Source organism: Microtus pennsylvanicus, chromosome 1 (assembly GCF_037038515.1).
Source record: "Microtus pennsylvanicus isolate mMicPen1 chromosome 1, mMicPen1.hap1, whole genome shotgun sequence".
NCBI lineage: Eukaryota > Metazoa > Chordata > Mammalia > Rodentia > Cricetidae > Microtus > Microtus pennsylvanicus.
Window position 1 is genome coordinate 146092326 of NC_134579.1, and position 144179 is coordinate 146236504.

General features: G+C 43.8%; 3 protein-coding genes and 1 pseudogene across 11 annotated transcripts; 2 read left to right on the forward strand and 2 right to left on the reverse strand.

Annotated features, from left to right (window-relative positions):
• Window positions 1-22398: 22398 nt before the first annotated feature.
• On the reverse strand, window positions 22399-58043 carry Lig1 (DNA ligase 1). 8 transcript variants are annotated; one of them, XM_075991303.1, is made up of 29 exons: window positions 57079-57292; window positions 56268-56372; window positions 55820-55893; window positions 53365-53454; window positions 50715-50850; window positions 49482-49605; window positions 46980-47075; window positions 45227-45334; window positions 44076-44201; window positions 43860-43935; window positions 42492-42572; window positions 42187-42243; window positions 39079-39251; window positions 38230-38396; window positions 37778-37854; window positions 36461-36552; window positions 36153-36252; window positions 35031-35116; window positions 33477-33592; window positions 32247-32342; window positions 30460-30570; window positions 29887-29958; window positions 27500-27644; window positions 27262-27344; window positions 25761-25913; window positions 24992-25045; window positions 24193-24336; window positions 22750-22842; window positions 22399-22656 (listed from the first exon to the last, which is right to left on the reverse strand). In XM_075991303.1, exons 3-29 carry the CDS (start codon window positions 55882-55884, stop codon window positions 22573-22575), a joined length of 2805 nt encoding a protein of 934 aa, XP_075847418.1. In that variant the 5' UTR covers window positions 55885-55893; window positions 56268-56372; window positions 57079-57292; the 3' UTR covers window positions 22399-22572. The 8 variants fall into 8 exon arrangements, with proteins under 8 accessions (XP_075847418.1, XP_075847437.1, XP_075847428.1 ...); XM_075991322.1 differs by lacking the exons at window positions 56268-56372; window positions 57079-57292 and adding an exon at window positions 57646-58043; XM_075991313.1 differs by lacking the exon at window positions 56268-56372 and having other exon boundaries at window positions 57079-57336.
• On the forward strand, window positions 57766-77450 carry Zswim9 (zinc finger SWIM-type containing 9). 2 transcript variants are annotated; one of them, XM_075991337.1, is made up of 4 exons: window positions 57766-57914; window positions 59090-59373; window positions 66626-66938; window positions 74720-77450. In XM_075991337.1, the coding sequence occupies exons 1-4, from the start codon at window positions 57828-57830 to the stop codon at window positions 76694-76696; spliced, it is 2661 nt and encodes an 886-aa protein (XP_075847452.1). In that variant the 5' UTR covers window positions 57766-57827; the 3' UTR covers window positions 76697-77450. The 2 variants fall into 2 exon arrangements, with proteins under 2 accessions (XP_075847452.1, XP_075847461.1); XM_075991346.1 differs by lacking the exon at window positions 57766-57914 and adding an exon at window positions 58056-58095.
• An 8920-nt stretch (window positions 77451-86370) lies between these two features.
• Window positions 86371-87320, reverse strand: LOC142841962 (vomeronasal type-1 receptor 44-like; annotated as a pseudogene).
• Window positions 87321-116549: 29229 nt separating this feature from the next.
• Window positions 116550-117651, forward strand: LOC142841978 (vomeronasal type-1 receptor 3-like). Its single transcript, XM_075958971.1, has one exon. The coding sequence runs from the start codon at window positions 116550-116552 to the stop codon at window positions 117495-117497; it is 948 nt and encodes a 315-aa protein (XP_075815086.1). The 3' UTR covers window positions 117498-117651.
• Window positions 117652-144179: the final 26528 nt, after the last annotated feature.

Below are 144179 nucleotides of genomic sequence, written 5' to 3' on the forward strand. Positions count from 1 at the left end.
ACGAGCAGGGAATCTTACATGGCCCCACCCCTAAGTGAAGAACTACTGGCAATTAATGACTGCTGAGAGGGAAAGGCAGTCTTCTTCTCAAAGAACGTGCCAAATAGGTTATCAAATCCAAAGTGGTCCCCAGAAGCACATACAAGCAATATTAATAGACTCATTATGGCGTATGTGGTGCGGGTATGGGTGTGTGATTTATGTGAGCATTAAAATAGAGACCAAGTATTTGAGGGAGAGATGCAGCAGGAACTAGAGTGAGGAGATGGGAGATGTGGAAATGCTGTAAATACAGTATTTTTATAAAATTCTCATAATTTTTTTAAAGTCCCTAATAGGTTGACCATGTTCCAGTGGCAGGCCACAAATCCATGAACATATGAGCAACACAATGGGACTTGATGGGTGGGCAAATTAAGAAGGACACAAAGTTGGATGGATAGGGAAAAAAATGGATCTGGGAGGAATTGAAGAAGGGTGAATGTGGTCAAAACACACTGCATAAAATTCTCAAAGAATAAAAGTTTTAAAAACTAGGTTTTGCTCTTTGACAATTCCATACATGCATATAATGTGTTCTGGATCCACTTCCCCATCCTCTCTTCCTTCCCACCCATGCCATCTCCCTTTATTCCTTACAAATCTCCTTCCCATATTTACTAGTTTTTGTCTTTAGTGTCAGCTGTAGAGGGGGAAGTGGCTCACCAGACCCTACCACTTACTCTTCTTCTATTGGCACTAATAGATTCTGGAAGAAAGGATGTCATGGTAACCATTGCATACACACTGGTGAGTACACCAGGCTCTGGCAGGTCCCACCTCAGGGACACATGGACAGCCCTAGTTTAATTCTATGAAGCTGTACCTGATTTTATCCTTCTACCCTCTCCTCTCCTCCTCTCTGTTGATGCCGCCACCATTAAATATCTCTCATATTATTTCATTCTCTTGTGCTCTCTCTCCCTCCCCTTTCTCTCTCCATCCTTTCCTTTTTGGTTTTCTTAATGCCTTGCTCCTCACAGCCATTTTCTTGGTAGCATTCTCAGCATCTACTCTGTTCCTCCTTTTTTACTTCTTTCTCCCATCTCTGTTCTGTACTCAACAGTACCCTAAGAAAAATACTGGCCCGAGACCAAGTGCTGGCTCCATTAAGCCAGAGATAAACCTCAAGTCTCTATCTCTTATGGTTTTCAGGCAAAATGTCACCACAGGCTCATATTTTTCAATACCTGGTCCCCAGTTGATGCCACTGTTTTAAAAGTGTGTGGAACTTTTAGGACACAGACCTAGCTGGACGATGCAGGACCACTATGGTGGGCCTTCCACATTGGAGGCCAGCATCCCTTCTGGTTTAGCGCTATGCTTCATGGAAAGATTAACTAGATTCTCAGTGAATCCCAGCCCCTATGACAGGGTCCCAGCACCATGCCTTCCCTATCATGGTGGGTACCCATCCTTAAATCATGGGTCAAAGGAAATGCTCTCTTCCTTAAGTGGCTCCTTTCAGGTCTTCTGTCACAGGTATGAGAAATACAGTCTTTGAGTTCAGCTCCCTCATCTTGACAGTAGGCAAATGACTGTGATGCTCAAATGACAAATGTGGAGGCTATCCCAGGACACAGCAGCACACTGAGATTGCCTCCCACCCCACTGCTCCAACCTCTCCTGTTCAACTTACCCCCCTCTTTTATTTCTCTTCCTTTCTCCTCCTTATTCTTAGCCAAGCACAGCACTTAAATAGGTGACTTGTAATATTCTGTGTTTGCAAAACAATGTTACTTCCCATTAATTTCTGCAGAAAATGGTTACTTAAATCCCCTGGGTTACAGGGCCATTGCCTATAGATAAGGACATTACCCTATTATTCTGAAGAAAATAGTTACTTAACTTGCCAGAAAGATCATTGTCTTCAAAATGGGGACATTATTTCCTTTGATTTTCAAGAAAATACTTAACTAACCAAGGTCTTAAGGTTCTTATCTGCAAATTATAGACAACAGCATGTCTTGCAGGGTGTTTACATGAGACATGAGTATAATCACTTACAACCTACCTTGCACACAGTAAGCAACATCTATATGTAAATGATTAATCTTATCAGTTGTTACCAGGTGGTGGTAAAAGCCAAACATGAAAAAGGAATGATGTGAAATTCCTTTCTACTCTTTGGTTTTTGGTTTGGTTTCGTTTTTCAAGGCAGGGTTTCTCTGTGTAGTCTTAGCTGTTCTGGAACTCCACTCTTGTAGACCAGACCAAGCTGGCCTCAAACTGACAGATGTGCCTGCCACTCCCTCTGATGTGTTGGCATTAAAGGTATGTGCTACCACTACCCAGCCTCTCTATTATTCTTAAGAAACTGCATTTTTCCCACTTCAGAAAACTTGATACTAATTTTCTCATATCTTTCCAGAATTAACATAGGAATTAACAAATAACAAATGTATAGTAGTATAATATACAAAAATATATTATACATACACACATACACACTATATATACACACTATACATGTGTATATCTCATGTACATGTATTTGTTATATATACACTATACACATTCACCACACACTACATATAAATACTATATATACACACATACATACTACTCATATGCACACACTATAACTATAAACTATACATATAATGTACATATATGCTGCATACATGCATATCATATATACATGTATGCACATACATAGACAATGGTATGTACATCCCTGCATACTTACATCTATATTATATGGATATATAACACATCTAAACTACATACATATATATATATATATATGAATACATACATACATATACTACAAATTTACAGATTTATAACATCCATACACATCTTCATACAATATATATCACTACATATTTACAGATATACATTATATCTGTATTTATAATGATAGATACATATATGCAAACATAAACACAAAAAAAGACATATACTGTGTATTCTCATATACACATATATATCACATATGTACGCATTGTGTGTCTGATGGTATGCTAGTACAATTTTAACAGCTGTCTTTCTATAGCAGGAAGATGTTACCTAACTTGAGCTCCTGGGATATAGACTATGACCCCCAGTTTGATAACAGGGACCCTGGCTTGCAGTACCTGGAAATTCTTGTGGTGGCAATAGTCTCATCACAGGTGATTTCAAGCTTCTATCATGAGGACTGTGGAATTGAGAAGAGGGGCCAGACAGAGAAGAGGAAGGAGACCAGTAGGAGCAGGTAGGGGAATGGGAGAATGAAGGAGAGCAACAAAAATTTTGTAAAGAAATGCCACAATGAAACATACTGCCTTGAATGCCAACTTTAAAAACGAATTTTTAAAAATGTAAATAGTCACAAGTGCCAGTGTGATCAGGCTTCAGTTCAGCACTTATGATAACAAGGAGAGAGAAGAGGAATGGGCACAAAATCCATGAGGGGTTTAAAGCCCCTAAATACTTAGGCAAGGGAAAGTACAGGGGCCTAGGTTAGGAAATATGGAGAACTGTAGAATTCTAGATGCTGTCCAGTAATCCAGAATAGAGTGTGGGAAAAACCTGGGTGTCTGATCATCTGCTGATTTGGCACAGTCACAAAATCTAAATGGCCCTGACAGCTACCAGTTTCTTTTATTTTGGCACCATTCACCATGAAAGGGAGGAAAGAGATGAAAGGTATCCCAGAAAAACCAGTCTGCATTGATGGTTTCAAGCAAGCATTCCTCAAATGATTAACCACAACTGCTGGCCAAGGGCAGGGTCAGGATTTCTTAGGCAAGGTGCTCAGGGGTGTTACCATGGCCAAGATCTGAGAGACAGAGAACAGCTCCACACAGATCTCCAAAACCAGTTTTTTATACAGTCCACTACATGCAAGTGACAACACAAGCGAAAACAGGGGGTTGATTTCAAGTCTCCCAGTCTCATCAGTACTGACACTGTTTTCTCCAGGTCAGCTCCAGACAGCAGCAACAATGCGATTCTCATCCTAGAACAATGATGGAACTGGGCTAATTCCTCCCTGAAGAAGAATGTTCCTACTTTTATATTAGTTTGCCACACCTTTCTGCTAAATCACTGGAAATATTTCTGTAGTTATGAAAATCTGGAATTTCCATTCAAAAGATTTATGATGTGTTTCTCCTGCTATTTATATGAATTCTTTAAGCCAATTTCTTTTTGATGTTTTGTTCATGGTGAGAATAGATATTTGACAAAATTTGCTAAGACCATTCACAAATGCTATAAGTCCTGTTACAAATTCATTATTCAAGATAGAAAGCAGGATTCATTTCATAGGTTCTAACAGGGTCTAGGAGGCAGAAGCAGTAGTTCCTGTTTCCAGTCCCCTCTTTCCCATCATGCTCCACTCCTGCCAACAAAACCTATTCCAAGTAAGGAGCATAGCATAGCCTGCAAGTAGTGACTACACAGAGGGCCCTCCTCCTCACTTTGCAAAGAAATCCTCAAGGCTGCATGTCAGCATAAAAAAGTCTTTTTTCCCCCCAATGGATTCCCAGCTTTTGATAATTTAAAGAAAATCCTGAACATGTATTCCCAGACACATTCATTTTCTGTCTGCTATCCCGCTTCAGTCTGGGCCACCATTGCTGTCACCCTGTCCATCTCCTCAGGAGATTTCCAACTCCAAAGCCAGTTTTCTAAGTGAGTCATGACTATTATTCTAATTTATATTCAGAGATTCTTACACTCAGATGACCTGCTCTCATAAGTCATAATTCTTTTTGCTTGGTGATCCTATCTGAATAATTACCTTTTCCTCTTTAGACATCTAGATGTCCAGTGTAGGGATAAGTCCCTCCCCTTAGGGGGCGTGTTCGCCTCAGGCTAATGTTTACATATAAATCTGGAGAGCATACTCACAGCGCTTGCTTCTGCTTTCCTGGTCTCCGCGGGAACGGTGGTTCTGTAAGTCTATTTCTCCATTAAAGCTGTATATATTTTTATAATCTGTCTGCATTCGTTTACGCAGTTACATTTTGGCGTCCAACGTCGGGCTATTTTGCCCCCGACTCAAGCATGTAGCCCACTAGCTAACACAGCACGCTCCTGGGTGCCGTTTTTTAGTTCATGACTCGGGCCTCAGTGCCAAGTCCAAGATACACTCACATAGGCTCATTCTGTCCCGCCTGCTCGCCGGAGCAATTAACCCCTCTCTGCCTGCCTTGGCTAAGTTTGCAGCTGAACCCCACTGCCTGAATTAGCGGAAGCTCAAGTACCTGTGGTTTTGCAAGAAAAGACAGCACAGCAGCAGATTAGGTCTGATACAAAGTGACTTGGCCGGGCGGTTGTGGCGCTCGCCTTTAATACCAGCACTCAGGAGGCAGAGACAGGTGGATCTCTGTGAGTTCAAGGCCAGCCTGGTCTACAAGAGCTAGTTCCAAGACAGGCTCCAAAATCACAGAGACCACCACTGGCAGGAACTGGTCATTGCAGGTAAAAAAAATTTCCTTTTATAAATAAAATGTCTGAACATGTTACCATTCAAGAATTTAACAGTTTTTTTTAATTGTACCATGTGGGAGATTTTACAAGAGGTGTCTATCACCCCACATCTATGGATCCTTCTGGGATTCGTAGTTTTCATTGGCACTAAATGGTTCGATAATAGAAATATGATAAAGTCTTTACGAGATGAATCCAGGATTCTTAAGGCAGAGATTGAATGCTTAAAAACAATTGAGAATGAAAACAATCTTCTCAAGAATCAGTTTGAAGTTCTCCAGGAAGAGAACAGATCTTTGTTTAACATGACTTGATCAACTGAACAAAATTTTAAAAAGGTACAGGCTGATGTTAAGGAGAAATTCATTACTATGGAAGAGGGAACAGCTGATTTGGATCGTAAGCTTCAGTCCCTTTCTGTAGGAATTGACACATTAGTGGCTGATATTAAGGAGAAATTCATTACTATAAAAGACGGAACAGCTGATTTGGATCATAAGCTTCAGTCCCTTTCTGTAGGAACTGAAACATTAACTGAGAGAATCAAAACTGCTGAATGTGACAATCGGATTTTGTCTAAAGCTTATGACAGATTGGCAGAAAGATTGTCAATAGAAGGCATGGTTTATGCCATAAAAATTATGTCCAAAGATGAGATGTTATCTCTAATGGACAAACTTCATACTTTAGAATCCTCAATGAAGGCTTTGGAACATAATTCTGGACAGGAGATTCAGACATTGCATAAGGCAATGGTGAATAGAATTGAAAAGATTGAGGAATTTCTAAATTCAGATGAAGAAGAGCAAAGGGTAGAAAGGCAAATTTTAACTCCATATGTGGGTAAATCTCTCCGAGACAATTCCCACAAAGCTCTACCTACAGCTCTACCTGCCTTTCCAGTAATAACAGCAGAGAAAGTGATTGGTTCCAGAAACCCTACGGTCATCAAGGAATATACATGGGAGCCTGTCCGTATGATCTCAAAGAAATTAAACAGGCCGTGATGACTTCTGGGATGCACGCCTCCTTTGTTAAAGAGACGCTAAAATCTTGGGCCACAAAAAAACAGGGCCACACCCTTTGACTGGCTCCAATTGAGTTCTGCGGTACTTGAGAGTGGACCGCAATTGAACTGGAAATGCTTATTCAGGCAAGAGGCTAGACTCTTAGAACAGCAGGAAAGAGCGAAGGGAATTGAGATATCCCTAAATAAAATTCTAGGTGAAGGGCCCTTTTCTGACCCTCAGGAACAAGCTAATTTTGACGAAAACACACTCTCCATATGTACTACAGCAGCCTTAAGGGCTTGGGACAGGGTGCAAGACCCAAGACAGAGAATGGAATCATTTGTCAGAGTTAAACAGGGTCAGAGAGAACCCTTTAGTGACTTTGTACAAAGACTAACTAAGGCTGTACAAATAGGGATATCTGACCCAGAAGCAAAACGTATAATGATTGAGTCTTTGGCTTACGATAATGCAAATGTGGAATGCAAAAGGATTTTGGGGCCTTTAAAGCTCAGATCAGCGCCCTTGGAAGAATGGGTCTTGCATACACTGAATGTTGATACATTTGATTATGGCACTGAAGCATGGGTAGAAGAAGCAATTTCCAATGGTAAACGGAGACACCAGAATACCTAATGTTTTAATTGTGGCAAAATGGGTCATATGAAAAGGAATTGTAGACAACGGATTTTCAGAAATAAAAATAATACATCTTCTAGAAATAACAGAAATAGAAGGACTCAGCCTTCAGGTTTATGTAGAAAATGTGGAAAAGGCAGACATTGGACGAATGAATGCAGGTCTACAAGAGATAGACAAGACAACCTGATACAGACGGGAAACGTGGGGGGGGGGCTCACAGACCCCCATGGCAAACATGATTCAGTCATTTCCACTTTCTGCAGAGAACGTGCCTCGTCAGGACAATTAGGAAGCCCCATGCCTACTGTTACAAGCAATAATGATCAGAAAGATAAGTTACCTGTGTTTTGGCAAACTTCTATAAATGATCAAAGACCTAAACTGAGAGTGTGTGTAAATGGCATTTTTATTACTGGCCTGCTGGACACAGGTGCTGATGTAAGTATCATTACCCCAGAATCTTGGCATCCATATTGGCCGCTTCAGAATGTAAATGTTCAGCTCCTGGGAATTGGAACCCTATCTCGAGTAAGGCAGAGCACGAGATAGGTTGAATGTATAGGGCCAGAGGGACAAATAGGAAAATTAAGGCCATATGTAGCCAATATTGCAATGAATTTATGGGGTCGTGACCTATTACAACAATGGAATACCCAAATTAACATTCCTGCTACTTCTAGAGCCTATATTTCTGAGAATAATATTAAAAGATATTACAAACGGAGAAAACCGGCCATTCAGGCTGTACAAGAACAAGCAATTGATGTCCCTTCAGAGATACCAACAGCCTTGCCTCTAAAATGGTTGACTGAGAAACCAATATGGACAAAGCAATGGCTTTTAGTTGAGGAAAAGTTACAGGCTTTAGAACAGCTGGTACAAGAACAATTAGATGCTGGACATATAGAAGAATCTACCAGCCCTTGGAATTCTCCTATATTTGTGGTTAAGAAAAAATCAGGTAAATGGAGAATGGTGACAAATCTCAGTGCCATCAACAAGGTTATTCAACCTATGGGCCCTCTGCAATCTGGAATTCCTTTGCCCTCTTTATTACCAAAAGGATGGCCTCTTAGTTATTGATTTAAAGATTGTTTTTTCACTATACCTTTACAAAAAGAAGATAGAGAAAAATTTGCCTTCACAATGCCTACTTATAACAATTCTCAACCTTCGAGGAGGTACCATTGGGCCGTCCTCCCCCAGGGTATGTTAAATAGCCCCTCCCTGTGCCAATATTTTGTGAACCAACCATTGCAAATAATATGCAAGAAATTCCCCAAATCTATAGTATACCATTACATGGACGACATTTTGTTATCCGATTCAAACATGGATACCTTGAACAGACTGTTTGAAGAAATAAAGATACTTTTACCTAAATGGGGATTGCAAATTGCTCCTGAAAAGATTCAGAAGGGAGATTATGTTAATTATTTAGGTTATAAAATAGGTTTGCAAAACAATTAAAACACAAAAGGCACAAATTAGGAGAGATCGCCTATGGACTCTTAATGACTTTCAAAGACTGTTAGAAGACATTTCCAGTCTACAACCAGCTATTGGGATAACACCTGATCTAATAATTCATTTGAACAAAACCTTGGATGGTCATAGAGATTTAAACAGTCCCAGAGAATTAACAGCTGAAGCAGAAAAGGAACTGACAATGATTGATGAAAAATTACAACAGGCACATGTGGACAGGGTAAATCCAGAGCTTGATTGTATTCTCAACATACTACCATCAAAAATTTCTCCTACAGGAATTTTAATGCAGAGAGATGATATTATCTTGGAATGGATCTTTTTACCACATAAACCAAGTAAGAAACTGAAAACTTATGTGGAAAAAGTCTCTGAGTTAATTATAAAAGGCAAGCGGAGACTTCGTCAACTAGCAGGCATAGACCCAGCAGAAATTATAGTGCCTTTCACTGCTGATGAACTAAAGAAATTATGGGAAGATAATGAACCATGGCAAAGAGCTTGTGCTAATTTTTTGGGAGACCTTAATAACAACTATCCAAAAAGCAAGAAGCTTAACTTCATAAAGAGAACTTCTTGGATTCTTCCTCAAATCGTCCGTGATGCTCCAATAACTGGAGCCCGTACATTTTATACTGATGCCAATAAATCAGGGAAGGCAGGTTACAAATCAGAAGACTTGGGTGAGGTGGAACAAAGTCCTTATGATTCTGTCCAGAAGGCGGAATTATATACCATTCTTATGGTGCTAAGGGATTTTAAAGAACCTATTAATACAGTTACTGATTCACAATATGCAGAAAGTTATTTTACATATTGAAACTGCTGAATTTATACCTGATGATACAGAACTAACCTCATTGTTTCTCCAGGTTCAAGATTTGATCAGGAACAGGCTTTGCCCTATGTACATAACACACATCCGATCCCATATGGGTCTGCCAGGTCCTCTAACACAAGGTAATGCAGAAATTGATCAATTATTGATTTGGTAGTGTGCTACAAGCCTCTGAATTTCATAAAAAACATCATGTTAATAGCAAAGGTTTGAAGAAAGAGTTTTCTATTACATGGCTAAGGAGATTGTAAAGAAATGTCCTACTTGCTCTTTCTATAACCAAACGCCACTGCCTGCAGTGGCTAATCCAAAGGGCACCCAAAGGAATGAAATCTGGCAGATGGATGTGTTCCACTTTGCAGAATTTGGCAAATTAAAATATGTTCATCACAGCATTGACACTTATTCAGGCTTTCAATGAGCAACTGCTTTAAATTCAGAAAAAGCTGATTCAGTAATCACTCATTTATTAGAAGTCATGGCTATCATGGGTATACCTACACAAATAAAAACGGACAATGGTCCTGCATATGTTTCTAGGAAAATGAAACGGTTTTTTGATTATTACAATATCAAGCATGTTACAGGTATACCATACAATCCTACAGGTCAAGCAGTCATAGAAAGATCAAATCGAACTATAAAAGATATGTTGAACAAACAGAAAGGGGTGGAAAACACCCCCAGAAATAGGCTACATAATGCTTTGTTAACCTTGAATTTTCTCAATGCTAATAAGAAGGGAACAATGGCTGCAGAAAGACATTGGATAATGGAAAAGTCTACTGAACTAAATCAACCAGTTTATTTCAAGGATGTGCTGACCTCACAATGGAAGCCAGGAGATGTGCTGCGTTGGGGAAGGGGTTTTGCTCTTATCTCCACAGGTGAGGAAAAAAAATGTGGATACCGTCAAAATTAATAAAGGTTCGGTTTGAAGAAGAGAAGCCACTTGGAAAAGATAAATAACAATTCATTCACAAGGATGGCGAGTATACTGATGGTAAGAAATACAGATAGGTTGGGGACAGGGTTCTTTTCTCATCTCCACAGGAAAATACTCATCTTCAAAGAAATTAAGGGAACCTGAATATTTAATTACTGATGGATGGACACATTTTGTAAGTATTAATTTATATATATATATGTATATATATATATATGTCTTATTAAACATTTCTTTATAAATATGTAGAGCTGGTTTTGAAGTTGGACTCTGGCTCAGTCCCTCTCCAATTCCAAGCCTGTTAGTAAGAGAAAAACCCAGATTTTCTGGAGTTTCTGTCTCATGTCAAGAGCCATGATATGAGACAGAAAGAAATATGAGTTTAGAAAACATCTTTGCTTTTCTTCATATCTATCATATTTTTCATTGAATATATCTATTATGCCTTTCATTGAATATATCTATGTATGTCTATGTATGTCTATATGATTAATGTTTAAGTTTTTCACAATGAACAATGAGTTTTTCCTGAAGTGACATTTGAAGTTTCCAGGAAGAAGATGGGGCCCCACAACAACTCTACCTGGTTGATATGACGTCATGATACTGATAGCACTACTACAAGACCTGTTTTGGGTACCAGCTGCACAAGACAATCCCAACTTGGTTAGCTGAAATGGTGCACTTCTTGTACAACATTTGGCCAGACCTCCACAAAATACTCAGAGACTATTTGCGATTTTAAAAGACATTGATCTTGAAATTTAACCATCATTTTACTTTCACAGGATCCCCAGAAGAACGTCGCCCCCATGACAGCTGGAAGTAATTCTAGAGGACAACGTCCCCTCTCCCAGTAAAGTTTGTCCCTAGGTTTAGGGACATCATTTAGGGGTTGGGAGGTTGGGAGAGGAATTTTATAAGCTCAGGGATCATTTTGAAAAAAAAAAAGAGGGAATGATGGGATAATAGATTTATAATTGTGAGTTACTGTTTTGAGACAAATATATTGGTATCGATTCTTGTATATTGATACAAAGTTAAATTATATTGACTATTGTATGTATGCATGTTTCTACCTCTGTTTAAAACATTTTTTATGTATTGACATATATTGTATTGATATATATATTGTATATATTTACCATATTGCAGTGTACATTTCTACCTCTAATTAAGAAACTTATACAATGTTTGTGTATTGATATATATTTACCATATTGCAATGTATATTTGTACAGTGTTTATATTTGGAGTTCATTATCCTCATTTGTTACACAGTTGTTTATTGTCTTAGTCTTTAAGTTAGATAGATATTGAGACTTATATAGATTAATAGTCATCTAAGTTTGTCATTTATAATTAATCAGGTTCTTTAGATATATAAAGATTATACTCAGTATAGATAGATAATCTTCAACCTCTTCAAAGAGCTGTAGAAAATGGCCTTTAATCTAACTCAGAGTTTCATGATAGTGAGACACAATTGCTCCTGGCAACACCGCTCTATTCCCGAGAGAATGTTGAGCACCAAAGACACTCCACCTGGAGCCTTTCTTTTTGGCAGAACTGGCCTTTGGGCAAAGAAATGCCCATACCTCAACCACTGACAGAGATACAGAGCATGCATCAATGGATAAAACAGGACTGTCATATCCTGCCAAGACAGGGTAAGATAGTTTTGAAAAGTTCCTTGCCTTTAATAATGGTATGTCAGTTATGTTAGGCCTTAGCCAAAGTTGGTCGACTCAACATTGCAAACGAGACTTTGGGTGATTGCCCAGGTAGTCAGTTGTCTCTGTCAATTGTTGCACATTTTGGATATATCTCGTTTGTTAAGTAATATTTATTCCCTTCTCAGATCTTTGACGGAGTTGAAGATTATATAATTGTAGTTACTCTCTACATTATTTAGACTCCTTGAGATAGAATGCTTAGCAAAACTTTTGTTGTCAATATTGTTTGTTATTATTGTATATAGTCATATTTGGTTTAGTTCTGTCTTATTTAGACAAAAGGGGGAGATGTAGGGATAAGTCCTGCCCCTTAGGGGGCGTGTTCGCCTCAGGCTAATGTTTACATATAAATCTGGTGAGCGTACTTGCAGCACTTGCTTCTGCTTTCCTGGTCTCTGCGGGAACGGTGGTTCTGTAAGTCTATTTCCCCATTAAAGCTGATATATTTTTACAATCTGTCTGCATTCGTTTACGCTGTTACAGTCCAGGGTCTTTTGACTTTTTGAAGATGAGTATTTTCCTGCAAAGACAAGAACAAAACCGTGCCCCAACCCTTAAGAGGTTTCCTTACCTCCTGTGTTGTCACCTCTGTGGATGAGCCATCATTTCTCTTTCTCAACAGGTTTCGTTTTTTAAGACAAATTTTTATTAATTTTGATGGTATCCATAGCTTTTCTTATCCTGTGGAAACAAGAGCAAAACCCCTTCCCCAATGTAGCACATTTCCTGGTTTCCATTGTGAGGTCAACAAATCCTTGAAATACACAGGCTTATTTGATTCAGAAGACCTTTATATTATTCAATATCTCTTTGCTGCTCTTGTCCCTTTCTCATTAGCATTAAGAAAATTCAAAGTTAATAAAGCATTATATAATCTATTTCTAGGGGTATTTTCCATCCCTTTCTATTTGTTTAAAATATCCTTTATAGTTTGATCTTTCTTTAACTGCCTGACCTGTAGGATTGTTTGGTATACCAGTAATGTTTTATATTATAATAAGCAAAAAACTGTTTCATTTTCTTAGAGATGTATGCTGGACCTGATCTGTCTTTATTTGTGCAGGTATACCCATGACAGCCATAACTTCTAATAAATGTATGATTACTGACTCAGCTTTTCTGTGCTTAAAGCAGTTGCCCACTGAAAGCCTAAATAAGTGTCAATGGTGTGATGTACATATTTTAATTTACCAAAATCTGCAAAGTAGAACACATCCATCTGCCAGATTTCATGCCTTTGAGTACCCATTGGATTACTCCCTGCAGCCAGCAGTGTTTGGTTATAGGAAGGACATCTCTTTATAATCTCCTTAGCTTGTTGCCATGTAATAGAAAACTCTTTCTTTAAACCTTTGCTATTGACATGTTTCCTATGAAATTCTGAGGCCTTAAGCACACTTCCAATCAATAATCGATCAATTTCTATATTACTTTGTGCTAGAGGACCTGGCAATGTATATGGGACAAAGTCTATTCCTGATTATATCTTGAAACTGTGTGGATAATGAAGTCAATTCTATATCATCAGGTATAAATTCAGCAGTTTCAAAATGCAGGACAACCCTTTCTGCATATTGTGAATCAGTAACTATATCGAGAGGTTCTTTAAAATGCCCTAGTACCATGAGAAAAGCATATAATCCTCACTTGTGGAGAGAATTATAAGAGCTTTATTCCATCTTACTTAAATCTTCTGATTTGTAACCTGCCTTTTCTGATTTATTTGCATCACTATAAAATGTACAGGCTCCAGTTATTGGTGTGTCCTGTACAATGCAGGAAAGGATCCAATTAGTTCTTTTTATAAAGTCAATTCTATCACTTTGGGGTTAATTGTTATTAATCTCTCCTAAAAAATTAGCACAAGCTCTTTGCCAAGGTTTACTGTTTTTCCATAATTTTTTAATTTTATCAGTAAAAGGCACTATTATCTCTGCTGGGTCTATTCCTGCTAGTTGATAAAGTCTCAATTCTCCATTTATGATTAATTCAGAGACCTTTTCTACATAAGTTTTTAATTTTTACTTGGTTTATGTGGTAAAAAGATCCATTCTAAGATAATATCTTTCCTTTGCATTAAAATTCCTGTAGGGGAAATTCTGGAGGCAGTATGACTAGACTGCAATTAAGATTTTGATTCACCCTATCCACATGAGCCTCCTATAATTTTTCTTCAAACGACAATCAATACCTTTTCAGCTTTAGCTGTTAATTCCCTGGGACTACTTAAGTCTTTGTCTCCATCTAGGGTTTTGTTTAAATGAACTATTAGATCAGGTGTTATCTCAACAGCTGGTCATAGATTGGAAATGTCTCCGAACAATCTATGAAAACCATTAAGAGTGCGCAATCGGTCTCTCCTAATTTGTGCCTCTTGTGCCCTAATTTTCTGTAAACCTATTCTGTAACCTAGGTAATTAACAGAATCTCCTCTTTGAATCTTTTCAGGAACAATTTTTAAACTCCATTTTGGCAAAACTTTCTTTACTTCATCAAACATTCTAAGTATGTACATTTGAGTCAGACAGCAAAATGTCATCCATGCAATGGTAAATTATAGATTTAGGAAATTGTTTATGTATTATTTCCAATGGCTGACTTACAAAGTATTGGCAGAGGGTGAGGCTATTGAGCATTTTCTGTTGGAGGATAGTCCACTGGTATCTCCTAGTTGGCTGAGAATTATTATAAGTAGGAACTGTGAAGGCAAATTTTTCTGTCCTTTTCTTGTAAAGGTATAGTTAAGAAATATTCTTTTAAATCAATAACTATAAGGGGTCATCCTTTTGTTAATAGAGAAGATTTAACAGAGAAATTCCAGATTGAAAGGGCCCATGGGTTGAATTACCTTGTTGACAGTTCTTAAATCTGTCACCATTCTCCATTTACTACATTTCTTTTTAAAAACAAATAAAGGAGAAATCCTAGGGCTGGTTGATTCTTCAATATGGTAAGCATCTAGTTGTTCCTGTATCCGCTGTTCTAAAGCCTACAGTTTGTCTTCTATCAAAGGCCATTGTTTAACCCATATTGGATTCTCAGCCATTTTAAAGGTAGGACTGTTGGTACCTCTAAAGGTTTGCCAATTGCTTTGTGTTCTTGTACAGCCTGACTGGCTGGTAATATTTGTGTATAGTACCTTATAATAACTTTCCCAGAAATAAGAGTTTCTGGGACCACAGGAAGGTTGACCTGGGTATTTCATTGCTGCAGCACGTCAGTACCCCATAAATTCACTACGATATTAGCCACATATGGCCTCAGCCTTCTTCTCTGTCCTTCCTGCCCTTGTGCTTTGTTTCACTTGAGATAGGGTTCCAATTCCTAGGAATTGAACTTCTGCCAATTTAGATGCCAAGATTCTCAACTAATGATACATCCGCACCCATGTCAATCAAACCCACAATTACAATGCCATTTATGCGTACTCATAGCTTTGGTCTTCGATCATTTATAGAAGTCTTCTAGAATATACGTTTCCTATTTCCTATTAGAATTTTTGATTCAGTCTCCATGTTTATGCCATCATCCAGAACAGTATGGTTTGTTTGTTTGTTTTTTTAACAGAAGGCACTGGATTTTTTAATTTCCTGGTGAGACATATCGTCCACAGTGACTGGGAATGACTGGACCACTTTTGAGTTGGGGGCCTGTGAGAGACCCCCCCCCAAGGAGTTTCCCAATGGTATTGGGTTGCCTGTTTTTTTTGTTGTTGTTGTTGATCTGCATTCATTGGTCCAATGTCAGCCCTTGCCACACCTCCTACATAATCCAGAAGGTTGATACCTTTTATTTTTGCCATTCTCAGAGGAGACATTATTTCTAGGAATTCCTTGTCTACAATCCCTTCTCAGATGTCCTATTTTACCACAATTAAAACATTTAGCATTTTGATGTCTCATACCTTTGGAAATTGCTTCTCCTACCCAAGATTCAGTATTATAGTCAAATGTCTGTGTTTATTGTATGTAGGATCCATTAATCCACTGGTGCTGATCTAACCTTTAAAGGCCCAAGTATTTTTTTGCATTCTAAGTTGGCATTTTCAAAAGCCAGAGATTCAATAAGTACTCATCTAGCTTCTGGGTATGTTACTCCTATTTGCATAATTTTAGCTAATCTTTATAAAAAGTTACTAAAGGTTTCTCTCTGGCTCTGTTTAACCCTGGTATATGATTCATCTTCCTGATTCTTGAATCTTGTCCCAACCATTTATGGTTGCTTTGTGGCATAGGGACAAGGTTTGTTCATCATAAAAAGTTTGAGGCTAAGGGTCAGCAAAAGTGTCCTCGCCAAGAATTTGATCTTGGGTAGTCTTAAGTACTTTGCTTTTCCCTGTTGTTCTAAAATTTTTGCCTCTTCTCACAAATAACATTTCCACAGTAACTGTGGCCCATCACCCAGGACTGCTGATACAAATTGAAGCCAGTCAGGTGGAGTGGCCTTATTGCTAGAAGCCTGTCTTTACCATCTCCCTAACAAATGCTGAATGCAAGCCCTAAGATACTACTACTTGCTTAATTTCTTTTAGATTTTTCATTCTTATAGGTATCCATCTACCTTCTTTGGATCCTTTTGGGGATTTAGAACTTGATGCTTTGTCAGAGTAGATTACAGCGTAGGAAGCTAAAACCCTGGTGTACTGACACGTACTGGTGAAGTTAAATCCTGTCCTTGTAACTTCTTTCACTGCTCATCAGCTCCAATAATTTCCTCAATCACTTTAAATCTTTTTACTACTGTCTTTTGTAAAGGCTGAATCTCCTGGCCTATATATCTTTCTAGTGATTTCATTGAGGCACCTAGCCTTTGGTCTTCATTCTGCACATGTGATTCCAAGGTCTGAAGTTTTTCCTTTAAAGATAACACCTCATCCTTGGACATTATTTGGATAGCATGCAGATTGCCTTCCTGGAGAGATACTCTATCTGCTAACCTATCATAAGTTTTTAACAGATTTTGACTGTCAAAATCAATAGTATGAATTCTTTCAGATAATTTTTCAGTACTCTTTAACATGAATTGAATTTTACCTGTCAAATTAATGTTATCCTTTTCAATAGTATTATTTTTTCTAGGTTACTTTTGATTTTCAATGGTATTAATCCTGTCAGCTAGCTTTTCATTATTAGTCTGTAAAGACTGTATCATTTCTAAAAATACCTCATTTCTGACTTTGTTATCAAACCATTTTCTTAAGGATATAATATAAAGGAAAAACTGAGTCCTAATATCCAATAAATGGATGTATCACAATAACAATATGAGCCCTGCAAAATACATAGTATCAGCAAAAAGGTTATTAGAATTTTGCATGATAATTGTTGGCCATTATACAACTTTCAAGTTTACTGATTTATTTATTAATCAAATAGTTACCTTTGTTATTAGATTTAGTAAATTGTTGATGTAGGAGGTTCTTCTATTTCATTGGTTGAATAAAGAAACTGCCTTGGCCTTTTGATAGGGAAGACTTAGGTAGGCAAAGTAGACAGAACAGAATGCTGGGAAGAAGGGCAGAGTCAGAGATTGCCCCCATGCAGCCAGCTGCCAGGTCAGACATGCTGAATCTTTCCTGTTAAGCCACGACCTTGTGGTAAAATACATATTATTAGAAATGAGTTAAATCAAGATGTGAGAATTAGCCAATAAGAGGCTAGAACTAATGGGCCAGGCAGTGTTTAAATAAATAGTTTTCTGTGTGATTATTTCAGGTATAAACTAGCCGGGCGGCAGGACATGTCCCACCACTCCTCTTATTACAAACTGTTTTAGGTGTAATAATCTTTATTGTCCAGCAGGATTCGCGGTTGCAGCTGCATGGCGAAGACTTGCAACTGATGGCAGTGCAACCGGTGGCGACAAGAACAGTCCTGTGCGGCTTTGGTTTTCAGCCTTGGTGCCTGACAAATATGCTTGGCTTGACAACTAAAAGTAATTAAATCAATTCCACACACAGAGCAAGGAGTCTAGAACTTATAAGCAGGGAGAACAAACCGTAAGCTGCGCAAGTTGCCACGCAGCAAGGAATGAGGTAGTGAGGGGTGGGGGGTGTGCGTGAGCCTGGAAAATTTCCAAGTCACCTCACTTAGCTCCTCTGTGGTGGGGTTTTACAAAAAGCCCACTTAGTAGGTGAAAGCAAGAGAGGTGAGCGGGAAGGGGGGGGGAGACCTTCTGGGCTGTGGACCTTTGGACCTTTTAGACCAGTCCATCCAGTAGGTGTGAACTTGGCATCTACATGGGGCACCAGATGAAGACAGACACTAAAAAGAAATCCCACTCTAGCTCAGAATTGAGTATAAGAGAGGGTTATTTATTTAGGGGTAGACTCACACATCACAGTCATCTGCTCAGGAACAGCAACCAAATCCAGCAGCCAGAAGAGAGAGGGAGCATGCACTTTACATCAGCATTTATATTAGAGGCCACTCCCAAATGAGCTGGTAACTTAGAGGCTACTGGCTGAAGGAGTTCCTACAGCACCCTGGTGTGGATAAGGTTCTCTTTTACCAAAAGACATAGAAAATAACTGTACCTATGAGGGGGAGCTTTGAGTACGAGCCTCAGTATCCCTTAGGGCTCAGAATTGGACATCTATAGCAGGCAAGGAACTGAGGGTAAAAAATTAACTCAAGTACATTACCTCTGCATGTTCTCTAATTTTCATGTGAGGGGAGAAAGTGAAGAGGTGTGGAGTAGAATAAGGGGAAGAAAGGAGAGTAAGGGGAAGAAGTACAAAAGTAGTGAGGAGAAGAATAAAGAGTAAGGGCTGATCACGAGGTTGTTAGTTTTTACAGACATAGTTGGGAAATTCCATAGGCAAGAACAATGATAATATGCATATCAAAATTACAAAGAGGTCAGGTAGAACCTGACAAAGCTGTACTCTGGAACAGGTGACCTGACCCAGGAAAGAGCCAGCATTCAAGGGGAAGTACCTTACATTCCAAACCAGTAGTTAAAGTTACTAAATGTCCCTGAACCAAACTCACCCATTCTCCTCATCTAATCTCTTTGGTGATAACCAGCTTTGGAGATGCCCAGATTTGTTGGTTAGCAAAGGTGGAGCATGCTGCCTTTCTCTCAGTCCTGTCTTCTATAGAAATTTCTATGTGGTCTGTTAGCAGGTAATTTTGTGGGACTGGTTCTATGTAAATTTGACTGTTAGAGCAAAGAGTGAATGCCACAGCTCCAAGGCCTCTTGGCATGGGGGAATAGAGCAAGGTTGCTCCACTGGCTGTGTAGAAGACACACTGCTGAGGTGCTTTGGGAACAAACCCTATTTCAAAGGGAAGAATCATGGCTTCACAAGGTTTCCACAGATATGACAGTGACTTTCCCAAAAGACAAGTGTCCCCACAGCTCTGCAAAATGGGTTATTCTATGTGGACGTGTACATATACACTTCACGTGGATCTGCCTATTGGTCTGTCAGTTGTGCATTCACCGTTGAGTCTTGTGGGCTCCAACATGAACCAATAGAATAGCTTCATGGGAGGGGGTAGATGAAGTCATGAATGAGACATTTAAGACAAAGTCTGACTCATTTCGTGTCCATATGGAAAAATGTGAATTCCATTCACAATTGGGTGGTTTAAAAACTCCTTCCCAGCAACCTTTGTAGCAGGTGTAATCACGTGACTGAGATCTGGTCATTCTGATTCACCTTGAATTGGGAGTGTCGCTTTCAGTTCTTCAACCCATGTTGCTCTCTGAAATATACTCAAACCCCTGTTCTATCATCTTTCCACCTAAACAGGCCTGTGACAACTTTTAAGATGAGCAGGATTTCACTCTCTGGGGAAAGATTATTGAGCCCATTGCTCATCTAACTCCAGGCTTGTTTCTTCAGTGTCTACATACTCTAGACATCAGCATGATTCCTTCCTAGCAGACTCGATCGTAATAGGTTCCATATTCTTATAGGTGTGTGTGAGGTCCACATGGCATACTTACTGTAAATATGAGGCCTGAAGCAGAGAGGTCAAGATAAATCCTATCTCAGTCCTCCCCCATCACTCAGAATTTCCACCTGTTAAATGCAAATCACTTATAAACTAGAAGGGCTCACTGGTGAGAATGAGAGGAAAATCAATGGCAAGGCAAGAAGGCAAAAAGCCACTTGGTTCAGGCTCAGGTTTAACACAACTAGATCCCACAAGTACTGTGCTAGCCGGAGAACATTAACCCCTGTGCTTCAAGCTCCTTCTTTCCTCACCTTATTTAACTCTTTTAACAGCCCAGGCAGGATGCCAATTGTAGCCAACACAAGACCTCAAAGACAACTGTTTCTGTGTGCATATATACATACTCCTATTGGTGTATTCATGTGAGTGTGCAGGGACATGTGTGCTTATGTGTGCTCAAAGTTAGTGTCAGGTATCTTCCTCAATCACACTCCACATTAGTTTTTGAGGTGGGTCTGGCCTTTCACTTAATCTAGTGCCTGGCAATTCAGTTCATGAGCCACAGGGATCCTGCTGTCACTATTGCTTCTATGCTGGCATTATAGGCACATACTACTATGCCTTACCTTTTTTGTAATTATGAGTTCTGGGGCAGACTGGACTTAGATCTTCATGCTTACACAGCAAGCACTTTACTGACTAAACCATCTCCCTGCCCAGGACAACTGCTTTTAAAGGGCTTTGTGAAGGCAGAGTTGTGTCAACTTGACACAAGGTAGGGAAGATGGAATCTTGACAAAATGCTTCCATTAGGTTGCCTGTAGGCAAATCTGTAGGGCATTTTCTTGATTGACGATTGATGTGAGAAGACCTGCTCATTATGGGGAGTGCCACCCTTGGGCTGGTAGTTCTAGGTGCTATAAGAAAACAGGTCAAAGCCGGGCACTGGTGGCGCACGCCTTTAATCCCAGCACTAAGTCAGAGACAAGTGGATATCTGTGAATTCGAAGCCAGCCTTGTTTACAGGACAACGAGGGCTGTTACACAGAGAAACCTTGTCTCAAAACACAAAAAGGAAGAAAGAAAGGAGGAGGGAGGGAAGGAGGGAGGGAGGGAGGGAGGGAGGGAGGGAGGGAGGGAAGGAAGGAAGGAAGGAAGGAAGGAAGGAAGGAAGGAAGGAAAAGAAAAACAGGCCATGCAAGTCATGGGGAGCAAGCCAATAGGCAGCACTTCTCTGTGGCCTCTGCATCAGTTCCTGCCTCCAGGTTCCAACTGTGACTTCCCTCAGTGATAATGAAGTGAACCTATAAGCTAAAATAAACCCTTTCCCCCTGAAGTTGCTTTTGGTCATGGTGTTTTATCACAGCAATAGAAAACTCAACTACAGTAGGCCTTACTGCGTCCCAAGAGAATGGCTCTCGCTGTGCAGACCTGGATATGTCTCCTCCAGTTGGTGGCCAGAGACTTGCTGCAGGTCCCTAGAAAGATGCCAGGGCCCAGTTCTTTCTGGAACCAACTCAGAAGAGCAGGGCTTTCTAGAAGATTCTCCCTCTCATCTTAGGGGCCTTTCTTTCACATCTACCTAAGTTCTATAACACGTCTCTGTCTTCTCCAGCCTCAGGTGACCTTCAAGGACAAGAGAGGCTAGGGCTATCTACGCCTCTGTGAGGACCACAGTTCCTCCTGAACCACAAGAGAAAAGGAAAGGAACACTGCAGGATGACTAGCAGTGATGCCTAGTCTCTGGTCATGTGTCAAAGGAAGCTGGCACTCATCTAGTACTTCTGAGCACCTGTCATACACAAGACATTATGTTCAGGGCATAGCCATGAGCAAAGCAGTCAGTCACTTCCTGATCTTGTGGACTAAAGACGGAAATGCTCAATTGCGGATTCTAAGATGATGCCTGGTGGCAAGATGGTAGGTGGCACACACTGGAACCACACACCTGGCACTGCAACCACTGTCTCCCAAGAGACAGTATTAGGAAGATATGGAACTGACTGCCAGCCAGGCCACTGGATTGAAGCCATGAGTGCTGGTGCTCTTAGCCAGGGAGCTTGGTGGCCCCTAGCAGTATCAATGTCCTCATCTATATTTGCAGAGACAGCATGACACTGTCAACCTGCCAGATACCAGGAGTTCAAAGAAGTTAAAACATGAAGGCTCTCAACTACTGCTATTAAATGATTAGCACTAGTGACGTGTGGCTATTTACAATACAATGAGCTCTTCTAGTCTTAGGTGGCAATGGCCATGTGTTGAGTAGCTGGAGGCTGCCGGACAGTAGGGAACTGGGAACCTGTGTAGCACCAGGCATGTCATATACTATACCCCGTGTGAGCTCACAGAGTAATGCCACAGAGCTCAGTGTAGACCTCCTCACAGAGCAGGTATTTAATAGTCATTTATTTAAGAAAATGAAACTTCACAGTACCAGTATCCCACCCCTATTTCCCCACACACACACACCAGTCAACACACCAAGCAAATAGTACCCAGGTTCCCTCAATCTCCACTCCAGGCCCAGGAGGCCAGGGGGTTAATAGCAGTCCTCAAAGTCGGAGTCCGAGTCTGAGCTTTGCTGGTTCTGAATCTGACTCTGCTTCCGGTATAAACAGGCCACCTGAGGAAAGGGTAGAGGGTATCAGCAGCTCCTGCCAGCTACTCCTATCTCTATGGCTCCTGGCAAGAACCAACCGCCTTCCCAGGGCCTCACCTGGTCACTGGTAGTGGCTTGCTCTGGCTGCTTGTCTCCACGGACACGAATGAACCGAGGGAAACGAAGGGAGATACCTTTTTCTTTGTCCACCTGTGAGAGAGAACAGTCATGGGGGTGGGGGATGGCAGGTTCTGCAGGGCTCTAGTTGCAATAATCTAACAAGTGATTTCCTAGTCTCTTCCTCTTTCCTGACTTGGGCCTTAGCTTATGGGACTGAGCAATGGGCTGTAAAGGTTAAAGAAGGTGTCAGCATGTTTGAAATCTTGGTACCCAGTGTGCTGTAACACTCAGGAAATACCAGCTGCTATTGTTATCTGTGCTGTTAGCATCCTGATGAGCACAAGTACTGAAAACCAGCTAGCAGCTCTCAACTGTCAAGCAGCTATGAGCCAGTTACCTCAGCTCTCTGTGATGCTCATTCTCACCTATGAACATAGGCACACAGATTGGCATTTCTATGAGGTTTAAATGGGCAATGTGCCAGTTACTAAGCTATGGCTGCATCACTGGAAGTGTATAGGACAAAGGTCAACTACTTGCACTTGGTACCAAGAGCCCTTGCTCTCTAGTATATAGTAAGTGTGATTTAAAGAGAGAGAGAAAGATAAACCAAGCCTGGAACAACTTGCTTGCAACCCCAGCTGCTCAGGAAGATGAGGCAGGAGAATTTCAAGTTCAAGGCCTGTGTGGGTTGATAAGAATTTGTCTCAAAATAAATATCAAAAGCACAAAAACAAAAACAGAAACACACAGTAAAAATAGAGGAAAGAAAGAAACGTATGATAGAGCATAACACCCCAGTGAGGGGCCAGGGATGGGGCTCAGAAGTAAAGCACCTGCCGAAAGTCCCCCAGTGAGGGTCTGATCAGCAGTAGAGAACTTGCCCAGCATGCACCAGGCTGACTTAAGTACCAAGTAACCCTAAAAAGCAAAAACCCAGGAGGTATACTTTTCAAACTACAGGTATGATTATACTCAGAAAGTATATGCCAGTCATGCTTCAGGACAGGAAGAACGGTCAAAGGAAAAGCCTTAAATTTGAGTGGTACTATCTCCTGTGTGCTGCCTACTGACTGCTATAGCCAACAAGGCTACATCACTGATCTGTTCTGACACTGGGACATTAGCCACGGAACTGCAAAACTTGGCAGCATTAACAACTAATTCTGGGTGAAGTAGCAACTTCAGTCATAAAGGAAACATGGGGGGAGGGGGAAGCTGAATTTTCACATAAGTCTAGGTTCTCAAGTTACTGCAGAGACGAAGGTCAGATGCTACCAAAGGGAACAATGTCACTGTCTTCTTACTACAGCTGAGAATATCTGACACCCAAATATATTCACAGCTTTTTAATCAACACACAGGAGGAGCATGACCCAGAGTGCTTCCCCATCAGTTCTGCCTTCCCTCCTGGAGTCTTTCCCAGACCCCAGCACTCACCAGGCCCCGTGCAGCAGGGTAGATGGGGGACAGAGAGAGATCTGCACACTTCACCTCCCACACGACACTGGGGTCCAGCCAGTGGTCTGGAGCCACTGCCCCATCAATTCTCACATAGGGGCGTGGGGTCGGCAATACCAGGGCCTGCAGTGAGAAGGAAAGGAGATGAGGTTAAGCCTAAAAGCCAGGGCTTTGGGAGAGAGGGATTAGAAATGAGGGAAGAGAAGAAAGTAGAGATGTTTCTCTAAGCAGTCCTTAAGACCAAGAACTAAATATGGAGTATCCAAAGGAAATGGAAAAGGGAAAAATTAAGACACCATTGGGACTGAGAAGGAATACTAAAGATACAGAGAGGCAGAAGCCCAGAGAGACATACACATACATACATACATACACATACACATACACATACACATACACACACACACACACACACACACACACACACACACGGAGAAGTTTGAGGAGGGAGGCACAAACCTAGGGAATAGCAGAGAGATATCCAAGAATGGGACAAAGATGAGGTCTGACCTGAAAATACCATTATAGAGGACAGAGATTCACACCTCAAAATGCCTGAGACCAGTAAGAGAGATAGTCCTTCTCTAGAGGCTCATAGCACTTCTAAGGGACAGCTCCCACATGTATGCTGTGCTGCAACATGAAATCCCTTGGCCAGCATCTCCAGGAAGTAGTTGGCAGATCTGGCACTTGAACCTAGATGTTCTCAGAATCCATGCTGTCAGCACCCTGGCACAGGTGAGTGTGATGAGAGGCACTGGGTAGTCACGGGGCCTACCTTCAGGCTCTGGTGATGCTCCTCCAGCTCTTCATCACTGAATCCAGTTCCCAGCTGCAGGAGAATATGGCAAATTAGAAGCTCATCTGACCAGCTAGGGTGATGCTACTGAACATTGGGCCAAAACTCATAGGAAATAAATGAAAGGCTGTATATGTCATGTACTGCCATTTGTTTTCTAGAAAGATCCATCTCCTCTGCAGTGTCTCTCCAATGTCTAAGCAAGATCTCTACCACTGAGCCACACCCCAGCCCTCACTGGGGGTTTCTAGACAACACCTATACTGCTGAGCTACATGCACTGACCTTGTGACTCTCCTACCTCCCAAGAGCTAGGATTACAGGCTTGCACCACCACTCACCACTCCTACTCTTAACACTACCAGCAAACTTAAAACTATCATTTAGGAAATGCTAAAAAGGAAGTAGTCATAATCTATGCTGGCAGCTAGCATTAAACCGGTTATGTAAGTTCCTAGCTAGACAAGTCCTGTCTGTACTGATAGCCGTATTGTTTGCCTTCTGTCCTAACAATAATGCTTTTAAAACCCCATTCTGGATTAACACTGTAAAAATGCAAAAATATTGCAAAATATATTTTTGGCCACAGACTAGTGCCCAAAATATGACAAATTACAAGCCACCTGATCACATGGGTAAATGTGAGATATGACTCATTTATTCAGAGACAGTGGAGCCTGCACATGCACATCTCAGAGTGTAACTGTATCCCTCCCCATCATTTGACCAGCACCCAACTCCCCAGGACCTTGCATATGGCCTGCAGCTCTTCACTCTCTTCATCATAGGCAGCCAACAGGAAGCCCCCATACCGGCCAGCACGCTTCCCCCGACCCAGATAGGCACCAATCACCACAAGATCCAGAGTGTCACCCACACCGTCAAGGTAGTCCTTCTTCAGCTGGAGGAGAGAAGTGAGGGATGAGAGGGGAGAAGGGCAGATGGGCTTGTCCTTAAGTTCTTGAGAACTCCGAGGAAGAGGAGCAAAGCTCATGGGAAAGCTGCAGCTGAAAGGACTTTTCATCTTGAAACAAAGCAAATGGTTGGAAGTATGTGAGGGGAATCATCTTTTATCTTTCCAGGCTGAGCAGGAATCTGGATTCTCCTGCCTCAGTCTCCAGAGTGTTGGGGTTACACTATGTGCCACACCCAGCTCGGGGGTCTTCTTGTTTCCCTCTTTGCTTCAGTCCCCAAACAGTCAAGGTTAACTTACTCAATCCATTCCTTCACACTTACCCATCCACTCCAGAAACACTTATGAAGCACCAGCTAAGTGCCAGACAGGCACGTAAGTAGGTACAAGAGTGAACTACTGAGGCAGAGACAGGCGGATCTCTGTGAGTTCGAGGCCAGCCTGGTCTACCAAGGGAGTTCCAGGACAGGCTCCAAAGCTACAGAGAAACCCTGTCTCGAAAAACCAAAAAATAAAAAAAAAAAAAGAGTGAACTACTGCTAAGGCAGGGAAGGTTAACACACAATGAGTTGCTTCTAGACAGAAGAAACAGACCACAGCCAAGAGGAAATGCACAGCAGGCCTAGCTTGCCCAGTGATCCAAGTGCCTGCCATCTTGTGCAAGAAAACATTCCCCCACACCCTTCTCACTTCTGCCCAAACCTACATCACACTGGCTTATTCTCTATAAAGTAGCCAGAGTACCTCTGCAAAGTGACAATAGGATCAGACTTTCTCTGAGACCCTGCTGACTTCCTGAAACCTTTAGAAAAGAACCCAGTTTCATCTCACAGGGCCCAAGGTGCTACACAGTCTACAGCCTGCTCCCCTGCCCACCCTGTAGCCTCCTGGCCCTTGCAGCTGTGGCTCTCCAGTCCAGCTGCTCTACCCTCATCTTCACACGGCCCACCCCTTCCTGCTGTCCAGAGCTGGACCCAGATGTCCAGCTGGATGGCTTTTCTGTACCCAAGCCCTCCCTAACCAGGGTGACTCTTTCCTCATGAGCTCACCAGAGACAGTTTATCTTGGAACAACCCTGAGGACTCTCCTTTGTGTACTTCATACAACAATGACACAGCACAGGGAGCACAGAGACCTGGCTTGGCTTCCTCACCCTGATATAGTTCACAGGGAGTTGCAGGAAGAGCCATTAGCCACGCTTTGCTGAGGCAGGACATGTGACTGGGTTAGAATCATATAATGGGACCCATGCTCAAACAGGAAGTGTTTGGAGACTCCGCTGCATAAGTGGGGACAGACATCCATACTGGGGAAGCCAGGCAGAGGCCAGAATCACCTTGAGCCAATTGTGTGACCTCTTGGCGATCTCATAGGTGGCATCAACATCCAGGGTCTTCACCATCAGCCCCTCACAGGAGTCTGTAGGAAACATGGAAGCCTGGTTGCGAACCAGTGGCTCACGAGGCCTGAGCAGGCAGGATTCCAGGCCAATCTCAGGGGTTGGGAAATGGAAACATGGCCAGCCCAGGCTACAGCAAGGTTTCAGACCCTGAGAGAGATCTGGCTGCACTCACCCTTCACCGACTGCTCCAAGAACTCAGCGATCTGCTCGATATCTTTGGTGTCCAGGGAGGTGGCAAAGACAAATTCGCCCTCCGTCTCCACAAAGTTCTCCCGGAGCAGTTGCCGGCGTCGAGACAAGGGCTGGCGAGTCAGGGACTGAGGAGAGAAAGCGGACAACACCGAGGAAATAAAAACAAAAAAAGCCCAGACCTTGACAGTGTACACAGGGGCCACACATAACACATGGTTACAGAAAGCCAGCGGCCAGCAGGACTGCCAGAACTCTAACTGCAGGTGGAGGGATCAGAGAAAAGCAGAGCCCCCTAGTATGCTCAACTCAGGATTACCTAATGGGAAGCCATCATCCAGCCAGCCAGAATGAACACTTTGTGGAGTTATAATTTAGTGTTTATCTATTATTAATTTGTTTATCATAATATGAAGATATGGGTACCCATGGCGTATGTGTGGAGGTCAGAGGATAATTCTGTGCAGTCAGTTCTCTCATCTTCACACAGGTTTCAGGGACTGAAGTCATGTTACAAAGCTTGCCAGACAATCACTTTTATATGCTAAATGCTATCTCGTAGGCCCCATTTCTTGTCATTTTAAATACTACCCAACAAAGGTTAGAGCCATGAGATTAATACACATTTTCAAAAGGATCATCCCCACACTAACGAAGGACTGAGAATCCCCTTCGAAATGAGAAAGTGATTATCAATGCAATGGTCCCTCAATATCTAATAGATATGGGAATGAGTCTGGGATGCCCCCCCCCCCCAGTTATCAAAATTCATACATGTTAAGGTTCTTTATAAGCAATGGTGAAATAAGTTAGGTAGGGGTTGATGCCTGCTTGCTAACTCAGGAGGATGAAGCAAGATCACAAACATACAAACTTTATAAACACAGACAAGACAGACAGAACCTGAATAAGATGTTATCTATCCAAGAAAAAGCTAGCCTCTGCTAACCTTACTTCTCTATAACAGACTCATCTGTCTGGTCAAACAATCTGCACTCTGTGGCTCAATTAGCCAGAAATGTATAGACCATTATTTCTCCTCATAGCCCAGTGACAGATTCAGGTCTAGACCAGGTATAGAGATTTGACTGGAACTGCCCAGACAGAAGACATCAAGAGAGAAGCAGAAAGAGAAGTTAAGAAAAAAATGGGAGATCTTGTTACTCAGCCCAACCCCCTAGAGCATACAGGAGAAGTTCTCTCCAGGCTGGTTAAGAACGATTTCTGTGACAGGAATCATCAGCTTCTTAACTAGTACCCTAAGTGACCATTTTCAAGCTTTCATTCTTAAGACCCTTTATAGCCTTTTTTTTTTTAATTTTTATGTTTTTGGCAAATACTGGAGATATAAGATGGTTTCATAAATAGTAGGCAGGTACTTTACTTCTGAGCTCCAGCCCCTCACTGGGGGATTCTACTCAGGGGCTCTACCACTGAGACACACTCCCAGCCCCTCACTGGGGGATTCTAGGCAGGGGCTCTACCACTGAGCCATGCCCCAGCCCCTCACTGGGGGATTCTAGGTAGGGGCTCTACCACTGAGCCACATCCCAGCCCTCACTGGGGGATTCTAGGTAGGGGCTCTACCACTGAGCCACATCCCAGCCCTCACTGGGGGATTCTAGGCAGGAGCTCTACCACTGAGCCACACCCCAGCCCTCACTGGGGGATTCTAGGTAGGGGCTCTACCACTGAGCCATGCCCCCAAACCCTCACTGAGAGAGTCTAGGTAGGGGATCTACCACTGAGCCACAACTTGTTAAAAAGTACTTGAGGGCTCTCTTCAAAGGGCTTTTATTTAGGGGTAGGGGAGAGGTAGTTATTACTTCTTGATATTAACGATATCAAGAAATTTAAAATATAGTTAATTCGTTAAAAAAACAGTGCATTCAATATGTCAAAATAGCACTTATTTTTTTCCCCTTTTTATGTTCTGCAAACAGAGCTTACGGCCTTGAGCGAGCCAGGCAGGTACCCTACCACTGTGCTACACCTACACACCTCCAGACAGTGGATATTATAAAACACACACCTACTTAAAAATAGTGAGAAGAGAGGCACTGGCTGATTAACAGTATGCAGACCCTTTTGCTCAACAGAACAGAGGCTGGTTTTTCCACTGCTTCTGAAATCACTGGGAGAAAACTCCACTTCTATCATAGAGATGTAAAACTGCATGAGGAGTCCTTAAAATCACTGCAAGAGGTCTGGGGGCCTCTGGCCTATTGAGCCCAGACTTAGAAAGCCACTGCCTGAGCAAGACACAGCAGCTCAGTGATGGAGCAGAATCAGAAATGGGAGCCAGAGACAGCTCCAAACTCACTCCAACCTGCCACTCTGTGTGGCCACCTGTCACAGAGCAGAACTCACCTCTCCGTTGAGGAAGATGAGATCAAAGGCATACAGACACACCTGCACCTGTATCTCTGATGCATCCACCTCCTAGTAACAAAATAAACAACAGGCATGAGGGAAGGGGAGGTGACCTTCTGTGCCCTATCCCATCATGCCCCTCTCCCCAGAAAAGGTCACACTGCCGAGGAGGCAGCAATGCTGGAGACACAAGTCCTGAGTGAGGATGGCTTCTGGGAAATCCTGACTTCATTCTCCTTCACTGCATGATTTGCTTTCCACCCTCCCCTGCTGCTAGCTAATGATGACAAAAATGCCACAATTCTAGCCAACTAGATATAAAAGAAAAGCCAGCTGAGGTAATGGATGTGTGACCTCCCCAATAGGCCTTTCACAGAGAATGAGATATAGGAAAAGGACCCTTCTATCTTTCCTAACTGGGATCCTGGGGTGAGACTGTGATGGCTGGAATGATGGTAGTCACTACGCCAAGGCTAGGAGACCACATCCAGATTCACTCTGACCCTTAGGGGGCCAGGCAGGACCCAAAGTCAGGACCGGGAGGAAAGAGACAGAGTGTGGCAATGCTACCTTGCGCTTTCGAGTGGTGAGCACTTGGAATGGCTGGATCTGCTTCTTTTCCCGATCCCAGGCCACAGCCTCAGTGTCCAGGATGAAAGAAGTGACAGAGGGGAGTTTAATCTGCAAAGTGAGGATAGAGGTCAAAAGACAGATGCAGGCCAATGAATTCCTTTTCCCTCCATTGTTCTCATGAACCACAACTGACCTCAGCAAGACACAAAGACCTTCCTGAGTCCTCACTAAGGGGCACTAGCTTTCCTGGTGACTTGCCATTTGGCAGCAGCACCCACAGAGAAACTTCCTTCTTCCTCCAACCACATTCAACTTCCCCTGAACCCTTGAGGTTCCCCTCTGAGGTCTCTGAGCCTTCACCTTACCACACCCTGCCTCAGCCACCCCAACTACTGGTCTCCAATCCTGCACTCTACAATAGCATCTCTGGCCAGCAGCCAAGGTGACTTTCACAAACCCTGATTATTACTGTTAGGCTTACTATTAAAAGTGGTGTCACTTCTTTGGGCTCTGGAGAACTCTTCATCAGCCCCAGTCCTCTCTTCACTTCAGCAAATCAGCTGGCCTGTGTCTCTGAGGGGCAGGTATCTCACAGCACTGGGCCTTTGCACACCCAGCTCCCTATGCAATGCCTGCCTTCCTCCCTACCCTCTTTCCTATGGTCTGCCTTCCCTGGGAAGCCTTCTTTTCCCTCACTAAAACACTGGTACAATGCCAGGGATTGTCTTTCATGTTACATCCCAGAGCTAGCTGTATGGTTTAAGACACTGCATGCCAATTCAAGAATGTCCAATTCAAATCTCCTTTTCCCTCAGCGAAAGGAACTAAACATAGGGCCTTCAGGACAACATGCCTAGAGTGGCATGCCTTCAGCCTTCACTGGTGGACTCAAGAAAAGTGCTCTACTGCTGAGTCACACCCCCAGTTTCTCATCGGTTGACTCTAGGCCATTGTTCGAACACTAAGCAATGTCACAGTCAGTTATGGTTCTTAGTCAGGGTCACAGATACTGAACCTTTTCTTCAGAGTCTATAATGCGCCCCTCTACTGAAGGCAGCAAGCCCTGGTTGTGTTACCTACCACAGGCTACAGCACACAGCAAATGCCTAATCAACATTTGTTGAGTGAATGGGCACAGAAAACATGCTCCATAAGGGTACTTCCGGGAAATAACAAAACCAAGATGTGCTCAGTGGTTAAGAGCACTTGATGTTCTTACAAGAGGACTTGGGTTCAATTCCCAACATGGAGGAAGAACAGAGAAACTCCTGGCCCAAGGCCTAGCCCTGCTCTACCTCTGAGCTACTTGTAAAGCCGCAGCTGCTCACAGGCCAGTGCCCTTTAGGTCCTCTCTTGGCCTCATTACTGGACAGGCTTCAGACTGATCCAGGATTCTACTAAGGATGTTAGTCAGAACCTGTGCTAAACAGTGCCCACAAGTTGAAGCCAAGGGGGTCAGGGGTAGGGGTAGGGGTCCAAGAAAGCATTAACTTCCCCAAGGGCTGGGTGAGACATAGCCTAGAACCTCCTTTTCCTTTTGTTTCTATCTGGAAGTGTGGCAGTTGCAGGGAGACAAGAATAGGATGCAAGCTAGACAACCAAGGACAGTGGAATCAGAACAGCCTTGAATCACCTGCCTCCAGACTGCAAAAATAAGCAACATCTGCTCAGGCCATACTGAAGCAAGGCTGCTACACACAGCTACACATCTCAGTCTCCTAGTAAGCCCCAAGTAAGGTTGGTCCAGAGAGGTCTATACCACAGCTCAGCAGGCAGACACTCACCTTGGGGATGCGGCTGATGATGTCAGGGTACTTTCCTGTGTTGTCTTCCTGGTTCCTGCTGAAGATCTTCACCTCTCCACCTTCCAGAACATGAATCTACCATCACAGGGAAGGGAAGTCAGGCAAGCCCTTCCTGTGTGGCACTGTCTTCAGACCCCACCTTCACTGGTAAGTTTGGGAAGCTCAGTGAGATACTACACAGATCTGAGCAAATCATCTTAAGTGTCCTGGTACTTGTAACCTGTGTATGACATCTACCATCTTCTTCTTCTTCTTTTAACATTTATATAATGTGTGTACGCATATGCATGCTTGTGTGCATGCATGTGTGCACAAGATTTACCATACTATTGAGTGTAGAGGTCAGAGAACAAGCAGAGGAAGTTAGTTCTCTTCCTGCACCATGTGGGTCCTAGGGATCGAATTCAGGTCATCAGGCTTGGGAAAGCATCTTGCCTACTGAGTCATTTCACCAGCCTGGTTGCCTGCCTTCATTGCTTCTGACTTCTCATTTCCCCACCTCCCTTTCTTTGAAAGCTCATCCACCTTGCTGAATGCAACCAAACCTGTTATGAGTTGTGCTACAATTAAACCATTCTGGATTCTACTGTTGGCTTAGTTGTTTGAATGCTGTCTGGTCACAAAATTTAAGCAGGGTTTTATATATACATGCCATCTCACATGTACGGTATCTTTAACATATATATGCATATGTTTATAATCATGACCACTATTATAAACTATTTTCTGGTTGTCTTCTCAGTATTATTCTGAAGACTCACTGCTGAGGCTGCACATGTGGAATCCACTGCTGTGACTGCCTCAAAGCCTCAGGTACCACTCACCTCATGTGCTATCCCTTCCTCATGTGATAAACGCCAAACTAGTGCCAAATTCCACAGATACAGAAAAGCCACAGCACACTTCCTCAGCACCAATGCATTGGTCCCAGGAGGTACATGCCTGTCACTGCACTAAGATCACACAAGGACCTCCCAGAATGGCAACCATAAATCATATTGTATTCACCAAGTACCAGGGGAGTCAGCATCTCCTGATGACCCTTCTGTGAGTCAGAATTTCTAGCAACCCCATTTTGCCATAAGCTGGAGATGATAGGTACCGCACTCACTGAACAGACGGGAGATTAAAGCCAAAAAGAGGACTGTACCATTCAGGACCTGTACTGAGTATCTTCCTCACACAGGAAGGGCTGTGCCTAACCCATACCTGTGCCCGCTGCCCGTCGTACTTATACTCGCAGGTGAAGTCCACCTCCTCAAAGCGCTTCAGTACCTCGCTGACACCCCGAGTGGGATGGGCCAGCATTGGTTTAAGAGGGATCCCTGGGAGGAGAAGAAAGCAAATTAGGATGGCAGAGGGAAGGTGATCAATCAAGGAATTAGAGGGAGAGGCAAAGGCTACCAATGTGCCCAGGACCTACTACTCTCTTCTCCTGCCATCATGTCAAGGGGAGGAACACCCACATTTCAGAAGAGACACTTGGGTCCCCATACCAGCCTCCCTTATTATTCCTGTAATCAGGAATAATAAGAGCTTCTGCAGTCCACAGGAATCATGTAGTGAGATTTCAGTGGATAAGGCAGAAGGCTGACCCAGCAGAACAAACATATTCTTATGGAGGCAAAACCAGTTCACATGGTGCTGGGCCTACCAACTTTTGCATATCAACTGATTCTCACAGTGAATCTCTTGTGAAATCATAAGCACTTTCCTTGGTGTAAGATTCAGCAGAGTATACACAAGTGGGCACGACTCTTTCCCACGTACTGGTATACTGGGTCATCCCCCCTACTCTGTGGGACCTCCAGTGGGAAATTTTGACTTGGTTCCATAGTCTAATCTCCACTTCACTCCCTGAGATACATCAGAAGCCACCTCCCTACAACTATCTCCCATTTGGCAGGACATGTAGTCAGGAAAGGAGTCTTTCATATAGATCACATTTGGGACTTTCAAAGATAAAGAGACGTCCAAGCTCAGGGAATTGTCTTTGTTTTGTGTGATATAAAAACTGGAAACTTTAAGCCGGGCGGTGGTGGTGCACGCCTTTAATCCCAGCACTCGGGAGGCAGAGGCAGGCGGATCTCTGTGAGTTTGAGGCCAGCCTGGTCTACAAGAGCTAGTTCCAGGATAGGAACCAAAGCTACAGAGAAACTCTGTCTCGAAAATCCAAAAATAAATAAATAAATAAATAAATAATAAAAACTGGAAACTTTACAGAACAGAAGAACAGAAGGAAAAGAATAAAGAAACTGATGCAGAAAAATATGTAGTGGAGAGTTCATTTTCACCCTCAAATCAAAGTCCCGCGCCTGCTGTAAGTCTTCTTCTGAACCCCGAGGGGACACTGAGGCTGGCACTCAGAGGTCCCCAATAAAGAGCAGTATACGATCACATCAGTTTATGAGCAACATGATTAGCTCCCCTCTTTCCCTGATCATATAGGCTTTAGAGCAACAGCTTCAAGATAGCAGAGGGACAAAAACCCAGGTCCTTGAATACTGCCGCACAGACACATGCTGCCATGGCCACCTGCCAGGCTCTGAATATGTAGGCAAATTCTCCTTGGCCAAGCCACTGCCTTCTGGGGAACCTTTGTTGCTGCAGCCCATGTTCCACTAAGTTATAAGGGAGAGCTCAGAGAAAAGGGAAAGGGTCTCGGCAAAGGGAACAAGTACTCAGAAGCTATGTGGGTGCAGCTGCTCAGACCAGCTCAATGCAGGATAGCAGTCCCAGCTTCAAGGGCCCATGGCATGGTACCTGGGCTCAGCCTGCAGTGCTCTGGGAGACGTTCCAGCCCATGTTCCAACAGCACAGGGATGATTCGATCCAGGTCAGGCACCTCACTAGGAAAGGATTAGAGAGAAGATAGCAGGATGACAAGGTCTTTTGTTTTCTTCCGTGGTGCTGGGTGAAAAAGTAGAACCCAAGGTCTTAAGCATGTGAAGGAAATGTTCTGTTGCTGGGTCACACCCCCAACCCAGATCAGGATGGATCTAAGCAGACATTAGGGGTTTCTAGGACGTGGATTCTAGGCAAGCACTGTATCACTGAAGCCATGCTCTTAGCCACTCACTGATGGATTCTAGGAAAGCACTCAACTGCTAAGACACATTCCCATTCTGATTTTATAAGACAGGATCTTGCTACATACCCCAAGCCGGCCTATAACTTGAGATTCCAAGTGTACTGAGATTTCAGGTGTACAACCACGTCCAGCCTATAGAGGTTCTTTCTAGAACTTGAAAACTGTCTTGTCTATATACAAGTCCAAGTACAGAGATACCAGACCTGGGCTCCTGAACACCTCTGCTTCACTGTGACCATGTCCTCATGTGTCCTACTCTCAGTCCCCATACAACATGCTGACTGGCTCTCATGTCCTGAGAGCAGTACCTGTGTCCCACTCAAGGCTATTGCTGACTTATTCACAGACAGAGTCTGGCAGATCGTAGAGCCTCCAGAGGCTGAGCCACTGGGAGATCTGTAAGAAACTCATGACTGCTGTGCGCCCAGTACCCAGAGCGTCGGGCCCAGGTCAGGTGCCTTGGGGATATTTATGGAACCACTCACTGCTCTTTCCTCTAGCATGGTCACAAGTCAAAGGTGCTTGGTCAGCTGCTAACTAAAGTCCCTCCATGTGGCTCACTACAGAGCCCTAATCCTCTCTGTGCCTGTAACATCTATTATGAGTGGTCACCAGTCTCTTCTCTGGGTACCTTAGGGAGTCTTGTGCCTGCAGGCCCACATGCAGTCAGTGCCTGCCTCTCGCTGCTCACAACCCAGTGTCATCCTTGTCATGATCATGGTCCCTTGCTGTTGTTAGACCCATGTCAGTCACTCACGTGTTGGCCATCACACTGCCCCATCCCTGCATCTCACCAGAAGGTCTGCTTCAAGATCATGCCTTGTTCTTCCAACCATGTCTTTCTGGCCTCTGCTGTCTTGCCCTTCCCAGCATCCACAACAGCAGGGGGAAATTCTATGAAAAGACCCACCAGCAGTTTAGTGATGAACATGACCCTCAGCTACTCCAGGGTCCATGGTCCCTGAGGGCAGTATGTGGTATGTGACATGGAAAGGAATGAGGTAAGCTGCCCAAGAGCATTCAGAGGAGAATCAGGCAACAGATGGAGAAGGGAAGCCCTGAAAAAACAGTGATGGCATAAAAATGGGCCAGAACTACTCACCTTGGCCAGGGGGTGTGAGGCTCACAGCCTGGGCAAGCGCAGCCAAGACCGACTGCTCAGCCAGCCCAAGGCGCAGCCGTCCACTTAAGGACCTGAGGAAAAAGCATCAGGGGTGAGCAGGCTGGCTACTCTCTAGTTTTGCCCTCTACAGTTTGCCTGCTCCTGTCTACCCAATTTCCCCAATCTCCACCTTTTGTGGAACCTCTTCAATGTCCTATCTTCATAGCCTCAAAGGAACCCAAGAATAACACATAACCCCTAAATGACAAGGAAACTAAAGCCAGTCAGGAATGGCCATGACCACTATTTATCCCTGGGAGAAGGAAGCAGGAACCTCACCAGTGACAGGGTATGGGCTTGAGGAGGGAAAAGTCACAGTCAAGAACCTGACCCAGCCCAGGCTGTGGTTTAAGCCAGTCACTACACAGGTAGCTAAACCGCCTGCACCTCCACCTCTATCAACTGGAGGCTCTACCTGACAGAATGGCTAGGAGAACTGACGACATCAAACAGTAGGTACAGAGCAGAGCACCTAAGAAATTGTTTCAAGACACACTTCAAGAGAAGTCAGTGACTTTCCTTCTACCTTCATGATAGCTTTATGTTGAACTCAGGCCAAGGCAGACATAAGTAATCAATCACAGATTTACCCTTGAGCTCCAGGATCCTTCTCTAGGTAGGATCACCAGTGCAGGGGAGTTCACCCATGAAAGTAAATTATTATAGTTTAATAAGAAATATTCCCCACGAACAGGGGGAGGATAGAAGGGGAGAAGGGAAGAAGGAAGGGGAATGGGGAAAATGTATATAGTTCAATAAAAACAATTTTAAAAAATAACAAAAAATAAAAAGAAAGAAATGTTCCCCACAAGCTCACATTTTAATGCTTGTCTACAGCTGGTGGTACTATTTTGGGAGGCTGTGGGAACTTCAGGAAAGGGCCTAGCTAATGGAAGCAGGCCACTAGGTCGCTGTGCAGCAGATTATACATGCCTTGGTTCTAGTCTTACTGTTTCCTTGTCTGCTATAATATGAGGAGCCTCACACACACACACTCCTGTTGCCACACACCCTATCAAGCTTTCCCCACCATGATGAACCCAAACCTTCCAAATCATGAACCAAAATACTCCTTTCCTCCATCAGGCAGTTTGACCACAGTAATGCAAAATTAACTACCAAGGATTCCTATGCAAAGTCAGAACTGTTGGTACTTTTCTCATCAGAAGGCAGTCAGGTTTTTAACAGCACCTGGAGCTGCCAGGTGCTCACCACTACGCCCATATGCCTCCCCACTCTCATGAGCCCCATGTTTACCTGGCAATGAATCGGGCTTCTGAGTGGCGGCAGGCGACAAAAAGACCCTTGATGATGTCCACCTTCTTAGCCATGGACTGAAAAAGTGGAGAACAGGCACAGCACCATCAGAGGATGAACCAGACAATCTTCAGCTTTGGAAAAGCTGCCACCACCGCCGCCACCACTACCACCTGTGGTAGCCTCTTGCTCTGAGGGCAATGACAATGAACTAGCTCTCTGCCTCTCTCCCTTTATCCAACAAGCATTAACAAGAGTTCTGCCCTCCCCACCCAGGAGGCATGGCATTAGGTTCCAGGGTCTCCAGAGGAGAACAGGATGAGACACTGTGAACCACACAAGCAGAAAAGAACACTCAGCTCCCACAGTCAAAGCACACAATCCCCTCCACATGCTTTGCTATAGGTCCGAGGACATCTGGGTGTTGGGATGAGCCAGTCCGCTCCACTTACAGCACTGCCAGTGAGCCGGGCAATGTCACAGAATTTGGTAAAGACCCCGGAGGTGGTGAGTGGAGGTGGGGGCAGCATGAGTCTCTGAGTGCTGCGGCTGTTTTCGGCCACCAGTCCCACATCACCCTTCTCAGCTACCTCAGCCCGGATGGACTCCAGCTGACGACCTTGATGGAGGAGACAGTAGGGAAGGAAAGGGGATGGAGACATTGTGGCTACCTGTCTCCCTTCAATGGCTGGATGCTTCTCCAGCTATCTGGGCTTGTGGCGTTTCCCCTTTCCTACAGATCACTTCCTTAGTACAGAAGAAGGCTAAGCGACAGCCATTCAGAGGAAGACAAGCAGCTGAGTGAACACACCCAGACTCAGGGACACGAGTGGACGGGACTAAAATCCATGGGATGGGACGAAGTCAATGAAGAGTGAAAAGGGCTTCCTGTTCAAATCTTAGTCTCTAACAGTCTCCAGCTTCCTGTTTATTTTGTTTCTGTTTCTGTTGTTCTACCTTTCAAAAATAGCAATAAAAATATGGGCTGTGCCTTAACCTTGTTTATGGTTCAATCAGAGTCACATTATGGTACGCTTGAGGTACGAACAGGAGGCTGGCAGGATGGACAGGCAGGCAGTCACGGCAATTCAACGGCTGAGTTTGTCCCATTGCCTGTCTTCACCCCTCCTTTCCATCCCATAGCTCTTGTCCCAAGAGGCTGGGCCTCCACACCCTGTACTACCCAGATCTTAAAAATCTGGTCCTATCAAGTACTCTTCCCCACTGGCCTCTTCGTCTATCCTGTCCCGCCCCCAACCCCTTCACACCCTCCAAGTGTCACCTCCTGTTGGGCTTCCTACCTGTGGCCTGGGCAACTGCCTTGAGGAGGACACCATCACCTACGCCCAGCTCTAGTCCCTGCTGAGGTGGCCCAAGGCGGCTGAGGCTGAGGTAAAGGACAGGGAGCAGGTCTGGGGGTGACAGGGCCACCACAGAGCGTAGCAGGTTGCTCAGTGTCTCCACCATCTTGAGGCTAGAGGAAAGAGTTGGAGTATGTCCACCTATTTCAAGGACAGTGGGGTGTGGGGTCCCAGGAAGTGTGGGGGTGGGCAAAAGCAACAAGAGAAAGGAGAGGGACGAAGAGCCAAGGAAACAGTGACAGCTTGCCTATGGAGGGTGACTGTGAAAAGGACAATGAAGATGGTAGTAATCACTAACGGAACAGCCGCCATGTACAGACACTTCCCCAAGAGGGTGCTGGTTTACCCTTTCCACCATTTGTCCCCTCTGAGATAGGTGGCATCATTATCCCCAGTTTACAAGTGAGAAACAGGCATGGAAAGAATGAGACTTGCCCAAGGTCATGAAGCATCAGGCTGAGGTTCAGGACGAGGTTGTCCACTCCAGGACACTCAGCCACTGAAAATGATGGCCAGGCTGCCTACGAAACGTTGGTTATGGTGACACAAACAGAAACTGTGGGCTTCCTATTTGCCTGGCTTACATGGCCTAACTGAAGAGGCCATGTAGGCTGGGGATGTAGTCCAGTTGGTACAGTGCTTGCACAGCATACACAAATGCCCACACAAACTGAGCACAGAGACACACCTCTAATCCTACTACTCAAGAGGTGGAGGCAGAAAGAGCAAATCAAGGGCAGTATGAGCTACATGAGACCTGTGACAAAAACAACAAATTTTAAAGAAAGGCTGTGTTTTCTTACAACAGATGTTGGAATGTGCAGACACCTTCCTTCTGAAACCCTTATCTACTCAGCTCCAGAATGGGACATATCTTGAAATAAGAACTCTGTAGGTAGGACTAAGGATAAAGAGGAAAGCATGCTGGATTAGAGTGAACCCTAAACCCAAGGTCTCTCAAAGAATAGGACAGAGAAAGAGAAGGTGGTAATAATACAAGCCTAGAAATGCTAAGGTTGGCTGGAGTCCCAGAAGCTGGGAGAAATTGTGCCAGGTTCTTTCCCCAAATCTGAAGAGGAGTCAACCTGCCAACCAACAACCAAATTGTCGCCACCACTTTAGGCTTCCCGAGTTGTGAGAAAATCATTTTCTATTGTTTTAATTCAACAAGTGGCAATCTGTTTCTGCCACCCTGAGACAGCAGCAGAGGTGAAACAGTGGGTAGATATAAGAAAAGGAACAGGAAATTCCCAAAAGGTTGCTAAGTGGAAAAGCCAGGCATTCAGCTTTGAGACCAGCTGATAGGGGACTAGACCAATGACATTATATGTAGTGAGAAAGCATTGTCTGAAACTAGTTCTGAGGATACATGCTACAAATCCAAAGTGAGACCTTCACCCAAGTGGCCAAAACTTTCAGCAAGTATCAAGGTCACAAAGGACAGAGACAGATGGAGGGGATGCCTGCGGACAGGCCAGCTAAACACCACAGGCGGGAACCCCAGATAAGAAACCCGAACAGAAATGGGTATCACAATGCAAATGAAGGCAGGAATCTCTAACAGCCTTGTGTTGACATCTTGATTCTGACCATCTTGGTTCTGACCATGGTCCAAAGCCCGAAAAAGACATCAACACAAAGGAAGCCAGTAGTCCAGATATATGACGACACTCAATTACTTTTGAAGGTTTTCTAAAAATTCTTCCCAAAAACCTTTTAAAAAAGAAACAAACAAATCGGATAACCCTGTACCCCATGATTTTAGGCTATGGGTCAGGTCCTTCTAAGTAGATAATGTATGAGATTTTCTAAAAGCTAATGTCTCCCCTATGTCATGTTGATAAATTCAGTCTCCACAGAGGTATGTTCTCTCCTTTATTCATGGGCAAACTGAGTCTCAGAGAGGTAGACCAAGCCACCTGCCATGGGCACAAAGCCAGGAAGCAGAGCAATGTTAAGTGTCCCCTTGACCACCTCACCAGGTGCTGCTATAAACCACTTTCTGGTACTCAAGGCCCTTCCCATGTCCTCCATCACCTCACTGTAGGGTTACTCTCCATGGGAAGTTCTTAAACATTCCCAAGGAAACATTTCTAAGGACAAAGCATTGAGGGCAGCCTAAAGATGTGTAAAAATGAAGGAATGTTATAGGAAAATTTAAATATTCCAGAAAAGCTTAAGCCAACATTGAGAAGTAAAAATGAGATTGATCAAACAAGCACAGGCTGAATGAGTACACCCCATAACACTTAATACCACAGAAGAAAGCCCTAGGAGAAAGTCCAGAAAGGGACAGGACTGGGGAGAGAGGCGAAGGAGCCACCATGGACTACTGATGCTGATGTTGTGCATCACTGGGAGGGAAAGCTCTGCAGGGGAAGTGTGGCAAGCAAGGTCACCCTCGCTTTAACCAATATTAGACTACACTCACTTGAGATGTGGAAGCAAGACTGAAATCACTCGGTGTGAAACATTTCCTGTAATTCCTAGAATCTGTTTCCTAACCCTGCAGATCCGGCTGAGCCTTGTTTCTCACACAGGCACATTCAATCTTTGACACTGCAAAGTCCACACTCGAGAACAGTGCAATTGATTTACAAGCAACAAGAGACAGTTCTCACGATGCATTAAGTGTAAGATTTCTGTGTTGAGCTACAGTCATAGCTATCTTTGAGCACAGGTTGGACCTGGGCCCCTTAGCGCAAGAGAATATGACATTAGAAACGATGCTGTTGTGGCATGTCTTTAATCCCAGCACTCAGAAGACAAAGGTAGGCAATCTCTGCGTTCAAGGCCAGCCTGGTCCACATAGTAACTTCAGGCCAGCCAGGGCTACATAGAGAGACCCTGTCTCAAAAAGAAAAAGAAATGATGCTGAGAGTCTTCTGAGCCTGGGCCTCAAAATGATGTGAGCCATTTTTGTGAATGGACAGTGACAATGATGGGGAGAAGAGATGAGGAAAGACCGCAGGAAAGGAGGTAGCACACAATGCCATGCTCTGGACAGAGCCACAGAGCATCTGTCCCCAGACATGAGTAATTAATTACCGAGCAGAAACCTCCTCTATCTTCTCAAATGTCCGGGCCACAGCAAGAAAAGGAACCCTGGGAAAGAAAAGAGATGCAAGAACCATTTGAATAGGCCAACATATCCTGTATCCAACCTGCCTCCTCACACCCTCCTAGGGGATAGCCTTGAAAACACCAAAATGCAGAGGCAACTATCCACTATCCTTTCCCATGGTGCTGTGTCCCCAAAATAGAGATGGGAGAGATGTTACAGACCTTCCAAAGAGGTCAAAGTCACAGCCTCCCACAGTCACAGTACAGAAGTAAGACAGCTAACTCCTTACTTCTGGCCGTGTTTCCAGCAGGCATCTTCAATGGGATGGTAGTTACTCTTGGAAGGATTGTAGTTTGTTGGATCCAGGGTTCTATGAAGGCAAAGGAGAAATAAAATTGGGTAACTCTGAGGAATGTTTCTATTGTGATTTAGCTGACTCACAAAGCCAAAGGCCACCAATACCATCTCCTCACTGGTAGAAACTAGGCAGGAGCTCTACCACTGAGCCTCTACTGCCTTACTGATTGATTCTAGATAGGTGCTCTACTAATGAGCCACACTCCAAGCCCCTCACTGCAGGGGTCAGAGGGGGAATCCTATGCAGTGGTTCTACTAAGCCATATCCAGCTCCTTGCTGGTGGATTCTAGGCAGGTGCTCTACCACTGAGCCTTGCCACCAGGCCCTCACTGGGCAACAATTCTGAACAAATCCTCTACCATTGAGTTACAACTCCAGCCCACATGGTTTTGAGTAAAGCAAAGTAATGGTCTGATCCCATTACTTTGTAGGATGCTTATCCACCTATCCACCTGATTGTCCGTCCATTCAACAAATTTTCTTGTGTTCATAACCGGTGATATAAGAGTGGCCTAATCATGACGGGCAGTAGTGGCGCACGCATTTAATCTGAGCACCCGAGAGGCAGAGACAGGCAGATCTCAGTGAGCTCGAGACCAGTCTGGTCTACAGAGCAAGTTACAGGACAGGCTCCAAAGCTACAGAGAAACTCTGTCTCGAAAGAAAAAAAAAAAGAATGGTCCAATAACAATAAAACAATCACTTAGCAGCCGAGAACCACAACTCTAATTCACAGTAGTTATCAGAAAAGAGAAGCGGTTCTAGGTGGTCCATACCCATTAGCCACTCAGGGCTGGCAAAGAGGTCCTCAGGAGAGCCCAATGAAGATGCTTGTTGTTTCTGAAACATGTGCTCAACCTGGTAAGCAGGATGGTGGAATCAGAGTACTAAGAACTGAGGACAGAGTGCTGGGTGGGGACCAGTGGGCAAAGGGGCTTGAGATTTTGTTCTGGAGTTAGTGCATAACCACTCTGACGGGTGGATAGGTGAGAGAGGTAAGAAATCCCCATGATTACATTGCTGTGTTGCATAGGTGCCCCCAGTCCTTTGACAGACAGACAATCCTTTGGAGGCTGGCTGGAGGTCAGGTAAGATGCCAAGCAATCAATGTATATGCAAACTCTGTCTCTGAGCAGTTCTTATTCTGCCTGCATCCTATGGCTTTGCAACAGGGGCCAAAGATGTCTAGAATACTGACCAATGCCCAAGCCCTCTGAGAGTAGGAAGCCCAAGCTGGGGCTGAGTCATGGGATGAAGACGGGAATGTCCTAGATGTTCTCATACCTGGGCACGACTTACCCCTTGGTCTCTTCCTTCCTTGGAGTACCTGACTCTTCTTGTTTCACTTCAGGTTTCACTGCTGGCTTCCGGGGAGCTGCAAGGGAAGATAGGGAGTAGAGGACCTGACTCCTGACAGTCCCACCTTCCAAGCTTTGTCCAGCCAGCACTGCCTGAGCAGAGTCTGCAATCTGCTGGCTGCACAGCCCAGAGGAACAAGGGGAGAGAGGTGCTCACCAAAGAAGCTGTTGAGTGTCTTGGCACTTCTGGCAGGAGGTTTGCTCTGCTCATCTTCCTGAGGATCCTGTTTGACGCCAGCCTTACACACTGGAATGTTCTCTGTCTTTGGCAGGGTTACTGACTCTGAAGTAAGAAAGGTGATACAAACTATTTCTACCTATAGACTTTAAGAAACCAACATCCCTGTATCCTAGAAGTGGAAAATCGAACAATTCTGACCTTTCTCCATCCGTTATGTAAATTCAGGGCCTCTCTGGCCTGATATTCACTCCACAGTGCTAATGAAAGCACAGCTAGACTGGAAACGGAAGACTTAGGAATGGCAGTGAAAAGAAACCTCAACACCCAGCATCTGCCTGAAATCCCAGCCATTTGGGATACCGAGGCAGGAGGATATAGGAAGATCCTGTCTCAGACAAACAGAAACATAGAGCTGGGGGTGTGACTCAGTGGTAGAGGACTTGTTTAGAATCCCCCAGTGGGGAGGCTAGGGGATGGTTCAATGGTAGAGCTCCTCCTGCCTAAAATCCCCAGAGTGGGGCTAGGGGTGTGGCTCAGCAGCAGAGCACTTGCCAAGCACCCACTAGTTAGAGGGCTGAGGTATGGCTCTGTGTGGTAACAGAGGACTGAGATGTGTTAAACACTTGCCTAGCATGTGCCAGGCTCTGCGCTCCACCACCAGGACCACAAAAAAAATAACTAAAACCGTAGTGTGATTTGAACAGTCTCACTTTTCTTGCACTTGTAGGAAACCAGAACAAGTATGTCTTAAAACTGTCCTTGTAAATGTCACCTATGACACAAGGATCTCAAGGACACCAGGGCACAGAAGCTGCACCATGGCCTCCAAGGCCCTTCTGCTTCTGAATCTTATAACTAAGTTTAGATGTCACTCTTAATAAATACCTACTCAGTTCACTGTATTTGATTGGCACTTCTGATGTCTAAAAGCACAATTATTTGAGGGCTCTTTCCTCTTTTCCCTCATACAAACAATAAACCCAACAGTAAAAACAAAATCTATGATAACCTTGGGAGTTCCCACTGAACCCAAGATGGAAAGTTGTGCCTTGTTTTAAATGGCCCACCCTACAAAGACAAGTACCACCCCAATCAGGATCATGAAGCCGGGGGAATAAGCAACTCACCAGGGGACTTTGCAGGCTCAGGGGGCACTATGGACTGGCTCCCCTCCTTTTCTTCCTTCTGTTTTACATCTTCAGCCTCTGTGAGACTTTCTGTTGGGGTCTGTGCTTCTGGGGATACACAAAAAAGTTAAATGGCAGTAAGGCTTAGAGGCATTCCCACCCAAGAGATAGTCCAGGACAGGAAGGTCACAAGTTCAAAGCCTGCCTAAATTACAGAGTAAATTCAATTTTTTGTCTGGTCAACTTTGTAAGACCCTGTTTCAAAATGATGACACGTAACTCAGCAATCCAGCACTTGCCTAGCCTGTACATTTTTATTTACAAATGTAATGAAAAGTTATGCCCCGGTAATAATAACACCAAAGACTAACTTGAGGGGAATTTGCCTTAGGACAAAGATAACTCCTTTTACTTTGAGATACTCAGAATGGCTAAAATCTCCAACTTACAGTGAAATTTTTTACAGACTACAGATTGCCAATAGGAAATCAAGTCTCCACCAAATTAATCAAACCTGCCACAGGAAACTGAGTCTATTTTTTTTTTCTTAGCACATAAACAAGAACCTGACTGTGTCAGAGACTACAACTGATGGAATCACAGTCAGCCCCCATGATCACTGGATCTATCCCCACGGCTATTTCCCTGCACTGCACCAAGACAAAGGGAAACGTCTCAACAGGCTGACAGTCTAGAGTCTCCAAAGGAACACAGAGACACCTGCTGGACACTAAATGAAAAACTAGCAGAGGGAATTTTGAGTTTTCTTTTTTTTTTTTGGTGGCAACAATTATCTTTAATTTTCAGAAACACATGTTTTACACTAGTTTCTCCATTCAATACACTATTGAAAGTTTTTATATCCAGCACACAACTATAAAAATACAAATACAAACAAATCCTCAATATATAGAACTCCACATTTGTATGCTCATACAACAAAAGTATATGCTCAACTATGTTCATGGCAGCATTGTTTGTAATAGCCAGAACCTGGAATTTTGAGTTTTCAGTTGTCTCAAAGTACAAAGTTTATCTCAAAGTACATCCTTGGATAAACTCACCACCAATGAAAAATAATTCCCCTGAAAATGGGATGTATTGTATGAGAGAAGAATATATTAAAAGAAAAGAAAAATACACAAAAAAAACTTCAGCAAAGCAATGGTAGTAAAAAAAATAATTATTATTATTATTATTTCCATTAAATAAAAACAAAATTAGTTATATACAATACTGAATTAAGCCGGACAGTGGTGGCGCACGTCTTTAATCCCAGCACTCGGAAGGCAGAGGAAGGCGGATCTCTATGAGTTTGAGGCCAGCCTGGTCTACAAGAGTTAGTTCTAGGACAGGCTCCAAAGCTACAGAGAAGCACTGTCTCGAAAAACCAAAAAAAAAAAAAAAAAAAATAGTTTCAAACAGTTTTCAGGATGAGCGTCTATGTACTGGAATATGGAATGTTTATTTATTGAAACAGGGTCTTGCTATGTGGACCAGAAGGACCTCTAACAGGCAGTGATCCTCCTGCCTCAGCATCCTGAGTACTATGATTACACCATGTCTGGCCCCAAGTGCAAAATGTTGACTTAAAGGTTTAAATAACAGATCTGGAAATCCAAACTTCCTGTACTGCACACACCTCTCCTACCCTTGAAGGTCTCCATTCCATATCATGGGTAGGTGCGCGCGCACACACACACACACACACACACACACACACACACACGTTCCTCTCATCCTGGTCCCTCACCTTCTTCCTTCTTCCTTTTCTTGGCTGCTCTGTCTTTGTCCTCATTCTGCTCCTCCACAGAGTCCTGAATTGTCCGTTTCGGGAGCTGCTTCCGAGCTGGAAAAGCAAAGGGAGCACTGTGGTTGACAACTGGTTTATCTGTGCTTGCCCTAGTGAGATCAGACACTGCCTGGTTGATGGGGCAACTTAGAAGGTTCCGGATCTTTCACACCTGCCACAGTTACTTCCCCAATAAACATCTCATCCTTCAAGCTCTGAATCTGTGACCTTGAAAGTTATTTAACCTCTGTCCTGCCCCTTCTTACATTTTAAGATAAAAAAGTTCTAGTAAATAACAACCTGGTGTCTGACAGCCTGTGGATTCAGCCACTACCCCAGCTCATGTCTCACCACACGCTAGCCTCAAGCTGCCGCTCTTCTCTTCAAGCCATACTGTGTTCACTAGAAAAACCAGAGACAGAATTCCCATGTTTCCTACCTCGGGGCCTTTGTACATATGGCTCCTATCTGGGATAGAACCTTGGACCTAGGCACCATGGACAACGGGCTTCTGAGCTCCCAGATCACCCCTGTGAGCTCTACCCATAGAAGCATTCAGGGAACTGAATATGTGATATTAAACTTTAGCACTTAAGGCGGGGAGGGGGGGTGCAAACTGGAGAACCTAGTTTTAACCATACATTATTCTGAACACAATTTCAATTCTAAATTATTAGCAGGTTTTGTTTTTTTTTAATGCTAAGGGTGTAGGTTCCTATTTGAAGGAACTCTAGCCAACACCAGCTTGGCAAACATGGCTCTGGCAGCCTTGCCCTTCTCTCCCATTCCCTCTGCCTTACTTAAAACCATTAGATTGCATTCCGAAAGCTAGCCACCAAGGTCTATTCCCTTATTTGGCTACTTCTTCCTCCTGAGGATGACTATCAATCCAGCAATCAAAGTACTGAAGTCTAGCAATCAAAAGCCTTTTGGCTCACCTAATTAACATGCCTAATTAAAATTAAACTCCTCTTTTTAAAAGAGTTTATAAACGGAGTTTCCTCTTTTAACTTTATAAACTGCCATCTTTGCATGTGCCACCTCTGTCCCCTTCTATCCAAAGATAGTCCTTTGTTCCCCTCCCGGACAAATGGACAAATATCACTTCCTCCTCTCTCCCTTGTTCCCTTCCCCTTCTCCCTCATCCTCTTATCTATTTCCTGCGCTTTGTCTCTCTGAGGCAAATAAATCTCCTTTGTGCTGAGAAGTTGGTCTTGGAGTGTCCTGAACCAATACTGATTGGCTATTCATTATAACTTGACCAAGTCTGGAATTCCTAGGAGACATACCTCTGTGCCTATGAGGGCATTCCTGGGGGTTTTTAATTGTGAGAGACTCACCCTGAATTTGAGTGGCACTATGCTATGGGCTGCAATGTGACCAACTGTCATGCCTTCCCAATCATTATGGACAGCACTCTCAAAGTGTGAACCAAAATAAACTCGATCTTTAAGATGCTTTTGGCAGGGATTTTGTCACGGTAATGAGAAAAGAAAAAAGAATACACTAAGTCTTTAAAATCTGACATGCTATATGTACACGTCAATTCACACATCAGGTTTCTGTCATGAATATTTAATCTGTGCTTGGGTTTTTAAAAATTGACAGCATTCCATATCAAAAGCAGATTCCCACACCCAAATTTCTCATGGGATACTGGAAAGTCTTCCCTTTTTGAATTCAGCTGTGGTAGACCACCCTGTATGAAATGCTTGGGTCCAAAAGTATTGCAAAATTTGAGGTTTTCAAATTTAAGTCTACAGACTGTACTGGCTGAACTGGCGAGCATCTCAGATGTGATGGATCAGGCATGCTCATTCACCTGGCTTCACAATATCCACTAATGAAAACACCACAACTTTACAAGTACCCATCTCAAGTCACCGCATTACAAGTCATCAGAGCAGGCTCACAGTCCCCAGGTCACATGTGGCCTCTCACCTGGCCCTTCTCCATACCAAGTCTTCTCCCAGGCTCATTCTCTAGGATATTCTCCAGTCTCCTCACTCAGTGTCCCCAACTCTGTTCCCTGTGCCAGAACTCTAGACCTAAGTGACTAAGATGCTCCTGTTTTACTCACACTATCTGGAATTCTCTTTCTTTTTCCTATCCTGCCTAGCTCTCTTTGCCTTTCAGGGATCAGCTTAGACTCTCTTCCAGAAGTCTCCATACCTGCACTTTTGTGCTCCTACCCAGAGCTGTGGGTAAGTACCACTCCACATGACAATCACAATCTCCTACATGTACTGAGTGCTGACTGTAGGCCGAATCAGCCTTGAATCCTGGCTCTTCTGGGCTGTTGGCACTGTACTTCAGATCACACATACCTCTGCAAAGGTGAAGTTGCTTGCCTCAGGTCACACAGCTGAGGGACAGTTAACCGTGCTCACCACCAGGAGTACTATCATCATGACCACAAGAAAAATGACCACCATGGAAAGGAAGGAGTTAGCCTGTCCTTACCAGTGCGACGCTTCGGGAATCCTGATGGGGAGATATCCATGGAGGGGCTGTTGAATAAAGGACTATTCTCAGGACATGTGTCAGGGCTGGAAGGAGAGTTCTGTTTGGAGTCTGACACAGACCTCTGGAAGGAGACAAAAAGAAAAGTTCTAGAATAAGGAGAACGTATGCATTACCTGGTAGTTGTAGCTACCACACTTGAGAGCAGAATGGATTCGTCTCTCGTGTCTGCCATATTTCTGGTTCCTCAGTCTCATCCCTACTCAGGCTACCTTCTCTCACCAAAACACTTTTTCACTCCATTATGAACCCCATATTAATTCTGCCTCTTAGAAGTAACAGAATCTTCCTTTTCCAGCTGTACATCTGGTGGCCTAACTAAAAACTGATTGTACCGACCTCCCTTGGAATTAGTAGAATCATAGGCCTGAGTACTACATTTCTCTGCCTCCTCTGCAGTTAGTGTGCTTATGAGACTAAGGACTGTTTTTTCAGTCTTCCTTGTATCTTCCACAAGGTGCAAGGAGACTAATTCTTGCATGTTATTATGTGACACCATACACCATGGTATGCACACGCATTACCACACATTGATAAAAAAAATTTTCTTTTACATAGAAGCAAGAAGTCACAAAGAAATGTGACCACAGAAAGCACAGACAAAGACCATAGGCTGGCTCAGAAGACGAAGAACAGGCTTCTAGAAGCATGAAGTGGTCTTCCCTACAGGCTCCAAAAAAAAAAAAAAAAAGGCACTACCAATACCCTAAGATAACCCACTCAGGTACCTGACCTACAGAATTATGGGATAATTGTAACATAGGAAGCACTATATGCTCTCCATGGTGAACCTGAGGCATGACACTGTCAAGGTCCCGAATGAGCCCCACATCCCAGAGAAGAGGTAGACTGGGACCCTGTACCCCAAACCTCCTGCTTGAAGTCACAATAGAGGAGATTACTTGTCTCCTGGACCATGTCCCCAGTCTTCCTATATAGCTACTGCACTCAGCTGTGTAAGTGAGCAGGAAACTGGCAGGCTAAAGGTCAGCAAGATGGCTTGGTGGGTAATGGTGTTTGCTGCACAAGCATAGAGACCTGAGTTCAATTCCTAAAACTCATGAGAAAGTGGAAGAAGAGAATGCCACAAGGCTGTCCTCTGACCTCCACTCACACAACAAACACACACAAATTAAATTTAGAAAAGAAACCCAGCAGGCTGTTGGAACCTACCTGAACTTTGGGGGTGCCAGGAGCTTCATCTTCCTCCTCCCCTTCACTGCTTAGGACCTGGGCTCCCTTCCTTCCTGGCCTCTTCACTGGAGAATCACTCTCAGACACCAGTCGATTCCTCTCTTTCAATGCTACCCTAGAAAATGGGAGGGAGATGTGGGCCAAATGGCAGGCAGAATGGTGACACTGCCCAAAAAAATGCATTCCCTTCTCTTCCATTTCAGTGAGCATCTTCCAGGTACCCCCATGGCATTCACTCTTTTTTCTTTTGAGATGGTCTCATGTAGCCAAGGATGGCCTCAAACTCAGTATTGTATCAGCTGCTGACTTTGAACTCCTGATTCTCTTGCCTGTACCTCATCAACACTGGAATTATGGTGTGGGCCACCATATTTAACTTTGCTATATGCACTTAAGTATTCTTCCCTCAGTCCCTCTCTCCATCCTGAGGCATCCTGCATGTCCATGTGGTGGTAACATGTCATAAAAAGCAGATGAATTTCTTGGCAGGGACCAGGCACCAATTTAACCAAATGGAGGCACCATATGGAGACCTTCTACCTTAGTCACAGGAGCATCAGCATGGTACATACCCAGGCAACAGCGTAACAGCCTAAAGTCTTACATAAAGAAAGGGAGACTACTATGCTAAGTCACTGTCCCCTTGATGCTAGCTCTGAGCTCCCAGCTTATGGAGACATAGGCATGATGGCATGTGTGCTGGCAGCAGTCACTCAAGTGCTTAGTGTCCTCAGAAAGCTCAGTCACAACAGAGGCCACCATGAGAACCAGCTACTCCATACTTCCTGATGATAGGCACTAATTCTACAGAACCCTTTACAAAGAGGGAAGCAGGTTCATGCTCAGCACCACAGAAAGAGTTCTAAAGACTTTGTAGAATAGAGGAATGACCATATACTTGGTTTGCCTCAAAACCCAGAGTGTCTAGAGCTATATCAGGCATATAGAAAATATTTGAAAGCTGTTTTATGAGTAAACATATACGTACAATCTCAAGAACATAATATAGAAGCAATATATAAAAGACTCGTTTTTGTTATTTAAAAGGTAAAGGTGCTTGTTAATGTGTATGGGTTACATGTGAGGCATTGTGCCAGCCACTTGAGCTCTTACAGTGGCAAACATGTAGACCCCAGGATCTAGCATGAGAGATACATATCAGATATTCATCAGATATATTAAGCATCTACTGTGCCAACAACCATGTTTGCTGGAGCACTGCCAACTGGTCACAGTGCCTTCCTCTAAAGGAAAGAGGTCAAAAGCTTTACATAGATTTTTTTTTAATTATTCACTTATTTTTATGTGCATGAGCGCTTTGCTTACATGTAAATCTATGTACCACTGAATGCCTAGTGCCTACAGAAGCCAGAAGGTGGCACTGTATCTCTGGAACTGAGTTACAGCTGGGTGGGAGCCACCACCTGAGTGCTTGAGAACTGAACCCGGGTCCTCTGGAAAAGTAGCAAGTGCTCTTAACTGCTGAGCCATCTCTGCAGCCCCTAGCTCTATCATCATCATCATGTGTCTAGTATGTGTGGACAGATGCAAATGAGCACAGGTGTTTCAACGCCAGAGGCACTCGATTCTCCCAGAGCTGGAGTTACAGATAATTTTTGAGCCACCTGACATGACATGAGTGCTGGGAAGCAAATTGTGTTCCTCTACAAGAGCAGTTTGTGCTCTTAACTGTGGTATCATCTCTCCAGGTCCAAGGGCAAATTTCTACCATAGTTTTAAGTTAATATTTTTACAATTACCATGTACAATTCCTATGTTAGACAAACAAAAATACCTGTATACATAATTAAGAATAAAAAGCAAATCTAAAATATATAGCATAGAACTGTTATATCCATAAAGAAACAACCTAAATATTTACAAAAAATTAAATGCCCAATAATTTCTATAGTATATCCATAGAAGGGAATACAAGACAGAAAAAGGACTGCGCCCATGTTCCTGAATGAAAAAAAGTCCTCTAAGCCATAATGTTAACAGAAGCAAGCTGATGAATAGTAATACATTATATACATAGCATGACCTAAGTAAATCACAGAAAACAAACTATCATTTGTACAGAGCAATGCATATGTCACAGTGACCAACCTCAACATCATAGCTTGACTCCACGTGCAGAATACCTCTTCTGCAGTATGCAGTGTGTTACAAATGGTACATGGGTTTACTCACTGACCCCATGCAGAAAGCATGTTGGATACTAGGCACCTTTTTACTCATGAGGAAGATAGAAGTGAGGTCTCCTGCTCAACATCTCAATTTGGGGATTATGAACTAAATGTATTCATATCCATGCTTTGGCCCAAAGGTTACCTAAGCAAGGCCATACACTATCTTTTCTGAGACTGTATGAATCGAAATGTGGCCAGCATCTCTACCCCATGGATAGGGTGTGGTCTAAAAAAATGCAAAGCATACGGGAGCAGAGCCCCGACAAGAACTCTGAAGTATTATATTCAGCTGTGCCTAAAATTGGACCTGCCTTTTGGCTGTCAGATATCTAAATTAAAAATATTGTTTTAAGGACTGATACCTCTGCAGTAGGTTTTAACACACAAAAGAATCTTGACTGCTAAAGGCACATGCTCCGCTCCAGCCCCTTACATACTTTGGAGGGGACTCCTTCTCTCCGATGCTGTTGGCTGTCTCCTTTTCAGGCTTCTTTGCTTTACCCTCTTTGGTGGGTTGGAAAAATGACCTGGAGGAGCACAAGGGGGTGAGAGACATTAATAGCACCAATGCTTCACCTACCTGGGAAACACCTGTAGCTCCAGACATCCACCCCCAGGCAGGCAGGGCCACACACCAGGGATGTAGTTTAGTGGTAAAGGGCTTCCCTAGGATGGGCAAAGACCTTAGGATTTATTCGATTCTGAACAGTAAAAAAAAAAAAAAAAAAAAAAAAAAAAAAAAAAAAAAAAAAAAAAAGGAGGAGGGGGAGAAGCAGCAGCAGAAGAAGTAGTAGTAATAGTAGTAGTAGTAGTGGTAGTAAAGGGAAGAAGGAGAAGGAGAAGGAGAAGGAGAAGAAGAAGAAGAAGAAGAAGAAGCAGCAGCAGCAGCAGCAGCAGCAGCGGTAGTAGCAGTAGTAGCAGTAGTAGCAGTAGCAGTAGTAGTAGTAGTAGTAGCAGTAAAAGGCAAGAAAACAAGAGAACAGAAAGCATCTGAATAAAAAGCTGTCATCCCAGGACAGACCATATCCAGCTTTCCCATCCCAAGAGTGAGCGGGGATTTGTGTCTCCCGGGTTTCCACAGTGGAAGTCCAAGACTGAGTCTGCTAGTATCCTTCCCTCCTTTTCTCTAATGCACCCCTCTCTGGTCTTCCCTTAGTACAGCCATGAGTGGCCTACACTCCACCTATGACACATGGACACATGACTCAGGCCTCACCAATTAGTGCAGTGCACTGCACACCTATAGCCCACCACGATTTTTCCAAGCCAAAATTTGACTGTGATATTGCTGGGTCAGAAAGGAGGTACTCTCGTACCTGAGTGGTGTGGAACAATTCTGTATCTGTCAATGTTTGAAATAAACGTTGATTGGCCAGTAGCAAGGCAGGAAGTATAGGCAGGACAACCAGACAGGAAATAGAGGTGGGGCAAGGAGAACAAGAGTATTCTGGGGGGGACTGGAGAGATGGCTCAGCTGTTAAGAGCACTGCCTGCTCTTCCAAAAGTCCTGAGTTCAATTCCCAGCAACCACATGGTGGCTCACAACCATCTATCTGTAATGAGATCTGGTGCCCTCTTCTGGACTGCAGATATACATGCAGACAGAATACTGAGAATACTGTATACATAATAATTTTTTTTTTTAAAAAAAGAGAGTATTCTGGGAAGAAGGAAGTTCTTTCCCTCAGTCCTGTGCAGACACCAAAGAAGCAGGATGTGACCTGCCCCGAAAAAGGTACCGAGCCACGTGGCTAACACAGATAAGAATAATGGGTTAATATAAGTTATAAGAGTTGATAAGAAGCCTGAGCTAATGGGCCAATCGGTTTATCATTAATATAGTCCTCTGTGTGATTTCTTTGGGGTTTACCAGCTGTGGGAACTGGGCAGGACAGAAACCCCAACAAGCAAGCCCTCATGTTACACCTGAGATTGCTGATCTTGGGAGAATCAGCCTGAGGATGACAACATCAATTAGGTAACAGAGCTGACCACAGAGACAGACCATGACAACATTTTACTTGTTGGATCTATCTAGCCAAGCCTGGAGTTGCACACTGCAACTATGGAAACCAAGTACCTTCCTCTCTCATGTTCCTAAAGCCACCTTGCCTTAGTACAGGATTTCTGAACTGGCACTGAGGCTGTCCTGTGCACTGAGGGAGGTTTAGTGCATGCCTAAGTTTTGTCCACTAGATATCAAAAGCAAATCCCAGACCCCTAAAATGCCTGAACCAAAAATGTCTCCAGACATTGCCACATGTTCCCAGGGAGCATAACTGCTGAAAACCAACACATTAAGGACCCATACCCTGCAACTAAAAATTAATTAACGAGCTAATTGATTCATTACTTTCTCCCATGTCCTACGTCTCATTTTCCAAACTACTTAACACTAGGAAATTCCGACTTGAAGGCTCACTCAAGGTCTTCTCAAAAAATGCAAATTTGACACAGAAAGCCCAGAGTTTGGACAGTGCATTATGTAGACACTATCTCTTGCAGTGGGGAGGAAGCACAAGAATCAGGATGCTCAAGACACTGAGGAGGCTCAGACAGTTCCAAGACTCACATGCCCCTTCCCAAGCTTTATATAAACAGCCAACAATTACTGGGGGTTGAGAGGGATTCTTCAGCGGAGCAGCCTGCAAACTGAGCAGAGAGCTCCAGCGATGCAGTTTTCCATGCTGGGGTGGGCTTTGGAGTGAGCGGCTGCCTTTATGTCACCAACTTTCCTATAAGTGACACCAATAAACTTAGTGGTTCATTAAGCTAAACTTGGGTGGTATCATTTCTTTGGCTTGTCATTGGTCTGGAGTGAATGAATATCAGTTCCCATTTTCCCAGGAAAAGTCACAACACAAAGTGCCTGGAGCATGGCTGGGGCCTTACATAATACTTCTCTGCATGGTGGCGGTGGAGTTCTCCCCTTTCCTCTCTTGTTGTTTCTTTCTCATTAGTTGTACCTGAAAAACAAATCCAAAGACCTGCTAAGGATGTGGGCTGTGCAAAAACTAAGCGGGGAGGGGGGTGGCACAACTACCTTCCTTAAGGAAATAAAGAAGAGTTGGGTATGAAGGCACATGCCTTTAGTCCCAGCATTCAGGAGGAAGAAGCAGGTACATCTCTTGAGTTCGAGGACAGCCTGGTCTACAAAGCTAGTTCTAGAAAAGCCATGGTTGTTACATAGAAAAATTCTGTTTTGGGAAAAAAAAAACCTACAATCAGAGATGCAGAGATAGCTCAGGGTAAGAGTGCTTGCTGGCAAAGTAAGAGGACATGAGCTTGAATCCCCAGCACCCACGTTTAAAAAGAAAAAGCTAGGCACGGCTGTACACACCTGTAAACCCAGTACTGTGGGGTGGAGACAAGTGGAGAAAGGCAGATCCAGTCAGCCAGACTAGCCAGAACAGAGCAGTGACCTTCAGGGTCAGTGAGACCCTGTCTGCAGACAGTAAGGCGTGGAGTAATATCGCACACATGGGCCTGGATTCCCTCCCACAGTCGTGAATTACCAAGCACATTACATACATAATCCCTGGTGTGTGTGTATATATACACATACACACACACACACACACACACACACACACCAGAAATAGCTATACAATCAAAAATATGCATTTCCTCCTCAGGAAAAACACCCAATTTTATAAACCAATATGAAACTTTAATTTAAATTTATTATTAAGGGATAAAATTTCCAAATCCGAAAAGGGACGTCTTTTTTTCCATATGGAGCCTGCTTTCCATCTAACAAAAAAAAATCACTGAGAGTATGCAGACGTTTTCTCAAGTTTTTATTCTTTGAGAGTTAAGTTTCTTTATTCTTTCTCCTCCGCCCGTCCCCGCTCCCGTTATGGTCCTGAGGATAGATGCAGGCAGGGTCTGGAGCTGCTAGAAAGCACCCTCACTAATCTACATTACCAGCCCTCTTTGGCTGCCTGCCAGCTTCCCTTTCCAAACGTCCCTCCTCACCTTGACAACTTCCTTCTACTCTTGCTAGCCAAGTTTTTCTCCCTCCCCAACTCCACACACAGTAAGCAACAAGCCCTGACCCAGCCCTAAGTGTGTCCAGGCCTCACCTCCAGACCTCCAGTCTTGCCCCACCCAGGCCCAGGCCTGTGTCCCTCTCTGGCAAGCCACCTCACCTTTTACCTGGCTCTTGACACTCATCACACCAAGCTTCTCTCGTCTTCACATAGGAGCGCCATCTAACCAGTAACGTCACCTTGCTCTCACTACAAGACTCCGTGCGGCCCCATTCCGTCTAGCATCTTACAGTGATTGACAGCTGGCGTCCAGGGTTAACAGAGCAACACTGAAACCTTCCCTGCAGCCCCAGGCCGCCCCACCTCACCCGACGCTTTCAACGCCCGTGGCCACGCCCACCACCGGCCTTTCTCCCCGCCCCTCCGCCGCGGGTCCCGCCCCTTTCAAGGCCTCCAGTCCTCAGCAGACGCGACACTTCCAACCTGCTGCGGGCCCTGTCCGCGAGCCAGCCGGCAGCTCTCCCTCCACACCGGCTCCTTGGTGCTCTCTCCCCGCGCCCTCGGCCGCCGCGACGCCCCCACGCTCGTTCCGCTCCCCGCCCCAGAGCCGGCGAAGTTCACCGGCGACGAGCACTCGGGACGCTCGCCGCTCCCCAGCCCCAGCCCCAGCCACGCTCCCACGACCCCACTTGCCTCTCGAGTCACTTCACCAGACGCCGGACTTACTTGCTCGGCGACGCGAACCGGAAAGCCCGAAATTCGCGCCACACGGATTTCGCGCGCAGACTCTGGCGGGCGGGGTTGAGGGTGGAGACAGCCGAGGGCGGGTCCCGGGCGCCTCACGCGGCGCCATTATCGCCGGAAGACTGCTGGGAGTTGTAGTCTCCGGAGCATGAGACAGCCTAGAAATGGGACGGAGTGGGGAGGGGAGGGGCGCTGTCCCGCACAGCATGCTGGGAAGCGGCCCGGAGCCTGTCCTCCCCATGGACGAGCCGGTGAGGCTGCGAGGTCGTAAGGGTGACGGGCGGGGATAGGAAAAGGGTTGGTGAAAAGCTTCCTTGCCAGACACTGCGGGAAGAAAGGCGGGAGACCGCGCGGGGCATCCCGGGAGCAAGGGCCGGGCCGGGCTTGGGCGCGGGGCATTGTGGGAGGTGGACGCTGCTCCGGGTTGGGTAGGTGAGTTGAGGGGGAGGGGGCGGGAAGGGTGCACTGCTTGGGGAGTGGAGAAGCACCGCTGTGTAGGATGGTCAGGCCGGGAGGGGCGGTGGTGAGACGGGCTGGGAGGATCTGGGGAGCTGGGAATCAACAAGAAGGGGCTGCATGAGGGAGGGAAGGCTCAGCTGGACGTGGGGGGAGCATCAGGGGTGAAGAAGCCCGTCTGAGGACAAGGGGCCAAATCCAGAACAAAGACATTGAGAATAGTAGTTATTGCTGGGAAGAGGGGGCTGCAACTTAACCCAGGAGGAGAGTAAGTCTTAGGAGGAGTATGAACCACAGATGACTGTTGGTGACACTTCTGAGTTCAATTGGCCACAAGTGGGCCACACCCCTGTAGGCTAATGGCCCATGACAGGACTTGGGAAGGGCATCTGAAAATAAGAGCATCCCTGGGAAGCAGAAGCCACAGATCAATGTAGCAATTTAAGGTGGTCATATCTTAGGGGCAACGGCTTCATATCTGATAAATCTAGGGGAAGAGGAAGCCAGAGTTTATAAAGAATATAGCTGGGGTTTGAAATCTATGCCTAGCTATGAAGGTAGATATGAGTTACAGTCAAATGTAGACTCGTGGGAAAAAGAAGTTCCTCACCAGGGGCAGGAGACACATCTGGGAGAAGGAGAAATCTTAGCCAGAGACTAGGAATACATCTGCAAAGATGTCCACGGCTGAGCTGCGAGCACATATTTAGAACTGATTCCCTTGTACCTAGAGGTCACATTTAAGGCAACTGGGACTACAATGGAAATTAAGTGCCGGCTGGACCTAGGGAAGGTAGACCACAAAAATGGGATGGAGATTCCTTTCTGGAAACCAAACAGTAAAACCACTTTGATTGGCCCAGAGAGATATACGAGGCATCAGCAGCTGGTTAGACAGTCTGAATAGGGGAAAATGGGATAACCCAGGTGGGGATGGGTCTGATGTCCAGTTCTTCCCACTTCCACTCAGGGCCCCAGGATGGAGCTGACAGAACTCCCACCAGGCACAGCAGTGCAGAAGGAGGAACAGGAATTGTTGGATCGAACCTTCTTCTCCTGGGCTGAATTCAGCCGCTTCTTCGACAAGTGGTGCCAGCAACGGCTGGTGGTCTTCTCGGTGAAGAGCTCCACACACGTGGCACGCAGCCCCTGGGCCAGCGCGCCCCCTCTCTACAGGCTCATCCACGTGCTCAAGTACAGCTACGTGCTGCTGGTGTGCAAGGATGTGCGCATGCCCAACCAGTCCACAGCGTGGTGCGTGATCCTGAGCTGTGACCCTGCAGGGGGAGGGGAGCCAGGGGGGAGCCAGACAGCTTCCTACCCACAGATTCAGTATCAGGGAAAGAAGCCACTGGCTCTGCCAAGTACAGAGAGGCCAAGCAGAACAGATCAAGGAAGGACACTTTCTGAGACAAGGAGAGAAACTGAGCCAGGGGACAAACATACTCACTGCAAAATAACCCATGCTTGATATGCAGGGTTTAGTAGAGGCCATGAAAGAGAGTGAAAACACAGTGAAACAAGCTAAAATGAAATGGGAGAATTGCTTCCCCAAATACCAGAACCAGCCAGAGAAGTAAGAGGGCCAGGGTTTGCACTAACCAGGTTTTGCACGCCTATGAAGAGCAACCTGGGAGTCTGAACTGCAAGGAAAGCCACAAGACAGGCAGATATCTGTATTCAATGTAGAGCCAGATCCTGTGCTGGGAGCTGGGTCATTTCAGACTAAAATCTGCCCATCTGTAATGTTTTTACTGGCCAGGAGGATTGATGTTAGCAGAATAAGCATGCAGGTAGGTCCTGGCAAATGTGTGGTGCTACCAGATGATTGGTTGACAGTCCAAGAAGGCCTCTCAGGGCTGGGGATGTTCTCATTGGTATGTCTCCAGTCTTCATCAAGTTTAGGACAAGAGAAAACCATGCTTCTGGATAGCAAATGGTCAGCTGCTGAGATAGGCCTTGAGAGTTCCTTTTTGTTCCTTTTCTCTTTACTGCCTCATACTCAGAGCTGCCTCTGCTTTATCCTGCCTGTCTTGGGTGTGTGAGTGGGGGAGGAGAGATAGAGAGAAAGATTGAGACTGATAGTTTGAGGCCATGGATAATAGCAGAGTGCTTAAAAACATAGGCAGTTCCTTTGGGCTGGCTGCCAGATGCCAGCTCTAGTGTGTGTGTGTGTAAGACCTTAAGAATACAGACTATGCCTTTGGACATAGACTCTTAAATGTACTGCTTACTAAAGTGAGGTACCATTAAGTGATAGATTTCACACCTCCAAACCTCAGTTTTCACATCCCTGGAATGGGGCTGTCACATGTATACCTGCTTCCCAGGACCACTGTGAGGATATATGAGTATGAATAAGAGGGCATTTGCCCCATGCTTGGCACCCAGGGCAGCCAGTTAAGTGACAATTGTTACCAAAGTAGGGGCATAAACGCGGGACTGGTGTCTACCTGTGACTATAGTCATGGAGGAAATAACTCCACCCTCCTGGGCCTCTGCTTGCTCGTTTAGAAAATAAGGAACACAGAAGTATCTGTGTCATAGGTTTCGAATAAATGAATTAATATCTGTTAATTGTTTGGGTGGACATCCCACACAGGGTAACACTCCACAGCTGTTCTTACCCAAGGTATTTCAACATTTGTTGTGGAGGTATGCTCTAGCTTGTTCCTTATTCTAGAAGCTGAGATTCAAAGGTCACATCCAGAGCAGCATCAAGCTCATGTCCTCACACAACTGTGTCATAAAGGACAGGGCTAACTTAGTCTCTGCCTTTGCTAGCAGGACCAAATTCAGCATTTAGCAGCCATTTACTAAAGTCTTCTTGTGTGTCTGTGTTCTTTACTGGGTGTTTTCAGACCAGAGTTGACTATTTCACCTCTTGAACTACTTAGAACCTAATGAAGGAGACAAAGGTAAAGGGAATGAAAGGGAAGAAAGAAAAAACAACACAGAAAGGAAGAGAGAAATTTCAAATAGCCATATAGAGTAGCGAGCATCAAATTGAGGGTGGAAATGAGAGATGGATAAAAGGAAACAAAAAGTGGTCCGCTCTACTTAAAATCTTTTTTTTTTACATGTATTTATTTTGTGGAAAAGGGAGGAAGCATGCCACAGTCTAGGTGCAGAGGCCATAGAACAACTCGAGGGAGTCAGTTCTCTCCTAACTCCATGTGGGTACCAAGGATCCCTTCGGCTTGGCTTGACAGCAAGCACCCTTACCCACTGAGCCATCTTGTATTTGGAATATTAGGAGAGGTTCTAGAAGGGTTTCTAGAAGAGATGCCCAGTAAAAAGGTCCTTGGAAAGTTTATTTATACACTTGGGCAAGTACAGTTTTTTAACATATGGTGTTTACTATCTGTAGTTACTGTCCCAGGCATTCTACAAATGCCAGGAAGAGCCATTGGGCAGGGGTTGCATGGCTGTGGAGACAGACTATTGCCTTGATTTGAGCCTGATGACCTAGTAGACAGAAAGATTTGTTCCTTGGTAGAGCTCTGTAATGCAGGGGTCATTGGCTAGTTTGGGGACACTGATTTGAACTCATCATTTCTGAGCTCTTGAACCTGCCCAGTTGCTCAGAGTGGGCCCTCTTGAGTACCACAATCCAGGGACAGGCCATTGCTTTAAGTCCCTAACACGGATGGTGTCAAAATCAGGACTTGGCAGGGCTGAGTCCAGGGACTGAATCTTCATTCCTGTGATACTGACAAGTTCCGAAAGGCTGTTAACAGTCAGTACTAATTTAGGAAAGTCTCATTCATGTGTGTAGATAAAGGCTGCTCAAACCCGAAATAATACTAATTGCAATACTGTTTGGCCAATAGCTTAAGCATATTTCTAGCTAGCTCTTACATCTTAAATTAACCCATTCCTATTATTCCTGCGGACATTTTTCTACTTGGGCAGCTACATGGCATCTCTCTGACTCTGCCTTCTTTCTCCCAGCATTCAGTTTAGTTTTCCCCACCAAGCTCTATTCTACCCTGTCACAGGCCCAAAGCACCTTCTTTATTAACCAATGGTAATAAAAGGTATTTACAGCATACAGAGGGGAATCACACTTCACATATGGGCCGTGGTCTGGAGGACAGGGTTGAGAGTCAAAGAGGAAGCTGAGTATCTGGGGAGTATTTGAGAATCACACTTTCCATAGATCCAGTGGCCTTAAGTTGCCCTCCAAATACCTCCTGCTCTCCAGCACCAATGTCATTTCCCCTAACACTTTTCCTGTAGGACTGTATTCCTTAACCCTTCCCAACATATCCCAGCCTTTAAAAACACAGTCTTTAAAATCTACAAGATAAAGAATGATTATGTTGGGCCAGTGAGATGGCTCAGTGAGTAAAGGTGCTTGCTTCCAAATCTGACCACCTAAGTTTGATCCCAGGGATCTAGATAGTAGAATGAAAAAAATGACTCCCACAAGTTATCCTGAGCTGCACATCTGCCCTGACACAATTTTCTTTTATTTAAAAATGAACAAGAAGGGAACACTATTTACTTTTGGATGAGAAAAAATGTTTTTTTTTGGTTTTTTTTTTTTTTTTTTTGGTTTTTCGAGACAGGGTTTCTCTGTGGCTTTGGAGCCTGTCCTGGAACTAGCTCTGTAGACCAGGCTGGTCTCGAACTCACAGAGATCCGCCTGCCTCTGCCTCCCGAGTGCTGGGATTAAAGGCGTGCGCCACCATCGCCCGGCCCGAGAAAAAATGTTTTTATGAAGGAGGAAAGAATATTAGGTTGGTGGCTGTAGAGATGGAAAAACAAAAACAAAACCATGGATGGTCCAGAGATGTTTTGAAAACATAACAAGCAGGGTATAGTGATGAGTGGTTTTGATGAGATAAGAAGGATGGCTGAATGTGTTGCCAGGTGTTTAGGTGGAGTTCAGTGATTCATTCAGTGTATACAGTTGTCTTTGATATCTGTGAATTGATCCCCAAACAGCAGAGTCCACAGGTGCTCAAATTATGTAGCATTTTCATATAAGCCATGCCTATCTTCCTGTGAAATTTAAATACCTATACATGACTGCAATACCTACTGCATGCATGTGTTTAATTGTGTTGTGCTGCTGGGGGAATATAACAAGGAAAGTATGTATATATGCATGCAGTACAGATGGTTTGCAGTTTTTCTTTTTCCAACCAACTTTGATCTAAAATTGGGAGATCTGCAGGTATAACCAGAAGCACTATGGTTGAACCATTATGTATATTTGCTGAGCTTCTTTGGGGGCCAGATGATATTCTAGTAATGGATAAAATGGGTAATTTTTATCCAAATTTGCATTTAAAGGTGCTGGCATTATATGCCATCACTATATGCCCAGGAAAATGGCACATTTAGGCATCCATACTTCGTTATGTGAGATGCCAGGACCCCACAGAGGACATGTGTTCTCTGTCAATATGAATGCCTTTACAGAGGAAGTGGTATCCTCTGAATGGAGACCTGATCTAGGAGCAGAAACCACCCAGGATCAAAGGATCAGGCCAGATTCCAACAAATGCCAGTGACCTCGCCTTAGAAAATAAACGGGTAGATCTCGGGCATGTACCATTTTTGGTAGATCAAATGTGGCTGCGTATTGCTTCCACCTGGTACCACTGTGGGGCCTATAGGTTTGTTTTATTTATTTATTATAATATATTTACTTAAGAATTTTCTGGTTCCAGCACTGAAGTGGGGAGAATTCAAGGCCAGCATAGGTTGCACAGCATGACTGTGTCTCAAACACCAAAATAGATTACTTTTCTAACTTTAGATTTTATTATTTTAAAAAGGGGGAAAGTCTCAAGTTATTTAGATTTTTTTTCTTTTTGATCTGCTGGCTTCTTCAGTGTGCATATAGAGAAAAGAAGTGTCTCTAAGGAACTTTTCATTATGCTGTTGATCCTGAGGCCAAACACCTGTCTCATGAGAGATTGGAGACAACGGAAGACCATACTGGGGGATCTGCTACTGGCATTCACTAGATGTCCAAGGAACTGTGACTTCCCTACTATATAGCAGGCTGTGTATGTTACAGGGATCATAAAACTAAGAAACTTTGGGAGCTTCTTTCAGCCTGAAACTCATGAAGTTTTATTGAAACACAACCATTCTGTTGATTTGTATATGTATTTGTGTGTGTGTGTATACATACATATATATATACATATATATATAGTATCTTTTGAAATATATCTACTATCTGACTCTTGGCAGAAAATGTTTGCCAACCACTATTCTATAGGTAAAACCCTGCCAGGGGAAAAGCAATACTCCATAGAGAAATACTGCAGAACCCTCTTTCAGGAAGATGTCAATTTACATACTATTATTATGAACATACTGATTTTTTTAAGATCCTGGGATCAAACCCAAATACTGATTTGTAATTCCTATTCTCATTCATTCTTTACAATACTAATTATAACTCCCAAAATTGATTCCATGCAAAGGGATTTGCTCCACAGTTCGAGAACCACTCATACAAAGAGGTATCTAAAAACGTATCTATGACTATAAAGCGTATCTATTGAATGACTGTAAAGTCTTTTAATAGTTGTCAGGGTCATGAAATGGAGCATTAGTCAGCATGTGGAAAGCCTGGGAAGATCTCTAATAGTCTTCAAAGGAAGCACAGAAGGTGCCCATTGTCTTTGTCTCCTGTTTTGTAACCAATTACCATAAATACAGTGGCTTAAACTTTTTTTCTTTTTGACACAAGGTCTCATGTAGACCAGGCTACCTTTGAGCTTGCTATGCAGCTGAGGATGACCTTGAATTCCTGATCCTCCTGGGCTATGTTCCTGGAGGTATGGGGACAAGAATCCTCTACCCTTCCAGCTTTTGGAACCCACACAAGTGCTCTGATCCTTTCTCTGAATCTTTTACTTTCTTCTCTCCCTCATAAAGATCCTGATGATGATATCAGTCTCCTCACCACTACTACAATCTAGAATTGTCCCATTTCAAGATACTTAATCACATCTGAAAGTCCCTTGAATGTTAGGTGACATATATAGTTCTGATAACTAGGATGTGGACACTTGTGATGGGGTACCAGTTTTCTCACAAAACAAGGGGTTTCTTTCCAAATTGCAACACACATATAGGAAAACATACACTATGCATGCTCAACATGATGACTTTGCCAAAATAAAATGCATGCATAAAAATTCTAGAACTAGACCAGGTGTCTAAAAAGGCCACTACTTTCAAGCCTAGCAGTAGTGGTGAACTTAGTCTGCGTTTATATTTAACACAGATGGGAATCCCACAATGGGCTGCTCTTCTGTTCCTGACTTTGTTGAGGTACATCCACATTGGAAATGGTAATGGTTAGTTGGTTCTTTGTGTTGTTTGGTGTCACATTTTTAAGTGTATATCAAAGCCTGTTTTCTTGACACATTGCTGTTGATCTGGGTTTCAGGTTCTGGTTGGTATACATAGTCCTGTTTACATGCCAATCATTGTCTTTTGTTGCCTAGATGCAGGCAGTCATGTTGATTGGGATCTTAAGATATAGGATTCCATAGGTAGGTACTGCCCGGGTTCTTCAAAGTGTCCTTGACACATCTATGGCATGATGGGAACTGTTGTCAGTCTCAATTCTTGAAGTTTCCTGTTTTTCATTTGTTGGTTTATTTATGAAGAGTTCTGGCTGCCCTGCCCAGTCTAGTCTGGAATTCCTGGACTCAGGTGACGTTCCTACCTCTAGAAAGAGTAAAGTAGCTGGATATACAAGGTTTGAAAGCAGAACTATACAACTCATTGCTTGTGGTTTTGAAAACATGGCAAGGCAAAAGACATAATTGCAGGTAGTGATTGCCTCTGAGTACAGAGGAAAGGGAGAATTCATTAAGGCCTCATCTGGAGATGGTATTGTGAAACCAGAAGCAGATACAAGACAATCTGAAGTGTTTTCCTATGATACTACATTTCTTTACTTATTGCATGTGTGCCTGTGCATACGTGTGTGTGCGCATATGCATAGCAGTCAGAGAACAGTTTGCAGGAGTCTGTTCTCTCCTTCCACCATGTGGGTTCTGAGAATCCAACTCAGGTCATCAGGCCTGGTGGCAAGTGTCCTTACCCACTGAGTCATCTCTTACCAGCCCCTAAGTATTTTATTGCTAAGATTTTCTAGTGGTCATATAATGAGGTATATGGTCAGTCACTGGACAGAGCTGGGTGTGGAGGTGTAAAACTTTTTACCAATGTGTATTGCTTACTGTGTTGTATATGCTAGTTCAGTCTTTGGGGGGGGGGTCTTAAGCATGTCAATTCTTTTTCAGCCACACAAGGATCCTATTGCCAGATAGAGAAAATGAAACACAGAGACTTATACAAATTCACCCAGCTGATGTATTCTTAAGGCTCTCCACTCTTCTCTATCCTTGAAACTTAATGAGAGGAGGAGAGGGGTGGGAGGGAGGGGGATTAAAAAAAACAAACAGAACTGAGAATGCACAGAGGGTTGTGACAGAGGCGCTGGTGGTTCCCTCTGCAGGCCTCCCCAGCCCAGCTGCCCAGCCTTCATCACTGTCAAGCTGAGCCCTTTGCGGGATCGACTCGTGGTGTCTGAGTGCCAGCTGACCCACTCGCACCCCGCCTGCCCACGTGAGTTCGCCTACCACTTCCGCCCGGGTCACTTGCTGGCCAATGCCTGCCTGCCTGTCCGCATCACCAACCAGATCTCCAAGCAGTTTGTGGCCCCTGCTGATGTGCGCCGCCTGCTGTCCCACTGCAAGGGCCCAGACCACGGGGTCCTGGATGCCCTCCAAGTGCTTGAGGGGCTCTTCCGCACAGATCCGGAGGCCAAGGTAGGGTCGCACAGGAGGCAGCATTGGGAGGGGAAAAACCACACTGACAGATTTCATGGGTTGTTCGTCCATCCTCTTGCCACACATCATTCCTTCATCCGTTTATTCAGTAAGCACCTGGTAGAGTGCTTACGGTGCAGCCACAGAACACCCGTTAGTGCAAGCTGCCCAACAACTTTCTACCCAGTGCAGACTCTCTGATTCTGTGTTACATTATATGGGAGCCCTAGACGTGCATAGCCAATGAGCACTCGAAATGCAACCAGTACCATAAGAGTCTGAGTTCATTTTAGTTGATTGAAACAGCATGTATGGCTGTTGGCTGCCTTATAGAAGTTCTAGCGACAAAAACAAAAACACCCAGATAGGATGTCAGTTGCATACTAGGAAAAAGAGAATACAGGTGAGGGAAGGGCAATCTAAATTTTTTTCAACATGGACTATGCAAACAGAAAGTACATAAATAAGTCCACTGTTTAATGAATGTTCCCAAGGATTATGCCCCTGAATTGGCCACCCAGGAAGCTGTGATATATAATGCAGTAGAGTGAAAAGTATTGTAAAACAAGCTGGGGGTGTGCAGAAAAATGGTAAGATACTGTTGACTCTGTTTCTTCTGTGCTCCTGGGGATAGAACTCAAGGCCTATTACATGTCAGACAAGTTCTCTACTACTGAACCACACCCCTGCCCCTCACTGGGGAATTCTAGTCAAGTGCTCTACCATTGAGTCATGCCCCAAACCCTCACTGGGGGATTCAGGACAAGCACTCTACCGCTGGACTGCATCTCCAGCCCCAACTTTCTATACTGATAGTAATTTTATTTCTGTTATTCAGCATAGTAGCCATTGCCCTCATATGCTCTTGATCATTTAAAACTACTAACATGAAGAAGGAGCTGAGATTTTGGTTTGTTGGTTGGTTGGTTTCTGTTTGTTTCATTTTTTTATTGTTGGTTGTGGGGGATACACACATGTGTCTGAGGTTAACTTTGGTTACTTTCCAACATTTTAAAAATGTATTATATTTATTTTTTGTGGGGGTGGATATACAGGTGTACCCGTACCACAGCTTGCATGCAGAGAGAGGTCAAAGGAAAATTTGCCAAAATCAGTTTTTCCCTTCTACCATTTAGGTCCTGGGGATCAAACTCTGGTGCTCAGCCTTGGTTGTGAGCACTTTGACCTGCTGAGCCACCTCCCTGGTGCCTCCACCTCTGTTTTTTGAAGCAGAGACTCTCACTGAACCTGAAGCTCATTTGACTAGGCTGGCTGTCTGGCCAATAAGCTTGTCTCTGCTTTCCCTAAGCCCCCCCCCCAACCACGTGCTGATTTTTTTAATGTGTGTTTTAGGCATCTGAACTTGGGATCCTGTACTTAGTGGCAGGCACTTTACCAACTCCTCCATTTCCCCAGCGCAGAACTGGAGTTTTTAAGTAATTGAACTTAAATAGACATCATCACTAGTATGGCTTTTACATCAGGTAGTGTAGAGCTGTACATGCACAGGTAAGTTTGCATTTATATATATATAAACACATATCCAGTAACAAAGCTATGAGTTCATGAGATATCAGTTGAAGTGTTTTATGTACTTGGACCTTAGTCACCAACCCCACATCTGCCTCTCCCCATCCTGTTATAGTCATTCTCTTTCCTAATAACCCTCCTTGATTTTCATTATGTATATTTTCTGAGAGAAAACACAATATTGTTCTGTTTCAGTCTGACTTGCTTAATATGATCTCCAGGCCCATCTGTGTCCCTGTAATTGACATATGAGCTAATATTGTTCTTCTTTATGGCTGATTAAAACTCCATTAATGTTAGTCCCCACCCTCCCTGCATATGTGTGCATCTGCGTGCAGGAGCATGCACATGCATGTGTATACACACACCACTCAATAATGCTGTCTATTCTATACATCATTTGCATTCTTTTTTCTGGTTGTTTCTTTGTTTGAGGCAAGGGCTTATGGTAGCCCTGGCTGGCCCAGAACTGGCTGTGTATCTAAGGATGACCTTGAACTCCTGCTGGGAATGCAGTAGTATGCTATCATCCTAGCACACAAATGGTTTGTCTTGCCTTGCATGCTAAAGAATACCAAATGCCAACATCTTTCCTTCTTTCTCTGGGGCTTGGTCAGGTCCCCTGAGAAAAGTCTTCCCACCTTCTGATTGGTGGTGAAGGCCAGGCTGCCAGAGTCTAGCAACCATGTGGGGAAGAGACTGGAGCTGGCAGTCAGCATGATGCATGCCAACCCTCATGGAGCTTGGAATCTCCCTCCTTCATTCTCAGGTGGGCCTGCTGTCCCCAGGGCCAGCAACCTTTTCCATTTACCCTACTTACAGAATAAACCTCCAGTCACTTGGGAGAGTGACAGCCTAGAGGGAGAGAAGAAACCCAGGGTTTCCAGCCGCCTCACCTGGTCTTATGGGAATGTCCTGTGTTGCCTTGTCCTGATGGGGGATTCCACTACTGGTTTCTAGTACTTCCCACCTGCTCACTTAGGGTTCATAGTTCTTGTGGGTGGGATGACAACCCATTTCCTCACCTGATTTCCAGTTTCTAAGGTAAGTTTTGTACGTGGTGTCTTTTCACTTGAGAGGTTGAGGAGAGAGTGGGGTACTCAGTCCATCCCCTTGCATAGTTTCCCTCAATTTCTTTCATTTATAAGTTCTTTTAAAAGAGTTCTGTATTATAAAGCACACCAGTATTCTGAGTTCTTTATTGTCATCCCAAGACTAGATAACAGTTTTCCTTTCACTTTGCAGCAGTTTTCTAAGTAAAGGTACATTGGCTTTACATCACTATACTCAAATGTCCAAGGCCATGAACAAAGTAAAGAGATTCATTTAGTTCATAGTTCTAGAGGTTCAGGTCGAGAATCAGCAGCCATATTGCTTTGGGTCCCTGGCATGATGGTACATCATGTGGGGAGCATGTGGGAGAGCAAGCTTCTCAAGATCCTGGCAAGACAGGAAACGGAGAAGCTGCAAGGCCAGATGGGGTCACAGTCTTTCAGATACATACCCTAATGAACTAAAGACCTCTCAGAAGGCTCCAAGGAGCACAAGCCTTGTAACACATACACCATTGTGGGACACTGCTAGTACTGAAAGGCATAAGCTCAGCTCCTGGCCCTTTTCTTTGTATTTCATTGACCATAGCAAGGAATGATGCTGCTTGCAAAGCACATAAAGTACAAATGCTAAGTGCCCAGGATAGAGAAAACTGCAGTCACTTGTCATGGTTTGAATGTGAAATGCTCCCTATAGGCTCATGTGCTTGAGCACATGGTCTCTGGTATGTGACACAGTTTGGGGATGTTGTAGAGCCTTAAAGAGATGGAGCATGGCTGAAGTAAGTGGGACACTGAGGGAGTATCTTCAGTCTTTATAGCTTGGTCCAACTTCCTGTTGGAGCTCTGCTTCCTAGCTGCAGTCACAGGTGACCAGCTGCTTCACACTCCTCCACAACCCAACTACTGCCATGAAGGACTGTAGCCCCTCAAACTGTAAGCCAAAATAAAATCTTCCTCACCTCAGTTGTTTCTTAGCAGGTATTTGGTCACAGTGATGAGAAAAATAACCAGTACAGTATGCAAAGAACAAAGACAACCTCCCCAAGTTTTGACAATATTTATATCCCATCAGCCATTTTGAGGGAATATAGTCAAAGCTGGCAATATGATTTATTGCTATTGATATGTTTTGAAAGCTTCCCATACATTATGGCTGTGTTGTTTACAAGCTGTGGGAGAGTGAATGCATTATGAACAGGTAATTTAGGTTCTTGGAGCTCCAGTTTGTTCATCCGTAAATGTAGATTGATGATGATGGACGTTGACGATGATGATGATGACGACGAGATGACGACAATGATGATAGACACTATTTTATATGGTTGTCAGGTGAGGGTTAAGTGTGTGTGTCAGAGAATGTGTGAACTTTGCTTTATAGGAGATGAACAAATGTCTGTATTCACCCCTGATAGGGCATCAACAACATACCCAAGAAGCAGTTCCACCTAAGACTAGCTTCGAAAACTGGTGAGTTTATTTAGGAACATGGCAAGTTTACAAGGAGCTACACGACTGGGGGGGGGGGGGTCCTGTTTCCAGCAACTAGTAACAGCCTATACATCTCTGGGGAGGGACTGGTTTTCTTTTCTTTCTTTCTTTTTTTTTTTTTTTTTGCGGTTTTTCGAGACAGGGTTTCTCTGTGGTTTTGGAGCCTGTCCTGGAACTAGCTCTGTAGACCAGGCTGGTCTCGAACTCACAGAGATCCGCCTGCCTCTGCCTCCCGAGTGCTGGGATTAAAGGCGTGCGCCACCACCGCCCGGCTTGGGACTGGTTTTCTTGAGTCATTCCCCACCATCATACTGGAGCTTTGTTGGACCCAGTCCTGTGCAGGTCTTAGATAAAGGATTGTGTGTGTGTGTGTGTGTGTGTGTGTGTGTGTGTGTGTGTGTGTAGCTGCTAAAATCTGAAAAGAGCAATGTCATGTATTGTCTAGATGATGTAGATGACACAGCAATGAAATGGGTACAGAGAAAGAGAGAATCTGGAAAGTAAGAGGTCTTTTATACCTTAACTATTAGCTACTATCATCACACCCTCATTTTCCTCCATTCAGCACAAAGTAAGAGACTGATACCACTCTGATCATATGAATGGGAAAGGTGGACTTGCATATAGGGAGGCATGAGTGGGAGTGATAAGTGCTGTGGTCTCTCTATTAGCATTTCTAGCCTCTACCCACTACCTGCACACACCTGAAATAGTGCTCCTTAAGCTTTTCCATCTCTGGAGACACACCAGTGTGCACAAAGCCAGATCCTATGAGTTTGGCCTTCTGCCCAAGTCATGTGGACTCAAATCTCTGACAGTTACTCTCTTGATGACCCAGACAAGCAACTGGCCTCTCTGTGTCTCAGTTTCCTCTCTGAAAGAGGGAGTGGATAATTACAGGCCATGTTTTGTGGGGTTATCAAATGGTTTGGAGGGATGTCTACTAGAGAAGCCGCTTCATGTATGACTAATGTTCCTAAACACTTCATTCACCCAGAATCATCAACTTAAGATGTATGTATCTTTGGTTTGCTGCCTGTCCCACACTCGGTATTGCACCTTATTTACACCCTTCCATGCCTAGAGCAGTACTCTGCATATTATGTTTGCTCTATAAGTGTTTGGAAGAAAGCTAAACTTGTTTACAATATAGAGCACCACCTTTATCAAATGTCAGCACATTTGGCTCTCCCACACACACATACACGCTGCCACTCCTAAACACCTGAACCTATCTCCTAGACCCACCACTTGCTAGTGCCAAGACTTGGGCAAATCACTCCTCTGGTGCTGTTGGAGACCTTTTGGTGACTGTGAGTGTTAGTGATTCACTAGATACAGAACACAGAACAAAACACAGAAAGCATCTTATACTCACAGTTAATGGTTTATTACAATGAAATGACACAGCTTAAATTGAAATGTAAACAACTCCATATGTGTGCCCTACTGAATAAAATATGTGAGTTAAACATATTTTAAGCAAATTAAAACAACATTAAAATGCTAGAGGCTGGAAGGATGGGTCAGTGGTTAAGAGCCCTGCCTGCTCTTCCAGAAGACCCAGTTTAATTTTCAGCACCCACCTGGAGACTTATAACTGTAACTAATTCCCAGGCATCCAACACCTCTTCTGGGCTCCAAGGGTACCAGACACACACTTGCTTCACAGCAATACATGCAGAAAAACAATACACAAAATAATTTTTAAAATTAAGCAACGATGTGTGGAAATATTGTAGTAGAATTATAACTGAGTCATTAATAAACTTACTGTATTTTTTTCTTAAAATATATTGAATCTCACCAGGCATGGTGGTGCATACCTTTAATCCCAGCACACAGAAGGTAGAGGGAGGAGGATCTGTGAGTTCAAGGCCAGCCTGGTTTACAGAGCAAGTTCCAGGACTGCCAGGACTGTTACACAGAGATATCTCAAAAAACTATATATATAAAATCTCATCCTTTGGGGTACTAAATGTGTGATTTTAGAGTTAGGAAAGCAATGTCTTTCTTCTCTTTGAATTCTGCCAAACCTGTTATTTAGCAGATATCTGTCTTTGTGTGTGTGCATGTGTGGCTATGCATATGTGTGGAAGCATGTTGCATGTGCCTGAGCATAAGAGTGCACATGTCCATGCAGAAGCTAGATCAGAGCATCATGTCTTCCTCTATCTCTGTCTCATTGCCTTGAGACAGGATTTCAAGCTGAAGTGAAAATTACTATTTTCAGCTTGACTGGCAGTCTCCAAGCTCTCAGTATCTGTCTTTGCTTCCCAGTGCTGGGGTTACACTTACAGCTGTGTCCAGTTTTCTATATGGGTGCTGTGGATTTGAATCAGGTCCTCATGCTCATTCTGCCCATTGAGCCATCTACTCAACCTGTCCCCAAGTTTTTAGTATATTTTATGAAGGCTGAACATGATTCAGTGTTTTTTAAATAGTCTTGCAGGATGAGGTGGGATTATAGCAGAGTGGCTGTGGAATGATCTCTGATTAAATTGGATTCAAATTCTGTTTCCACTGCTGTGTGTTATTTCTTACAAAAGCTAGCTTGAAGGAGTCCAGGACTGGCCCAATAACTAAAGAAATATAGCTCAATTGGTAGAGTTCCCTGGATTCCACCCCCAGCACCTAATATAAAACAAGTGTAGTGGCACATGCCTGTAATCCCACCTTTTTGAAGGTAGGCAGAAAAATCCGGAGTTCAAGGTCATCCTTAACTACATAGTTTGAGACCAACCTAGGCTACATGAAACCCTATCTTGGGGTTGGGGGAGTCTGTAAACAGATACTCGGTGTGGTCATTATGAACTTGGACTCTTAGAGAGTGCATACTCCTTCTTAGTAATGATGCTGCTTGCACCAGGCAGTATACAAGACACATTGATGCCGTTCATTCCTCTAGTCACAGGACTTGCTGTTGCCATTTTAGAGATGAGATGGCGGTGACTCAGGCTGCCAGAAGCCACTTCGCCAGAAGGCAGGGGGTGTAGGACCTGGGGTGGAGCAGTCTGGTCTAGAAAGCTTTGTTTTTAACTGCTGCTCCCTCACTAGGAGGAATAAACAGTTCCTACAAGAGGAAGAGGAAGCAGAAACAGAGGTTAAAGAGGAAACTGAGGCAGGGAGGTAAAATCAAGCCATGAGGTAGACAAGAGAGCCTCAAATCACCACCATTTGATCTACCTCCATTATCTGCTACTTACCAGTGACCCTCAAACTAAAGCCATGGGGACTCCCAGGGAGACTTGTCTAAGCAAGTTCAAACTCTCAGCTCCAGCAGATGCAGAGTGGGTCCAGGCATTCGTCTCTTGAAGCTCCTGTTGCTGGTAGTGGTCTTAAGGCCCTTGCATAGACTGCTCTTGGGTGCAGGAAGGAATAACACTCGGCTTCCAGGAATAGCAACTAGAGCTGAAGAGTATAAAGGGTCTAACAGTATCACAGATATCCTAATATTATCAGATCAGATCGGGGTGTCCTGGTCGCAAACGCAGGAGAGCTACTAGTTTACAAAAGCACTTGATTTTGATTTTATTACACTGTCACTCGCCAATCAAGATTCTATGCAAATGCATGAACGAATGGATTTGCATTTCTACAGAGGAAGTGTGTGCCCTGGGAACTGGGCAGGACGCGCATGAGTGGACATGGACACACACACACAGTGTGCCCTGACCTCTTTCCTTGCCTCCCTACCCTTGCCCGCAGGTGAAACTGGTGTTTGTAGAGGACCAAGCAATGGTGGAAACGGTGTTCCTCCTGACATCACGCACCAGGGCACTGCTGCGGCGCTTCCCGCGCATCTTGCTGGTTGACCGGCTGCCTGGGCTGCAGGGCGCGCTGGACTTGATGGCAGTGCTGTGCGTGGACAGCGCAGGACGTGCGCGCCAGACCGCCTGTTGCGTGGCGCGCCCCGGCACGCCTAGCCTGCTGAGGTTCATGCTGGTCTCCCTGCTGCAAAGCGCTCCGGATGTCAAAGGCCGCGTGCGCTGCCTCACAGCTGGACCTGAGGTGGCTGGGCAGCTGCGTGCAGTTCGCCAGCTGTTGCCCTGTGCGCGCGTGCAGATCTGTCGAGCTCAGGGTCTGGAGACTCTCTTCAGTAAGGCACAGGAGTTGGGCGGTGCCAGCCAGGAGGATCCAGACCTATGGCCACTCCTCTGCCGCCTAGCAGATTCAAAATCCTATACAGCTTACAGTGAGGCGCTGGCTGAGCTACGTTCCCAGGCTCCAACTGCCTTCATCAGATACTTTGAGCATAACTGGGCACCCCGCCACGACATGTGGGTACGTTTCCGTGCCTACGAAGCAACCCGTGACCTGGATGCCTGTGCTTTAGTGCGTGGCCATCGAAGGCGACTTCTTCGCCGCCTCAGCCCTTCACACAGTGTGGCTCAGTGCCTTCGCGACCTAGTGGCCATGCAGTGGGCTGATGCGACTGGAGAGGCAGCCTCCGAGGGTGCTCATGGTGACAGAGTGTTGCTGGAGAGTGAGTCTAGGAATAGGGCTCAAGTGGAGAAAGAGAAGGTGAGGGGTACAGAGGCCAGCAACTGGAGAGGGTCTGAGCGAGAAAGTGAGAAAGGAAAGGGATTACAGTTGAGAGATGGTCAAGGAGTCTGGTTGGAGAATCAGAAGGTGAAGGGCCCTGAAGGGACAGGAGCCCAGCTGGAAAAAGAGCACTTGAGAGGGCCAGAGGTCAGAGACTGGAGGGGAACCCAGGTGGAGGATGGAAGGGTTAGGGTGCTGGGGTCCACAGACCAGAGAGGCACCCAGGCTGAGTCTGAGAAGACCAAAAGTCTTGAAGGAATTCCCTGGAGGGACATCAAATTGCAAGAGGAGACGGCACATCCAACGAAACCTCGAGATTGGAAAGGGCCTCAGTTTGACATGGAGAAGGGGCTAGACATTAGGAAGTGGGGGGATGGCCATGTGGAGAAGCTCTTAGAGTGGGTCCCTGAGAATGGGGATCAGAGGGGACCCCAGTGGGGCGGTGAGGGGCAGAAAGGATCAGAGATTGCAGAGGACAGAGGTGGGAGGTTTCGAGTCAAAAGAAGACGGGGCCTGGAGGACATCGTTGTTGTTCATCTGGAGGATGCAAGAGCTACAGACATAGCAAATGGAGAGAAAGGGGGCCCCCGAACTGTGGGTTCCAAGAATGAAGGACAGCAGATGGAATTTGGGGACTTAGGAGGGAGGCTTCCAGGGCTGGGGAATGGTGTACCATGCACCACCCCTATGCGGACTGTGTTGGAGGGTCATCCAGAATGGTCAATGACAAGGGTCGAGTCCCTGGCTGCAGGGGAGATAGTTCAAGACAGAGGTGAAGAAGGCCCAGGGGAGTCAAAGAGGCTTTGCCGCCCCTGCAGAGATGAGGGGGTGGACTGTGAGCCTCTAGCCAAGTTCCGAGCTGCCTGCGGACCAGAACTGACAGACCTAGTAGCCGAGGAGCTGGCCTTCGCCAGACAGCACGGAACCCGGGGTTTTCACTGGACCGGAACTGGCTTTGCCCTTAAGGATGGCACTTCAGACTTCTTCCTGGATGGGGCCCTGACACACTGCAGCTGCTCGATCCATGCTGCCAGACGCCTGCCCTGCAGACACCTTTTTGCTGCTCGTCTCCTCACAGGGGCAGCCTTGTTTCACATGGATTTGCTCAGAGATTGCTGGGGGAGATCCCAGGAACCCTGACCCTGTGTACCCCTGCCTGCTACCCTCCACATGGAGGGCAGGAACATATTCTTTGATCCCAAAGATAACAGGGCTCATGCCCAATGGGCCATCCCAGCCCTTCTAATCACTTGAGTCATCTAAGGACCTCCTCTTGGCTCCCTTCTACATCCTATGGGATGCTGACTATGGTCTCTGAGATCCTGGAGCCACACCTGTGGGAAGTGCTAATGGCCCAGGCACATTAAAAGGACATTACTCTGGAGAAGAATGCATGAGGAGAGGTGTAGACAGGATCAGCCAAGACAGAAAACAAGGACAGAGCTGGGACAGGGAAGGCTCAGTGGAGGTCACATAAAGAAGCCAAGGTATGGGGACACAGACAAGTAAACTGAGAGCCCTGGGGACTACAAGATTCAAACCGGAGAGGCCAGGGAGAATGAACAAGACTGAAGGAGAAGAGAAAAGATAGAAAGGGGGAGACAGACGTCTGAGGGAAAAGGGGAGAAGAGATAGGAGGGAGGGTAAGAGATAGGACTGAGGAAGTGAGGCACTGAAGAGAGGGTGGAGGGGGAGGAGACAATTTTAAGGGAATATGACAAAGCATAGGAAGAGAAAAGATGGTAGTATGACCTGGGGACTTGGCCATTTCTCGGGGTGGGGCAGAGGAGATGGCTCTGAAGATCTAGTGGGACAAGCTAAAGACTGCCTCGGAGGGAAGGGAACTAACTGAATGGCTGTGCTTTGACATGGAATAAACAGCATTATTTTGGTCTCCAGGCTGAGTTCATGGCTTCTGGGGGGAGGGAGGGACACAGATCCAGAGGAAAAAATGAAACGGCCCAGAGCATCCCATTGTTCTTTCTGTCAGTGAATTTCTTCTGGGATGAATGGAGGGCTCACAATTAATCCATTGCTAGTACAGCTGATGTTCCATCCCTCATCCTTCCTCTTCTAAACCACTTCACGACCATAGCAATTTCCAGACATTTGGACATGCCCAAGTCCTCTGAGTAATTACTTTGGGAACGGGATTTTGGCCCATTGAGACTTCTCAAGCAGAGGCAGGACTTCTAGGAAAGATTGTCTTACTCTTTTGGTTTGGTTTTTTGTTTTGTTTTGTTTTGTTTAGAAAGGTTTCTTCTCTGTGTAACAATCCTAGCTGTCCTGAGACTCCCTCTGTAGACCAGGCTGGCCTTGAACTCCCAGAAATCCTCCTGCCTCTGGCTCCCAAGTGCTGGGATGAAAGGTGTGCACCACCACCACCCAGCTGTCTTACTCTTAAAATGTTCCAAGATGAGATGTGTGGTGATTCTAGGCCTACTCACCGCCAATCAGCTTAGGCCGGTGTGGAGATGAAGCCCATACTGAGAAGGAGCAGAGAACTGGGAGATGAAGAACATCTAATGTCAAAGAGATGGCTCATCGGGTTAAAATTTTTAAAAAAATAAAATTTAAAAAAGGTTGCTTTGCCAGGTGGTGATGGCACCTGGGAAGCAGAGGCAGGCAGATCTCTATGAGTTTGAGGTCTAGTCTACAAAGCAAGTTCTGGAACAGCCAGGACCATTACACAGAGAAATCCTGTCTCAACAAAACAAAACCAACCAAACAACAACAACAAAAAAAAGGTTGCCTTGCAAACCTGATAAAATGAATTCAACCTCCAGTACCCACATTGGGAGGAAAGAACTGGCTCCCAAAAGTTGTTCTCTCATCTCCACATGCATGCATTCACACACACACACACACACAGAGAGAGAGAGAGAGAGAGAGAGAGAGAGAGAGAGAGAGAGAGAGAGAGAGAGAGAGAGAGAATAATCTAGAAATCTCGATTCCTGCTGGACTCTGGATCCAGGTCATAGGCTTTGTTCTGGTGTAGTGCTTCTGAAGTGAAGGGTGTTAATGATGAAGAGTAGCTTGATGCTGGGGTTCTGTGTGCACAACTAAATGGGACCTACATCAAGAGTAGGCTACAAAACCCAGCTTGAGGTAGATTTTGCTTGGGCTTCCATGTAGACATGAAAAGTAAAACTTGTTGAGGCACAGAGTTGGATTTGGCAGGTCAGGGAGGAGCAATAACTTCAAGAAAGATGATGGTTCTGTTACTGATGCATCACAAGACACACTTAGAATAGCAAAAAAAAAAAAAAAAAATTAAGGTAAAAGACCACTCTGGTTCAGACAAGGTGTCAAAGACTCTAACTACACCTGAATGTGGGGTGTCCAATGACAGGTTTCTTCTCTTTTGTTCTGCCCTTTGTGTGTTGGAACACACACACACACACACACACACACACATACACACACACACACTGCCCCTCCTGGACAAAGAAGATACCTGTTTGAAGTCCTAGTATTAAATGCTCAAATTTAGATCTTATGTGATCCATAAGTCACAATGTTGACTGGACTTGCTGTCAGTTGTCTATGGCTAAACCGATGCTGTGCTAACAATGAAACACATCCTAGATATATAATAATAAACATTTATTGCTGATGTGTCTTGGGTCACCCAAGAGGATTCTCTACACCCTTGTTCCCCACAGTCCACAGAACAGCATTGATATGGGAGAACATTAGAAATAGGGGTGGGGTGGCTTGGTGGTTAGGAGCACTCTCCTCCCTTGCAGAGAACCTAAGTACAGTCCCTATTGCGACAGGGGGTGGCTCACAACCATCTATAACTCTAGGAGATCTGATGCCCTCTTCTGGCCTTCATGGTCACACAGAAACACACACGCAGCAGAGAGAAATTAATTTTTTTTAATAAATCTTTTTTTCAAATTTATTTTATTATTATTATTATTATTTTATGTTCATTGGTGTGAAGGTCAGATGCCCTGGAACTGGAGCTACAGACAGTTGTAAGCTGCCATGTGGGTGCTGGGAATTGAACTCAGGACCTCTGGAAGAGCAGCCGATGCTCTTAACCACTGAGCCATCTCTCCAGCCCAAGAGAAATTAAATTTTAAAAACAGAAATAGAGCATAGAAAGAGATTTAGGTAAAGGAGTATGGCTCTCATAAGGAACTTCACCTTGAAAAAAACTGTTTGCCAAAAACAAAAAACAGAATGAAGCGTATTTTTGGCCCATGGACAGTATCTATTTTTTAAAAATGCCCTTAGGGAAGGCAAAAAGAAAAGTCAAGGTTAGTGACCCTCATAGTTTTTGTCAACTTGAAAAGCCTACCTAACTGAAAAGGAGGAATCTCAGCTAAGAAGCTGCCTGTGTCCTGGTTAGGTTTGGTTTTGTCGGCTTGACAGGAGATAGAGTCAAATGAGAAGAGGATCCTCAGCTGAGAATATGCTTCTATCAGATTGTGTGTGGGCAAGTCTGTGGGGCATTTTCTTAGTTGCTAATCGATAGGGGAAGGCTCGGTCCTCTGTGGGTGGTGCCACCCCTTGGTAGATGGTTCTTTGTCATATAAGAAAACAAGCTGAGCAAGCCATAGTGAGCAAGCCAGTAAGCAGCGTTCCTCCATGGCTTCTGCTTCAGGTTCTGCCTCCAGGTTCCTGGTTTGAGTTCCTGTCTTGGTTTCTCTCCATGGACTGTAATCTAGGATATGCAAGCTAAATAAACCTTTTCCTTCCCAAGTTGCTTTTTGTCATGGCATTTTGTTTCAGCAACAGAAAGAAAACTAAGATAACCTCCATCAGGTTGCCTGTGGACATGTCTGTGAATCATTTTTCTTAGTTATTAATTAATGCAGAAGGGCCCAGCCCACTGTGGTACCATCTTTAGGCAAGTGGACCTAAGCTGTTAAAGAAATATAACTAAGCCAGGCATGGTGGTGCACACCTTTAATTCCAATACTAGGGAGGCAGAGACAGGTGAATCTCTGTGAGTTGGAGGCCAGACTGGTCTACATATTGAGTTCTAGGACAGCAGAGCTACATAGAGAAACCTTATCTCAGAAAAGAAAAACAAAAGAAAAGTAACTAAGCAAGCCAGTAAGCAGAGCTCCTGCACTGGCTTCCCTTGATGAAGAACCAGTTTCCAGTAAGTCAAATAAACCTTCCTTCCCTGAGCTGCTTCTGGTCATGGTGTTTATCACAACAGCACAAAGTGAACCGGGACAGCGACTCCTGGGCTGTGCTCCAGGCGCCCAGCTGGTGAGTAAAGTCAGTCCCTTTGGGCCAGTGCAAGACTCATCTACTGAAGACCACCCCTGAGTAGTGTCCCTAAATCACCTCACCCCATGCTTGGGCTTTCTCTGCCTCATCCTCTTAGACACATGCTATCTTCTGGAAGTTTATCATGTATTGACCAGTATGAAAACATATTGCCTGGACTTGCATCCTTTTCTCCATGCACGTAGTTTTCAGTTAGTTAACCTCTTTATGTTTTAATTAATGTGTTTACTAATTAACTTTGTATATATGTGTGTGAGAGTGCCTATGCCACAGCATATATGTGGAGGACAGAGGATGACTTGCTAGAAACTAGGTTCTTGTTTCCTTGGGTTTCAACCCTGGTGGTCAGGGTGAATGCAAATGCTCTCACCTGCTGAGCCTTTTCCTGGCTCCTTTAGGTTACAGTTTGGGGATAATAATAGTACTTACTTCACAGGGTTCTGTGGGGTAAATGAATGTATGTACAAAGATTCTAACATTACCTGCATTTCTTCTTAAAGTGTCCTGTCACTATTAGCTACTGTTTTTGATCAGTGACGTATGAAATTATTATCAGTCTATAACCAACACTCCACCCTCCCAGTAAGGAAAAAAAAATCTTGTTAGTTCTCCATTGTATCCAGGATTTCTGGTGCAGAGTAAGCTGTGAGGTAGAAAGATGAAAAGAAAATGGCCGATCAGCTGGGAGGGCGGCCGCTGTATCGTTCCTGTGGCGACAATACCTGCTTACCCTTTAGATCCCAGCTTCAGAAACCTTGTCCCACATCCATTGGTCATCTGCTGTAGTGCTGTAGAACGTAGGAAACTACAACTTCCATCAGGCTGGGCGTCGCTCTGCCTTCTGTGTGTGTGTGTGTGTGTGTGTGTGTGTGTGTGTGTGTGTGTGTGTGTGCCCTTCGTGCTTAGCTAGAGCGCATGTGCAGTGTCCAGGCCTTGTTACTAAACCAGAATCTCTGGCACCAGCGTCTTCCCTTAACTAGCTTGATTGAGAGGTTGTGGGCTCTTAGTCCAAGAAAGGGAGAGTAGGAGAATGGGGAAGGTGTTTACTAGGGGAACAATAGCACTGCTCTCAAGTTCAGACAGTTTCTGGGCCCAGGTCCTGGTCGCCTGCACTTGTGTGTGGTTTCCATGGCAACGGGCGCATCTCATTATAATGGAGAAATACAAAGGTTGCTGTTGCCATAGTGATTCTCATGCAGAAGGAGATGAAGGGACGAGAGATGGGTGGAAGAGGGGCTGTTAGGATTGTCAGCCAAGGAATTCGATGACCAAAGCGAGCTGGGATAAATGGAGTGTGATAGGGGGATTGGCTTGAAACAAGAGGAATTTGACTAATATTAGGGAAGTTGGAATGTTTCGAAGGAGAGAGAATGTTGTGAATATGTCTGTAATAAGGAGACTGGAGAGGACCTGAAGATATGGCTTAGTGGTTAAGAGCACTGGCTGCTCTTGCAGAGGACCAGGGTTCAGTTCCCAGCATATACATGATGGTCCACAAGCATTTATAACTCCAGTTCCAGGAGTCCTCTGGCCTCTACACGCACCAAGCATGTACATGGTGCACAAACATACACACAGGCAATACATCTATACACATGAAATACAAAAATAATAGAATTTTAATAAAGTGATGTGGGGAGGTCACTGGGAAACCAGTATGTGAGAAGATGGGGGATTCTTTGGGGAAATTGGGAGTGCCCTAGGGGAAATTTTCAGCCATATCAATGTGATCTGTAGGGTTCCTTGTAGGTCAGGCATCGACAGCCATGAAGAATACCACAGCTAGCAGGGCAGAACATAACTAGAGGCAGAATTTCAAGTCTCTGAGTGATACAGAAACAGAGCATTCTAGTCCCCGTGGGAATGGAAGGGCCATCCTGACTGAATGAATGAGGCACTTTCAGAAACAGGCACCCAGTGCAGGAAGATAGGCATGAATATTAGTGGGGAAACTGGGGTTCATTTTGGGGGTTCTTGGTATCATTAATAAAAGCATTTGAAAGTGACCATTTTACTAGTTTTTGAGGGCATAAAAAATCAACAGAACAGGACAGTCAACCTATAACCTTTGGCTATTGCTGGGACAAGGAGTTTGGATAAAAGAGAAACCATGCCTTTGAGGTTAGGGTTCAAGAAAGTCATGTTCAGCAACAGAAGTCCGCAAGCATCTGAATAGCAGATGGGGGTGGGGTCTTCAGGAAAATACTGAAGATGCCCATACTATCATAGAAAGAGGCAATCTATTACAGAGGAAAGCAAAGTGGTGCATACCCTTAATACCAGCACTCAGGAGACAGGGTCACTGTGAATTCAAGGCCAGCCTGGTACACATCTTGAGTTCCAGGCTAGTCAGAGCTACATGGTGAGTCCCTGTCTCAAAAGAAAGAAAAACACATAAAATGGAGAACACTCTCAAGAATGGGACTGGGCTGGTGAGCTGAAAGACAACAAACTCCAAGTAGCCAGGTCACTGGGCAGATGACCCTTTATATGATATTTATTACACTTGCATCGAGCCCTCCCACACACACACACCATTTGTATACCCAGAATTCTTCCAATACTCTATTTATTTATTTATCTTATTTTTTATTTATTTTTATTTTTTTGGTTTTTTTGAGGCAGGGTTTCTCTGTAGCTTTGGAGCCTGTCCTGGAACTAGCTCTTGTAGACCAGGCTGGCCTCAAACTCACAGAGACCCGAATGCTGACATTAAAGGCGTGCACCACCATGCTTTCCAGGACTCTTGTACAAACCAGTTTGCACATACTCTCTTCAATGATGATGCCCATGTTGGAAAGGGCTTCCAGTCTTCCTCTACATGTCTGCGCATGTTCTTCTCATTGTATGAAGTCTAGGCTGGGTGAGCTTTCAGCCTCTGTGGCAACTGGCTGCTTATGTTAATTTTGATGTTACAGCCCCAGATACCTGCATATTAACTAAATGTCCAAGTAAGAAAGACGAAAACCCACAATCAGACACGGGAAAGTGAGAGACCTTGCAACACTCAGCCCCAAAGAGGGTGTCTGTTGAAATTTAAAATAATGTCTCCATCAAATCCCTCTGCTCAGGGGTCAGGGAACCTTGTAAAAAAAAGAGACAGAAAAAAAAATATATAAGCGCCAGAGGGGATGGAGGACACCGAGAAAACAAGACCTTCTATACAGCTCTGCGGGGAAAGGCTCTCCAATGGCAGTATTGCAGTTCTGAAAGGGAGAGTTTCACCAAGTATTACAAGTGTGAAGGGAAAGGTATCCTGACAGTCGGAACCCAAGGAAGACCACAAAGTAACACCACAGAACAAACCTCTCACCAGAGATGTACTAGGAGAGACACAAGAGGGTGTGCTCAGGAGAGAAGCAGCGGGGAACTGAGCAGGAGACAGGCTTATAAGGTTTCTTGGGGGAGGAGTTTTCCAGGATGGGAACTGATGGGATTTGAAGCCAAGCCCCGGTATTGGTGGGACTTCAAATTGATGGGTTTCGATAGGTTTTTAAACCTGGAGGTGGGCTCTAAGTCAGCGTGATCAAGGCTCGTATGAACTCATACAGATTGATGCAGCATGCATGGGGCCTGCTCGGTTCTGCCCCATACATGTTACGGCTTCCAGGTTAGTGCTTTTATGGGATTCCTGGGTGTGGACATGTGGGTTTCTGTTTCGTGTGCCTTCTCTTGGATTCTTTTCTTTCTGTTTGTTTTGTCCAATTCTAATGTGTTCATTTTGTTTTAACTCATTTTATTTTATTATTATTAGATGAAAACAACACAGTGAAGTAGTTAAATGCACACAAACCAGATCCCAGTTCCAAATGTTATTTACCCTGTGACCTTGGGCAATTAACTGACTCTTCCTGCCTATAATTAGTTTTAATTTACAACATGACAATCTAGAGTCTAAGCAGTTGTCTAGATCAGGATGGACTGTAGGCATATTTATGGGGTAGTTTCTTTATTGTTAACTGGTGTGAGAAAGCATGGCCCCACAATGGGCAACACCATTCCCTAGGAAGGGTATCTGGACTATCTAAGTATAGTGAGAGTGATAAACCAGGAGTCAGCATGTGTGCATTCATTTCTCTCTGCTCTCCACTATGGAGGTGATGTGACTAACTGGTTCAATAGTATTTTGCTTACAATTTTACTGCTGTGGTAAGACAGTGTGACCAACTTTTAGTTCATATTTATTTTGGGGTTTATTACTCCAAAGGGTTTGAGACCATGGCCATCATGATAGAGAACATGGCAGCAGATAGGCAGGTATGGCACTGGATTTATGCCTGAGATCTTGATCAACAACCATGACACAGAAGGAGACTCCTAACTTGGAATGGTGTGGACTTTTGAAACCTAAAAGCACATGCATGTAGAGGCCCAAGGTTGATGTCAGAAATCATCTTTCATCGCTCTTCTACCTTATCCATTGAGAAAAGGTCTTACAGTCAGGCCCAGAACTCACTGATATGGCTAGCCTCACTAGTTAGATTCCTCTGGGGATCTTCTGTCTCTACTTTCTGAGTCTCGAATAATAGCTTGGCTGCTATGCCCACTCAGCATGTACGTGGGCTCTAGGGATCTGAACATGGGGCCTCATAATAGCATGGCAAATGCTTTACCCACAGAACTATCTCCTCAACCAAGATGCTTACAAATATGGCATTCAATCATCTTGTTCTCATTTTTGCCATTTTGTTCAATTATTTGCTTGCTGCCATTAAGATAGCGCCAGAACATTTCCAGCATGTTTAACAAGGTGATAAGTAAAAATTGCTCAGGGAAGAATAACTTCACAGAAGATCATCCATACATGAAATGGTCAACTTTCTACTTGCTGTATTTTTCTTAGGATGAAAGTCACCTTTATTTCACATCACAATAGGATGGAGAACTTCAAATGTAAGGTGATGGGGAGGACTGAGATGCCACCCTGCACCAAACTGGTGTCACTGGGCATTCAAGGTGCTTGAAAGTTAGAGCCCATAATCCTTGGCAAACCTCATGAAAACAAAGAGAAAAATCAAAACAATAGCACCAAGCAGGGCGAGCCAAAGCAGGCTGGCAGGTCACTTAGAATAAGCAATGTGATTTCCAGCCATAAAATGACCCCAGGTTTCATTGCCCTTAAAATTTAGGACCATTATCTAATGGACACTCTGTAATTTAAGAGTTCACATGTGCATATGAAGTTAACTACAATACTATTATATATCAAATTAGTTCATTATAAAAGCAAACACAAGGTCATATGAAAAGTGTTTATTAATGTATATTTGTTCCTATGAAGTCTTCAAAGTCTCATATTAAAAACATATCCACTAAAAAAAAAAAGTAAGGCGGCTGCATGCCTATAATCCCAGTACTTAGGAGATGGAAGCAGAAGGAACAGGATTCCAAGATCATCTCCAGTGCTTAACAAGTTTGAGGCCAGTATGGCCTATATAAGGCCCTAACTTTAAATGCAGTATCTGTTTGTTGCTACCATTTGAATATTAAGAACACCATGGTTATTTTGCTCAGATGTGGTCAAGAATCCTGTAAGGTAGAAGGGAGTTTGGGGTGTCAGATTAGCCATGGGATCCTCTTGTAAAAAAAAAGAACATTCAAAGTTTGAAAAGGAAGAAATGAATTTGGAAATAATTTTCCTATTGTTCATCAAAACATAAGAGCAGACGATTGGGTAGCCTGAAGATAAAGCTCCACTAATCAAATCCAATACTGGGCTGTTTTTAGGTCTGCAGAATGAATAGAAGGTAACAAAGGTGTTTGAGAAATAGAAAAACACGAAGAAGCTCACAAGCAGAAGGATGCTCTGTGTGGCTTTCTTTTCAGAAGAGGCCTGGGAAGAGTCACTGGAACTGTGGACATGCCGTGTTCTCCTATTGTGTCTGAACAGGAGGGTCACCATGTAGAGGCTGGTCCATATCATGAGAAATACAAACAGGATGTCTCTAATCGTTAATGCAGTTACAAGTGACATGGTGGTGTGGTGGCAAACCTGGTCACTTCGGCAATATGTCTGGGGATATCTGGAACCCACGACAGTGAAGTTGATTTGGCCGTTTACGTTTTCAACCATTGGAATATAGAGACACGTATTGATGATCCAGATGAAGAGGAGTGATGGCAAAATGCAGGACTCAAGCTTGGATTTAAGCCGTACCCACTTGGAATGAGTAGGACTGACAGTGATGGCTTGAAATGCGCTCAGTAGAGAAGTAGTACAGATAGAGAGGCCCCTGGTAACACTGTATGCATACAGAACTGCCTTACATCCCACATCATGGAAAAGGAGCTTGACTGCAAAGGATGCCATGACATCTGGTATCAGCCTGAACACAATGCTCAAAACGTTGACAAGTGTCAGATGTGTGAAGATCATATCTATGGGCTTCTTCAGATGGGGCTGAATTAAGAAGGCATACATGTATAGTATGAAGAGCAGCGAGTTTCCCACGAATCCAATGAAAACTTATGACAGGAGAAAGAATCCAGAAATTAGGTCTCTTGGAAACATTATCTTGAGGAAGTCGTTGATGCTCTGATTGGATAAGACAGACCAACCAAATGTAGATGCATGATGTTGTGAGATTAAAATTAATGGATGAGGTGGATGACTACAGTGATTGACAGATGAGCCTAAGGAGAAGGTAGTGAGATGCACACTCTGCAGCCAGGATCAGAGGTGAGCCTTCCAGGAACTGGATTCCATGATTTCTGCCTGAGAGTAGAAAAGTCGGGGTTGAAGAGCTCATATGGAAACATATTCATATTAGTATAGGAACCTGGACATATCTGACTCAGATGAAAGACATATTTATATTGTACAGAAATAAATCTGAACATCAAGAAAACAAACTTTTTTAAAAGGATATAATTAAATGGAGAGGCCTCAAAAGATGAAAGGCAAATGGCTGAGAAACACTTTTATAAAATGTCCAGAATCGTTAGTCATCAGGGAAATGAAAATTAAAATGTAGATTTCAACTTATCCCAATTAGAGTGACCAAGATGAATAAAACAAATGACAGCACATGCTGGGGAGAATGCAGAAAGGGGGGAAAATTTCTCCAGAGTGCTAACTGCTACAGGCACTATGGAAATCAGTGGGCAGTTCTCAAACAGCTGAAAGTTGATCTACCACAAGATTCAGCTATGCCACCCTTGAGCATATGACCAAAGGACGCTACATATTATGACGGAGATGTAGTACATTGCTCATCTGTGTTTATTACTGCTATGTTTGAAATAGCCAGAAATTAGAAACAGCCTAGAGTTCTATCAACGATAAATGGATAATGAGAATGTGATAGCTCTGTGTGTGTGTGTGTGTGTGTGTGTGTAACGTTCAGCTTTTCAGAGAAAAATGAAATTATGAAATTTGCAGGAGAATGGATTGATGTAGAAACAATCATCCTGAGTGAAGTAACCCTGTCCCAGAAAGATAAAGGCTGCAGTTTTTCTCCCGGTATATTCTTGCTTTGTACTGTCTCTTTAAACCAATGCATTCTTAATTATTTGACATTTCTATAGAACATTATAGCTCAGGATAAGAGTGCAGGTATTAGTTGCTCTAACCTTGGTTTAGACTCTATCAAGACAACGATCATTTCAACAACTACCTATCAGAGCTATCCAGGTACAGACATTTAGCCTTGTTACCTCCAACTTTACTCTCTGAGACAAACATCAAAGATTGGGACAAATGTGGTTCACACAACTTGTAAAGGCTCCTGAAGTAGAGTGGGAAGAGCTAAAACTATACCTGAGTATTTAACTGTACAAAACACAAATCTTACCCAAGAATGTTCTGCCCCAACCCGTGATAGAGACACCTAATCTGACCAAGAACTGTAGTGTTTTGCCAAGTGGTTTGTGTGAATATTTTGTATGCCTCTATTGAAAGATAATTTTTGCATTCTCATGCATAGTTACAATGATACTGATACAAGTTGGGGAGCCATAAACATGAAAACTTCAATCAATGCTGGGCAGTGGTGGTGTATGCCGCCTTTAATCCCAGCCCTCATGAGGCAGAGGCAGGTGGACCTCTGTGACTTCAAGGCCAGCCTGGTCTACAGAGCGGCCTGGTCTACAAGTTCCAGGACAGGCTCCAAAGCTACAGAGAAACCCTGTATTGAAAAAAAAAAAACCAAACCAAATAAAAGGGAAGAGGGGAGAAAACTTCAACCAAACTATAGATCCTGAAGTGTCCGGAGATGTGAAAACAATGACAGATGGTCACTGAGTGACCGAGCATCAAACACACCTCTTTTTCTCTAATTCTTCTTTTATTATTCTTCTCTTATATTTTACATCCTGATCATAGGTTTTCCTTCCTCTTCTCCCAATCCCTCCTACCTCTCCTCAAGATCCATTCCTCCTCCATTTCCCTTCAGAAAAAGATAGGCCTCCCAGGGATATCAACCAAACATGGCATATCAAGTTAAAATAAGACTATGCACCTAGCCTCATTTTAAGGCTGAAGGAGGCAACCCAGTAGGAGGAAAAGGATCCAAAAAGCAGGCAAAGAGTTAGAGACAGTTGCCACTGCCACTGGTAAATGTCCCACAAGAAGGCCAAGCTACACAACCTTATATATATATATATATATGTGTGTGTGTAGAGAGCCTGGGTCAGACCCCTACAACTCCCTGGCCATTGGTAGTCTCTGTGGGCCCCTATGAGCCCAAGTTTGTTGATTCTGTGAATTTTCTTGTGGTGTCCTTGACCCCTCTGGCTTCTGCAATCCTTCCCCTCTTCCACAGGATCCCCCAAGCTCTGTCTAATGACTGTCTGCGGATGATTGCATCTGTTCCCATCAGTTGCTGGATGAAGCCTCTCTGATGATTCTGCTAGGCTCTGGTCTACTAGTACAGCAGAGTATCGTTTCACTGACTTTTTTTCCTGGCCTCTGGTTGCTGGCCCTCCAGGCAGTGTCAGGTGTTGGCTCCTTCTTGTGACATGGGTCTCAAGATGGACCAGTCATCAGTTGTCAACTTGCTCAACTTTACCTCAGCACATCTTGCAGGCAGGGAAAAGTGTAGGTCAAAGGTTTTGTGGGTAGGTACCCCAATCCCTCCATTGAACCTTGCCCGCTTACAGAGATGGCTGGCTCAGGCTCTGTATATCCCAATACTAGGAGTCTTTGCTAGAGTCACCCTAGTAGATCCTGGGAGTTTCCATTGCAATAGACTTGTACCTTGCTGGCAAAATGCATCCCGCCCCTCTGCAATGCCAGTTGTCTGTCTCAGCATTTTCTCCCTCGAGTCGCCACCTGTTCCTATCCCCGCGTACTCTGATTTTCTTCCAATCTTATAGATCTTTTTTTTTCAAGACAGGGTTTCTCTGTAGCTTTGGAGCCGGTCCTGGAACTAACTCTTGTAGACCAGACTGGGCTCAAACTCACAGAGATCCGCCTGCCTCTGCCTCGCAAGTGCTGGAATTAAAGGCATGCACCACCATCACCCGGCTCTTTCTCTTATCTTCTACTAACACACCTCTTTGCACACAGGAAGCAGTGCTGCAGAACTAGGTTCTGGCTGTGGGCCAAAGAGCAGGCCAGTCTCTGATCCAGTCCAGTTGAACTGTGTGCTGGAGCTAGTCAGGGCCAGTCAGCTTTCCAATGGAATCTGAATCACCCAGACTCAGTTACATGCTCATCAATGAAGAGAGAAATCTATACCCTCAAGGGGATCCTTATTCCATGGCTGGCTTTTCAGATCAAGATCCTAGATAGAGGCCATGTGATGTACTCAGGGACCAGGATGGACACAGATACATTTAAGCCCCTGTCCACAAGACAGACACTGGAAATTTCTTGTATAGACTCTGTAGCATCTGTGAGATGCAGGCTAATGATCATGATTTGGGGGAAATTAATCCACTCACATTACTTTTATTAAAATATCTTAGAAAGGTGGAGATGGCCTTGGTCTCTCCTATGCACAGAACTGAAATACATAATGAATATTCAGATAAAAAGGTGAGAGACTGGACAAGCTGCAGGGATGTGTCTAGGGGCTGAGTACATCATGGGTGGAAGTGCCAAACCAGCACAGACCATGGAGACAGAGCAGAAATGAAATCTGAGGGCCTGAGGCTGAGTCTCTGGAAATCCCAAGCAGACAGACTGAAAGGACCCTTCCCTGCCAACTCACTGCCTTGGGAGGCAGACTCAAAGGGACATGAGACCTTCACTCTTGAAGTGGGTGTGGTCCTGCTTAAAGGCCTTAAAGGCTTGTCTAGAAAGAGACCACCTGGAAACCAGCCCCTCTCCTGCCACTGTCTCTGAAGCACAACTGCTCCACTGCAGGTTAAGCTGGGCTGGCTATCACTGTATCTGCTGCTGTTACTGTCCCTCCCCACCCCACATGCTATAGGGGGAAACATAAATTCAGCGTGGACTAACTCACGCAAAATTAAAGAAGCAAAAGGAGTGGGAATAAAAGAGAAATAAAACCTAAAGGAGAAAAACATCCACCCTAACAATGTGCAAAACTGAACACACACGAAGGCATCTACCATCATCACGCCTTCAAATAGAGGAGCTCACCACCAGAATCAAGGGGAAAAAAATGTCTGAATACCATTCCAGGTCTTACTTTACAGAGGATCCATGATTGCATGTAGGACTCAAACTCATGGTTTAAGCATGAAGTAAGCAGATCAACTCAGGGCCCAGATAAGACAATTAGCAAAGTGAATGAAAAAGGACAGCAACTGGAAAGGGTAATTAAAGACTCAAAGGAAAAAATAGCAAAGTAACTAAGACTCTGAGAGCAAACAGAAATGCTGCCAATCAATCAATCAATCAGAAGCATAGCTGAAGCTTCAGCAGCAGAGGAAGACTAACAAAAAAAGGAATTTCCAGACTGGAGGACGACATCAAGGACTATACCAACCACAGTTCCCCATGTGGCTGGCATGTAAAATAAATTTAAAAATTTGAAATTTAAAAAAAAGAATACAATACATTGAGGTGTATGTAACGAAAGGAATGAGTAGGGCTGGAGAGATAGCATGGATCACTCTGAGAAGGGGAAATAGATGAGAGCTGCTGGATAAACTGGGGGTGGGAAGGAGGATGGGAGAGGACATGGGGGATGGAAAGGAACATCAGGGATCAGGGATGGTCAAGTTGAGAGAGGGGCCATTATGGTGTTAGAGAGAAACCTAGTGCCAAGAAAACTCCCATGAATCCACAAGGACGACCCCAGCAAAGACTCCTAGCAACGGTGGAGAGGGTGCCTAACTGGTATTCCCTTGTAATTAGATTGGTGACTACCCAAACTGTCATCACAGAACCTCCATCCAGTAACTGATGCAGATCCAGAAGCAGATGCAGAGATCGACAGCCAAGCACTGGGCTGAGGACCAGGAGTTCTGTCAAAGCGAGGGAGAAGGGATTATATGGGGGAGGGGTGGTCAAGATCATGAGGGAAAACCCACAGAGATAGCTAACCTGAGCTTGTGGGGGCTCGTGGACTCTAGACCAATAGCTAGGGAGCTTGCATGAACCTAGCTAGGCCCTCTGCATGTGGGTGACAATTGTGTAGCTTGGTGTATTTGTGGGGCCCCTAGCAGTGGGACCAGGATCTGTCCCGAGCACATGAGCTGACTTTTTGGAACCAATTCCATATGGTGGGATGCCTTGCTCAGGCTTGATGCAGGGGAAAGAGCTTGGTCCTGCCTCAGTTTGATGTGCCATGTTTTGTTGATTCCCATGGGAGGCCTTACCCTTTCTGAGGAGTGGATTGGAGGGGTGGGGTAGGAAAGAATGTGGGAGGAGGGTAGGAAAACTGTGGCTTGTATGTAAAATAAATTTTTAAAAATTTAATTTAAAAAAAGAACACTGGCTGCTCTTCCAGGGAACCTAAATTCAACTCCAAAGACCCACATGGCAGCTCACAGCTGTCTGGGGCTCTAGTTCCAGGGGATCTGACACCCTCATATACACATGCATGCAGACAAAACACCAATGCACATAAAATTAAATTAATTTTTTAAAAAAGGAATGAATGTGTCCAGCAAAATCTGTGGCATACACTCAAACAACCCACAGTAGGGTAGAGCATGGTGAAATAATCTACAGGCACTGACGAATTAAACAACAAAACTAGAGCCGGTGTTTCCCAGACTTATAAAGAAATAATCATACACACACACACACCAAATAAATACACCAGTGAGGAGCCAAACAAAGACATATCATAGGCAAGATATTAAATATGTGAACCCCAGAACCTGTCTTAGATGTTATAAGGGGAGATTGTCAACCCATCTACCAAGGCTCTCAAATCAGCAACCCCAATACCCAGGAAAGCTTTGAAATGATAGATTCCCAGCCCTGAAAGTCACTGGCTTTTCAAACACAGTTGCTGTGCCCAGCAGGGTTCTCTTCCATTTGCTGGAGGGGTAAGTGCATGTCAAGACAAGCACAGACCAAGGCAGTCCTCAAAGCTAAGCTGGCAGTGCAGAACTTACTTGTAACATTCCTGACAGCAGTGGGAAGAGGGGCGACTGGAGAAAGGAGAGCTTGAAAGTAGTCAGTACCTTGTAAAGAATATGCCCCTCTGAGACTTCACACTGCCCAGATGAAGGAAACAGCATCAGGATTAGATGAAGGTGGCAGCTGGGAAATGCAAATACTTGCTAAAAGATGAGATCCTAGGGCGGGAAAGATGGCTCAGCACTTAAGAGCACTTGCTGCTCATCCAGAGGACCCAAGTTTGATTCCCAGTGACCACATGGGAGCTCACCCCTGTCTGTAACTCCCCATCCAAAATTGACACCCCCACACAAACATACATGCAGGCAAACACCTATGTACATAAAATAAATTATATATAAATTATTTTATTTATGTATAAATACATTTATAAGTACAAATTTATATTATATATGAATTTATATATATAATAGATATATATGATGAGTAGCCAGGTGGTGGTGGTGGCACCTGCCTTTAATCCCAGTACTGGAGAGGCAGAGGCAGAAGGATCTCTGTGAGTTCAAGACCGGCCTGACCTACAAAGCAAGTTCCAGGAGAGCCAGAGCTGTAACACAGACAAACCCTGCCTCAAAATAAACAAACAAATAGATAGACAAATAAATAAATAAATAAATAAAAGATGAGTTTGTGGGATCCTATGCCGGTACATACAGCTGGGAGTTTTAGGAACATGGAAAAGGTCTGGGGTGTAACTTCCCATAAAGGACACCAGAATTGTAAGGAATCCTTACTGAATCCTTGGCTGGAACACATGCTAAGATGGAGAAAGGAAAGAAGATGGCAACCACTTTGGAAAGCAGTGTTTCGGTTTCTCAGGAAATTCGGGATCAACCTACCCCTCGACCCAGCAATACTACTCTTGGGAATATACCCAAGAGATGCCCGATCATATGACAAGGGCATTTGTTCAACTATGTTCATAGCCGCATTATTTGTAATAGCCAGAACCTGGAAACAACCTAGATGTCCTTCAATGGAAGAATGGATGAATAAAGTGTGGAATATACACACATTAGAGTACTACTCAGCGGTAAAAAACAATGACTTCTCAAATTTTGCATGCAAATGGATGGAAATAGAAAATACTATCCTGAGTGAGGTAACCCAGACCCAAAAAGATGAACATGGGATGTACTCACTCATAATTGGTTTCTAGCCTAAAATAAAGGTCAGTGAGTCTATAATTTGATATCCTAACGAAGCTAAATAAGAAGGTGAACCCAAAGAAAAACATATAGCTATCCTCCTGGGTAGGGGAAGTAGACAAGATTGCCAGGCAAAAAATCGGGATCTTAAGGGTGGGGTGGGAGGGGACTAAGGGGCAATGGGGAGAGAAAAGTGAGAAGCGTAGGATGGGGAGAACTTGGGGCAACAGGATGATTGGGATAAAGGAAGGTTGGATAGGGGAGCAGGGAAGCACATATCTTAATTAAGGGAGCCATCTTAGGGTTGGGAAGAGACTTGGACCTAGAGGGGCTTCCAGGTGCCCAAGGCGAGGTCCCCAGTTAGTTCCTGGGGCAGCTGAAGATAGGGAACCTGAATTGATCCTATCCTATAGCCATACTGATGAATATTTTGCATATCACCATAGAACCTTCATCTGGCGATGGATGGAGATAGAGACAGAGACCCACACTGGAGTACTGGACTGAGCTCCCAAAGTCCCAATGAGGAACAGAAGGAGGGAGAAGATGAGCAAGGAAGTCAGGACCAAGAGGGGTGCACCCACCCACTGAGACAATGGGGCTGATCTATTGGGAGCTCACCAAGGCCAGCTGGACTGTGACTGAAAAAGCAGGGGATAAAACAGGACTCTCTGAATATGGCGGACAATGAGGGCTGATGAGAAGCCAAGGAATATGGCACTGGGTTTTGATCCTACTTCATGTTCTGGCTTCGTGGGAGCCTAGCCAGTTTGGATGTTCACCCTCCTAGACCAGGATGGAGGGGGGAGGACTTTGGACTTTCCACGGGGCAGGGAACCCTGACTGCTCTTCAGACTTGAGAGGGAGGGGGAGAGGAGTGGGGGGGGAGAGGGAGAGGAGTGGGAGGACGGGGAGAGGATGGGGGGGAGGAGTGGGAGGCGGGGAGGAGGCGGAAATTTTTTTCTCAATAAAAAAAAGGTAAAAAGAAAAGAAAAAAGTGTATATGATTCTCCTTTTATCAATAAAAAAATAAAAAAAACACAAAACTCAAAAAAATAATAAAATAAATTTTAAAACTCCAAAGCATACTATAAAAAATAAAATTATCAGTTTAAGACATTGTTTAAGATAGAAAAAAAAGGTAAAAAAAAGAAAAAAGTGTATATGAGGATAAAGAGATGGAGCGAAAATAAGAATGAAGAAACATCATAGTTGACAGGAATCATGAGACAAAATACCTATCAAGATCCCAAGCTGGGAAAGGGACATACCTCCCTCTCATTCCAGGCCCCAGTATCTGGGACTCCTCACTGGAGGCGACTGCAGCCCAGGCAGGTGTGTTAAGAAGGCTTCCTTAGCACACTCACAATTAAATTGCACACAGAATGGCAGAATGTTTCCTCCCCGTGGGCATGGACCCTGATGTATCGATGGCCTTGATTTAGCACTTCACTTTGGTGCACCCCGAGGAACGCTGTGACAGGTCCCACCTCTACAGTGTGTCTCCTGGTGATGCGGCACCCAGAGGAACGCTGTGACAGGTCCCACCTCTACAATGAGTCTCCTGGTGAACTTGTTAAACTAACTTGGCCAGCTGTCTTGGAGGACACACATTTTCCCAAGTTGAGCTACACCAGAGAGTAAACTTTGGGATCTGAAAAGTCATTAAAAGTTAGTTCTCCTGCAGTGGCAGAGATCACCACAGTCACTCAAACAGGCTGCGCACTGAGCAGGACCCCAGAGAACGCGCTCCCTGTTCCACAGGAGGCCACTGTGCCTCCTGCTCCCACAGTGTGCTTTGAACTTCTTCATGCTCCACAGAGGACATCATGCCAGACTGTGAAGTTTAGTTTTGCCCCTCGTACAGGGACCAGTCATGGCTGTAACACACTTCTTTTCCCCAAAGGCTCCTTATTTTGAAATTTCCTTACTATGATAATAAATAAAATTTCTTTACTTACTGTGTTAATTATTCCTGATCAACTCATGCTGTACATCCCAAAAGAACATGAAATTATGCATAACCCACATGGCAAATAACCTGGATTCCTCAAATGTGTACTTATAAAGTCAGTGTAGCCCTTCCTTATTTCCTGGGACAACTATTGAGAACATTTCATATAGCCTTGACTTTTAGGTTTAATGCCTAAAAAGCAAAATTAAAATAAAAAATCAACCATGCATGGTGGCACACTAGGGAGGCAGAGACAGCTTGCTCTTCATGAGTTCTAGGCCAACCTGGATACCCCAGTGAGTTTCAGGACAACCAGGGCAAAATAGAGAGACCTTGTCATAAACCAACCAACAAACAAAGTATATAACTGAGAATTTAGGGACTTTATTTTAAGTGAATATAATCTAAGTCCTGTCTTCAAAATGTATTTTTGTAATTGTATGTACATACATCATTTGTAGATAATTCATTTCCCCTACTGTTTTGTGTTTCATTTCATGAATGTACCACAATTTTCCTTCTATTTTTCAGTTAAAAGATGAGATCATGGGATCTTAAGCCAGTAAACCTGAGGAATTCAGTTGATTTAAGATCCTTCAGCTTAGCAACCATATAAATCCAAATGAATCAATAACTCTAATGATTCTTTGAGAAGTTTCCTGCAGCATGGTTTGATCATATTCACCCTCCCCAGCACCTCCAGTTCCACCCCTGCCTCACTATCTCACCTACTGTCATGTTTCTCTTTGCTTCTCTCTCAACCACTGAGTCCAAATGTTCTTTTTTTTTTTCAGTTTTCATGGTGTCCCATTTATTAATTTTTTTAATTAATTTTTTTTATTGATAAAAGGAGAATAAAGAAAAGAAAGAAAAAAAAACAAATTTCCACCTCCTCCCAGCCTCCCATTTCCCTCCCCCTCCTCCCATTCTTCTCCCCCTCCTCCCACCCCTCTCCCCTTCCCCCCACTTTTCTCCCCCTCCCTCTTCAGTCCAAAGAGCAGTCAGGGTTCCCTGCCCTGTGGTAAGTCCTAGGTCCTCCCCCCTCCGTCCATATCTAGGAAGGTGAACATCCAAACTGGCTAGGCTCCCACCAAGCCAGCACATTGCGTTGGATCAAAACCGCGTGCCATTGTCCTTGGCGTCTCACCAGCCCTCATTGTTCGTCATGTTCAGAGAGACCAATTTTATCCCATGCTTTTTTTGGTAACAGTCCAGCTGGCCTTGGTGAGCTCCCAGTAGATCAGCTCCACTGTCTCAGTGGGTGGGTGCAACCCTCGTGGTCCCGACTTCTTTGCTCATGTTCTCCCTCCTTCTGCTCCTCCTTGGGACCTTGGGAGCTCTATCCAGTGTTCCAGTGTGGGTCTCTGTCTCTATCTCCATCCATTGCCAGATGAAAATTCTAGGATGATATGCATGATATTCATCAGTATTGCTCTAGGATAGGGTCATTTCAGGTTCCCTATCCTCAGCTGCCCAAGGAACTAACTGGGGGCCTCAGCTTGGGCACCTGGGATCCCCTCTAGGGTCAAGTCTCCTGCCCATCCTAAAGTGGGTCCTTTAACTAAGAAATGGGGTTCCGTGCTCCCCTATCCAACCTTCCTTTATCCCGATCCTCCTGTTTCCCCAAGTCCCCCCTCCTTTCCTTCTACCTTTTCTCTCCCCATCTCCCCTTACCCCCATCCCACCCCACCCCCAACATCCCACTTTTCTCCCTGGAAATTTTGTCTACTTCCCTTATCCAAGAGGATAACTATATGTTTTTCCTTGGGTTCACCTTCTTACTTAGCTTCTTTAGATTCGCCTATTGTAGACTCCGTGACCCCTATTTATGGCTAGAAACCAATTATGAGTGAGTACATCCCATGTTCATCTTTTTGGGTCTGGGATACCTCACTCAGGATAGTGTTTTCTATTTCCATCCATTTGCATGCAAAATTCGAGAAGTCATTGTTTTTTACCGCAGCATAGTACTCTAATGTGTATATATTCCATACTTTCTTCATCCATTCTTCCATTGAAGGGCATCTAGGTTGTTTACAGGTTCTGGCTATTACAAATAATACTGCTATGAACATAGTTGAACAAATGCTTTTGACATATGATAGAGCATCTCTTGGGTAAATTCCCAAGAGTGGTATTGCTGGGTCGAGGGGTAGGTTGATCCCGAATTTCCTGAGAAACCGAAACACTGACTTCCACAGTGGTTGCACAAGATTGCATTCCCACCAGCAATGGATGAGTGTACCCCTTCCTCCACAGCCTCTCCAGCAAAGGCTATCCTTGGTGTTTTTGACTTTAGCCATTCTGACAGGTGTAAGATGATATCTCAAAGTTGTTTTGATTTGCATTTCCCTGATTGCTAAGGAGATTGAGCACGACCTTAAGTGTCTTTTGGCCATTTGAACTTCTTCTGTTGAGAATTCTCTGTTCAGTTCAGTGCCCCATTTTTTAATTGGGTTAATTAGCCTTTTAAAGTCTAGTTTCTTGAGTTCTCTATATATTTTGGAGATCAGACCTTTGTCTGTTGTGGGGTTGGTGAAGATCTTCTCCCAGTCAGTAGGTTGCCTTTGTGTCTTAGTGACAGTGTCCTTTGCTTTACAGAAGCTTCTCAGTTTTAGTAGGTCCCATTTATTCAATGTTGCCCTTAATGTCTGTGCTTCTGGGGTTATACCTAAGAAGCGATCACCTGTGCCCATCTGTTGTAGGGTATTTCCCACTTTCTCTTCTATCAGGTTCAGTGTTTTCGGGCTGATATTGAGGTCTTTAATCCATTTGGACTTGAGTTTTGTGCACGGTGATAGATATGGGTCTATTTTCATTCTTCTACAGGTTGACATCCAGTTGTGCCAGCACCATTTGTTGAAGATGCTTTCTTTCTTCCATTGTATACTTTTAGCTCCTTTATCGAAAATGAGGTGTTCATAGGTTTGTGGGATTAAATCCGGGTCTTCTATACGATTCCATTGGTCGACTTCTCTGTTTTTATGCCAGTACCACCCTGTTTTCATTACTGTAGCTCTGTAATAGAGTTTGAAGTCAGGGATGGTAATGCCTCCAGACAGTCCTTTATTGTATAGGATTGTTTTGGCTATCCTGGGTTTTTTGTTTTTCCATATAAAGTTGATTATTGTCCTCTCCAGATCTGTGAAGAATTTTGATGGGATCTTGATGGGGATTGCATTGAATCTATAAATTGCCTTTGGTAGAATTGCCATTTTTACTATGTTGATCCTCCCAATCCAAGAGCAAGGGATGTCCATCCATTTTTTGGTATCCTCATCAATTTCTTTCTTCAGTGCCTTAAAGTTCTTGTCAAATAGATCTTTCACTTCCTTGGTTAGATTTACCCCAAGATATTTTATGCTGTTTGTGGCTATCGTGAATGGAGAAGCTTCTCTGATTTCCCTCTCTGCTTCCATATCCTTTGTGTATAAGAGGGCGACTGATTTTTTGGAGTTGATCTTGTATCCTGCCACATTACTAAAGCTGTTTATCAGCTGTAAAAGTTCTTTGGTGGAGTTTTGGGGGTCGCTTATGTACACTATCATATCATCTGTGAATAACGAAAGTTTAACTTCTTCCTTTCCAATTCGAATCCCCTTGATCCCATTATGTTGTCTTATTGCTATTGCTAGAACTTCCAGCACTATATTGAAGAGGTATGGCGAAAGTGGACAGCCTTGTCATGTTCCTGAGTTAAGCGGGATGGCTTTGAGTTTCTCTCCGTTTAATTTGATGTTAGCTGTCAGCTTGCTGTATATAGCTTTTATTATATTTAGGTATGACCCTTGTATCCCTAATCTCTCCAAGACTTTTGACATAAATGGATGTTGAATTTTGTCAAATGCTTTTTCAGCATCTAATGAAATGATCATATGGTTTTTTTCTTTCAGTTTATTTATATGCTGGATTACATTGATAGATTTTCGTATGTTGAACCAGCCCTGCATCTCAGGAATGAAGCCTACTTGATCATAATGTATAATTTTTCGGATGTGTTCTTGGATTCAGTTTGCCAGTATTTTGTTGAGGATTTTTGCGTCGATATTCATGAGTGAGATCGGCCTGTAATTCTCTTTCCTGGTTGAGTCTTTGTGTGGTTTTGGTATCAGAGTAACTGTAGCTTCATAAAAGGAATTTGGTAGTGACCCTTCTGTTTCTATATTGTGGAATACATTGAGGAGTATAGGAATTAGGTCTTCTTGGAAGTTCTGGTAGAATTCCGCATTGAACCCATCTGGCCCTGGGCTTTTTTTGGTAGGGAGGTTTTTGATAACAGCTTCTAATTCTTCGCGACTTACAGGTCTGTTTAGATTGTTCACCTGGTCCTGGTTTAATTTTGGTAAATGGTATTTATCTTAAAAAGTGTCCATTTCTTTTACATTTTCCAGTTTAGTGGCATACAGGCTTTTGTAGTAAGATCTAATGACTCTCTGAATTTCCTCTGTGTTTGTGGTTATGTCCCCCTTTTCATTCCTGATCTTATTAATTTGCGTGTTCTCTCTCTGCCGTTTGATTAGTTTGGATAGGGGTTTATCAATCTTGTTGATTTTCTCCAGGAACCAGCTTTTTGTTTCATTGATTCTTTGTATTGTTTTCTGTATTTCTATTTTGTTGATTTCAGCCCTCAGTTTGATTATTTCCAATCTTCTACTCCTCCTAGGTGAGTCTGCTTCTTTTTTTTCTAGAGCTTTCAGGTGGGCTGTTAAGTCTTCAATATGTGCTTTCTCTGTTTTCTTTAAGTGGGCACTTAGTACGATGAACTTTCCTCTTAGCACTGCTTTCATAGTGTCCCATAAGTTTGAGTATGTTGTTTCTTTATTTTCATTGAATTCAAGGAAGACTTTAATTTCTTTCTTTATTTCTTCCTTAATCCAGGTATGGTTCAGTAGTTGACTGTTCAGTTTCCATGAGTTTGTAGGCTTTCTGGGGGTAGCATTGTTGTTGAATTCTAACTTTAATCCATGGTGATCTGATAAGACACAGGTGGTTACTAATATTTTTTTGTAACTGTGTAAGTTAGCTTTGCTACCGAGTATGTGGTCAATTTTTGAGAAGGTTCCATGAGCTGCAGAGAAGAAGGTATATTCTTTCCTGTTCGGGTGGAATAATCTATAGATGTCAGTTAAGTCCATTTGCTTCATTACCTCCATTAATTCTCTAATTTCTCTGTTAGGTTTCTGTTTGATGGACCTGTCCATTGGTGAGAGAGGAGTGTTGAAGTCTCCTACTATTAGTGTGTGTGGTTTGATGGCTGCCTTGAGTTTTAGTAATGTTTCTTTTACATACGTGGGTGCTTTTATATTAGGGGCATAGATATTCAGAATTGAGACTTCATCCTGATGAATTGTTCCTGTTATGAGTATAAAATGTCCCTCTCCATCTCTTCTGATTGATTTAAGTTTGAAGTCAACTTTGTTAGAAATTAGTATGGCCACACCTGCTTGTTTCTTAGGTCCATTTGCTTGATAGGCCTTTTCCCAGCCCTTTACTCCGAGTAGGTGCCTGTCTTTGTGGTTGAGGTGTGTTTCTTGTAGACAGCAGAATGTTGGATCCTGTTTTCGTATCCAATCCCTTAGTCTGTGCCTTTTTATAGGTGAGTTGAGCCCATTGACATTAAGTGATATTAATGACCAGTGGTTGTTAACTCCGGTCACTTTTTTAGTAGTAGGATTTGTGTGTTTCCCTTCTTTGAGATGCGCTGGTGAAAGGTCTCTAGATGATTGAGTTATTGTGGGCATTGTTGGACTCCTTGGTTAGTGATTTTCCTTCTATTATTTTCTGTAAGGCTGGATTTGTGGCTACGTATTGTTTAAATTTGTTTTTATCCTGGAAAATTTTGTTTTCTCCATTTATAGTGAACAAAAGCTTGGCTGGATATAGTAGTCTGGGCTTGCATCCATGATCTCTTAGTTTTTGCAGTACATCTATCCAGGACCTTCTGGCTTTCATGGTTTCCATAGAGAAGTCAGGTGTAAGTCTGATAGGTTTACCTTTATAAGTAACTTGGCCTTTTTCCTTTGCGGCTCTTAATATTCTTTCTTTATTCTGTATATTTTGTGTTTTGATTATTATATGGCGAGGGGATGTTTTCTTTTGATCCAGCCTATTTGGTGTTCTGTATGCTTCTTGAACCTTCATAGGTACCTCTTTCTTCAGGTTGGGAAAGTTTTCTTCTATAATTTTATTAAGTATATTTTCTGTACCGTTGAGCTGCACTTCTTCTCCTTCTTCTACTCCAATTATTCTTAGGTTTGGTCTTTTTATTGTGTCCCAAATTTCCTGAATGTTTTGTGATGAGAATTTGTTGGTTTTGCTGTTTTCTTTGATCAGTGTGTTTATTTTCTCTATGGTATCTTCAGTGTCTGATATTCTCTCTTCTATCTCTTGTAATCTGTTGTTAGTACCTGTCTCTGTCATTCCTGTTCGTTTACCCAGATTTTCCATCTCCATTCTTCCCTCGGTTTGTGCTTTCTTCATTGCTTCCATTTCATTCTTCATGTCTTGAACCGCTTCCCTAACCTGTTTGATTGCTTTTTCTTGTTTCTCTTGGTTTTCTTGCGTGTCTTTGAGCGATTTATTCATTTCCTCTACCTTTTTGTTTGTAATCTCTAATTGTTTATGGCAGTTTTTCACCTCCTGTTTAAGGTCCTCTATTATTTTCATATAGTTAACTTTTGAGTCGATTTCTTCTATTTCTTCAGGAGTAGGGTGTACAATTCTTCTTATTTCGGGATCCCTGGTTTCTGGTGGTGTCATGTTGCCTTTCAGGTTGTTGGAGGAATTCTTGTATTGGCGCCTTCCCATCTCTTCCTTCAAATGGAGCCAGGAGAGGCCTGGTCTCTTGGTCCAGTCTTTGCTGTGATTGACTCTCTGGGTATATCTCTTCAGTGTAGAAGTAGGAACCGTTCCCGACCCGATGGGATTACTCAGCAGCTAAACAGGGCCGCCAGTAGCACAATGATCCAGGGCCAACAGGATGAATGGAGCAAAGGGGGGATGGTATCCAGGAGTGCGCAGGAAGCCTGGAGCCAGAGCTGAAGGTGCCCGGCTCCCTTACAGGGGACCCTGAGGCCTGCCCGGTAGGCAGGCACTCACCACTCTGGGTGGGTCGCCTTAGTTTAGGAGCTTAAAACTGTACTTGAGCACTGGTCCTAGCATACAGCAGCGCAGGGTTGGGGAGGGGTGTTGGGGGGGCTGGGTCGTGTGAAAGAAAGACAGCCCTGCAGAAGGAGCTGGGGGAGGGGGTTTGTGCTCTCTTCCGGGACAGTCTGCCCCTGGATAGCACACACTCACCCGTCCTGATGGGATTCCTCAGCAACTAAGCAGGGCCGCCAGTAGCCCAATGATCCAGTGCCAACAGGATGTATGGAGCAAGGGGGGGGATGGTATCCAGGAGCGCGCAGGAAGCCTGGTGCCAGAGCTGAAGGTGCCCGGCTCCCTTACAGGGGACCCTTAGGCCTGCCTGGTAGGCAGGCACTCACCACTCTGGGTGGGTCACCTTAGTTTAGGAGCTTAAAACTGTACTTGAGCACTGGTCCTAGCATACAGCAGGGCAGGGTTGGGGAGGGGTGCTGTGGGGGCTGGGTCGTGTGAAAGAAAGACAGCCCTGCAGAAGGAGCTGGGGGAGGGGATTTGTGCTCTCTTCCCCGGGACAGTCTGCCCCTGGATAGCACACACTCACCCGTCCTGATGGGATTCCTCAGCAACTAAGCAGGGCCGCCAGTAGCACAATGATCCAGGGCCAACAGGATGAATGGAGCAAGGGGGGGATGGTATCCAGGAGCGCGCAGGAAGTCTGGCACCAGAGCTGAAGGTGCCCGGCTCCCTTACAGGGGACCCTGAGGCCTGCCTGGTAGGCAGGCACTCACCGCTCTCCAAATGTTCTTGTGTGTGGTTCTTATCCCGTAGTGTGGCTGATATGCAGAAGCCACACATCAGCGAGAACTGATCTAGTCTTCCTAGGCAGTCATCAAATGTCTATGTGCGTACTCTCTGCTTCCATGCTGGGATTTTTGTCTGGTTTGAGCTTGGCCTATTCTTGTAATGCTGTGAATTCATATGTGCCTGAGTTCTGTGGTGTCCAAAGACCAGTTTCCTTGAGATCACCCATCATCTCTGGTTCCTACAGTCCTGTTCCCACTTCTGCAAAGATCCTTGAGACTTGAAGGGAGGGGTGCGATGTATACTTTCCATTTAGGGGTGAGCTCTCTAAAGTCTCTTATCCTCTACATGTTGATTATTTGTGGGTTTCCGTGTTCATTGCCATCTACTAAATAAGCTTCCTTGGTGAGGACAGAGGTACACTAATTTATAGGTAAAACAGTAAGTCATTGGAAGTCATGCAATTCTTTGCCCATTGAATAGAATAATAGTAATAGGTTTTCCTTAGAGCTTATACACTATCTAGTCACAGGTTCTCAGTCTGGTTAATAGTGCCAGGTATGGGTTCCATCTCTGAACTGGGCCTGAAATTTAGTCAGGAAATGGTTACTTACCCTGTAATAATCATACCACTGTTGTGTCAGTGAGCATCTCTTGTCAAGCAGAATATTATGGTTTTTCACTGGTTTCCCATCTGGGTGAGACTGATAATTACTTTTCACCACTAGTAGCGTGCACAGCACCATCTAGCACTATTAAGGCTAGCAAATAGGAATGAAGCTTCCAGGTCAGTACTCACTTGATTTATTTATGTTCTGTGACTAAAGTACGTGTTGTTATCTTGGCGACTTTCCCATTGCTGTGATAAGATTCCATGACCCAGGGAACTTGTAAGAAATTTGGAACTTACAGATTCAAAGTGTTAGAATCCATGACTATCATCACCATGGTCGTCTCGCACTACTTTGCATCGTGGGATCTCTGTCCTTTCTGGCAACAGGACATGATGATAAAACTATGCCTAATTACTTATTGCTACACCCATAGGTCAGTCTTCACTCAGCCCTAGCCAGAGAAGGTTCTCCTTGGTGTAGATGACAATTGACACAGAGACCCACAATTGGTCAATGAGCAGAGACTAAAAGACTTTGAGGTGCTTGATTTTGTGGGCTATCTACCAGAGACTGCTCAGACACAGGTTTAAGCCAATAGAATGTCTTTATTAGCTGGCTGGTGACTATACTGTTGGTTTGGCATCTTAGCTAGTCACAAGACTTTCTCAGGCTGAGCATTTAAGCACAAAAAAAGCATACCCAGGGTTGACATATTTCATTTAACAAGAACAGTTAGCCAGAAAGAGGAACTACAGAAGTCAAAAAGCAAGGTTAGTACATTTAGAGACTTCTTCGGAACTATGGACTTGGATGCATTAGGTCTTAGTTTTCATTTTGGCTGATGGTGCTGTCTATGTGCTGAATTTTACAGCCAGAAGGGTACTCCCATCATGGAGTCAGTTGTGCTAAGGTCTGTTTAACAGTGGACCTGTTAAACTCAGCCCTAAATGAGATGTCTTTATCACATCCTTCCCCGAAGGGATATATGAGGAAAAGGAGTTGGAAAGACGTAGGAGTCAAAGGTGGTAAATGCCTTCAAGGAGACAGTATTTTGCAGTCACATCAGAGCAGATGCACATATGAACTCACCGCGATTATGACAGTATGCACAAGACCCACATGCGCTTAAGCCAGAGAAAATCCCAGCATAAAGGAGGGGAAGTAGGCAGGAAGTTCCATTCCTAGCTGAGGAGCTGCTGGCATTTGATTTGCTGCTGGGAGAGGAAAAATCAGTTTTCTTTGATGAAATGACATCTGGCATATCCACTACAAGGCCAACAGAAACTCCACTTGATCAACTTTTTTTTTTTTGAGTAAGGGTTTCTCTGTGTAACTCTGACTATCCCAGAACTTGCTATGTAGATGAGGTTGGCCTCAAATTCACAGAGATAAACCAGCCTCTAGCTCCTGAATGCAGAGATTAAAGGTGTAAACCACCACAGTTGGTTTTGAATCAGCTTTTTAATGAGGTGAAGAGAAAGAGAAGAGGGGGAGAGTTCACTATGTTGTGTTGCTGGGGACGTGGAGAGGATCTGGGAGGAAGTAGAAAAGGGGGATGAATACGATCAAAGCAAACTGTATGAAATTTTCAAAGAAAAAATAAAACATTATTTTTTTGTCAGAAGCATGTATCACGAGCTATTGCAGGCTTACCCTGAATTACAGCTGACTCTGAAAGCTGTTGCTGTCTTCTGTAATTTCACTTGTGCAATAACAGCGATGAATCTCCCTATGCCCATGCATTCTCATACAATGTGTACATGTAGTCTTCTGATTGCATCTCAATCTTATTGGCACACATATCCATGAATGGTCAAATAGATGACTGTTCACTTGGCTATATAGTTTTGACATATAGAATATATACTAGGACATGCTTCATAACTAGATCTATCATCCCACGAAGACTACAGACATCTAAAGTCGGTCTTGCCAGCTACACACTATTAGTTCATTTTCACCACAGAACAAGTTCAACTAGACTAAAGGCTTTTTGTAAAAAAGAAACATTATCACTTACACAAGGCCAGAGTCACAGATGTCCAACCAAGGTTACTAAGAAAAAGCATGCCAATTCTTCACTTGCCAGTCTACTGACAATGGATCTGTGTCTCAAACTCATCACTGAGCACTACGCACCCCCACCCACCCCCAAGTCTGGTCAAGGATTTGCTCCTATGGTTTGGACCTTTGTGTTGCCATGGTGAGTGGCTCAGCTCCTTATGGCTTCAATGTTCCTGTAGGAGAAGTTTTTAGAATAGAAGAAGCTAGAAGAAGCACGGAGGAGTTAGAGGTAGGATGGGATTATTAGAGTAGAAACAGCAATAGAGAGAGCTTGAAATGAAGAGCATGAGCCTGTCTGTGTGAAGTTACTATAGAAATCCTCTCCACCCTTTCATTCCTGAGAAGCACTTTACCTTAGGAACCCTGGGTAGGGGCTGGAGCCGGTCTCACAGCCCCCACAATTTTTAAATATTATCCCAAAATTGCAAAATCATGTTTTTCAAGGTGTATCTTACATTCCTTAAGAATTTGTAAAATACTGACCTGGAGAGATGGCTCAGTGATTACAAGCAGGAGGGTCTTTGAGGGGATTGGATTCCAAGCATGCATGGGGCAGCTCACAGTCATCTGTAACTCTAGTCAGGGGGTCTGATGCCCTCTCCTGCTTGCTGCGGGAATTGCATGCACATGTTGCACAGACATACATGTAGGAAAAACACCCATAGACATAAAATAAAAATGATGGGAAAATTTGAAAGAAATTGTAATATGATTCTTTCCACTTAGAATAAAAATTGCTAAATTCTGAATTGTGGGCTCCAAAGCCATTAAACCTGAAAGTCAAGGCTATATGAAATGTTCTCAATAGTTGTCCCAGGAAATAAGGAAGGGCTACAATGAGGGTGCACATTTGAGGAATCCAGAGTTATTAGCCATGTGAGATATGCATAATTTCATGTTCTTTTGAGATTTACAGCATGAGTTGATCAGGAATATTTAACACAGTAAGTAAAGAAATCTTTATTTATTACCATAGCAAAGAATTTCAAAATAAGAGCCTATGGGAAAAAGAAGTGTGTTACAGCCATGACTGGTCCCTGTACAAGGGGCAAAACTAAACTTCACAGTCTGGCATGATGTCCTCTGTGGAGCATGAAGAAGTTCAAAGCACACTGTGGGAGCAGGAGGCACAGTGGCCTCCTGTGGAATAGGGAGCGCGTTCTCTGGGGTCCTGCTCAGTGCGCAGCCTGTTTAAGTGACTGTGGTGATCTCTGCCACTGCAGAAGAACTAACTTTTAATGACTTTTCAGATCCCAAAGTTTACTCTCTGGTGTAGCTCAACTTGGGAAAATGTGTGTCCTCCAAGACAGCTGGCCAAGTTAGTTTAACAAGTTCACCAGGAGACTCATTGTAGAGGTGGGACCTGTCACAGCGTTCCTCGGGGTGCCCCAAAGTGAAGCGCTAAATCAAGGCCATCGATGCGTCAGGTACCATGGGGTCCATGCCCACGGGGAGGAAACATTCTGCCATTCTGTGTGCAATTTAATTGTGAGTGTGCTAAGGAAGCCTTCTTAACACACCTGCTTGGGCTGCAGTCGCCTCCAGTGAGGAGTCCCAGATACTGGGGCCTGGAATGAGAGGGAGGTATGTCCCTTTCCCAGCTTGGGATCTTGTCAGGTATTTTGTCTCATGGTTCCTGTCAACTGTGATGTTTCCTCATTCTTATTTTCGCTCCATCTCTTTATCCTCATATACACTTTTACCATCTTCTTTCCTTTCTCCATCTTAGCATGTGTTCCAGCCAAGGATTCAGTAAGGATTCCTTACAATTCTGGTATCCTTTATGGGAAGTTACACCCCAGACCTTTTCCATGTTCCTAAAACTCCCAGCTGTATGTACCAGCATAGGATCCCACAATCTCATCTTTTATTTATTTATTTGTCTATCTATTTGTTTGTTTATTTTGAGGCAGGGTTTTTCTGTGTAACAGCTCTGGCTCTCCTGGAACTTGCTTTGTAGGTCAGGCCGGTCTTGAACTCACAGAGATCCTTCTGCCTCTGCCTCTCCAGTACTGGGATTAAAGGCAGGTGTCACCACCACCACCTGGCTACTCATCATATATATCTATTATATATATAAATTCATATATAATATAAATTTGTACTTATAAATGTATTTATACATAAATAGAATAATTTATATATAATTTATTTTATGTACATTGGTGTTTGCCTGCATGTATGTTTGTGTGGGGGTGTCAATTTTGGATGGGGAGTTACAGACAGGGGTGAGCTCCCATGTGGTCACTGGGAATCAAACTTGGGTCCTCTGGATGAGCAGCAAGTGCTCTTAAGTGCTGAGCCATCTTTCCCGCCCTAGGATCTCATCTTTTAGCAAGTATTTGCATTTCCCAGCTGCCACCTTCATCTAATCCTGATGCTGTTTCCTTCATCTGGGCAGTGTGAAGTCTCAGAGGGGCATATTCTTTACAAGGTACTGACTACTTTCAAGCTCTCCTTTCTCCAGTCGCCCCTCTTCCCACTGCTGTCAGGAATGTTACAAGTAAGTTCTGCACTGCCAGCTTAGCTTTGAGGACTGCCTTGGTCTGTGCTTGTCTTGACATGCACTTACCCCTCCAGCAAATGGAAGAGAACTCTGCTGGGCACAGCAACTGTGTTTGAAAAGCCAGTGACTTTCAGGGCTGGGAATCTATCATTTTAAGCTTTCCTGACTATTGGGGTTGCTGATTTGAGAGCCTTGGTAGATGGGTTGACAATCTCCCGTTATTACATCTAAGACAGGTTCTGGGGTTCACATTTTTGATACCTTGGCTATGATGTGTCAGTGTAGTTACTCTATGGTGTGTCTATTTCGGGTGTGTTTGGATGCTCATTTCTTCTATAAGTTCGGAAACCACCAGCTCTAGCTTTGTTGGTTAACTCCTCAGTGCCTGTAGATTTTATCTTGCCATGCTCTACCTCACCTTGGGTTGGTTGAGCACATTCCACAGATCTGGACATGCTCAATCCTTTCTTTGCACACACACACACACTGTATTATATCCTTGAAGTCATCCTCCAGCCTGGAAATTCCTCTTTTGTTAATCTCCTCTGCTGCTGAAGCTTTCAGCTGTGCCTCTGATTGATTGATTGATTGATTGATTGGCAGCATTTCTGTTTGCTCTCAGAGTCTTAGTTACTTTGCTATTTTTTTTCCTTTTAGAAAGGAAAAGTTCCTGGACCTTTCATTCACTTTACTAATTTCTTATCTGGGCCCTGAATTGATCTGCTTACTTCATTCATGAGTTTGGGTCCTGCATGTGGTGATGGATTTTCTGTAAAGGAACCTGGAATGGTTTTCAGAAATTTCAGCCCTCCTGTTCCTTGAATCTGTTGGTGTGTTCTTCTGTTTTAAGGTGTGATGATGGTTGATGTTTTCTCGTGTGTGTGTGTGTGTGTGTGTGTGTGTTGAGTTTTGCACATTGTTAGGGTGGATGTTTTTCTCCTCTATGTTTAATTCTCATCTGCTCACAACCATCTGCTTCTTTTATTTATGTATGTTCACTGTTTGTGTTCAGCTAAATTTATGTTTCCCCGCTACAGTGTGTGGGGTGGGGAGGGACGGTAAAACAGCAGCAGATACAATGATTCCCAGCCCAGCTTAACCTGCAGTGGAACAGTTGTGCTTCAGAGACAGTGGCAGGAGAGGGGCTGGTCTCCAGGTGGTATCTTTCTTCTTCACCTGTGGCCCCAGTAAGGTCCAGTGACAGTGGCAGGAGAGGGGCTGGTCTCCAGGTGGTCTCTTTCTAGACAAGCCTTGAAGGCCTTTAAGCAGGACCACACCCACTTCAAGAGTGAAGGTCTCATGTCCCTTTGAGTCTGCCTCCCAAGGCAGTGAGTTGGCAGGGAAGGGTCCTTTCAGTCTGTCTGCTTGGGATTTCCAGAGACTCAGCCTCAGGCCCTCAGATTTCATTTCTGCTCTGTCTCCATGATCTGTGCTGGTTTGGCACTTCCACCCATGATGTACTCAGCCCCTAGACACATCCCTGCAGCTTGTCCAGTCTCTCACCTTTTTATCTGAATATTAATTATGTATTTCAGTTCTGTGCATAGGAGAGACCAAGGCCATCTCCACCTTTCTAAGATATTTTAATGAAAGTAATGTGGGTGGATTAGTTTTCTCCAAATCATGACCATGGGCCTGCATCTCACAGATGCTATAGAGTCTGTCCAAGAAATTTCCAGTGTCTGTCTTGTGAACAGGGGCTTAAATGTATCTGTGTCCATCCTGGTCCCTGAGTACATCACATGGCCTCTATCTAGGATCTTGATCTGAAAAGCCAGCCATGGAATAAGGATCCCCTTGAGGGTATAGATTTCTCTCTGCATTGGTGAGCATGTAACTGAGCCTGGGTGATTCAGATTCCATTGGAAAGCTGACTGGCCCTGACTAGCTCCAGCACACAGTTCAACTGGACTGGAGCTGAGTCACTGGCCTGCTCTTTGGCCCACAGCCAGAACCTAGTTCTGCAGCACTGCTTCCTGTGTGCAAAGAGGGTGTTTGATGTTCAGTCACTCAGTGCCCTCATCTCATTACTTTCGCCTCTCAGGACACTTCAGGATCTATAGTTTGATTGAAGTTTACATGTTTATATCTCCCCAACCTGTATCAGGACCATTGTAACCATGCCTGAGAATGCAAAAATTATCTTTCCATAAAGGCACACAAAATACTCATACTAACAAGTGGATTTCTCATGATCTTCAAGACATTTCAACTCTTGGTCATGTTAAGTCTCTCCATGGCATGAATGCTGGTTTGTGCCAGAGAAAAATCTTAGGTTAAGATTTGTGTTTTGGGCCACGTAGTGGTGGCACACACCTTTAATCCCAGCACTTGGGAGCAGAGGCAGGTGGATATCCATGAGTTCAAGGTCAGCCTAGTCTACCAAGTGAGATCCTGGACAGCAGGGCTACAGAGAAACAAACAAGCAAGCAAAAAAAAAAAACAAACAAACTTGAAAAACCAAAAGATTTGTCTTAAGAGATAATTAACACTTTTAGCTATCAGGGAAATGTAAATCAAAACTACATTGAGATTCCATCTTCCACCCATCAGAACGGCTAAGACTGAAAATGCAAGTGACAGCTCATGCTCATGAGAATGTGGAACAAGGGGAACACTCCTCCATCACTGGTGGGAGTGCCAACTTGTACAGCCACTGTGGAATCAATAAGATGGTTTCTCAGAAAATTGGGAATGAATTTATCTCAAGACTAAGCTATACCACTCGTGGGCTATACCCAAAGAATGTTCCATCCTACCATAAGGATACTTGCTCAACTATCATCATTGCTGCTATATTCATAATATCCAGAACCTGGAAACAACCAAAATGTCCTTCAGCAAAACAGTGGATAAAGAAAATGTGGTAATATTACACAATGGATTATATTTCAGTGGCTAAAAAAAAAATGACATCATGAAATTTTCAGGTAAATGGACGAAACTAGAAAAAAATAATTCTGAGTAAGGTAACCCAGACAGAAAAAAAGCATGGTATATACTCACTTATAAGTAGATATTAGCTATTAAGTAAAGGATAATCATGCTACAATCCACAGACCCTTAAAGACTGGGTAACAAGAAAGGCTTTCCTAGGAAGAGGAAAAAGAATTTTTGTGGTTGGACTGGGTACAGGAGGAGATGGGAATAGGAGGGGATAGGTAGAGCAGAGGGATGGAGGGAGAGACTACTGGAATTGGAGGGCATGGGAGGGGGATAATGTGGAAACCTAGTACATTGGATTCCCTGGGATCTATGAGGGTTGATGTAGGTGGGCCTTCTGTCTATGTGTTATTTTCATTGGACAAAGCCTATTCCTGATTATGTCTTGTACCTGGATAAACAATGAAGTCAACTCTGTGTCATCTGGTATAAATTCAGCGGTTTCGATATGCAAGATAACTCTTTCTGCATATTGTGAATCTGTAACTATATTAAGAGGTTCTTTAAAATCCCTTAGCACCATAAGAACGGCATGTAATTCTGCCTTCTGGACAGAATTATAAGGGCTTTGTTCCACCTTATTCAATTCTTCCGATTTATAGCCTGCTTTTCCTGATTTATTTGCATCAGTATAAAACGTTTGGGCTCCAGTTATTGGAGCATCACGTACAATTCTAAGAAGAATCCAAGAAGTTCTCTTTATGAGGTTAAGTCTATCACTTTGGGGATAGTTGCTATTAATTTCTCCAAAAAAATTAGCACAAGCTCTTTGCCATGGTTCATTGTCTTCCCATAACTTTTTTATTTCCTCAGTAGTAAAAGCCACTATAATTTCTGCTGGGTCTATACCTGCTAGTTGACGAAGTCTCAGTTTATCTTTTATAATTAATCCAGAGACTTTTTCCACATAAGTTTTTAATTTTTTACTTGGTTTATGAGGTATAAATATCCACTCTAAAATAATATCTTCCCTCTGCATTAAAATGAAAGCCTTCTTTTTTGTTTAAACAGAAAGAGGGAAAATGATGGAGGAGGGTCATCTGTCTATCTGTTGCTTTTATTGGTTAATTAATAAAGAAACTGCTTGGCCTGATAGGTCAGAACATAGGTGGGTGAAGTAGACAGAACAGAATGCTGGAAAGAAGGGAAGTGAGGCAGTTGCCATGCTTTTCCGACCCGAGACATAGGCTAGAATCTTTCCCCGTGAGCCAGCACCTCATGGTGCTACACACATTAATAGAAATGAGTTAATCAAGATCTGAGAGTTAGCCAAAAAGAGACTAGAGCTAATGGGACAGGCAGTGTTTAAAAGAATACAATTTGTGTGTTGTTATTTCGGGTGTAAAGCTAGCCGTGCAGGAGCCGGACGGGATGAAAAGCAGGCCTGCCCGCAGGTCCTCACTACAGAGGGTGATCCTAGCAAGGACTCTTAGTACTGAAGGATATTAAGACATTTTTTTAACCAAGCAAGGCTTACAGTGATGGAACTGGGACACCAACCCAGCCATAAAACCTTTGACCTATAGTCTGTCCTGCCTAAAGATGTGCTGAGGCAATGATAGCACAGAACTTGTGGGAGTGGCCAACCAATGGCTGGTCTAATTTGAGACCCATGCCCATGCCACAAAGCCCCATGCCTGACACTCCAGGAATTGGATGCTGGGTAACCCAAAGACTTAGGATACAACCAAACATGACTAGCCCAAACAAAAAACAAACTAATAAACAACAACAATAAAAAGAAATTGCTCCAAATGATGTTTTGCTATTCTCATAGATTGGTACCTACTCCAGTTGTCATCAGAAAGGCTTCCTCCAGCAGCTGAGATGCAGAGACCCACAGGCAAACATTAGGCAGAGAGTGATCCCAGGTTGGATGTCTCCATCGGGTTCCTCCTCATGGAGCTTGGGGAACCCTAAGGAATGGGGAAGGAGGAATTGTGAAACCAGAGGACACCAGGAAAGCCTGGCCAGCAATACCAAACGGCTCATAGGGACTCATGGAGACTGAGGCAACAATTAGGAAGCCTGCATGGGTCTGCTCTAGGTCCTATGCATAGATGTTATAGTTGTTGGCTTGGTGTTTTGGGGGGACCCCTGACAGTGGGAGTGTATCTCTGACTCTTTTGCCTGCTTTTGGGACCCTTTTCCTCCTACTGGGTTGCCCTGCCCAACCTTGATATAAGGGCTTGCTTGTTCCTGGTCTTATTGTATCTTGTTCTGCTGAGTTTGATAGATGCCCATGGGAGGCCTACTCTTCTCTAGGGAGGAAACAGTATGGGGGGGCAGGGGGACTGGATTTGGAGGAGAGGGGAGGTGGAGGGAGAAGTAGGAGGAGTGGAGGAAGGGGACATTTCAGTCAGAATGTATTGTATGAGAGGAGAATAAAAAAATTTTAAAATTCATGTTTTGTATAGTTGAATACTCAGGTAGAGTTTTAGCTCTCTCCACTTTATTTCAGGAGCCTTTAAAAGTTGTGTGAACAACCTTTGTCCCAATCACTGACGTTTGTCTCAGAAAGTAAAGTCGGGGGTAATGAGCTAAATGTCTGTACCTGAATAGCTCTGATAGATAATTGTTGAAATGATCCTTGTCTTGATAGAGTTGGGTAATAGAGTCTAAACCAAGGTTAGAACAACTAATACCTGTACTCTTGTTCTGAGTTATAATGTTCTATAGAAATGTCAAGTAATTAAGAATATATTGGTTTAGAGAGAAGGTACAAGGTAATCACAAAACCAGAATGCACGGGGAGACAACGTTCAGTGTTTATCTTTCTTTTTGTTGTTGTTGTTTTGTTATTTGAAACAGGGTTTTTCCATGTAACCCTAGTGGTCCTGGAACTTGCTCTGTAGACCAGGCAGGCCTCGAACTCACAGAGATCCACCTGCGTTTCCCTTCTGATTTCTGGGATTAAAGGCATGCGCCACCACTGCCAGACCAGCATTTATCTTTCTGGAACAGGGTTTCTTCACTCAGCATGATTGTTTCTATCTCAATTCATTCACCTGCCAATGCCATGATTTCACTCTTCTAAACAGCTGAGTGATATTCATACAGATATCACATTCTCCTTAGGTTGCTTCCAATTTCTGACTGTTACAAATAGAGCATCAGTGAACATGGATGTCTCTGTGGTAGGAATTAGGAGTCCTAGATTTTGTGGTACCTCAATTCCCAGGTCCCGCAGGAACTGCCATACTGATTTCTATAGCAGCTCTGTCATTTCCCACGTCCACCCTCTCCCTGCATCCCTCACATGTGCTGTCATTGTTTTATTCATCTTGGTCATTCTGGCTGGGTTAAGCTGAAATCTCATAATAATCTTAACTGGCATTTCCCTGATGACTAATAATGCTAGACCTTTTTAAAAAGTGTTTCTCAACAATTTGTCTTTCATCTTTTTGAGATCTCTCCATTTTACAAGCAGTGGTGATGCGTGCCTTTAATCTCAGAAGGCAGAGGAAGGGGAATCTCTGTGAGTTTGAGGCCAGCCTGGTCTACAGAGTGAGTTCCAGGATAGGCATCAAAAGCTATACAGAGAAACCCTATCTCAAAACCACCCCACACAAAAAAGAAAGGAAGGAAGGAAGGAAGGAAGGGAGGGAGGGAGGGAGGGAGGGAGGGAGGGAGGAAGGGAGGGAGGGAAGGAGGGAGGAGAAGGGAGAGGAAGGGAGAGGAGAGGAGAGGAGAGGAGAGGAGAGGAGAGGAGAGGAGAGGAGAGGAGAGGAGAGGAGAGGAAAGGAGAGAACTCTCCATTTAACATTTTATTTTATACCTTTTTTAAAATTTGGGTTGTTTCCTTGATGTTGAGCTTTTTATTTTTATACAATGTCTATCTGTCTTTCATCTGAGTCATATATGTCCCAGTTACTATGCTAATATGCTATGTGTTTCCATATGAGCTCTTTAAACCTGACTTCTCTACTCTCAGGCAGAAATCATGGGATCCAGTTCTGATCCTGGCTGCAGAGTGTGCATCTCACTACCTTCTCCTTGGGCTCATCTGTCAGTCACTGTCATCATCCACCTAAGCCATTAATTTTAATCTCACAACATCATGCATCTACATTTGGTTGGCCTGTCTTATCCAATCAGAGCATCAAAGACCTCCTCAAGATAATGTTTCCAAGAGACCTAATTTCTAGATTCTTTCTCCTGTCAGAAGTTTTCATTGGATTCATGGGAAACTCGCTGCTCTTCATACTATACATGTACGCCTTCTTAATTCAGCCCCATCTGAAGAAGCCCATAGATATGATCTTCACACATCTGACACTTGTCAACGTTTTGAGCATTGTGTTCAGGCTGATACCAGATGTCATGGCATCCTTTGCAGTCAAGCTCCTTTTCCATGATGTGGGATGTAAGGCAGTTCTGTATGCATACAGTGTTACCAGGGGCCTCTCTATCTGTACTATCTTGCTACTGAGCGCATTTCAAGCCATCACTGTCAGTCCTACTCATTCCAAGTGGGTACAGCTTAAATCCAAGCTTGAGTCCTGCATTTTGCCATCACTCCTCTTCATCTGGATCATCAATACGTGTCTCTATATTCCAATGGTCGAAAATGCAAACGGCCAAATCAACTTCACTGTTGTGGGTTCCAGATATCCCCAGACATATTGCCGAAGTGACCAGGTTCGCCACCATACCACCATGTCACTTGTAACTGCATTAACGATTAGAGACATCCTGTTTGTATTTCTTATAATATGGACCAGCCTCTACATGGTGACCCTCCTGTTCAGACACAATAGGAGAACACGGCATGTCCACAGTTCCAGTGACTCTTCCCAGGCCTCTTCTGAAAAGAAAGCCACACAGAGCATCCTTCTGCTTGTGAGCTTCTTTGTGTTTTTCTATTTCTCAAACACCTTTGTTACCTTCTATTCACTTCACAGACCTAAGAACAGCCCAGTATTGGATCTGATTAGTGGAGCTTTATCTTCAGGCTATCCAATCATCTGTCCTTATGTTCTGATGAACAATAGAAAAATTATTTCCAAATTAATTTCTTCCTTTTCAAACTTTGAATGCTCCTTTTCTACAAGAGGCTGTCATGGCTAATTTGACATCCCAAACCTCCATCTATCTTTCTTAGAGAATTCTTGGCCTCATCTGAGCAAAATAACCATGGTGTTCCTGGGTACCTAATATTCAGATGGTAGGAAATGACAGATACTGAATTTTTTATCAGTGAAGAGATTTACTTTTTGACATGGTAATCTATTAATAATGAAAGCTTTCTTTTCTATCTTTGGAATGTTGATCTTATACTAAAATTTTCTAAGATAGGAATTCAGAAAGACATTGTTAAACCATAGTACAAAGTAAAACAAGAAGGAATTATAAAACTCTTAAATTTTGAACTCCTATTACCGGCAGATGGAGATTAGAAAAATATATAAATTATGACTAGGACAAACATTCAAAAATTTAAAAATTATTCAGAGTTGCTTTCATTTTAAATAAGAAAATTAATGAAATAGATTTAATAAAGCATGCTGGAGAGATGGCTTAGAGATTAAGAACACTGTCTGTTCTTCCATAGGTCCTGAGTTCAATCCCCAGCAACTACATGGTGGCTCACAATTATCTATAATGAGATCTTGTGCCCTCTTATGGAATGTAGGCACATGTGCACGTGGAATATTGTATACATAATAAATAAATAATAAATCAATCTTTTAAAAAATATTTAATAAAGTATATCATATTAAATAATTTTCATTGTAGAATAAAATAATAACAGACTATGTTTTTCATGTGCTGTTGTCTCATTTTGGTTTAGTATTTTTTGTCTTGCTGGGTTTTTGTTTTTGATTTTTGTTTTGGGGCCTTTGTTTTAGAGATTTTGAGAGTAAGAAGGAACATTAAGTTGCATGAGTAGGGAAGTAGGGAGGATCTGAGAGTAGTTATGGACGGGGAAAAAATATGACCAAAGTACATTGTATGGTTAAAAAACTTTACATAAAAAGTGCATGTTGTTCAAATTCTGTTTATGTGTACATTATCTATAGTAACTCATCTATTTATTTCCAGATTTAGCCTATTTTTGACATTACAAGAACTAATTTCATTTATTTTGTAGTGGAGACTAAAAATAATACAAAACTCAATAAAACAAAGAGTTGGTTCATTGAAAAATTATATCTACAAGCTCTTAGTCAACCTAACCAAGAGAAAGAAATAGAAAAGACAACTTGATATAATATAGTTCTCAACCTACAGGTCAGACCTGCATATTGGATATTTACATTATGATTCATAACAGTAGCAAAATTGTGGTTATGAGATAGCAATGAAATAATTTTATACTTGGGGTCACCACAACATGAGAAACTGTATTAAAGGGTCACAACATTTGGAAGGTTGAGAACCACTGATATAAGTGGAGATGGAAAGGGGTACATTAAAATCAACAATAACAAAATACAGGGTATCATTAAGGAATACTTTGAAAACCTTCATTCTAAATGCCAGGAAATCTAGAAGAGATAGATAAATTTCTAGACATGCGATGTGGGATTCCCCTCTGTATGCTGTGAACACCATTGTTTAACAAAGAAACTGCTTTGGGCCCATAGCAGAGCAGGGCAGAACAGAGCTAGGCAGGGAAAATCAAACTGAAAGCTGGGAAAAAGAAGGCAGAATCACGAGAAACCATGGAGCCACTGCCAGAGACAGGCACGCTGAAACTTTGCCGGTAAGCCACTGCCACATGGTGATACACAGATTAACAGTGATGGGTTAGTTTAGGATATAAGAGTTAACCAGAAATATGCTTAAGCTATTGGACAAACAGTATTGCAAATAATACAGTTTCTGTGTGGTTATTTCAGGAGTCTGGGCAGCCAGGAATACACAGGCGGACTCCTAGGACATGTATGATCTACCAAAATCAAACATATTTCTAAAGCACAATGAAATTGAAGCAATACTAAACGGTCTCCCAAAAAGGAAAAAAAAACCATGTTGAGCCTTCATCTGAGATCTTCAACATCAAATTGGGACTATTGAGGCGCTCAGACTACTGTACTGAGCAGTTACCAGGTTCTTAACTTCTCTGGTCTGATGTAAGACAGCCATTATTGGACTAGCGACCTGGCAGTATAAACCAATTTAATAAATCCCCTTCTAATATGCATTAATTCTGTTTGTTCTGTTCCTCTAATCATGTTCAGATTCAGACATTTAAAGATGAACTGACAACAATAGTCTTCAAACTATTTCATAACATTAAGAAGGAAAGGAGCATTGCCAGTCTGTTTCTGGTGTACCACTATTACCTTAACACCAAAATCAAATGGAAATTTGGCAAAAGCCACATAGACCACCTCCTCTGATGAAAAAGTCTCTTATTGAAATATGAACAAGTAGGGTGGTGGCAGCACATGCCTTTAATCCCAGAACTTGGGAGGCAGAAGCAGGCAGATCTGAGTTGTAGGCCAGCCTAGTCTACAGAGAGAGTTCCAGAACAGTCAGGGCTTCACAGAGAAACCTTGTTTTTGAAAGAAAGTAGAAAGAAAGAAAGAAAGAAAGAAAGAAAGAAAGAAAGAAAGAAGCCCATAATAATAAGATGATGATGATAACAGTAATAATAATAATATCAGGAATGAGCCAAGGATGACCACTCAGCTCTTACTGGATGTAGTACTTGAAGTCTTAGCCAGAGGAATATGGCATAAGGAAGAAATAAAAAAAAGATACAAGTAGAAAAGAAGGCAAATTATCCCTATTTACAGATGACATAAATCTTTAACTAAAATGTCTTAATAATGTTACCAGAAAACTCTTAGTTTCTGACAACTTCCATCAAAGTAATAAGATACAATATCAAGAAACTAAAGTTAGTAAATTTTATATGGAGAAATAATGAACATCTTGAAAAACCAAGAAAAATCTCCCAATGATGGTAACCTAAAACTAGACTACCTGGCAGACACAGCGTAGCTCCTTCCCTTATAGCCCATCTGCATTTGTGTCAGCCACTGATCTGCAGAAACAAGGAAGCCCGGTGGCCACACTGGACTGGACTCAGGTAGGAAATTCTCACTATCCTTCCATTCTCCATTCACTCTCTCCTGGCTTCCTATCAATCCTGTAGCAGACTGCTTGCAGGAGCCCCTCTTCCCACTATACCCCCATTCCCTGAGGACTCTACTTCTTAGTGCAGACCTGACACCCCTACTTCTTTTCTGCAGCCCCTCTTAATGTTTCCTTCTAACCCATCTCCATTCCTCTCTGCCACCCACTGAGCTGCAGAAGTACTCTACCAAGGACTCCACAGCCACCACAGTTGCCTAGGATCCAGAGACCAAACAGCAATCAAAGAACAGAGCAACCACCCAACAAAGACAAGACCAGACATCAACATCAAGAAATACTTCAACCATCATAACTCCATATGCACAAAAACACAAACAAGAATAACCAAGACAGTACACCACCATAACCCACTATCCCTATTATAGTAAGCCCTAAGTTTTGCAATACAGTGAAAGAACAAGACAAGGACTTCAAAATACCTATTATGACTGCATGTTCAAGGAACTTAAAAGGGAATATGAATAAATCCCTTAATGAAGTCTGAGGAAATACAAAGAGTTGAATAAAATAATGAAAGCAACTAGAGATATGGAAGCAGAAGCAGAATCACTAAAGAAAATTCAAACTGAAATCAAACTGGAAATGAGAAATTCAGGAATTCAAGCAAAAACCTCAAAGGTAAGGCTCACCAACAGAGAACAAGATAGGAAAGATAAAATCTTAGATGTTGAAGACAAGATAGAAGAAATGAATAGTTCAGCAAAGAAAATGTTAAATCTTTTAAAATATAGGCATAAAACAGCCAAGAAATCCAAGACACTATGAAAAGACCAAATCTATGAATAATAGGGACAGAGGAGGGAGGAGAAACTCAAGTCGAAGGTACAGAAAATATTTTTATCAAAATCACAGAAAAAAATTTCTCCAGTCTAAAGAAAGAAGTGTCTATTATAGAACAGGAAGCACAAAATACCAAATGTACTGGACCAAGAAGATATTCACCACAGCATAGTCAAAACACTAAACATACAGAATGAATAGAGTATTAAAAGACCGAGTAACATATAAAGACAACTTATTAGAATTACACCCGATTTCTCAATGGAGTTTCTAAAAACAAGAAGGGCTTGGATAGATGTTCTACAAACACTAAGAGACTACAGATGTCAGCCCAGACTACTATACCCAACAAAGCTATTAATCACAATAGACAAAGAAAAACATTCCACAATAAAACCAAATTCAAACAATTTCTACCTACCAACTAAGTTACAGAGAAAGCAGTAGAAAGATAACTTCAACCTGAAGAGGTTAGTCACATCCAAGAAGACACAGGAATAAATAATCCCTGTTCAGTCAATCAAAACGTGAAGGGGGGCACTGAAGCATTAATCTAACTAATCTTTATCAATAAAAAATTGGGAGTCAAATATTGGGATAAGACCCTGGAAGATAAGAGAACAGGGAGAAACTGCCAGTTGTCTCCTAACTCTTTTGTTTCTCTGTCCGAAATGACCAAGGCCCTCTCTGCCCTGCCTTACTACTTCCGGTCTCCTCTCCCTACAGTGCTCCAAACCACTATGGTTAATTTTGGTCAGCTAGTGGCTGGCCCCGTCCCCTGACTCTAAGCAAACTTTGTCAGAACACAATCAAAATATCACACCTTTCCCCCTTTTTGTCTAAATAGAAAGCGGCAATTTTATTTAGACACATAACAGGAAAACAAGAATCAGTGAACACTGCTTGTTGGTAACTGTCAACATTAATGGTCTCAATTCCCCAGGATAAAGACACAGACTAAAAGACTGGATTAGAAGACCAAATCCACCTTTCTACTTCTTTCAAGAAACAAACCACAAACCTCACCATCAAAGATAGACATCACCTCAGGGTGAAAAGATGGAAAAGGACCAGGAAGTGTTGGCACACGCCTTTAATCCCAGCACTCGGAAGGCAGAGGCAGGCGGATCTCTGTGAGTTCGAGGCCAGCCTGGTGTACAGAGCGATTTCCAGGACAGGCTACAAAGCTACAGAGGAACCCTGTCTTGGGGGGGGCACAAGGAATTTTGCTTAGGTGGGTGCTAGCCACCCACAGGCCAGCGAGGGCTCTCAAGGCCAAGGATGGTGGGAAGATATCCACATGCCCCGTGATGAGCAAATATACGGTTGGAGAAATGGGAGAGAAAGAGAAGTGGAAAGATTCATGTGCTGTGGAAAGAGGCAGAACGGAAGGAACGAAGGCAGTGAGTAGTAGGCTGATGCAAGAGGACTGTTTGCCACCTGGGGCCATGGTGACGTGGTACCCTGAACAGGGGACCCGCAAAGAAGAAAAGTCAGGTGAGTGGATCTCAGTAGCCAATATGGGCAGTACTCCCTCTCATAATAAAGGAACACAACTGAACATACTGAAACATTCTAGAGAGTGGGCAGCTTTCTTTCTCCAACGTTTAATAAGTTCTAGGAGAAGGTGCTAGACCTTTTTCCCTGGATACTCACTGGACATGTATGGCACAAGAGTACTTAGGAATAGGTAGTACTGCTCGCCCAGCAACACGAGGGAGAAGCCCTTCCTCCTTATTTCTTCCTCCTCGTCGCAGCCATCATAAATTGCCTTAAAGGAACTGGTTTGGGAGGTTTTGTTTGGTTTGACTTTTTTGTTCTTTCCGTCCTTACCTTTGGTGGTTGGAGGCGGAGAACCATGGATATCAGGTGGCACCACCCAATTCTTTGTCCACTTCTTTGCTGTACTCTGAAAGAACACACACACAAAAAAAGCTGCGGGCAAACTGAAATCACTGCCCACTTCTTTGCCCGACTCTGTAAGCAAAAAATGCAGGTGAACTGAAACCACAACCCACCCCCTTGCCCAACACTAGAAACAAAAACGTGGGCAAACCAAGAGTATCTTCTATCCACCCTGCCCTAGAACAGCTGTCTAACTGAAGAGGATGGCCGCCCTCCATATCCCATTCAAAGTGCTAAAAATCAGCTTGTATCCATGCCCAACCAAAAAACGAAAGACCAGATTGGTCGCTGTTTTCATTACCCCCAACAGCGACACCTAATCCTTGGACAAAGAACCCTCTGAATTCTTGGCATCTCCTGCTTCTGCCCCTTCTGCCTCGTGCTTCCTCTTTATGAAGCTATGATAAACCCTCCTTCAGAGTTTTCACAATTATTTCCAGCGATTCTCCCCCAGCAGCAAGGGGGACAACAAAGATGGAAACGACATAAAATGGGGACCTTACAGAGGATCCACAAGGCAGTCATGCAGAATGGGCTGCACTCTTTTTTTGTTACTCAGATGTTCGAATCCATGGCCACTACATTAAACACTCCTCAGGATTGAAAAATTATAAAGAAAACTGTCCTCTCCAGAGGAAAATTCCCCCAATGGGAAGCCACATTTTACGATGAATAAGAAATTCTCTGGACAGGGAAATGTTGCTAGAAATGTTTCAGTACCCCTCCTCCCCGCATGCTTTACAAGGTGTGGAAATATATTCTTCCTCCGCTGCACAAATGCAGGGACTGCCTAACTACTTTGACCAAGTGTGGCTTTGCGCCACAAACGCAATTAGCCACACCGCTGAAGAGGCTATTGTTCTGCTTTGGGGACTAAAACAAAAACCCAGGGAGTATTTTGCAGACTGTCTACCGGGTGCAAGAGGCAGTAAATCGCCACTTGGTGGAGTCTGAAACTCTAGCAAAGGAACTAATTTGGGATAGAGCCACCACTGAGGCAAGAAAAGTTCTTGCTGTGCTCTAAATGGGGAGCTGGAGGACTCCAGATACTGCTGCTAACCAAGTAGAGGCCCTCGCAGCTGCTTTAGCCACACACCTTGAGACAAATGAGGCTTTGAGACCAAAAAATAGCGACTGGATATGTGGATGTCGGGGACATGTTGCAAAGCAACGCCCAAGCAAAACTCAGAATCCTGGGGGGAGAGGGGGAAGGCCTCCATCTGTTTGCTCTAAATGTAAAAACAGGATTCCATTGGGCTAGAGATTGTAGATCTAAAACCACTAAAGATGGACAGCCTTTAAACTTCTCATGGTGTAGCCCCAAGACGAGGAAATAAGGGGGACCCCTTAAACACTTTAAATATCTATAGGGACTCACCGAGCAAGAATGAGACTTGAAATAAGGGGTGCCATATTTGGAGGCATTATTGACATAGGTGTGGAAAGAACATGTTTGAAGAAGAAGGAAAGATCTGCTTTCTGCAAACTCTGCCCTGGCCCTATGGCCAAGGGTGTTGGAGGGACAGTCACGATCCTAGCAGGTCTCTCGACCATTCTGGGAAGATAATGAGGGCAATTACCCGCCCCCCCCCCTTAATTTTGCTGGACCTCCCCAATGACCTATGAGGAACAGATCTTTTGGAAGATATGGACGTGGTAGTCGCCACTGACAGTAAAGCCTTTTATGCTGATTGCAGAGTTCATGATAAGCTTAGAATGGAATGCTACCCCCCAATTCTAATGGGCACTGATACTAAGGAGCTCCTTTTCCCCCTAAAACTTTCCTGGAACTCCGACACCCCAATGTGGGTAGATTAGTGAACAATGATGGTGATAAATTACCAAGCATTAAAAAATCTAGTTAGGGAACAATTAGAGATGGGACACATCAAACCACCTGTTAGCCCCTGGAACTCTCCAGTTTTTTTTATAAAGAAAAAATCAGGCTAATTAGATTTCTCCCTGATTTAAGGGCAATTAATGCATCTACGCAGGCCATGGGAGCTACTCAGCCTAGCCTCCCTGCTCTCTCGGCCATTCCCAATAACTAAATGTGGTCACTATTGACATAGAGGACTGTTTTTTTCCCATCCCTCTGCATCCTGATGACAAGTAGAGATTCATTTCCTCAGTCCCAACCGAGAATAAAAGATACCATTGGAGGATGTCCCCACAGAGCATGAAAAATAGTTCAACAATTTATCGTTTATGTATGGGAGATTTTAAAATCAGTGGCTAAAGATTGCTACATTGTCCATTATATAGATGGCATTTAATTCAACATCCTAATGCAGACCATTAAAAAAAAACTTACTGACAAAGATTACAAAGGTCCTACTTTAAAAAGAAGTACAGGTGACTGCTGAAAGAATGCAATACCAGAAGCCATAAGGCTTCTGGGGAACACTATAAATAGTAATGTAATAAAGCCACAAAAGTTACAATTCAGATTCCCAACTCCCCCAGCTTTATCATCCATGCAGACTTCTTTTGGAAACCTTGCCTGTGTATGGCCTTGCTTTCCTGTTACAACTGGCCCGTTGACCCCTTCTCTTTGCCCTTTTGCGAGCTGCAAAGAGACCTGAGGAATTCCTGATTATCACAGAGTAGGCTCCAAAAAAGAGAAAGAAAAAAGCCTAGGAATTGTTAATACAGGCTTCAACCTGACTATGCTACATAGATACAATTCAAATAAAGAACTCTGGGGATTGGCCATGCCAACACCTGGATTACTTATCAGGGCTACAATAAATTAACCCCTGATCAGATAGTTTACTGGGTACATTTAGCTTACTTCTCTGCCCCTATAATTGACCCATTTAAAGATGGTATTTTTACATTGACTCTCAAAATTCTTAAGACTGCGCAGTTAATATTAGGAAAAGACCCAGATCAAATTGTGCTTCCCATATCCCAGAATCTATTAGCTTAGAATTTGTCCTCTAATCCCAAAACACAAACTTTTCTATTCATGTTCCATGGTCAGATTGATAATCATTACCCAAAAAAGCAAGGTTTTTGTCTATTTTGCCACAAATGTCAAACCTACATATTAGGTTTCTCAGTTCTACCTCCATCCCAGCTGCAGCTTGGGGGTTCATGGATGCAACCAAGACAAAACTCGGCTATGTTTTACATTAATAGGAAACAAACCTCAGGTATACAGTCATTCTTTTAAAGGATCAGTTCTGCTCATTGAACTTTGCATGTTTTGACTATCAGGACCCTCTCAATATTCTTAGTGAAAGTCAGTATGCCACTAATGTGGTAAAATCCTTGCCCCATGCTACAGTAAAACCAACAGGGGGCCCACTTTTTATGGCTGTGACTCAGCTCCAGATGTTAACTGAACAAAGATCTTCCCCTTCCTGTATACAACATGCCCACTCTCATCAGAACCTTCCTGGAATAATTTCAGAGGGAAAGGCATTAGTGGATCAGCTGTGTCTGCCCTCATGCTCTCCCCACCAGCCCAAGCTAGAGAGCTACATGCTTGCTTTTTTAACTCTGCAGCCTCCCTCCACAAATTAAACTCCCTTGCAAGCATCTAGTTCACAGCTAGGCCTCCTGAGGACCACTCCTCCCATGAGGCTCATTGCAGCCCACAGTGAAAGTCCTTGAGAATTGCACCTTAACTCTCTTTGGCAGATAGATGGATGTTGCTCATGTTCTGTCTTCTGGACGCCAAAATTATGCCCATAGGATTATTGATACTCACTCCTCCTTCATTTTTGCATTAACAGTGTCAAAAGAAAATTCAAAAATGGCCATCTTTGCTATGGAAACCACCATGTTAGCCATGGGGGTTCAGTATTCTACCAAAATAGATAATGGCTCCACCTATCCACCCACTCAATTTAAAGTCTTCTGTGCTGACTGGAACATTGCTTGCAAAGCAGGCATTCCCAAGGACAAACAATTGTCAAGCATGCAAACAATTCATTTATAAAACAATTACAAAATGGGGAAATGGGATTCATATAATCCCACAAGAAAAATTAATATCAGCCTTATTTATGTTAAAATTTTAAATTTTGATGAATCTGGATTAACTCCCACTTATAAGCACTGGGGAGCCATGCTCCCTTGAGCTACACCATTGCCACTAGTCCTCTATCTAGCGAGACCCCACAATCAATGGAGGGAGTCCTGCCCCCTGCTAACAATAGGGTGAGATTTTGCTTGTATTTATCCAGGAGAAGAAAAACCTAATTGCCTCAATGGGCAAACTGTCAAGTCATTTACAAAGAGTAGAGAGACTGTTGTCCACGAAGGACAGCCTGTTGCTGGACAAGGAGGACGAGGATCCAGTCCAGAGAGAGAATACTCGGGGACACAAGATGTGAGGAGCCAGAAGGATCCCAGAGGCAGTCATCAACAGAGAGATCTATGCTGGCTCCCACCATAACTTGGGGAGCCCTTAAAGTCTTACTAACTCAGACTGAAATGTGTCCCTGGAGGGGCCAGAGACAGGACCTTATACCCTATTCCTGTCTATGTGTCCCATTATTGCCAATCATTTTCAAGCCTAGACTCAGTCTTCGCTGTGGGCCCTGGTTAGAGACCCTCCATTTCTAATACCAGTCTCCTGGGACTCTATTTGCTGATCATATACAGTGACAACCCTAAAATAGATGACCCTCACACCACCACCCCCAGAAAATTCATCTATGCTTTCTCCCATTAACAGCTCTATTTATCTGAAGCCTGCCTTCCCCATATGGCTGGGTTTTGCCTCCATGGGGATACCTGCCCCCACCCCTAATTTTGTGCTCTTTGGCAAAGATGGCCACATGAGATTTTGCAGTTTGGATAAATAGTCAGCCCAAGGGAGAAGAGTACTTCGCATTACCATACACTTCCCCACAGACCGACAGTACCAAGGAATCTCATTCAGGAATAGACCCATGGCCAGGATCAAGGCCACTTTCCAATACAATGCCTACATGCTCCATTGATGCCCTGTACAACTTCTCACCCAAACATCCGGCTATTTATGTGCTGTTACAATCTTCGTGGAGGTTGGGATGTCAGCCCTGAATGGATCCTACAATTTCTCTTTTCTTTCTTTCTTTCTTTCTTTCTTTCTTTCTTTCTTTCTTTCTTTCTTTCTTTCTTTCTCTGTAGCTTTAGATCCTGTCCTGGAACTAGCTCATGCAGACCAGGTTGGTCTCGAACTCACAGAGATCTGTCTGCCTCTGCCTCCCTAGTGCTGGGATCAGTGGCATGTGCCTCCACCAACCTGCTCGGCTCCTACAATTTCAAGGATGTTTGTCCACCCACTGCCCTTGACAATTATCTTCCCTGAAAACTTTCTGGGCTCAATCCTTCTGAAACACATCCACAGGAGAACACCCCTCATATCTGTGGGATTTGATACCTGATAATGGCTGGCCACCCCAATAAGTTTGGGGCTTTCCATAATTTTGTGGCCTATGACCCTGCTTAGATTTCAGACCTTTTGTGGAGATGCAGGGAGTTTATTTATTTATTTATTCATTTATTTTCTCCACTCATAAAGGAAATAACGCACAGCCTTTTAAGAAAAGCTTCCATTCTGTCCATAGAAGCCTTTGGGGACCTGCTATTAACCTCCCCCACACAGGACATGCCTGGGTCCGGCCACCTTCCTTCTTTTCTTGATTTTCATACACTGGATCTACTCTTAACTACTCTAAGATGAATTGTACCCTAGCCCTGCTGGGACCCTGATTATGGCAACACCTCCTTATCTCTATGCCACCCTCCATTTGCATGGTTTCCAGTTAATGCAACAGAGAGATGGCAAGGGGATATGATTTTAATAACAACCTCCCACTGTATTTCCAAGATGTAGAGGGATATTTGTATTTCAGCCATAGTAGTAGCAATAGCCCTGGGTTTGTCTGTTTCAGTAGCAACAGCCACTGCAGTAATTTCCTTGCAAAATTCTGTAAAGACAGCAGCAGCCTTAAACAATATGTCAAGGTTAACAACAAAGCACTTGATACCCATCTCCAAGTTAATCAGGTCCTCCTAGTAGGCCTACTTAACCTCCATCACCAAGTAAGTATTATACAGGATGAGACAAATGGCCTCCGGGATTTAGCTCAGGTAACCTGTGACCCCCCGATATACCGTGTTGTCATTGGACACCAATACAGTCCCAGGTGAGAGCCCTGGGAATCAGCATAACCCTCTATGGCAACAGGAGCCATGGATATCAACACAGACCCTGGCCACAGTAGGGCCATGGACCCAGACATGACATCCAGCTGCAGCTCTGGCCTGGATGCCTCCATGGCACCAGGTAGTAGCATGTGGCACTCACATCTGTATGATCCTGACTGCAGCATATCCCCTGGGCACCAACATGGTCCCAGGTGGCTGATCGGATGACAGGCCACCGCATGGCCTTTGCTTGCAACAGTAGCCACAGATGTTTCTCAGCCCTGGCTGCTATAGGAACACAGAGCCAGACTTGACTCTTGGCAGCAGCCAAGGCCTGGATGTCACTGTGGGGACTTTTGCTTTGGGGGCTGGGGTGATGAGGGCAGGGGAGTCAGGAATGAGTTAGCCAGGAAGCAGACTCCAGAGACCAGTGTCAGGGTGCATCTAGTTTACTGTGGATGCTCTGGATTTCCAGACGACAGACTTAAGAGTGACCATGTTTTGTGATCTCATGGACTGCATATATTTACACAGAATCCAGAGACAAATGCTCATGGCCATGAAACTCAGAATAGCGAGTGAGAGAGTGCCCGAACACCACTGGATCCAGCCTCCCAACTGGGCCATAGCATTCTACCATCCCTTGGCTGTAACAGGGGACACCCGAGTATTATTTAAAATTAAGGGAAGTAGAATTTTACAATTTCAGAAGCATTGGTCACAATAGAGGGTGTAACACAAGCCGTATGATAAAAATACAAGCAAGACATTTGTTGAATTATCCATAATGAGTCTACCTGCTCTTGCAATAAGGCAGTTTGCTGATTTAAATTTAAAAGTCCATATTTTTGTGAGAATTCAAGGCATTTTGCATTTGAAGGACCTTGCTAACTTGTCCTGCCAATCTATCCACAGTGTCCACCACAAGAGACATTTGGGCTATTGTCAGCTGAGCAACTGTCGCAGCAGCAGCAGCAGAGACCGTGATCCTGCAACCACAGCAGCTATTACTCCGATGTCACATTTTTCTCAATACAGGGTCACTTCTGCTCGAACAGCCTTCTCTCAGACCAGCAAAGGAATGATCACTGGTACACGAACAGGGCAGCCGAGGAGCTTCCATCCCAGCAACTGCTCAGGCTGCAGTAGTCTCTGGATAAACAATCAAGAACAACATCTCCCTCCCCAAAAGTACTATTCCGAAATCAGCAGGCCCATGGCCGTACCGCCACATGTTAATACCACCTCTTAACAAATCTGGACTTTGGCTGATCCACTCTCCCCAAAGCATAGCTCCTTGCAGATCAAAGCCGGCTACTGTGGGCCAGCAACGGGGAGCTGGGGTAGGACATGATTATGTGTCACAGTACTTTTTAAATCCTCCTTATTCATGGAATACCAAATATTTCTTAGTCCCATAACCTTGCTAGATGTAGCATTTGAAGTAAAATCTGCTATGGAAGCATTACTGAGTATTACACAGTGATGTAAAAATGAAGAATTTTCATTTATATAAGAGTGATTCTGTGCCTTCCAACAATTGGTGGAATAAAAAAAGATGGATATAAAGGACTAGTCCGGCTCACTGGCATTAATATTGGGGGGTTCCTTACCAGACTCCGTACAGTCTGCTACGCTTGAGTGAGACTCACCGGGATGCTGACCGTCATCATTCCCATCCATAGCTTCATTACTGCTTCCTTTGACAGTACTGTCCATCAGCCGAATGTTATCGTTCCGGGATCCAAATAGGTTTGTTCTCACCTGGGGGAAAACACATACAGCCCCCCTCACCCTAGCTAACAGGGGTGTGGGATCCTTCCACTGTCCTGTAATCAGGTCTTTCCATCGTACCCATCCCAAGGACGGAGAACTTTTATTCCAGTGTCTTTCCATGGCCGAGTGGCCCTCACGGTCCACAGTTTAAAAAATTAAAACAAATAAAATAGAAGCCAATTGTGTACTGGGAGAGGGAATATACTCCCTCCTATTTATTTTTGTGAAATACAGTTTTAGAACCATATGCATTCTTTCTACTATAGCTTGTCCAGTGGGGTTGTATGGAATACCTGTAATATGTTTAATATTATTATCTACACAAAAGATTCGAAATTTTCCACTAGTATATGCAGGTCCATTATCTGTTTTAATAACATTAGGTAAGCCCATATAAGCAAAAGCCAGCAGGCGATGAGCTATCACATCCTTAATTTTCTCCCCACTATGCAATGAAGCAAAAACTACTTTGGAGCAAATATCTACCAAAATATGCATGTATTTCAGTTTTCCAGCTGAAGTAGGTGGGTTACATCCATCTGCCCAATGTCATTTGGCTTAAGTCCACGGGGGTTAACTCCTGCAATAGGTGCATTATGAAAAGGGGCACAAATCTAACATTGGGTGGTCATTTGTAAGGCAGTAGCTCTAGAGCAACCAGTATGGTGCTACAGGGACGGAGCATTAAAGTGATACTTCTTATGGAGTTTAGAAGCCTTTTCTTTAGGACTGGCAAGTAATATTCAGTTATGTGCATTTGCGAGCTGATCACCCTCAGCCTGGGGTCCAGGTAATTGAGTATGACCTCTAATATGACTCACAAAAGAGGATCCTGTCTGGACCAAAATAAATGTTGCAAACAGCATAATTGTTATTATATAAGAGACACAGGGGAAATATAAGGAGCGGTCTCTAAGGGAGCAATAATTTGAGACAAGTAAATACTATCAGTATATAAATTAATTGGCTCATCAGAAAACATTTGCAATGCTAGAATACAGCTGGGGTCACTCATTCAATTGAGCAATCTGAAAGGCAGCTGGCCCTGAGGATCCAAATCCCAGGTTGCCGCGACTCTGTCTGCTAATTGCATTCTTGGAATTCAGATAAGGAATTAGTACTAATTGAGCTATACACACTGCTCCTTCCCAGAATCAGTCCCATAGACCCTGATGGTAAAGGACCACATACATTCAGAGGAAGAGCCTGCATCCACATTTGGGGCATTGAGACTGCTTGGGCAGAGGTGCAGAGGTCCAATCCTGCACTCCCTGGGGTGGTTCTGATGAGGTCTGCAATGCAAAAGGATTGCCTTGTGGAAGGAATTGAATATGGCCACTCCCGGGTTACTGCCTCTGTGGTCCCACGGTCATTTCTCCATGCACTGGGGTTCTGGGGCCCTGGATCAGGGCCCTCCACCAGTTTCCCTGCTATTGATTAATAGGAGGTGGCAGGGGTTTCCCTTCTATGTCTGTCTTGGAGCGACAATCATCAGCCCAATGTGCTCCCTTCTGCATCTATCGCACATGCCAGATTTCTTCCCTCCTCCCATCATTAGCTGTGGGCATTCCTTCCAGAAACGGCCAGGATCTCTGAAGTTAAAACAATTACGGCCTCTGGCCCCCAGTCCCTGTCCTCACATGTTTCCCTGAGGCTGAATAGCTGCTGCCATAACCTAGCCTTGAATGAAATTCCCATCTATATCTCTGCATATTTTGTTATATTCATTTAAACTCTTTGCTTTGTGAGGGAGTAAATGCTCAATATTTGTTAGTATTTTCAAATGCAAGTTGTTTTACTATGGGCATGGCTAACTGCAATAGCCATTCCACATAGTCCTGAAATGGTTCAGAAGGCCCTTGTAAAACTTTAGACAGCTGATCTCCCACCACCTTGTTATGTAGAACCTTCCAAGCTTTATCAGTGGTGGCCACTATTTGTGCAAATACCACCAGATCATACAAAACTTGTTGCTGCAAATTGGCATAAGCCCCTGCCCCAGTCAACATATCTAGATTACATTGAGTTTGTCTGGCTTGAGCATTTCATCGTGCTATCTACAAACAGTTTTCCTTGTATTCTCCCCATCATAGAAGATAGTCTCCCCCAGATAAAACAACGTGGAATAATTGCTGCCAATCACTTGGTGTTAAATTCAGAGTGGAGAAAGACTCCACCATGGCCAATGAGCAGGGTGCTTGGGCCCCATAAGCAGCAGCAGCCTCCTTTAATTGCTTTATCTCCTTAAACTGTAATGGAAAATGTTGGCGCATCACCTGCCCTGGATTATTAGGGTCCAGTACTTCCATTACAGGTGCCACCATGTGTGCAGAGTGGAAGCATACCCTTCTATTTTCATCCTTGTTTGAATGAGACCACCAGCCTTCATCATTATAAGCTGGTGGGGCCAAAGGAGTTGGGGGTGAATCTTCTTCTGCTGCTTTACATTTTCTCAGTATTCTAGGAAGATCTCTTATCTCCCTATATATTATTTCCTCCTCATCTTCCAATGATTTCTCACTATCCTCTAAAAGCTTGGAATCATCAGACTCCTGCCTAGCGATTGACTGTTTTCTGAGCCGGGCAGAGCAGATTTTCTCTAATGATCTTCTCCCAACATTTTTCCCATTCCCACCGCCACATGTCCCCCTTTCTCCTTCCTGATCCTCCATAGAACACAGAGAATCATAGAACACAGAGACACAGGTCTCTTTTTCCTGCATTTCTTGTAAAACTTCCTTAGCTGCTTCTATCTCCTGTTTAACTTTCACCCTGTGCTGTTAACAGAGCATCTTTTACTAACCAGAACAATGAAAAAGTTGCCGGGGAAAAGCTGTTAGGGTCCACTCATTGTAGCTTCTTTTGTAGGTCTCTGCGCACCTCTTCCCAATCTGGAACGTTCAGACCTCCTCCCATAATAAACCAGGGACTGGCCTGCTCTATGGCTTTAACAAAAGCTTCTATGGTTCTTTCTTTTACTACTGTTCCTTGTTGCTCTAACAATCCTTTTACCTGAAATTGCAATTCTCTTTTGCTGCTAGCAGTTCCCATCTTGATTCCCCAATACTACCCTGCCAGCCCTGGACAACTGTCCACTTACCCCTCTTTCTCAGATCTTGGTAGAACCTCCACTTGCCATGCCAGCGCAGCTGGAGCCAAGTCCCAGGGAAGGATGTCAGGATTAATGGAACACGCACTCTGGATGTTGAAGAATCAGAAGCCTTTATTGTACCTCACCAAGCGGGTTTTATACTTAACCCACACAGGTGAGTCAACAGGATGGAGACTTCATCATGGGATCCTCGGGTTAGAGCCAAGGCAATGTGTACTCATGAAGCAGGGTTGGCAAACAACTGAGAGCACAGAACTGGCAAGTTTCTCAGAAACCCAGAACAACAAGGGCAAGGAAGGTCACCAACAGGGGAGGTGAGTAGAAGGCCAAGACTCCATTAGGTCCTAACAAGAAGAAGGGTGGAAAGACCCAAGCATGTCCAGTATAAGTGAGGCTAATAGCAGGTCCCCAAAAGCTTCTATTGACAGAGAGAAGGGTTTTCTTGTAAGGTTGTGAGTTATCTTCATAAGTGGAGGCAAAAAAATTAACTCCCTGCATCATCACAAAATATCTGATATCTAAGCAGACCACAGTTACAAATATAAGGAAAGCCCCAATAGATTGGAGTGGCCAGTCACTATCAGGCATTGATCCTGCAGATAATATAGGAGGGGTATTGTCCTGTGGATGTATTTCAGAAGGATTGACCCCCAGAAAGTTGTCAATGGCAGTGGGCAGACAAACATCCTTGAAACTGTAGGATCCATTGGGGGCAGACATCCAAACCTCCACGAAGATTGTAACATCACATAAATAGTAGATGTTTGGGTGAGAAGATGTACAGGGCACCAATGGAGCATTTAGGCATTGTATTGGAAAACTGCCCTTGATCCTTGCCATGGGTCCATTCCTGAATGAGAGTTCCTTGGTACCATCAGCCTGGGGGGAGGTGTAAGGTAACACAATGTACTCTTCTCCCTGCGGTTGACTATTTACGCAAATTTCAAAGTCTCCTGTGGCTATCTTTGCCAAGAGGACAAAATCAGGGGTGGAGGCAGGTATCCCCATGGAGGCAAAACCCAAAGATATGGGGAAGGCAGGCTCCAGACAAAAAGAGCTGTTAATGGGAGAAAGCATAGATGAATTTCCTGGGGGGGGCGAGGGTCATCTATTTTAGGGTTGTCACTGTATATGATCAGCAAATGGAGTCCCAGGAGACTGGTATTAGAAATGGAGGGGGCTTTAACCACGACCCACAGCAAAGACTGAGCCTAGACCTGAAAAGTATTGGCAATAATGGGACACATAGACAGGAATAGGGTATAAGGTCCTGTCTCTGGCCCCTCCAGGGGCACATTTCAGTCTGAGTTAGTAAGATTTTAAGGGCTCCCCAGGTTGTGGTGGGAACTGGTACAGGTCATCCACTCTGTTGATGACTCTGCCTCTGGGGTTCTCTTCCTGGTTCTGCACATTTTGTGTTCCTGAGCAAGTATTATCTCCATGAACCAGATCCTCTTCTCCCTTATCGAACAACAGGCTGTTCATTGTGGACATCAGTCACTCCATTCTTCATAAATGACTTGACAGCTCGCCCAGGTACTCAAGTGGGGTTTTCTTCTTATTCTGGGAAAATACAAGCAAAATCTTGACCTGTTGTTAGTAGTGGGGCAGAACCCCCACTTATTATCTATGGGGTCACACCAGAGGATTGGTGGCAATGGTGTAGTTCAAGGAAGCATGGCTCCCCAGTGCATTTAAATTTTTTTATTCATTTTACATAGCAACCACTGTTTTCCCTACCTCCCCCAGCCCTACTAACCCATCCACTCCACAGAAAGGGTAAAGCCTCCCATAGGGAATCAACAAAGCCTGGCACATCAAGTTGAGGCAGGACCAAGCCCCTCCTTCCTGCAGTGATGCTGAGCAAGGTGTCCCACCATAGAGAAAGAGCTCAAAAAAACCTGCTTATGCACCAGGGATAGATCTTGCCAGGGGCCCCGCAAAAAAACCAAGCCACCCAGCTGTTACCCCCATGCAGAGGGCCTAGTTTGATCCCACGCAGGCTCCCCAATTGTAAGTCCAGAGTCTGTGAACTCCCAGTAGCAAGAGTCAGCCGTCTCTGTGGGTTTCCTGTCATGATCTGGATCCCTCATCTTTCCTAATATAATCCCTCTTCTCTCCCTTCGACTAGACTCCCAGAGCTTGGCTGTGAATCTCTACATCTGCTTCAATCAGTTACTGAATGGAGGTTCTATGATGACAATTAGGGTAGTCACCAATCTGATTGTAGGGAAAGGCCAGTTCAGGTACCCTCTCCTCTATTGCTGATGGTCTTAGCTGGGGTCATCCTTGTGCATTCCTGTGGGTCATCCCTAGCATAGTAGGTGACTGCTTGTTCCTTTCCTGGCTTCCAAGACTCCTGAAATAATCACACAGAAACTGTATTAATTATATCACTGCTTGGCCCATTAACTCTAGCTTCTTATTGGCTAACTCTTACATCTTAATTTAACCTATTTCTATTCATCTGTGTATTTCCATGTGGCTGTGGCTTACTGGCAAGTTTCGGCATCTGTCTCCATGGGTGCAACATGGCTTCTCTTGACTCTGCATTCTTTCTCCCAGCATTCAGTTTAGTTTTTCCCTCTTACTTCTATTCTGCCCTGCGCAGGCCCAGGACAGTTTCTTTATTAACCAAAGGTATTCACAGCATACAGAGGGGAACCCCCAATCCCCTCTCATTTTCTGTTTAAACAAAAAGGAAGGCTTTAACTTTAAAATAGTAAAATTACATATAACAAAACAGGTATCAAGTAAGAATTACAGTTACAACATTTATATCTACTTTATCTTTTATCATAACTAAGAAAATCTATAATTATAGCATCTGTTTTTCAATTCCATCAAATTGGCACCCAATGTGGGGACACCCTAGTTTGTCCTCCATTTTTAAAGAATGTGTAGCTCTTCAATAATGCTTTCTATGCTAAGAAGTTCCACATCTACAAGTAGAAGTTATGTAACAGCCTGTGTGGGGCACAATGACTGTTTTGTCAGATGGAGCTGAGAGGGAAATGATTTGGGGACACTGCAGGGTATTAAACACCAGATTTCACTAGTGTATATGGAATACTAGAAAAAGAAAGTCATTAGAAATGTGGTGGTTCTCAACCTTCCTAATGCTGAGACCTTTAATACAGTTCCTCATGTTGTGGTCATCCCCAACCATGAAGTTACTTTTGTTGCTACTTTATAACCATAATTTTGCTACTGTTATGAATCTTAATGTAAATATTTAATATGCCGGATATCTGATAAGCAACCCCCGTGGAAGGATCATTTGACTCTCAAAGGGGTTGTGACCCACAGTTTGAGAACCACTGATTTAGAGGTAGGAGTGTGTCATCATTTGAGTGTTTTCACTTAAAAAAAGGATCACATGGGCTGGTGGGGTGGTTCCGTAGGGTAAAGGTCTTGCTGCCAAGTCAAGTGATCTGAATTCTATCCATGAGACCCACATGGTGCAAATAAAAACTGAATTCAGGAAGTTTTATCTGACTTCCACACCACTGCATGAATGCAAAGACACACACACACATACACACACACACACATGCACACCACACAAGACACACACACTGATGCAGACACACACAGACACACTACACTCACACACACACATGCACACACAAAAATGAATAAATGCAATTAAAATAAAACAACATGGTCATCCTGTGATGTCCTGTGTTGGGGCTCATGATCTGACCCAGTGGCTCCAGAGCACAGGAAGCATTAGAGAGGTTTGAAATAGTTGAGGCTGGGCTCATAAAGCACATGAGTGGTAAATTAAACAGGCTGTTTTGAATCATTCTAAGGTGGAATGTTATGGATGGTGCAATCATCTCCATTGATATGTTCTTTTGCAATAATTTTTATGTTTTATTTGTTTGAGACAGTGTCTCTTGTATCTCAGACTAGCTTTGAACTTGCTATGCAGCTATGTAGCTGAGGAGGGACTTGAACTTCTGCTTACACTTTATCTCAGGTAGGGTTTCTATTGCTGTGAAGGGACACCATGACCATAGCAGTTCTTTTGTTTTAAATTATTTATTCATTTGTTTATAAAGGAAAATTTTTTTTTCATTTTACATTCCAATTCCAGTTCCCCCTCGCTGCCTTCCCCATATACATAGCCCACCTCACTCCCATCCGCTCCTAGAGAGGGTAAGGTACATTGCTTTGGGTAAGGTCCAAGGCCCTTCCTACTATATCTAGGCTGAGAAAGGTATCCATCCAAAGAGAATGGGTTTCCAAAAAGCCAGTACATGCAGTAGGGATAAATCCTGTTGCCACTGCCAGTGGTCCAGCAGTCTGCCCCAGCCATGCAACATTCAGAGGAACTAGCTTGGATCTATGCTGTTTCCTTCCCATTCCAGCTGGAGTTGGTGAGTTCCCATTAGCTCAGGTAAACTGTTTCAGTGAGTGAACCCATCATGGTCTTGACCTCTTTGCTCATATTCTCACTCCTCCCACTCTTCAACTGGACTTTGGGAGCTCAGTCCAATGTGCTCCGATGCAGGTCTCTACCTCTGTTTCCATTCGTTTCTGGATGAAGGATCTGAACATAGCAGTTCTTATAAAAGATAATATTTAATTGGGGTGGCCTAAACATTTTTAGAAGTTTATTTCATTATCATCATGGTGTGACAAGGTGGCATGCAGGCAGACATGGTGCTGGAGAAGAAGCTGAGAGTCTTACTTCTTGACTTGGAGGTAACAGGAAGTGGTCTTAACTAGGCATAGATTGAGCATAGGAGACTTCAAAACCCACCCCCACAGTGGCACACTTCCTCTAACAAGGTCACACCTCCTAGTAGTACCTCTCCTGTTATTTTAAGCTAGATCTCAATTGTTAGATTTTATCAAAAAAGACTCAGGATTCTGATGCTGTGGTGAAAGCCTGCTAGTTCAGAGAGGCAGAGAAGGCACCCAGCTTACCTTCCTCCTCTGCTGATGTCTCAGAAAAAGCTTTACCCTATGCTGTCTCAAACAAAACTCCTTCAACCTGATGTCCCTCACTTCTACTCCTCCTGCTTCTCCTCCTGACTTTTTACTTTCTATGGTTGTTTCCTGTCAACTGGTTGCTTGTCCACCTCTTGACCTAAGGATGATTTTATTTAGTCCTTTTACCATATTAAAGCAGCAATCTCTTGGATTAAAGGTGTGTGCGAGGGCTGAGCCACATCACAGCTAAAAGCAGCTTTTTCCAGTAAATAACACAATCTCGGGGGTCATAGTGTGATCAAATATCCTGTGACACACTCCCTATGAGCTTATGTAGGGCAGTTACATTCAAACTACTATATCACTGAACCTCCTACTTATACTTCCCAAGTATTGGGACAGTAGGCTCGTGCCACTGAATCTGGTTTATGTGGTATTGGGAATTGTGTATGCTAGGCAAGCACTCTACCAACTGAGCTACATCACTAGTTCCAAATGAATAATCTAGGCTTGTCTTGAGTTCATGAGAGTCCTGCCTCTCTGCCTTGGTAGTGTGTATCCTACCAGCATGCACCAATACAAACCTGATGTATGTTTTTTATATGGAGGATTGAACAAATTCTGAACTTGACTGATGGATCTGTAGAGAAGTGTTGCAGGATATTTGATCACACTGTGTGAATATGTGTCACCGTTTTATTCAGATATGTTTAATAAAGAGCAGAATGGCCAATCGCTAGGCAGGAGAGGTTAGGCGGGACTTCAAGGCAGAGACAGGACTCGGGGAAGAAGAGAGGTGGAAGATGCCAGTAGAACATAGATGGAGTGGAATATACAGGATGAAGGACAGGTAAAAAGCCACATGGCAGAACGTACATTTAAGTTATAAGAGCTAGTTGGGACCAAGCCTCAGCTAAAGACCTCCATGTCATTATTTGGGGGCTGGTGGTCACTAAAAGAAAGTAAGACTACAGGGGAGATATTCTCTTTCCGCGGAGGACTTTTGGGCCAGATGCCTGAGGTTGAAGGTCAGTGTTGGTTCCTTTCTTTGCATGTGTAAATCACTAGTATCTGCTTTGATCCATCAAAGGAAGGATATCTGAATCATTATATAAATTGGGCAACTATCAAAAGTCTATTTTTTTAAGTTCTTAGAAAAGTCTGTATAATGTTATTTGATCATATTCACCCCCTTCTTCAATTCCTTCCAAATTTACCCCCCTTTCTCTGCCTCTACAACTTTCATGTCCTTAAAAAAAGCAAGTCAAATTTGTCTGTCTATATATGTTTGGATGAATGCCCCAAATGTGGTGATATTTTGTTTGTGATCTAACAAATAAAGCTTGCCTAAAGATCATAGTACAGAGGTAGCCACTGGCTAGTCATAGAGGCCAGGCAGTGGTACATACCTTTAATTCCAGCACTAGGGAGGTGGAGACAGGATGGGATATAGCTGGGCAGAGAGAAATAGGCAGATGGAGATAGGAACTCATTGCATTCAGTCTGAGGACTTGTAGAGACAAGATACCCCCTTTGGTCTGGGGATTTCATAGAGATAAGAACTAGTGGCTATTTGCTCTGCTTCTCTGATCTTTCAGTTTTCACCCCCCTAATAGCTGACTCCGAGTTTTTATTATTAAGACCAATTAGAACTCTCACTACACCACCAGTGTAGCGTGGTAGGCCTACCAGGAGTCACACCCTTTAAGAAAACTCACCCTCTGACAGCATCAATCAGCTGTCAATAGCTTCTCAGCTAAAGGTGAGACTCTGTGCCAATGGCCCTTCTCCATGCTGTGATTTGGTTTGTCTTGAGCTTGCACAGGTCTTGTAGATGCTGTCCCAGCACTGTGAGTTCGTATGTGCAGCTGCCCTGGTATGTCCAAAAATAGCTTCCTTGTAGTCACCCATCATCTGGCCTTTGTAAACCTTCCACCCCCTTTTTCTCATTGATTCTAGTACCTCGGAAGAAGGGGTGCAATATAGATAACCCATTTAGGGCTGAACATACTGCAGCCTCTTAGTCTCTCTACCTGGACTAATGGTGGGTCTCTGTGTTAATCACTATCTACCGCAAAAATAAACTTCTGTGATGAGAATCGAGACATGCATCACTTATGGGTCTAACTAAAAGTCATTAGGAGTCAATTTAATTCTATGTCTACACATCAGATCAATAGCAGTAGGCTCTCTCCTATGGCATATGTCCTGCCTAGACTCAGGATCTTGGCTTGTTAATGGTGTCAACTATGGGTGCCATTTTATGGAGTAGGCCTTAAATCTAACCACAAAGTGATTTCTTGCTTCCATGATATTTGTGCCATTATTACATCAGTGGGTATGTATGAAAAACAGGTCATTATTATTGCCTGCAGGGTTCATAGCTAGGTACAATTGATGACTGCCTTTCTTCCTCAGCAATACACACACACACACACACACACACACACACACACACACACACACACACAATTTCAAACACCATGAACTGAAGAAGCCTGAAGTGTCAAAGTTTCCATGTTAGTACCAGTTTGATTTCTCCATGTTCTGGGACTCAAGTTTGTGGTATCTTTAGCAACAGGGACTTAGCATTAAGTTCTAGGGGTCAACATTGGTAATGTCTGGGTGTCTATGAAATATCATTCGCCAACAGTCTCAAATTAGGTGACTCATATTTGACACTGGGCTTTTTAGTTGTTAGCCTGTGGTGTCTAGAAGGGTTAATGACATCCATTTACAGTATAATTCCAGAAATATTTATTATTTATTTAACATGTACATGTTTTTTGTCTGCATGTATATCTGTGATCTGTATACATGCCTGGTGCTCATGTAGGCCAAAGAAAGTGTTAGACCTCCTGTAACTCTCATATCACAGAAAGTTGTGAGCTGCCATGCGAGTGCTGAGAATGGAGCTCGGGCAATTTGTTGGGAATGGAACCTAGTGCTCTTCATTGAACCATCTCTCAAATCCATTTAAACTCTTTTATTTGTGTCTACTTTTATATTTTAGGAATCTTCTACAGTGTCAGGATTCCATAAGACTCTTTTAGAAGGTCTGTAGCATTAGTTCTTCCTCACCAACTTTCCTTCTCTGTCTTTCTTTCCAACCCCATTTATACCATCATGTTCTATCCCTCCTGACCGTGAAGTGTGATCCTCTATTACTAATGTCGCCTTACTGGTTTCCTGACTTCTATGGGTATTCCAAATGAAACACGCACATTTGAAGATTCAAAGATAACATCCACAAATGAGAAAATATGTGGTGTTTGTCTTTCTGGGTCTGGGTTACTTCATTCAGAAAGAGCGCTTATGGCTCCATCCATCTACTTGTTTTCTTATTCGCTGTTCTTCTTCTAAGAAGAGACACCATGGCAAAGGCAACTCTTATAAAAGAAAGTACCTAATTAGGAGCTGAGAACTATGTCCTAGCTGAGAGAGAGAGAGAGAGAGAGAGAGAGAGAGAGAGAGAGAGAGAGAGAGAGAAAGAAAGAGAGGAGCCCGGCATGGGCTTTTGAAACCTCAAAGCCAACATCCAGTGACATACTTCCCCCAACAAGGCCACACCTAGTTCAACAAATTCACACCTTCTAAACCTTTTCAAACATTGCCACTCTCTGATGATTAGGCATTCAAATATATGCACCTATGGGGGGATGAATTCTAATTCAAAACTCCACGCCTGTGAATTTCATAATTATTTTTCTTAATAGTTGGATAATATTCCATTGTGTAAATATATAACATTTTAACTATCCATTCATCAGTTGCAGAGGATTAATTTTTAGATTATACTAAGAAATTCAAAAAAGCTGAACATCAAGAAAATAAACAACCTTATTTAAAAAATGGGACATAGTAATTATCCTTCATAGAGATTTCATCCAGGAACTGATGGGAGTAGGTGCAGAGATCCACACAGTCAAGCACTAGGCTGAGCTCCAGGAGTCCAATTGAAGAGAGGGAGGAGGGATTATATGAACAAGGGGGGTAGAGATCATGATGTAAAAACCCACAGAGATGGCTGACCTGAGCTCACGGATGCTGGACTGACAGCTAGGGAGCTGGCATGGGAACGACCTAGTACTTCTGCATCTGGGTGATAGTTGTGCAGCTTGGTCTTTTGTGGTGCTCCTAGCAGAGGCACCAGGGTCTATCCCTGACACGTGAACTGGCTCTTTGGAACCTATTCCTTATGGTGGGATGCCTTGCCTAGCCTTGATGCAAGGGGGAGGAGCTTGGTACTGCCTCAACTTGATATGTCATGCTTTTTTGACTTCCAAGGGAGGCCTTACCCCTTTGTATGGAAATAGAGGAGGAGTGGGGGGGGGGCAGGGTGGTAGAAAGCAGGTGGGGGAGGGAGTGTGAGGAGAGGAGGGAAGAGAAACTGTGGTGTGGTCTGTAAAATCAATCAATCAATCAAGCAAGCAATCAATCAATGGACATAGAATTAAACCGGTCTCAAAAGATGAAATACAGGAGCTGGGAGATGATTCAGTGGCTAAGAGCACTGGTTGTTCTTCCAGAGGACTTGGGTTTGGTTACCAGAACCCCACCGTAGTTCACAAATATCTGTAACTACAGTTCCAGGGGATATGATGCCTTCTTCTGAACTCTAAGGTCACCAGACACTCACGTGTTGCATAGCTATACATTCAGGCAAAGCACTCATAAGCATCATAAAAAATAAATCCAAAAAATAAAGATAATATAAATGGCTAAAAAGCATTTAAAAATGTTTTAATGTTTAAAATTAAAAATGTCCCACATCTATAGTCTCAGTGAAATGCAACTTAAAACTGTTTTGAGAATGCATCTTAACCTAGTCAGAATGGCTAGCGAAATGCCATAGATATGAGGAAAGAGAATCACTTTGCCCATTTCCGTTAGATATCCCTGCCTTCTTTTTTTTTTTTGCTTTTAAATATTTACTTATTATGTATACAATATGCTGTCTGTGTGCATGTCTG

Bases quoted from the DNA above. Each gene is read 5' to 3' on its own strand.
- Zswim9 (XM_075991337.1), top strand. From the start codon at position 57,828: ATGGGACGGAGTGGGGAGGGGAGGGGCGCTGTCCCGCACAGCATGCTG. The intron at 57,915-59,089 runs GTGAGGCTGCGA...ACTTCCACTCAG, and splicing joins TCCTCCCCATGGACGAGCCG to GGCCCCAGGATGGAGCTGAC. The intron at 66,939-74,719 runs GTAGGGTCGCAC...CCTTGCCCGCAG, and splicing joins GCACAGATCCGGAGGCCAAG to GTGAAACTGGTGTTTGTAGA.
- Lig1 (XM_075991263.1), bottom strand. The intron at 45,335-46,979 runs GTGAGGGACCAG...GTGTATCCCCAG, and splicing joins GAAAAGGAAGAAGGAAGAAG to AAGCACAGACCCCAACAGAA. The intron at 37,855-38,229 runs GTAAGTGGAGCG...CCACTTTTTCAG, and splicing joins CCCGGCTCACTGGCAGTGCT to TCCATGGCTAAGAAGGTGGA.
- LOC142841978 (XM_075958971.1), top strand. From the start codon at position 116,550: ATGTTTCCAAGAGACCTAATTTCTAGATTCTTTCTCCTGTCAGAAGTT.